Here is a 133,355-nt window from a genome sequence, read left to right on the forward strand (position 1 = left end):
TGCTCAGGTAACATTATTGACACTAACAGTCATGTGACTGAGATCCAGGACAAGTTGACTTTGGCTGTTTACATGAACACAAATATTCTTCTATTATTCTGACAATGATGATATCCCATTTTTAACCTTTATTTAACCAGAAGAAACTCCCTGAGTGACTCACATTTGCAGCATCACTCTGATAATGTTCACAAAAACCAAATCAAGCTGCTCAGTTCATCTACTGAGGGCCTTGCTCAAGGGCACCTCAGTGGTTTTCATGAGGGAGGCAGCAGTGCTGCTTGTAGCTCAATCCTGGTGAGACAAAGGTGAAGTGCACTGATGTTTCCAGTAGCTTTTTAATCTGTTCAGCACTCAGCAGGATTTTAACATAATTTACTGTCTGTTTCATCCTTTTCTTCAGGAAAAACCCTCAAGTGCTAAAAGACAGATAAATGAAATTAGCTCTTTTTTTAAACGTCAGATCTGCAACATAAACAATCTTCACAACAACGAACCACAAAAATTAGTCATGTTCACCCATAGTGTGCTCATGTGGTGAGGTAGAGAAGCTAACAAGACTGAGAAACAGTTGTGAGAGAAGCTCCTGTTAGCATAGCCTTCATCTCAACACTCAATCAAGTTCACTGATTCCCATAAATTGACATCAAACAAATGAAACACAGAGTTCCTTGTTCCAGTTCCAGCCAGGAGCTTCAAAATGCTGCCTGCCAGATGTGCAGGAACTTAACTGGATGCTCTTCAATATAAAAGCCTCAACTCCTGAGAATTGCCTTAACAAAATAAAAGCCCACGGGAAATTTTCCCTCAGAAATGGACCGACATTAGAGTCATTTACACTGCTTCTTCCTGCAAATCCTGAGGATTGAACCAGCAACCTTCCAATCACAAGGCAATTTTCTTTCCTTTTGGTAACATGTTAGGGTTGAGGGTTGAGGATTGTGTGGGAGACCCAAATGCAGACAATTTTGGGAGGTGCACAAAAGAGGTTTATTGAAGCTGGGTGACTGGGGGCTGGACGTGGCGTGAGGGCGAAGGCTTGAGACGTGGCGTGAGGGCGGAGACGTGGTGTGAGGGCGGAGACAGGACGTGAGGCTGGAGGCTTGACCGGTGACTGATGAACTTGACAGTATACAAGACAGGACAATCAGCGACGACAGCGACATCATCAACAACAACAACAATGACCCAACAACCTAACAGGGGAAAACACACGGTTTAAATACGAGAGGGGAAACAAGACACAGGTGGTGCAATCAACCAGGTGAGACACATGAGGTAATCACAGGAGGGAGGTCAGGAAGACAGGACATGACTACAAAATAAAACAGGAAGCACGAGATAGGGATCGTGACATAACCAGTGCTCAATTTTGCAAGGGTCCAGAAGGTGATGAAAACCAGAGATTCCAGTTGTGTTCTCTGATTGACACGTGGGATATTAGATGATATAAGATCAACAGGGCGGCTCTATGGGGAAGCAAGATCTGTCTCAAACAAATGTCCTGCCCCCTCAAATCAAAATTTTAGAAGTAAAAAAAAAAACACATTTTGATATACAGACAAGATTGATATATTATGAGTTGACAAAATTATCTGCAGTCGCGGAAAAAATGCAAAAAAAGGTGTGTGATACAGTCTCAGCTTCCTCTCATCTCCCTGTCACTCAGCTGCACGCACATCTGTATTTGTAGAGTCAACTGAGGATCAGCCCGTTTTTCTTCTCACTGTTTGACTCTGTAAGAGAAGTGTTTCTTTCTGGATCCCACAAGCACCACAGTGAGCTGGTCTGCTTCATGGAGCCAACAAAGACCTTCAATGTTGTTGGTTGTCGAGATCTGGATGGATGTTTTATTTTATTCTTTATTTTATTTATTTAGTTATTTTCTATTGATTGGTTTTGTTTTTCAAGACTTGGTGAAGGGATTTTTCTTTAATAACCTGGCCTACCCTTTTTGTTTTGTTGACATTGGCAATCATGATAAGTGTTATTGTTGGGTTTGAATATATTTGATACAGGCCATCCAATGAAGGTAGATGTCAAGATTTAGTTGTTGTCATCCTAAGAAATGTTTTTTTGTTTTTTGTTTTTGTTTTTGTTTTCTTTTTTTAAATTTTGCCCCGAGGTATTGCCACCTCAAAAGGGTCAGGGGGTTTGTGGGCCTCAGTGACCTGAAGAGTTACACCAGCAGAAGCTTAGCCTTCAGGTGGGACAAGTTGGACCAAGTCGGACCGGTCTTAGGGTAAAGGTCTGATAAAGAGCAATCAAACTACATGATAATATCAGTTATCCAGAGAACCACCTACCCCCCCCCCCCCGCCCCAACACCGCCACCACACCATTTTCCCACATGTGTTGCCACCCTTTGCCCCCTTCACATTTCTATCTGCCCCCTTATATGTGACTGTCTAGAACCGGCCCTGTTGGATCACATGAATTATTTCAAGGAGGATAAATTCCTTGGAAATCTGTGTCTTCCTGTCTCATTTCCAGGGTTTGCTAGTTAACATGTCAGAGGCATGAACAGGTGAGTTCATGTTGACATGAATTCATTCTCATCATGAATCTGCCTCTTGTTGTCTTTTTCAGAGTCTGTCAGGCTGGTGGACGGGTCGGACCTTTGCTCTGGCAGACTGGAGGAGAAATCTAACCAGCTGTGGTCCTCGTGTGTGAAGAGGACTTTGACATGCAGGATGCAGAGGTGCTGTGTGGAGAGCTGAGATGTGGGACACCTTCAGTCTTGGAGGGGGGACTTTTTGGACCAGCAGAGTCTCCATTCTGGACTCAGGCGTTCCAGTGTGAGGGCCATGAATCTTCCCTCCTGGACTGTGGACGCTCAGGGTCTGGAAACACCTGCTCACCTGGCAAATCAGTTGGACTCATCTGCTCAGGTGGAGCTTTGGTTCAGGTCCTCCTCCGTCCTGTTGCATATTCATGTATTAATGATGCTCTTGTCTCTGCTCAGATGCTGATGATGTCAGGTTGGTGGGAGGAGCAAACCACTGTGCTGGTAGACTGGAGGTGAAACACCTGGGAGAGTGGAGAGCAGCAGAGACAGGCCGGTCCTGGACCCTGAAGGAAACAGCTGTGATATGTAGACGGCTGGACTGTGGTTCTGCTGTCTCAACACAGCAGAGAGACGAGTCCTCAGAACGACTCATGTGGTTCATCAACTCTGAGTGTGTTCAGTCTACATCAACACTGAAGGAGTGTGTGAGATCACGGAACTCTTCTGGTTCCACCATCCAGGAAATCACCTGCTCAGGTAACATTATTGACACTAACAGTCATGTGACTGAGATCCAGGACAAGTTGTCTTTGGCTGTTTACATGAACACAAATATTCCTCTGTTATTCTGACAATGATGAGATCCTGAATTTGATGAGGGTCATGTTGATGATGTGAAATACGGAATCCAGATGTTTCACTTTAAGCAGAGAGACCAAGTTGTCTCAAATACGAGTGTGTGTGTGTGTGTGTGTGTGTGTGTGTGTGTGTGTGTGTGTGTGTGTGTGTGTGTGTGTGTGTGTGTGTGTGTGTGTGTTTTGGGGGTTCAGCCTCATCAAGCAATAACAAGAGGAAGGTGAGTCAGGAAGGGAAGTTTCATGGTTCTTGTTTTTGCCGATGAGTTTAAGCAGGATTAGTAGCTGAGAAAAATGGGTGAATATTAGAATGATGATTTCCTGATGTCTCCACAGAGTCTGTCAGGCTGGTGGGGGGGTCCAGTCTGTGCTCAGGCAGACTGGAGGTGAAGTCTAACCAGTCATGGTCCTCTGTGTGTGAGGAGGATTTTGGCCTGCAGGATGCAGAGGTGGTGTGTAGAGAGTTGGGGTGTGGGGCTCCGTCCCTCCTCCACGGGGGCCCGTATACAGACATGGAGACCCCAGTCATGGCAGCAAAGTTCCAGTGTGGTGGAGATGAATCTGCTCTGCTAAACTGTGGAAGGTCTGGCTCAGTGAGGAAGACCTGCTTACCTGGGAAAAGCGTTGGCCTCGTCTGCTCAGGTGAAGGTCATGGATCTGCTTCATCCCACTGCTTTGCTTCTACCACTCATGATTCCTGTGTCTGCTCAGAGCCTGATGGAGTCAGGATGGTGGGAGAGCCCAGTCGCTGTGCTGGGACCCTGGAGATCAAACACCAGGGAGAGTGGAGACCAGCGGCCCCTGGGGGTCCTGAATGGCTCCACCAGTCTGCCTCTGCAGTGTGTAGACGGATGAATTGTGGCTCTGCTGCTTTAACAAATAAAAGACAGAACTCGCGATCCAGGCCTGTGTGGTGGATCAGGTCTTCTTGTGTCCAGTCAGCATCTGGACTGCGGGAGTGTGTAGTGGAGACTGATGAAGTTCATCGTGCTACCAGTCTGATGGTGGTGTGCTCAGGTAAAACTGGACATTCCAAACAAGCTGCTGCTTCCTCGATGACACCAGCACATCTGCTGATTCAGCCTTTCTTCTGCTCCCCCCTCCACAGATTTGCTGGTCCAGCCAAACATCTCCTTCTCTGCCTTCACTGACGGCGTCTCTAAGGTGAGGCAGCAGGAGACTCTGCTGCTCCGGGGCTCCAACTTCACCATCAGTTGCTCTGTTGAACCACAGTACCAGGAGGCCTGTTCCAGCTCATCTTCTCCACCTCCAGCACGGCACAGAACTACACCCTACCAGCGCTCAAGCACTCCGCCCAGTTCCTGTTCTCAGCAGCAGACCACACCCACCGAGGGAACTACAAATGTCTTTATCACCTGTCCCATGTTTTCCCCCATCACTTCTCCTCTGAGAGCCAGGAGCTCCACCTCATCATAGCAGGTGACAACAGGACCAGCTGGAGTCAGACAGAAGAATGTGACCCTGACTACATTTACATGCACTTTCTACTCCTCTGTTCTCCTGCTTCTTGTTTTTAGCCTGAAAATGACAACATTCTGATGAAGCTGTTTACATGACTATGGAAAATAGTCCAGCTAGCTAATTCTAACTAGCTAGGCTAGTCTGAGAGATGAAGGGCGGAGCTAAAGTTCACTGTCAAATTGATCATTTTCTTGATAGTCCAACAGGCTCCTTAAGAACAACTTTGGACTCAAATGCCCCGTTAAAAAAGAAATCTATAAGTCCAAGGAAACAAGCACCTTGGTACAATTCAGAAAGCAGACACCTGTAAAGTGTCATGAGATAACTTTTGTTGTGATTTGGTGCAAGATAGATAAAACTGACTTGACTTGTCATTTGTTTGTCTCCCATCCAGTTAAAGTGTCTCACACAGTGAGACTCTACAGTTTTAATTCCTCCTGAAGTTCATTCATGACAGAAAAGCCTCAAACCTAAATAATATTGGTCTGTCCTACGTTTTCATTGAGAAATGCTCAGTTTTGAAAACCCACCCAGAATAAACTCTTTCTAGAATCCTGATTAAATCTGGACTGTTGTCATTTTCAGAATAACAGTGGAACGATGGCGGACGTGTAAAAATAGTCTGTGTTAATGAATCCACCAACCTTCTGGGAAATATGCTTCTTGTCCATCATCCCCAGAACCAGACAAGGAGACAGAGACTCTCCTCTAGGGAGCTGAGACCCTCGCTAGTTAGCTTAGCACATTGAATCGTAGCGGTTGGGAAGTGTTAGCAAGTGTTAATAGTTTCTCCAGAAACATTTGTTCGTCCTATCATTTGCTCACGTGAAGGTCCCACTTCAAACTCAGTGTCAGAACGAACCAGACAGGAAATGATCTCGTTGCAAGAGGCCCCAGACTTGAACTGGACAGTTTGAACAAACAGGAAACAAAGAGAGAGGAAACTGCATGAGGTTCAACACGTTGGTGAAATCAAACCAAGAATGTTGTAATTACATGTTCTGTGTGTCCATGAGGGAGCTGAGACCAGCAGAGACCAGCAGACCATGAGTTAGCTTAGCATAATGAATGGTAGTGAGTGGGAAGTGTTAGCATCAACTGTCTCAGGATCATGATGTTGGTTTGTCCTGCAGTCCTCCTCCTCCTCCTCCTCCTCCTCCTCCTCCTCACCCTCTCTTCCAATGTCGGCCATGATCAGTAGCAGCAGTCGCTCTCCTGCTCCAACAAACATTTGGTTTTGGTGGCCAAATCACTGCTCCCAGTCAGGAAAGTAGTCCCAGCTACGTGTCTGATTCTAAAATTAGAATGTCTGTTAAAAGTGATCCACAAGCCCAGATATATGAATGCAGGTGTAGCGGCTCCAGACTGAGGGGTATCTGGACGCTACATGTGATACCCAGGATGAAGACTGAGGATCAATGAAGAGAGAAACGATGGATGAACGTCTTCTCAAGTCCGTTTGATTTCTGAGGCTTCGTTGGGCCTGTGGGAAAAATCTCTCAGCCTAACCCACGTAAGCGTCAGAGCTCCACCTACTGGTCAGGTGGAATAAATTCAAAAAATAGGGGGTGTCTGTTTTATGTGAAAACACATGAAATAACAACATTTTCTGTCTGTTTATATTAAAACTTCTATTTTGTTTTTTTTTCAGTTCCTTCCACAGGCAACGACTGTTTGGGACTTTTATGCTAACACTTCCCACCTCCTACCATTCATTGTGCTAAGCTAACTAGCATGAGTCTCAGCTCCTAGAGAAGGGTCTCCATCTTCTAGTCTGGCTCTGGGGATGATGGACAATCAGAGACTTCTCCTAAAAGTTAGCGTGTTCCTTTAACATGCAGCCTTCCATCAAGAACCTTCAACCATCAACATGTCTGTGGTGGTCAGTGGTGATGTCATTGATCAAATGTGATGATTCTAAATGTTTTTCAGTGCCTTTAAGTGATTTCATCATCAGAGCGTTCATCCACCATCCGATCCTGGGGTCATGTGCTGTCTTCTTCTACCGCTACTTCAAGGTAACACGACGTAGCTTCATGGTCCTTGGCTATGAGCAGTTGTTTCAGCAGCAACTGGAGGTCTGAGCTGTCGTGTCTTCCAGGCCAAAATGGAGCGGCAGGCAGGACACCAGGAGAACATTGAACTCAACGCTGGTGATGCTACAGAGGAAGGCTTGGTTGATGAAGAGGCTGGAGTTCACCACCAAGACACCACGGACGTGTGACTGCAGCGCCGCCACAACTGAGCTCCAGGCTTCTTCTGCTTTCACCGTGATGATGTTTAAAGCAACAGGACGTCTCCTCATTGCAGTCTTGTAGTTTTCCTCATGTTTTCATGATCGTCCATCTCTGTTCTCAAGGTCAAGTCTCAGTTCTGGCCTGTTTTATCAGATAGATCAAAGGTTATTGAAGGTCCCTGAAATGAAAACTCCATGTTCTCAGTTCTGATCCTGCATCTCTGTGGTCATGGCTCATTTATCTCTCCACACTTGACAAACCAAAAACTTTTCCAGTGTTTTTACATCAAACTCCCAGTTTTTCTTTTTTTCTCTTCCTGTTAAAACAATTCAAACATTTGAGGACTCATCCTTCCCTCAGTGGTGTCGACTCATTTTCCATCCAATGGAAACGTCTCCTCAGATTTGGATGCTCCTCCCCCATCCACCACGTGATGCACTGTGGCCCCAAAATACTTTTTTCCCATAAACATCCAAGAAGAAGTGGCTGCAAAACATTGGATTGATTGTTTTAGTCTCTACAGCCCAAACTGACTCGTTCCACTGACAGAATAAAACTGATGGAAAGTCTGAAGGGACCATGATTCCATTTTTGTACCCACTTTTTTTAGCAGCAAGCTAACCACAAGTAGCCAGAGCAGGTCAAGTGAACATGTTCTGCTGTGCGGGGGTGCGTTCACTGCTTCTGGCTCATGTAGAGGTCACATCCTGTCACATGACCCATGAGGACAGAGGTTCTGTTCATCATCAGAACTGTTGAGGAGCCGTCTGAGCACATTTTGTTGAAAAATAATCTCAAAATCAACTTTAAACAAGTTCCCATCTACCAGCATAGCAGAGATCAGCTCATGGTCCAATACTGGGCCTCCTCCTGATTAGTAGGCTGGATTTTTACAGTGAACATTTGAAGTCACCAAATGAGAGATGGAAACAAAATGAAGTCCAGTTTGATGCTGGAAAACCACTTCTTTGACAAAACTGTGTTTTTCTCAGCTTTCGTTAAAAAAATGACAGTTTTTCATGAAACCATCCTTCATTCAGGTGTTGATGAAAAATATAAGAGACTCACTGACAACAAATCTTTTGAAATGAAAACAGACACCTTGGTCTTTGTTCTGATGAGCTCTGATGTTGTTCAACTGTTGGTCTCTGAGCCTCAGCACCCCTGCCTGTTTGAAGGCGTATTCTGTCCAAGTAGAGCTCATGATGTGTTCATCTGACCAAAATAAAAATGGATGAAAATGTCAAGAACCTCCCTCCCAAATGTGATGTCTTCCACTGAAACAACTCTGGAACATTGAGAGGTTTCCTCCTCCAACAGTCCTGTCTTCTTACCAGCTTTGCTCTCTCACTACTGTTCAGTGTTGGAGAGATTTTGTTCTGTGACACCTGTGAGGAAGAGACTTCTATTCTTCTTTATGATGTCATGACCTGATTTCTGGAGTGAAAGTAGTTAGTGTGATGTCATAATGAGCTCCATGATTTTCTGTTATTTTTGGGAAGAGTTTCATTGTTTCACCTGTACATGCGTAGTTACACCAGAAGGGGGCAGTTTAGCTCATAGAGTGCTTGGTGACATGAAAAATCTGTAAAAAAAGAAGTGTTCTTTTTCTGCGGTGGTTCTGCTGATGCTTCCAGTTCTTGCCAATGCTGAAGTAATAAAAGAAGGTGTTGTCCAGCAATGCTGTCTGTCTTCATGGTGTCTCATTGACTCCTTCATCTACATATCAGGCCACAGCAACAGTGCTGTCCCTCACTACACAACATTGACACTGAGATTCCCACTAATGATGAGTCAGCACATCCTGACTGTTATGATGACCTCAGCCTGAATGCTCCTCCTTCTTGAGATGCCAGACCTCAAAGGACTCCAGTTTGACTCAGAGTCACTTCTTCTTCTCTTGGACAAATAAATGGATGAACAAACACTAACATATCAATCATGATTTAAACCCACTGGCAAAACCAATGTTTCCACTTTGTTGATTTTTACAATTTCCTTTAATAAATACAAGTGGGTGGAGCCCAGATGGTCCAAACCTGTTTCCTGTCTCCTGTCATTGTGGAGAGTCTCTGTTCTGTCCTGCTGCTGTCCAGTTGTCTCAACTGAGCCAACTCAGACTCACACCCCCTTCATCAAAACATGACGTTTGGTCGAGTCCTGTCACATCAACAGGTGACGTGGAGGAAGTCATCAGGAGACACGGCGATGTACAGCTATGTGACATCAGCAGAACTGTGGAAGTTTATACTGAGTCTCCTGATGACAAGTGGCAGTATAGAGATATTAAAGAGAGTCTGAGCTAAAACTGAACCTTGGGGAACTTCAACCTTTGATCTCAGAGTTTTGTGTTTGATCTTAGAATTCCTTCTTTGATCTCACCTTGATTTCTCAATGATTTCTTTGTGGACACAAATTGTCTTTGATCTCTCAGTCTTCTTCTGTAACCTCACCAGTTGAAGCTTTCTCACCGCTTGGATCTCATGTTTCTGACATCTCTGAGCTTGTTTCCTATCCCCCTGTCTCATATTGATGAGGTCATACAGCCTGATGATGTCTATGGTTCTCCTTTGAGTGGTTCCTTCTGGGAGAGTTCTCTCTCTGTAACTTGTGTGTGTGTTTGGTCGTATCCTGTTTCTCCTTGACAGCACTTTAGTGTTTTTACCACTGGTGTCTCATCTGTGATTCACCTTTTATTTTACTGTTTTGTCAAAGATGAAGGTGTGTTTGTTGTCATTCATTAATCATGTGATTGCTCATGTGACTGTGGTCACGTGTATGCCAGATGGCGCTGTTCTTTTCTTTTGCAGATGAAGCGCTTGTAACGTCTCTCACTCTGATCACTTCATGCTATTGAAGTTACTCAGATGTAGCCTAACTAGCTCAGTCAGTAGAGCATGAGATGCTTAATCCCAGGATTGTGGGTTCAAGCCCCATGTTGGACATTCATCTTGAACATCACTGCTTGTCCTCTCACTTTTTGCAGCTGTGGGAGCTTTGATTGTGAAAATTGATTCTGCAAAGACCTGCCGTGAGGCTGGGCTCTCCTCTGTATTTGGTTGCTAGGAACCTGAATCAGTCCTCAGTGGAGCGGTGCTGCTGAGGCTGAGTGAGGCTTGAGTGAGGGACTGAGCAGGAGCAAACAGGTTCAAGCAGGTTCAGGCAAACTCCACTCAGTCCACCAACATCAAAGCAGAGGAACTGAGTTCATCGAACAAAATGATTCATATCATCTCCACTTGGAATGCCCTGGAACTACAAGTACACTTAAAATGGCTGACTTATGACAACAGAAGGAACTTTGAAGTAGATTTGATTTATTTCAGTCAGTGACAGTTTTTTTTTTCAAGAATTTAGTTCAGGTAACTTCATTGTTTTACTAAGATGAGCTTAATGTTATAACATTGAAACAAGATCGAAAATATAGTAAATATAGTGGAATATATTGGAAAATATCCTGCAATATATTAAATATTATATTTCCATCCATCCATGTTCTTCTGTCTCACACGTGAAAGCCACTGGGATAAGGGTTATTTTAAAGCTCTAGAATATCTTGTGAATATCTGGAGCTTAATTCCAGCAGCAGACCTCCTCAGGTGATGGAATTTATATTTGACATGTTTACCATTAAATGAGACACATTTGCAGTCCATTGAAATCTACTTGTGTTCATGGTGAGTTGATTTCAAAACATGAGCTGACAGAATCTACGTTTAGGGAGGAACCACCATATCCAGGGGTCTGGACCTTTTTGTAGTCAGAACCATCAAAGTAGCAGACATTAGCATTGAGAAGAAACTGATACCTGGAGCCTACTTTTGGGTCTGGTCAAGTGATAACAAAACAATATCACATCATTGTCAGACTGACGCCTGCTCAACACTGACCAAACACCGCCCTGTTGCATTGTGGGAAATTTCAGCTTGGTTTGTGTCCATCAGTGCACACAAGAAATTTGTCTCATGCTGCCGTGACCCGGATTCGAACCGGGGTTGCTGCGGCCACAACACAGAGTACTAACCACTATACGATCACGGCCTCCTCAACAGCAGATTGAGCTTCCATTTCTTTGTCTCAGGTGAGATCAAAGAAAGAATTCTAAGATCAAACACAAAACTCTGAGATCAAAGGTTGAAGTTCCTCAAGGTTCAATTTTAGCTCAGACCCTCTTCAAGGTGGAACCAGCAGAGGAGCTCAGTAGAGACAACTGGACAGCAGCAGGACAGAACAAAGGCTCTCCACAATGGCAGGAGACAGGAAACAGGTTTGGACCATCTGGGCTTCTGTCCACTTTGATGGTTTTTAAAACATTGAAGGAATTTGTAAAAAATCAACATTGTGTTTAAATCATGATTTCTAGTTGAGTGTGTTTGCTCATCTGTTCCAGAAGCTTCTTCTAGAGTTGACCCTGAATGAGTGGAGGGACCTTTTTGATCATCAGGACTGCTTTTTGATGCCCTGATGGTGCATCGGGGTCATCATGGTCCTCCACCATCTGCAGGGGTTCCAGGACTGTTGTGGTGTTTGTGGGAACTGCAGGGAGAAGCTGAGACCTGGAGAGGAAGTCCTGGACACCAGCAGACCTCTCAACACCTGCAGCATTTTTTCAGCTCCACCAAACCCAACATTCACTGCCTCCTCATCATCTGGGCATCAAAAGCAGCTCAGACCTGCTGCAGCTCAGAGACCTCAGCCATTTTTAGGATGTCTCAATGATTCTCCTTCACATGATTTTCATTCAGAAACAATGGAATTGTCAAATACCACAACAGTTTTCAGCTTGCTGGTAAACAGTATTTCAACTTCCATTCCACTGTGTAATGGCAGTGACTGATGTGTACTATATGCAGTACTAATCAAGTACATTCCTGACTGAAACTTTATTTCCAATTATAGGAAGGATAAGAATGTTGAAATGGACCAACCAGGAATAGAATCTCAAGTCATGTCAACTTTACTGAGCAGCACTCAGTTAATTTCAGGAAACACAAGACATTTTTACCACATGTCAATGAAGTAGTCAGCAAAATAAATATGACACTAAACAGTAGTTGAGGGAGAGCAGAGCTGGAAATAAGACATTACTGGGAGGGGAATAAATCTAAAACATGCAGAACCAGAACACAGCCACAGCTTTCTGTCATTTTCTGTCTCAAATACTTGACAAGTTTCAACTTGGTCCAAAACCTGCTCACCTCTCTGGGTGTCAAGTGTGTCTGCACCGTCTGACCAAACTGCATCAATTGTATGAGTCTTATTTCCTGCAGATGAACTCTGGGCAGTGTTGATTGCAAGAAGAAAAAAAAGTGGAAAAATAATGGAGTCTTTGCCAGAAGTTCCTTCTGGCTCAGGCCCTCAAAAGTGCTGTCAAGTCACGTTAGAACCAAGCTCTGGACCAAAGTCTGGTGCTTTTTCAATTTTCAGTCAGTGAGTAATGTTCTATTCATTTATGTAACTCTATCTCACATTGATACAGAGAGTTGTTTTTAATCTTTTAAATCATGTGACCATCATTATAACAGCTGTTGACCTTGTTTGAACTATTTGATGGTGCTAAATATTGCCAGCTTGCTAACATTAACTAGCTAACGTTAGCTAGCTAGCTAATATTATTTTCTAACTTCAGGACTAAATTTGGGATTGATTGTGGAAATTGTTCACTTCATCTTTGTGAGCCCAAGGTTTTGTATTGATGATGTCATTGTAACTGCCTTTCTGATTCTTTGCATACATAAAATTCAAATACAAATGTTAGCCTGCTCTTGTTTGTTCCCTCAGCTGCAGGTTTGACAACTGGTAGCTCAGCTAACTGTTAACCCATAAATGTTTAATTGTGTGAGTTTTTCCTTTTAGTTTTCCATGATGGAAGACAACTCAACACAGGTGGTTTCATCACTTTCAGTTGTCTGAAGATTGGAGCACCACGAACCCAGAGGCTGATTCCTGAAACCATCAATAAAACTCTGCATTCACTTCTTCTGAATGTTAATTGATGATGTTTTGATTTCTTCTTCTAGAATCATCTGAACAAACCCTCCCTCAACACAGTGAAGCAAAACTCTTTGGCCTTCATCTGACAGGATGAGTTTCTTTTCCCAGTGATTCCATTGATAAAGTGAAAGCTTTGCAGCTCTCACTGGAAAGTCCTGAGGCTCGTCCCATTCTGAAGCAGGCAGTTGCTCCCTGCCAGCCGACACTTTCACTCTCTTGTGTAGGAGTGAAGAACAAAATCAAAATAAAGAATCATCACTCTTTCATTGGGGCTCCTTTCTCCTTGTTCTGATACAGAAATTCAACAGCTTCTATCATTTAGTTTCCAGGAAATGTTGATGACACACTGGGATTTTTTGTTCTCCTGCTGTCACTGTCAAGTGCCAGCTTAACATGTGAGAGGTAGCAGGATCCATGCATGTGTTCATGTTTACAGCAGACAAGGAGGAAACCTTGGAGGATTTCAGGGACTTTTAGCAGTGGTTCACACTTCAGGTGTGAAAGCTTCTCAGTATAAAACTTGAAGTGAGCGAGCCAGGAGTTGAACCTAGAATCTTCTGACAGTAGTCAGTCATGCTATCCATTGCACCACCAGCCCTGTGTAAACCGCTTAATGTTCATGTGTACTTGATTTTATAGACAATCCAAACGATCTGGTGGCCACGCCTCTTGTCCGAAGGCTGCTGGGATAGGCTCCACCCCCCCACACAAACCTTGACATATAATCAGTGGAGAAAAGGAAATTTATCGACACTCATGACTTCATCCGTTTTGAGAACTGAACTGGATAAAAACTCTGAGAATTCAGGGTAAGGACCAGGAGGGTGGGACACAATAATAGATAGGAGGAAATGTGGAGTCTGGGTTCTTTTCTAGAATGTGACGGCAATGACAGTCCTGCCAAGTGACATCACTGACATAAATGGATGACTTCAGTCACCTGACTGGATGACTTCAGTCACCTGACTGGATGACTTCAGTCACCTGACTGGATGACTTCAGTCACCTGACTGGATGACTTCAGTCACCTGACTGGATGACTTCAGTCACCTGACTGGATGACTTCAGTCACATGACTGGATGACTTCAGTCACCTGACTGGATGACAGTGTAGATGCCAATGTAGAGGTTGGGGAAATAGTCTCTGAGAATCCAGCTTGAACCAAAGCCCTCCTTGTTCTTCAAAAACCCAAACAGCGACCATCAGTCTCCCTCCAATCCTGCACTTGGGTTCAATGTTGCTGTTCCATTTTGCAGCAGTAGGTGTCGCTGTGATACCAGGTTCAGTTCAAGATTCCCAACTCCAGCTCATGTTTGTGTCCTCAGTGGCAGGGTAAAATGGTGCTTCAGTGGATCATGTGGATCAACTCATGTCTGTCCTCACTGCTCCACAGGTCTGTCAAATGTTCTGTAAAATAGTTTGACCACAGCAGAGATGCTAGATTAGGAGTTGATGGGAGTTGTTGCAGATACCAGTGTCCAAAGTCCAGCTTGAACCCAGTTTGTGCCACTTATTTGTCAAGCTAGCAGAGATTCTTTTCACTGCCAAGCTAAAGTGACTTCTGTCAACAAAGGTAAACACACAAAAGGATATTTCTACTGTCAGTTCAAGATTTTTCTAACTCCTTTTTCATAGCTTCAACCTTCCTCTTGTGTTAGCTTTCTGTTCCCATCTCTTATGTTAACGGTCAGTTTTGACCCACATCTTCCATCAGCTGTCAAATAAACTAAAAACAATTTTCTATCATCCATGTTGTTTCCCATCTCTTGGTTACCTTGTTAGGCTTCCTTATGCATGGAAATATTGATTTGAATATTTTGTTGTGGGCCTCTGGACCTTTTTTTAGTCAGTAAACCCTCGATTTCAATTAAAAAAATGATAAAATGAACCTCAAGAAAATCATAGAAATAAACAAAAGGTTGTTGTGTTTGCTGACCATTACTGAGGGGTGTTAGAACACATCTCTGACATGGATTGGTTTGATTTATTCTTCATTTTAATATTATTAACTATTGAAACATCCATGGTGTTATGGGTCAGTTTCGACCCTCATATATTTACTTCAAGAAAAAGGAAAAAAAGTCTCTTATTTTCAGCAATAGAACTTTAATACAAACACAAAATGAAAAGCAGAAATGGAGTGACTGCAGGAACAGGAGCTCCATGGAGCTCAAAGGAGTGATCACTCTCAACTTTGAGCAGTCCTGTTCAGAGTTTTCCAACAGGGCTTTGAGAGACCAAGAGTTCCCCAGAGCTGCAAGGAGGAACAAGAAGGAGACTTGGAAAAAGAAGGGAGGGAAACCTGCTGATGTGTTATGAACTTAAGTCACATAAAGTTCTCCATTTATTGAGTTTATATTTTAAAACTTAATTGTGCAGTTCAGTGTTGAACAATAAAGAATGTGTTTATTGGTGATAAAGCATTTCAAGCTTTAAGTAGGAGGAATTGCTTTCTTGATCACCCCTTGACTAAAAACACCTACAAAATAAAACACACCACTGCTGTGGGCACCCACCTAATGGGAGTCAGGCCCCTGGTGGTCCTGGCCCCCAGGAGCCGTGGTGGGCGTCCCTGATTTTCATTTCTGAAAGGTGGCAACCTGACAGCAAACAAACCCATCCTCTGAACTTGGAGTCTCAGTTGAGGCTGCATCTGAAACCAAAGACTTTGTATGAATAACTGTCAACCCACATTCTTTGTCTGGACTAAAAGTTAATTAGTTAACAGTTGGCTAAGCTACCTGTGGTCAACTACTGATTTAAAAAAGGTCCAGAGGCCAACAACAAAATTTTCAACTCATCCAGTCATGTGACTGAAGTCATCCATTCATGTCAGTGATGTCACTTGGCAGGACTGTCATTGCCGTCACATTCTAGAAAAGAACCCAGACTCCACATGTGACTCCCATGATAACTGATGGACCTCTGGTTGGAGGCTGGACGATGATGTTTGGACTTGAAGGAAAACTCCTTGTCCAAATTCCATTGTGTTCAAATTTAAAGTCCCACAATAAGAAGTAGCTGAATCTGACAGGTGAAGGTTTGGAACTACAAGATGGTTGATGTTTTCTTGACTTGATGCCCTGACTGTCAGGGTAGATGACAGCTTCTTTCTGCTGCTGCATCTGAGTGGCTATGATTGGAGGTTTTACCTCCCAAGTTTGTCTGGTTCCAGGGGAAATTTTAAAATTCCAGTCCCAACCTTGGCTGTTCTGAAACTCTTCTCCTGAATCACTCCTGAGCTGCAGCAAGAAAAAATACCAGTGCCCAACCAGATCAACTTCATGGCTGCTAACAGCCTCAGACACTTGATTTCCATCAAGCTGGAGCCAAGAAGGCCCTCACCTTTGGTTCTCCTCCAGGAGGGTCCAGGTTCTGACATTGTGGCTCCTTGTGCCACTGCCAGAGAGTCTCAGCTGCACACTGCAACATTTCAACAGGAGATTTACATTCCTTCAAATGTCCCGACATCTTATTCCAATGGTTCTGTTCTATCTTTATATTTTAAAATCAATCACACAATGAAAGCTGCCACAGCTGGTTTAAGAGAGAGAACACGCTAAGAGATTTGAAACCAGTAAAATATGCTTTTCTGTGTGCAAACTAGTGAGGGGCATGGAAGGATATTTTACCACCAATACAGAACCCAAACTTTAGTCATGTGATGAGATGGCGACTGTGAAGAGTGATTATGAAGTTAATGGACAAAATGTGAATTGAAAGAAAATACATTAAAAAATACTAAATAAATAAAAGAAGGAGCACAAATGACATTTTTCTGCACAAATTTACTGGTATTAGACTGCATTTTTGGTGCATGAGTAGATGAAAGAGTATCACATATATATTATATACATGTGATACATGCACGTGGCTTTGGACAAAAGCTGAAAGAAATTGTAGAATTATTTAAATGTACCAAGTGGACTGTTTCAGGTTTCTTGAAGATGCTTCAGCTCTCATCCAAGAGGCGTCTTCAGTTTTCTTCACTGATGGGAGGATTTATAGCTCTGTGGGGGCGGGACCTTCCACAGAGGTGATTGACACATGTGAGCTCTGGGTGTCTGAGTTGTTTTGGTCAGGATGTGAAAGGGAAGTTGACTCAACTGGTATCTGTGTCAGTTAAAAGCCTCACAGTAATTCCATAATGTAGGAGTAGAAACCAGAGTCGCTCACGACGAGGATGGGATTCAAACCCACGCGTGCAGAGCACAATGGATTAGCAGTCCATCGCCTTAACCACTCGGCCACCTCGTCTGCTGACAGCAACCCTGAGCTTTTAAACACCTGAACTCGTTGGAGCCTATTTGTCAGAAATGGACCCAGCAGGAGCCACTGAACACAACTCTGACATAATCAGGCTTCTTCCCAGCAGCATCGTGCTACAGAAGGCAGAATACAGACCATCGATACATCATCAGAGTGAACACCAGCTGATGTTTACAAGTTTAATTCACCTCTTACTACAAAATGACATCCAAGCTCAGATTCTCTTGTCCTGATTGAACAAGTAAATGTTTAAGAAGATGAGAGTACCAGACTTTTTCATCCAAGGAAACAAGCATCCTATCACTGTCCTATGCAGAGTTTCTATGAAAAAAAGTGAGACAACCTCAAGATTTTCTTTTTCCTCTTGTTGGATTTTGCCACAGAGAATCAGAGACAATCAAAAGCTTGTTGGACTTTAACGTTGGAGGACTGAACAAGTCATGACATCATCAGTTTTACCTTCACAGGTGCTTCATTTACTTTACTTTCAATTTTACAGAGGTAGAACCTGAAATCAAAGCTGTCCATCAAAAGAAGTGAAAGCTTCCCAGGCTGTGATGTTCTTGTCTACAAACTCTGTCTTGTATGGAGCTTCAATCTTTAATAAAAAGAATAAAAAGAAGATAACACTTGTTGTGATTTGGCGCTTTAAAAATAAAACTTACGACTTACATGGAAACTGTCTGGGGGGGGTGGAGCCTCCATCAGGTATGTGTTTGATGTCTGAATTCTTTCTCTGATGTCTGAATTCTGTCTTTGATCTCTGGGTTCTGAGCATTGATCTCCTGCTTCAGTCTTTGATCTCTGACTGATCCTAAACTAATCAAAGGATCACATCAGCATATTGGTCCAGTCTACAGATGGTGATTTTACCTATTTGAAGCCTTATTTTGTGTTTGATGGACATTTTTAAAATCATTAATGACTTTTTGACTGAACATCCTGGACACTGTGGTGCCTGATGAGGAGACAACTTGGGTACAAAGTTGAAGAGGAGGGTTTTTGGAGAGGGGATATTTTTGCAGTGTTCCAAGTCAATAATAACTGTGGCAAAATGTCATCATTTTTCAAAATGTCCTCACGAAGATGGTTTGAAATTCTGTCTCTCCCTCATCCTCAGCTGCTGCAGCACTTTAAAGAAAACCTTTGACTCGTGGATCTAACAAAGATCAGATGTTGTCTCCTCCAGAACATCAACACTTTAACGTTGTTGGCAGGACTCCAACCTGAGCAGGGAGACCCCAATGGATTTCTAGTCCATCGCCTTCACCACTCGGCCACAACAACCACATTCACACACACATTTGTAAAAGATTCACATTGACACAATTCTTTAAAATTGTGTCACAAGCCCATTTGTTTGAGGTCCTATTTTCTCTTTTTCAGCATTCCTTTGTTTCCAGGTCTCTAATAAGTGCAGAATTACAAAGACAAGCAAGCTGGATCCATCCTGGGCAGGTGATAGGAGCCATTGACCACTGGCCAGAGACCCTGGCACAGACTTTGGGGGGTGGTGAGAGAGAGCATTTCTACAATTATATTATACATTTATAGAATTCTACAATCCTACAATTTCATTGAGCAGACGCCTTTGTCCAAAGCCACTTGCATATTTTTTCGGTGAGTTTGGCTCCTGAGCTCAAGACAGTTGTGACTCATAAAGGACAGCTTCAAATGCAGCTGTGAAGCCTCATTGTCAGCTGGGAGGAATGACAGGTGTCTCCCTCTAGTGGCTACTCACAGCAACACGAGCCTCATTTCATTCACATGCATCCACCACCTCACTACCAAAGGCCAGTTGGGCCTCGACAGACAGGTGAGTTTCAAGTGTTGGACAAAGGTCTTTAAGATGTTCTTATTAATTCTATAACATCTGAGATTAAACTCTATGGAATTACAACCAACAAGCAGCCAAACACCTGATCAGATGCTCCTTCATGAGGCTGAGAAGAATCAATCTAAACTGGGATGAAGAAAATTAATTGAGAAGAGAAACCTACTGATTGGATGACATGGACCCACCTGATCCATGTCAGCCTTGTTGGAGCAGAAAGAGGTGGATCAGAGGAATCAGTGGATCAAGACTCAGGTGTCAGATGAAGAATCTCTTTATTCACAATTGAGTCAGAGAAATCTTCCAACGTGAACGTGACAGACCATTTTATATCAAAGACAGGCTGTGTGTGTGTGTGTGTGTGTGTGTGTGTGTGTGTGTGTGTGTGTGTGTGTGTGTGCGTGTGTGTGTGTCCCTACTGACTGGAAACTGAATAATAACCAGACTAACTTTTGTTATTGACCAAGTCTGGTTGACTCACTAAATTCATAACTGAAGTGATTATTTAATTAATAAACAAGACATTTGTCCAAAAGTCATGATCAAATTCATGTAAAATCTGAGCAACGAGGGTTTGAAAATGTTCAAATGAGCCAAAACAATGTCCTGGGATCCAACATGGGACCTTTAGATCCACACCAATCTTCCCTGACCTCATAGAAACTGGAACATTTCAACAAATAAATTCAAATTCAACTCAGCAGCAACTCTAGAACAGTCAGAGCACTTGCTAATTCCCCTGTTAGTTCCAGATCAGACAATGCAGGCTCACCTTCACGCTTGGTTGTACGACCGTCACCAGTTGAAGCTTCTCTGGTTCAACAAACTCTGGGGACTCAAGACACAAGTCAGCACCGGTGCAGGTCCAGATCCAGATGTTAGCTGATGGGGACAATGGCTTAAGGGAGCTCCAGGTAACTGGTTTGAACTGGTCCCTCATCTCTGTGAGTAGAAACCATCTGAGGTGGAGGGTGAAGATCTGCTTTGACCTCCTGATCTCCCAGTAAAGCCAGTATAGATGTTGAGCTTGGAGGAGTTGATGGCCTCCTTCATCTTCTTGTTGGAGTTGTTTGCTAAACTCAGCACCACCACAGATCAGAGGAAAGTCCACTTGTCAGCTGGACACTGGAGTTTCTAGTGACCTGCAGGATCTTAGTTGTGGTGGCAGCAGGCCTGTTCCAAGAGCTTTGCTCACATTCATGATCAGGCTTCATAATGGTTCTGGACCACTGAGTGATAGGAGCTGATCCTGGAGCAGCAGAAGACAAATATAGAGAAGAAAAGACAAAAGACAGAGAGAAATGAGGGAGAGAATGACAAAAAGATGGGAACAAGATGAGGGTGAAAGACAAGCAGAGAGAAAGACAGGGGGACAGGGGGATGGAAGACAGACACACAACCAACAACAGCAACAGCAGCAATAATAGTTTTGATATCGTCCTGTTATTGAGGTTTTCATGTGAAAGTGGCATATTTAAGATAAAAGACACTGTTAGAACAGAAAGATCCAGAAAACCCACCAACCAGAGGTGTGTCTGGTACAGATGTGGAATTATTGGCTCACACAATGTTGAGGCAACTGGGAAGAAGACAAACAAAAGAGGCTTGTTTGATTCAGACATTCATCAAAAATGGTCCTGTAGAACTGTTCAATGTGTCATGACTTCAGAAGCTCAAATCCTCTCTAAGTTCTAGTGAGAGTGGAAGAGATTATAAAATGAGAGAAGCAGGGCCCTCACTCAGAGCTGAAACAGCTCAGGTGGGAGAGCGTTAGACTGAAGATCTAAAGGTCCCTGGTCCGATCCCAGGTTTCAGCAGAGGAACAGCATTGACTTTACTTTCCAGTGGAGGAACTGCAGACATGAAGGAAACGAACATCTTGTCCTGTGCATTCTTATGACATTCAAGACATTTTTGGAGCCTCTTGTTGGATTTTGCCACAGAGAATCAGAGCAAATCAAAAGCATGCTGGACTTTAACATGGAGGATTGAACAAGTCAAGAAAGCATCAGTTTTACCTTCACAGGTGTTTCTTTTCCTGTCTAAATGCTGAAGGAAGAGCCTGAGTAGCTCAGACGGTAGAGCATCAGACTTTTAATCTGAGGGTCCAGGGTTCAAGTCCCTGTTCAGGCGCTGTGGATGTTCCAGTGTTTAACAACATGGTACTGGATGAAGTTCATTGTTGAACAAACTGTCATCATCAGAAGTAGAAGTGTTCTTGTCTTGCCACTGCGAGACTGTAGCTGCAGGTCAAATGTGAGATAAAAGTGACTAATAATGATTTCATGTGGCATGCAATTAACGAAAGACCACAAATGACACTGGTCAAGTTAATTTTATTTATATTGCACCAAATCACAACAAAACTTATCTCATGACACTTTACAGGTAGAGCAGGTCCAGTACCAAACTCCTTTAATGAATCTACACCCAACAATTCTCCATCAGCAAGCACATCCTGCAACAGCGGCGACAAAAACCTTCCTTTTAACAGGCAGGAACATCGAGCAGATCCAGGCTCAATGGGGACGGCCTTCTGCTTTGACCGATTGGGGGGAAAGAGAACAGGAACAAAACAGATAATGGAGGAAGACTGATATGTAGAAGGAAAGAGAGGGACAGAGATAAAGAGAGAGAGAGACTGATGGACAGACGGTGATGTGAGTAGGTGGAGCTACGGGTGGCAGCTTGAGCCTCTTCAGCTCTGCAGCCTCCTCCAGCAGCACCCAGATCTGGAATGAGAGGAGCCTAAAAGGCTCCAGAAAAAGAGACAAGTTCGTAATACCTATGAGTATAATCAATGTATGACACATATAGGAGGTGAGAGAGGAGTAGAGAGAAGCACAGTACACTGCATCTGCCATCTGTCTACTTCAAATTACACGCTGCATGACATTCAATTTGAAAGCTGCAGAAAGACGCTTCAAGAAAAGGTGTGTGAGGGAAGCTCGCTCATGCTGGTCCCCAAAGACTCAAAGCTGCCCTTTCCTCACAAAGAAAAAAAAAAGCTTACAGCACCTGGTATTCCCAGGCGGTCTCCCATCAAAGTACTAACCAGGCCCGACCCTGCTTAGCTTCCGAGATCAGACGAGATCGGGCGTGTTTTTTTTTTTTTGTGTGTCTTTTATTATCAAAAATACAGCATACATTTTTACCAACTGTACATTCTTATTTACATGACAAAATTTAACAATTATATAAAAAATAAATTCCTTCAGGAAAGAAATCTTACCAAAAAAAAACCCCACCCTTGATACACCTCAAACTTGATGAAAACACCATCAGAGGTTTTTTGTTTTTTTTTTGTTTTTTTTTAAATTAAGTTAAATTTAGACAAATAAACCAACACTATGGGCCTACAGCCACTGGAGCAATGCAGGTCATTCCAAAAAAATAAATAAAAATTAAAGAGAGAAAAAAAACCTCATGGGACTAAAAAGAACAAATTCCTGTCGTGAAGTGTCACACACAATTTTTTTTTTTTTTATGAAATTTTATCAAAATGAAATGTTAAACACACCCAAACATAAACCACCCAATTTGCTCACCCCTTTATTAAATTTGAAAAATACTTTGCTTTATAAAAAAAGAGACTACTTAGCTGGGAATTTGAAGAGAAAACATACCATTGTCAATCTTGTTAATTTCAATTTTGCCATTTGCTATGTTGAAAAATGTGTTTTTCCTGCAGAAAGTGTTTTCAAAAATATCCTTGTCCATGTCATGTAAGATTTGTAGGTGCGTCAAGAGTGTTGTGTAAAAAAACCCAAATATGTTTATTTTCTTCTTTTCATAGAGAGCGTAGTTTCTAGTTGTCCATATTGATTTTTTTGCAAAAGTGAGTATGGTATTTATGAGAGTCCTGTTCTGATCCTTTTGTTTCAGTGTAGTACCAAAGAGAAGAGTCCATGTCCATAGTGTTTCATCTGTCAAACTGAAATTGCAGTGCTCTTGCAGTAGCATCCTTATGAAATTCCTGAATTTATCCGATTCCTTGCAGTTGATGAATAGATGCTCCTGGTCTTCCGGTTCTTTATTGCAGATTTGGCATGTCCTACTGTAGTTTTCCTTATTAATCTGGTGTAATTTGATTCCTGTGAAAATTCTCCTGTGTCTGATATTGAATTCTAGCTTGAAAGTATTGCTGTCCATGTAAGGTATGTTAAGGTTTTGCCAGATTTTTCCTATCGGTATTCCCTTGAATAATTGTGCCCAGTGTTTTTCTGCTTTTGGAGTGCGTTTCATTGAGTTAATCCCTATGGTGTACCAGTCCTTTGTTTTCACCTGTGACAGCTCTTTCCCTGTGTACTGTGTGACAAGCTCAAGCGGTGGGAGTTCGGGGTCTGCTCTCGATTTGTCCGTGATGATTAAGTTTCTCCACAGTGAGGTTATGTTTCTGTTGATTTTGTTACCTAGTCCATTTAGGTAATCCTTTCTGCACGGTGTCCCTGTTTTTTTGAGTTGGGTTGTGACTTTCCTGAGACTGAACAGACCCCTTTCCCCCACCACTTGACCGACCCTTGTTATATTATGTTGCTGAAGTGCCCTGCATTTAAGTGTCCTACCATTGTGTGTGAAAAAGGTGCTTTCGAGAAAAGGTAACTGCAGCACATGACTTTTCTGACTGCACTTAGGCCTGAGGTGGGGCAGGAATTTGCCCCATGCCTCTAGCACCTCCTGGTAGAACATCGGTAGCGAGCCATGGCTTTTCCCAGGAAGGAGGTGATAAAGAGGGAGTTTCTCCCCCTCCCCGTACTCAGCCAGGTAGCCCGCCATTGTGTCCTCCCAGGGGTACTGCCTGTTCGAATCGAGAAAATTTCTAACTAATTTGGCCCTGAGTGCATCTTTTTTTGCACTGATGTCAATTAGTCCTAATCCCCCCTCCCTTTTATTAGCAATTATCACCCGATGAGCGATCGAATTTCCCTTTCCCCTCCAAAGGAAGGAGGAGATCGCTTCATTGAGCGCATTTAGTGCCCACTGCGGTAGCTCACAGGCCCCCAAAACATGATTAATTTTTGACAGTATTAAGGCATTGATGACAATTACCTTTCCTCTCAGGCTTAAACCCCTACTTCTCCATAAATTAAGTGTATTTTCTACCTTTTTTACAAGTTCTCTCCACCCTAAGTCCCTGGCTTCCCCTTCATTTTTACCAATGTATACACCCAGTACTTTCCTGTATTCTTTAGTGCTAAAACCCCAATTATTTTTTAAACTATTTTTACCGAATTCCATCATTTCTGACTTATTTCTGTTAACCTTAGCTCCTGATGCTTTTTCATATCTTTCTAGATGTTTTATAATATAATTTAAATTTTCTTCATTTTTAAACATTATATTGATATCATCCGCAAATTGTGCTATTTTAACGACTTTGTCTCTATATGTTTTTATACCTATAATATTCTTATCATTCATTATACTTAAAGCTAGTGGCTCAGCAACAATACTGTATAAAAGAGCCGAAAGCGGGCATCCTTGCCTTACCGATCTTTTTAATTTGATCTTTTCTGTTAGTTGTCCATTTATCTTTATTTGACTGTATGCGTTATCGTATAATAATTTAATCCATCTAATAAAGCCTTCACCGTATCCAAATCTTTTTAAAGTTTTATATAAGAAAAGATGTTCTACTCTGTCGAACGCTTTCTCCAAATCAATTCCGAGCAGATACCCCCCCCTGTGCTGCCATTGTCCTGACGGTATCCTTTATTGTAAGGATCGTATCTATGATGTCTCTATCTGGTATGCCGTATGCCTGTGTATTACCAATAATGGTTCCTATTGTAAGTTTAAGCCTGTTTGCCAGTGTTTTGGTCAGTATCTTGTAATCTGTATTGAGTAAACTTATTGGTCTATAGTTTGTTATATCCTGTTTTGAACCTTTATTTTTGTAGATAAGTGAAATTATTCCTGCAGTGAATGTATTGGATGTTCTCTGTTCCCGTTCCATTGAGTGGTACAATGACAGCAACAGGGGAGCTATCTGCTCTTTGAAACAAATATAAAATTCTGCTGTTAAACCATCTACCCCTGGACTTTTGTTTTTATTTAAGCTATCTATTGCCGTCTTTATCTCATTAATAGTAATTTGTGCATCAGACCATTCCTTATCCTCCACTGAAATACTAGTTTGGATATTTGATAACAACTTGTCTACCTCTTCGCTATTGCTATATCCATTATCAAATAATTCTTTATAAAACTCTGTAGTTACTCTTAGTATATTTTCTTGATCGTCATATTCTTTTCCAGTTATATCGTTGATTTTTTCTATTATAGTTTTGTTTTGTTTTTGCTTTTCGAGCCCCAAAAAATATGCGGTGCATTTTTCTCCTTCTACTAAATTTTTAACTCTGCTTCTTATCATTGCACCTCTGCATTTTATTTTTTCTATGTTTCCTAGTTTTGCTTTATATAATTCATAGTTTTCTGTGTTTCTGTTAGGTTCTTTATCAAATAATGCTATTTCATGATTGATTAATTTTCTTAGTCGATTTTCTTCCAGCTCCTCTCTCCACTTTTTCTCTTTACTATAATTTATACTACTTCTTTTAATTCTTTGCTTTAGAATTTCCCACTTTTCTATAAAATTATTTTCTATTTTCATTTCAATTTTTGCATAATCAAGCAGTTTTGTGATTTTTTTAACGTAAGTTGAATCTGCCAGGAGGCTGGAGTTGAGGCACCAGGTACCTCCCCCCCTGAAACCTCCTGCAGCACCCAAGTAACACTCAATTGTTGCGTGATCACTCCATGCGTTATAATTATATTGTATTTTATTGATCTGTTTTGTTGCTTCAGGGGCCGTTAGACATAAATCTATTCTGGCTTGTTTCATTTTTCCCTGCACAACCTGTCTTCTGGAGTACTCTTTCTTGAATGGGTTGTGAATTCTCCATACATCTGTCAAATTGTGAATATTCATTAAATTATATAGCTCAGTTCTGCTTGTGTCATTCTTGTATACATTATTAATTGATATATCATCCTTAGTTAATGCGATATTGAAATCTCCTATTATTATGGTTCTATGATCTATCCATCTGCTTATACTATTTAGAAACATTTTCCTTTCCTTTTCACAGTTACTGGCATATATGTTAACAATTCTGTATGTTCTATTGTTTATGCAAACATCTATAATAAGTATTCTACCTTTCTTGTCATGATATATTAACTTGCTATTGGTACTTATAGTCTTTTTTACTAAAATAGCTACTCCACAAGATTTACTTGTGCCGTTGCTAAAAAAGACATCTCCTTCCCACATTTTGCTTGCTGCCGCCACGCTATCCCCTTCCCACCTTGTCTCCTGTAAGCAGAGAATGTCACACTTGCTTTTAAGTAAAATGGCGGTCATCCTGCAATAAGTGCGGAGTCCATTGACATTAAGGGAGTGCAGCAGAAACATGGTCAGACCAAAAAAACCTTTAAACAGCCAATTTTCCCTCAAGATTTTTTACCTCTCCCTCCTTCTTTCTTCTGTTTTTTCTTCATCGCAGCATCTTTTATTGAGGTGTGCTTTTTCCGAATATTTTTTATTGTGGCAAAGTCCATTTCCGAGTCACTGTTTGATCTACTCTGAGGAGGGAAGGTGGAGGGCACATTTAAGGTAGGTACCCTGGTGGATGTGGCTGCCGCCGGCTGCAATTCTCCTGGGGTGTCCCCTACCTCCATTGATTCCAGGAGTTGAGAAGGCTCCGGCTCCTTTTCGGACCCGTTTCCTCCTCCATCCTTTCCTCTCTGCTGTGGGCCTGAGTCAGTGCTCATAACATTCAGACTTGAACCAAGCCTTGTGCCTGGGCTCTGCACCGCTGTAGGAGGGCTCTGGGTTCTCTGAGGGGCGTAACCCTCACCGGCAGCCTGCTTGGCGGCGCCACTACCCACCTCGTCATCTTCCTCCTCATCCTCCGTTCCTCCCTCACTTAAACCTTCCATCTCACTGTACAGCTCCTCAGATCCAGATTCCACCACAATATCCTCATCACTATAATTACAATTACATTCATCAATTTTGTTCCAACACACCTCACATTTCTGTATCTTATTAGGTTTCCTGTTGCACTCCCTTGCATAATGCCCCTGGACACCACACTTATGGCAGGAGAACTCAGGACAGTCCCTTAGGATGTGCCCCGGCTGGAGGCACATCCTACACACCCTAGCCTGCCTATCATGTATGACCCTGAAATATTCCGGTCCTATTGCTGTGTCAAACCGTGCTGAATAAGGCAGAGATTGGACTTTATCTGTAAATTTTACTTTGAGAAACCGCGTCCCATCAGCAATTTGCGTACCCGGCCACATCCTCCTCCTTATAGTTGATGCAGCTGAGACTCCCCACCCTTCTAGCTTTTGTAAAATTTCCTCATCTCTGATGTAAGCTGGTAAGCTTAAAAAAGAAACCATGAGTTCATCATTACACAGATCTTTGACATGCACTGTGTTGTCCCCAATTTTGAAACCATCTAGGATTCTCTCTTTCCCTTTGATGTGTGACATGGTAATTTCATATTTCTGCGGCCCTGTCGCCCTACAGGCTATTAAACCTCCACACGGTGCTCTTATGCATCTCATTAATTCGAGAACTGGGACTTCATCCTGCCCAGTTACCTCGACACTGACCGTCAGTTCTCTGTCATACTTGTGGTCGCCACCCGCAGGTTTCGCCGCTCCATGTCGCTGCTGCTGCTGCCTTTCCCCACCAGACGCCGCATCTCTTTCCGCCGCCAATTCTCTCTCACTCTCCGTCGCCTCTCCAGTAGCTCCTCGCTGCCCAGGTCTTCTCGGAACCACTTCTTCAGCTCTGTTCTTCAGGCCACCAGCTCTCGTTGCCTGTGGACCGGCTCCAGCGCTCCTTCCACACATCTCCTCTGAATCAGCCGCTGCTCGCCGTCTTTCCCCCGCTGTCGCTGCGGAAGCCGCTCTCGCATTTCCCTCCGGCAGTTTTCCTTCCGGCTTCTTCATGTTTCGTTTCTGATTGTTTCTTTTAACAAGCAACCATTTTTCATTTTCTTCACCTGTTTGTGCGTTTATGTCAAGTCCGTTTTCCATGCTCGTAATCTGAAATCCGTTTGCAGAGTTCAAATCCATTTGGTCCGTCCGAAAGTTTTTCATTAGGAAAAAAAAACTCAAATTGACCTCCCCCGATCAGTATAAAAACTGTCGGGGGGAAAAAATGTTCACTCTAAAAACGAACCAAAAATGCACGGAAAAAAAGGAAGAACAATGAAAAAGGCTGAAAAAAACGAAAGAAATGGGAAAAGCGGAGTCCGCGACCTCCGTGTGTCGTGCTGTCAGCGTACCGTCTGATTGGCGCATGCGTGTTGAGAGTGGTATGGCCGTAAGCCCTTGACTCTGAAACACATGGGCTCTAAATCCATTTCACACACTTTACAACATCAGAAAAATAGTGATGCGCAACAGCCTCAGGGTCTTTTCACACGCCAAATACGTGTCCTGTCAATAAAAGAAAAGAATGTTGATGTCATCGAGAGAAAAGTACTGCATCTGCCATCTGTCTTCTTCAAATTAACCACTGCATGAAATTCCATTCCAAAGCTGCAGAGGGCGCTTCAAGAAAAGGTGTGTGAGGGAAGCTCGCTCATGCTGGTCCCCAAAGACTCAAAGCGGCCCTTTCCTCACAATGAAACAAAAAAGCTTACAGCACCTGGTATTCCCAGGCGGTCTTCCATCCAAGTACTAACCAGGCCCGACCCTGCTAAGCTTCCGAGATCAGACGAGATCGGGCGTGTTCAGAGTGGTATGGCCGTAAGCCCTTGACTCTCACACACATGGGCTCTATATCCATTTCACTCACTTTACAACCTCAAAAAAAATGTGATGTGCAACAGCCTCACGGTCTTTTTACACACCAAATAGTTGTCCTGTCAATACAAAGAAAAAAATGTTGATGTCATCTAGAGAAAAGTACTGCATCTGCAATCTGTCTACTTCAAATTACACACTGCATGACATTCTATTCGAAAGCTGTGGAGGGCGCTTCAAGAAAATGTGTGTGAGGGAAGCTCGCTCATGCTGGTCCCTAAACACTCAAAGCTGCACTTTCCTCACAATGAAACAAAAAAGCTTACAGCACCTGGTATTCCCAGGCGGTCTCCCATCCAAGTACTAACCAGGCCCAACCCTGCTTAGCTACCGAGATCAGACGAGATCGGGCGTGTTCAGAGTGGTATGGCCGTAAGCTCTTGACTCTCACACACATGGGCTCTATATCCATTTCACACACTTTACAACCTCAGAAAAAAAGTGATGCGCAACAGCCTCAGGGTCTTTTCACACGCCAAATCGGTGTCCTGTCAATAAAACAAAAGAATGTTGATGTCATTGAGAGAAAAGTACTGCATCTGCCATCTGTCTTCTTCAAATTAACCACTGCATGAAATTCCATTCCAAAGCTGCAGAGGGCCCTTCAAGAAAAGGTGTGTGAGGGAAGCTCGCTCATGCTGGTCCCCAAAGTCTCAAAGCGGCCCTTTCCTCACAATGAAACAAAAAAGCTTACAGCACCTGGTATTCCCAGGCGGTCTTCCATCCAAGTACTAACCAGGCCCGACCCTGCTAAGCTTCCGAGATCAGACGAGATCGGGCGTGTTCAAAGTGGTATGGCCGTAAGTCCTTGACTCTCACACACATGGGCTCTATATCCATTTCACTCACTTTACAACCTCAAAAAAAATGTGATGTGCAACAGCCTCACAGTCTTTTTACACACCAAATAGGTGTCCTGTCAATAAAAGAAAAGAATGTTGATGTCATCTAGAGAAAAGTACTGCATCTGCCAACTGTCTACTTCAAATTAACCACTGCATGACAATCCATTCCAAAGCTGTGGAGGGCGCTTCAAGAAAAGGTGTGTGAGGGAAGCTCGCTCATGCTGGTCCCCAAAGACTCAAAGCTGCCCTTTCCTCACAAAGAAATAAAAAAGCTTACAGCACCTGGTATTCCCAGGCGGTCTTCCATCCAAGTACTAACCAGGCCCGACCCTGCTTAGCTTCCGAGATCAGACGAGATCGGGCGTGTTCAGAATGGTATGGCCGTAAGCCCTTGACTCTGACACACATGGGCTCTATATCCATTTCACACAATTTACAACCTCAGAAAAAAAGTGATGCGCAACAGCCTCAGGGTCTTTTCACACGCCAAATCGGTGTCCTGTCAATAAAAGAAAAGAATGTTGATGTCATCGAGAGAAAAGTACTGCATCTGCCATCTGTCTTCTTCAAATTAACCACTGCATGAAATTCCATTCCAAAGCTACAGAGGGCGCTTCAAGAAAAGGTGTGTGAGGGAAGCTCGCTCATGCTGGTCCCCAAAGACTCAAAGCGGCCCTTTCCTCACAATGAAACAAAAAAGCTTACAGCACCTGGTATTCCCAGGCGGTCTTCCATCCAAGTACTAACCAGGCCCGACCCTGCTAAGCTTCCGAGATCAGACGAGATCGGGCGTGTTCAGAGTGGTATGGCCGTAAGCCCTTGACTCTCACACACATGGGCTCTATATCCATTTCACTCACTTTACAACCTCAAAAAAAATGTGATGTGCAACAGCCTCACGGTCTTTTTACACACCAAATAGTTGTCCTGTCAATACAAAGAAAAAAATGTTGATGTCATCTAGAGAAAAGTACTGCATCTGCAATCTGTCTACTTCAAATTACACACTGCATGACATTCCATTCGAAAGCTGTGGAGGGCACTTCAAGAAAAGGTGTGTGAGGGAAGCTCGCTCATGCTGGTCCCCAAACACTCAAAGCTGCCCTTTCCTCACAAAGAAATAAAAAAGCTTACAGCACCTGATATTCCAAGGCGGTCTTCCATCCAAGTACTAACCAGTCCCGACCCTGCTTAGCTTCCGAGATCAGAAGAGATCGGGCGTGTTCAGAGTGGTATGGCCGTAAGCCCTTGACTCTGACACACATGGGCTCTATATCCATTTCACACACTTTACAACCTCAGAAAAAAAGTGATGCGCAAAAGCCTCAGGGTCTTTTCACACGCCAAATCGGTGTCCTGTCAATAAAAGAAAAGAATGTTGATGTCATCGAGACAAAAGTACTGCATCTGCCATCTGTCTTCTTCAAATTAACCACTGCATGAAATTCCATTCCAAAGCTGCAGAGGGCGCTTCAAGAAAAGGTGTGTGAGGGAAGCTCGCTCATGCTGGTCCCCAAAGACTCAAAGCGGCCCTTTCCTCACAATGAAACAAAAAAGCTTACAGCACCTGGTATTCCCAGGCGGTCTTCCATCCAAGTACTAACCAGGCCCGACCCTGCTAAGCTTCCGAGATCAGACGAGATCGGGCGTGTTCAGAGTGGTATGGCCGTAAGCCCTTGACTCTCACACACATGGGCTCTATATCCATTTCACTCACTTTACAACCTCAAAAAAAATGTGATGTGCAACAGCCTCACGGTCTTTTTACACACCAAATAGTTGTCCTGTCAATACAAAGAAAAAAATGTTGATGTCATCTAGAGAAAAGTACTGCATCTGCAATCTGTCTACTTCAAATTACACACTGCATGACATTCCATTCGAAAGCTGTGGAGGGCACTTCAAGAAAAGGTGTGTGAGGGAAGCTCGCTCATGCTGGTCCCCAAAGACTCAAAGCTGCCCTTTCCTCACAAAGAAATAAAAAAGCTTACAGCACCTGGTATTCCCAGGCGGTCTTCCATCCAAGTACTAACCAGGCCCGACCCTGCTTGGCTTCCGAGATCAGACGAGATCAGGCGTGTTCAGAGTAGTATGGCCATAAGCCTTTGACTCTGACACACATGGGCTCTATATCCATTTCACACAATTTACAACCTCAGAAAAAAAGTGATGCGCAACAGCCTCAGGGTCTTTTCACACGCCAAATCGGTGTCCTGTCAATAAAAGAAAAGAATGTTGATGTCATCTAGAGAAAAGTACTGCATCTGCAATCTGTCTACTTCAAATTACACACTGCATGACATTCCATTCGAAAGCTGTGGAGGGCACTTCAAGAAAAGGTGTGTGAGGGAAGCTCGCTCATGCTGGTCCCCAAAGACTCAAAGCTGCCCTTTCCTCACAAAGAAATAAAAAAGCTTACAGCACCTGGTATTCCCAGGCGGTCTTCCATCCAAGTACTAACCAGGCCCGACCCTGCTTAGCTTCCGAGATCAGACGAGATCGGGCGTGTTCAGAGTAGTATGGCCATAAGCCTTTGACTCTGACACACATGGGCTCTATATCCATTTCACACAATTTACAACCTCAGAAAAAAAGTGATGCGCAACAGCCTCAGGGTCTTTTCACACGCCAAATCGGTGTCCTGTCAATAAAAGAAAAGAATGTTGATGTCATCGAGAGAAAAGTACTGCATCTGCCATCTGTCTACTTCAAATTAACCACTGCATGACATTTCATTCCAAAGCTGTGGAGGGCGCTTCAGGAAAAGGTGTGTGAGGGAAGCTCGCTCATGCTGGTCCCCAAACACTCAAAGCTGCCCTTTCCTCACAATGAAACAAAAAAGCTGACAGCACCTGGTATTCCCAGGCGGTCTTCCATCCAAGTACTAACCAGGCCCGACCCTGCTAAGCTTCCGAGATCAGACGAGATCGGGCGTGTTCAGAGTGGTATGGCCGTAAGCCCTTGACTCTCACACACATGGGCTCTATATCCATTTCACTCACTTTACAACCTCAAAAAAAATGTGATGTGCAACAGCCTCACGGCCTTTTTACACACCAAATAGTTGTCCTGTCAATACAAAGAAAAGAATGATGATGTCATCTAGAGAAAAGTACTGCATCTGCAATCTGTCTACTTCAAATTACACACTGCATGACATTACATTCCAAAGCTGTGGAGGGCGCTTCAAGAAAAGGTGTGTGAGGGAAGTTCGCTCATGCTGGTCCCCAAACACTCAAAGCTGCCCTTTCCTCACAATGAAACAAAAAAGCTTACAGCACCTGGTATTCCCAGGCGGTCTCCCATCCAAGTACTAACCAGGCCCGACCCTGCTTAGCTTCCGAGATCAGACGAGATCGGGCGTGTTCAGAGTGGTATGGCCGTAAGCCCTTGACTCTTACACACATGGGCTCTATATCCATTTCACTCACTTTACAACCTCAGAAAAAAAGTGAAGCGCAAAAGCCTCAGGGTTTTTTCACACGCCAAATAGGTGTCCTGTCAATAAAAGAAAAGAATGTTGATGTCATCTAGAGAAAAGTACTGCATCTGCCATCTGTCTTCTTCAAATTAACCACTGCATGAAATTCCATTCCAAAGCTGCAGAGGGCGCTTCAAGAAAAGGTGTGTGAGGGAAGCTCGCTCATGCTGGTCCCCAAAGACTCAAAGCTGCCCTTTCCTCACAAAGAAACAAAAAAGCTTACAGCACCTGGTATTCCCAGGCAGTCTTCCATCCAAGTACTAACCAGGCCCGACCCTGCTAAGCTTCCGAGATCAGACGAGATCGGGCGTGTTCAGAGTGGTATGGCCGTAAGCCCTTGACTCTCACACACATGGGCTCTATATCCATTTCACTCACTTTACAACCTCAAAAAAAATGTGATGTGCAACAGCCTCACGGTCTTTTTACACACCAAATAGTTGTCCTGTCAATACAAAGAAAAAAATGTTGATGTCATCTAGAGAAAAGTACTGCATCTGCAATCTGTCTACTTCAAATTACACACTGCATGACATTCCATTCGAAAGCTGTGGAGGGCACTTCAAGAAAAGGTGTGTGAGGGAAGCTCGCTCATGCTGGTCCCCAAAGACTCAAAGCTGCCCTTTCCTCACAAAGAAATAAAAAAGCTTACAGCACCTGGTATTCCCAGGCGGTCTTCCATCCAAGTACTAACCAGGCCCGACCCTGCTTGGCTTCCGAGATCAGACGAGATCGGGCGTGTTCAGAGTAGTATGGCCATAAGCCTTTGACTCTGACACACATGGGCTCTATATCCATTTCACACAATTTACAACCTCAGAAAAAAAGTGATGCGCAACAGCCTCAGGGTCTTTTCACACGCCAAATCGGTGTCCTGTCAATAAAAGAAAAGAATGTTGATGTCATCTAGAGAAAAGTACTGCATCTGCAATCTGTCTACTTCAAATTACACACTGCATGACATTCCATTCAAAAGCTGTGGAGGGCGCTTCAAGAAAAGGTGTGTGAGGGAAGTTCGCTCATGCTGGTCCCCAAACACTCAAAGCTGCCTTTTCCTCACAATGACACAAAAAAGCTTACAGCACCTGGTATTCCCAGGCGGTCTCCCATCCAAGTACTAACCAGGCCCGACCCTGCTTAGCTTCCGAGATCAGACGAGATCGGGCGTGTTCAGAGTGGTATGGCCGTAAGCCTTTGAATCTTACACACATGGGCTCTATATCCATTTCACTCACTTAACAACCTCAAAAAAAATGTGATGTGCAACAGCCTCACGGTCTTTTTACACACCAAATAGTTGTCCTGTCAATACAAAGAAAAAAATGTTGATGTCATCTAGAGAAAAGTACTGCATCTGCAATCTGTCTACTTCAAATTACACACTGCATGACATTCCATTCGAAAGCTGTGGAGGGCACTTCAAGAAAAGGTGTGTGAGGGAAGCTCGCTCATGCTGGTCCCCAAAGACTCAAAGCTGCCTTTTCCTCACAAAGAAATAAAAAAGCTTACAGCACCTGGTATTCCCAGGCGGTCTTCCATCCAAGTACTAACCAGGCCCGACCCTGCTTAGCTTCCGAGATCAGACGAGATCGGGCGTGTTCAGAGTGGTATGGCCGTAAGCCCTTGACTCTTATACACATGGGCTCTATATCCATTTCACACAATTTACAACCTCAGAAAAAAAGTGATGCGCAACAGCCTCAGGGTCTTTTCACACGCCAAATCGGTGTCCTGTCAATAAAAGAAAAGAATGTTGATGTCATCGAGAGAAAAGTACTGCATCTGCCATCTGTCTTCTTCAAATAAACCACTGCATGAAATTCCATTCCAAAGCTGCAGAGGGCGCTTCAAGAAAAGGTGTGTGAGGGAAGCTCGCTCATGCTGGTCCCCAAAGACTCAAAGCGGCCCTTTCCTCACAATGAAACAAAAAAGCTTACAGCACCTGGTATTCCCAGGCGGTCTTCCATCCAAGTACTAACCAGGCCCGACCCTGCTAAGCTTCCGAGATCAGACGAGATCGGGCGTGTTCAGAGTGGTATGGCCGTAAGCCCTTGACTCTCACACACATGGGCTCTATATCCATTTCACTCACTTTACAACCTCAAAAAAAATGTGATGTGCAACAGCCTCACGGTCTTTTTACACACCAAATAGTTGTCCTGTCAATACAAAGAAAAAAATGTTGATGTCATCTAGAGAAAAGTACTGCATCTGCAATCTGTCTACTTCAAATTACACACTGCATGACATTCCATTCGAAAGCTGTGGAGGGCACTTCAAGAAAAGGTGTGTGAGGGAAGCTCGCTCATGCTGGTCCCCAAAGACTCAAAGCGGCCCTTTCCTCACAATGAAACAAAAAAGCTTACAGCACCTGGTATTCCAAGGCGGTCTTCCATCCAAGTACTAACCAGGCCCGACCCTGCTAAGCTTCCGAGATCAGACGAGATCGGGCGTGTTCAGAGTGGTATGGCCGTAAGCCCTTGACTCTCACACACATGGGCTCTATATCCATTTCACACAATTTACAACCTCAGAAAAAAAGTGATGCGCAACAGCCTCAGGGTCTTTTCACACGCCAAATACGTGTCCTGTCAATCAAAGAAAAGAATGTTGATGTCATCGAGAGAAAAGTACTGCATCTGCCATCTGTCTTCTTCAAATTAACCACTGCATGACATTCCATTCGAAAGCTGTGGAGGGCACTTCAAGAAAAGGTGTGTGAGGGAAGCTCGCTCATGCTGGTCCCCAAAGACTCAAAGCTGCCCTTTCCTCACAAAGAAATAAAAAAGCTGACAGCACCTGGTATTCCCAGGCGGTCTTCCATCCAAGTACTAACCAGGCCCGTCCCTGCTTAGCTTCCGAGATCTGAAGGGATCGGGCGTGTTCAGAGTAGTATGGCCATAAACCTTTGACTCTGACACACATGGGCTCTATATCCATTTCACTCACTTTACAACCTCAAAAAAAATGTGATGTGCAACAGCCTCACGGCCTTTTTACACACCAAATAGTTGTCCTGTCAATACAAAGAAAAGAATGATGATGTCATCTAGAGAAAAGTACTGCATCTGCAATCTGTCTACTTCAAATTACACACTGCATGACATTCCATTCAAAAGCTGTGGAGGGCGCTTCAAGAAAAGGTGTGTGAGGGAAGTTCGCTCATGCTGGTCCCCAAACACTCAAAGCTGCCCTTTCCTCACAATGAAACAAAAAAGCTTACAGCACCTGGTATTCCCAGGCGGTCTCCCATCCAAGTACTAACCAGGCCCGACCCTGCTTAGCTTCCGAGATCAGACGAGATCGGGCGTGTTCAGAGTGGTATGGCCGTAAGCCCTTGACTCTCACACACATGGGCGCTATATCCATTTCACACACTTTAAAAGCTCAGAAAAAAAGTGATGCGCAAAAGCCTCAGGGTCTTTTCACACACCAAATCGGTGTCCTGTCAATAAAACAAAAGAATGTTGATGTCATCGAGAGAAAAGTACTGCATCTGCAATCTGTCTACTTCAAATTACACACTGCATGACATTCCATTCGAAAGCTGTGGAGGGCACTTCAAGAAAAGGTGTGTGAGGGAAGCTCGCTCATGCTGGTCCCCAAAGACTCAAAGCTGCCCTTTCCTCACAAAGAAATAAAAAAGCTTACAGCACCTGTTATTCCCAGGCGGTCTTCCATCCAAGTACTAACCAGGCCCGACCCTGCTTAGCTTCCGAGATCAGACGAGATCGGGCGTGTTCAGAGTGGTATGGCCGTAAGCCCTTGACTCTTATACACATGGGCTCTATATCCATTTCACACAATTTACAACCTCAGAAAAAAAGTGATGCGCAACAGCCTCAGGGTCTTTTCACACGCCAAATCGGTGTCCTGTCAATAAAAGAAAAGAATGTTGATGTCATCGAGAGAAAAGTACTGCATCTGCCATCTGTCTTCTTCAAATTAACCACTGCATGAAATTCCATTCCAAAGCTGCAGAGGGCGCTTCAAGAAAAGGTGTGTGAGGGAAGCTCGCTCATGCTGGTCCCCAAAGACTCAAAGCGGCCCTTTCCTCACAATGAAACAAAAAAGCTTACAGCACCTGGTATTCCCAGGCGGTCTTCCATCCAAGTACTAACCAGGCCCGACCCTGCTAAGCTTCCGAGATCAGACGAGATCGGGCGTGTTCAGAGTGGTATGGCCGTAAGCCCTTGACTCTCACACACATGGGCTCTATATCCATTTCACTCACTTTACAACCTCAAAAAAAATGTGATGTGCAACAGCCTCACGGTCTTTTTACACACCAAATAGTTGTCCTGTCAATACAAAGAAAAAAAATGTTGATGTCATCTAGAGAAAAGTACTGCATCTGCAATCTGTCTACTTCAAATTAAACACTGCATGAAATTCCATTCCAAAGCTGCAGAGGGCGCTTCAAGAAAAGGTGTGTGAGGGAAGCTCGCTCATGCTGGTCCCCAAAGACTCAAAGCGGCCCTTTCCTCACAATGAAACAAAAAAGCTTACAGCACCTGGTATTCCCAGGCGGTCTTCCATCCAAGTACTAACCAGGCCCGACCCTGCTAAGCTTCCGAGATCAGACGAGATCGGGCGTGTTCAGAGTGGTATGGCCGTAAGCCCTTGACTCTCACACACATGGGCTCTATATCCATTTCACTCACTTTACAACCTCAAAAAAAATGTGATGTGCAACAGCCTCACGGTCTTTTTACACACCAAATAGTTGTCCTGTCAATACAAAGAAAAAAAATGTTGATGTCATCTAGAGAAAAGTACTGCATCTGCAATCTGTCTACTTCAAATTACACACTGCATGACATTCCATTCGAAAGCTTTGGAGGGCACTTCAAGAAAAGGTGTGTGAGGGAAGCTCGCTCATGCTGGTCCCCAAAGACTCAAAGCTGCCCTTTCCTCACAAAGAAATAAAAAAGCTTACAGCACCTGGTATTCCCAGGCGGTCTTCCATCCAAGTACGAACCAGGCCCGACCCTGCTTAGCTTCCGAGATCAGAAGGGATCGGGCGTGTTCAGAGTAGTATGGCCATAAGCCTTTGACTCTGACACACATGGGCTCTATATCCATTTCACACAATTTACAACCTCAGAAAAAAAGTGATGCGCAACAGCCTCAGGGTCTTTTCACACGCCAAATCGGTGTCCTGTCAATAAAAGAAAAGAATGTTGATGTCATCTAGAGAAAAGTACTGCATCTGCCATCTGTCTACTTCAAATTAACCACTGCATGACATTTCATTCCAAAGCTGTGGAGGGCGCTTCAAGAAAAGGTGTGTGAGGGAAGCTCGCTCATGCTGGTCCCCAAAGACTCAAAGCGGCCCTTTCCTCACAATGAAACAAAAAAGCTTACAGCACCTGGTATTCCCAGGCGGTCTTCCATCCAAGTACTAACCAGGCCCGACCCTGCTAAGCTTCCGAGATCAGACGAGATCGGGCGTGTTCAGAGTGGTATGGCCGTAAGCCCTTGACTCTCACACACATGGGCTCTATATCCATTTCACTCACTTTACAACCTCAAAAAAAATGTGATGTGCAACAGCCTCACGGTCTTTTTACACACCAAATAGTTGTCCTGTCAATACAAAGAAAAAAAATGTTGATGTCATCTAGAGAAAAGTACTGCATCTGCAATCTGTCTACTTCAAATTACACACTGCATGACATTCCATTCGAAAGCTTTGGAGGGCACTTCAAGAAAAGGTGTGTGAGGGAAGCTCGCTCATGCTGGTCCCCAAAGACTCAAAGCTGCCCTTTCCTCATAAAGAAATAAAAAAGCTTACAGCACCTGGTATTCCCAGGCGGTCTTCCATCCAAGTACGAACCAGGCCCGACCCTGCTTAGCTTCCGAGATCAGAATGGATCGGGCGTGTTCAGAGTAGTATGGCCATAAGCCTTTGACTCTGACACACATGGGCTCTATATCCATTTCACTCACTTAACAACCTCAAAAAAAATGTGATGTGCAACAGCCTCACGGTCTTTTTACACACCAAATAGTTGTCCTGTCAATACAAAGAAAAAAATGTTGATGTCATCTAGAGAAAAGTACTGCATCTGCAATCTGTCTACTTCAAATTACACACTGCATGACATTCCATTCGAAAGCTGTGGAGGGCACTTCAAGAAAAGGTGTGTGAGGGAAGCTCGCTCATGCTGGTCCCCAAAGACTCAAAGCTGCCCTTTCCTCACAAAGAAATAAAAAAGCTTACAGCACCTGGTATTCCCAGGCGGTCTTCCATCCAAGTACTAACCAGGCCCGACCCTGCTTAGCTTCCGAGATCAGACGAGATCGGTCGTGTTCAGAGTGGTATGGCCGTAAGCCCTTGACTCTTATACACATGGGCTCTATATCCATTTCACACAATTTACAACCTCAGAAAAAAAGTGATGCGCAACAGCCTCAGGGTCTTTTCACACGCCAAATCGGTGTCCTGTCAATAAAAGAAAAGAATGTTGATGTCATCGAGAGAAAAGTACTGCATCTGCCATCTGTCTTCTTCAAATTAACCACTGCATGAAATTCCATTCCAAAGCTGCAGAGGGCGCTTCAAGAAAAGGTGTGTGAGGGAAGCTCGCTCATGCTGGTCCCCAAACACTCAAAAGCTGCCCTTTCCTCACAATGAAAAAAAAAAGCTTACAGCACCTGGTATTCCCAGGCGGTCTCCCATCCAAGTACTAACCAGGCCCAACCCTGCTTAGCTTCCAAGATCAGACAAGATCGGGGGTGTTCAGAGGGGTATGGCCGTAAGCCCTTGACTCTTACACACCTGGGCTCTATATCCATTTCACACAATTTACAACCTCAGAAAAAAAGTGATGCGCAAAAGCCTCAGGGTCTTTTCACACGCCAAATCGGTGTCCTGTCAATAAAAGAAAAGAATGTTGATGTCATCGAGAGAAAAGTACTGCATCTGCCATCTGTCTTCTTCAAATTAACCACTGCATGAAATTCCATTCCAAAGCTGCAGAGGGCGCTTCAAGAAAAGGTGTGTGAGGGAAGCTCGCTCATGCTGGTCCCCAAAGACTCAAAGCGGCCCTTTCCTCACAATGAAACAAAAAAGCTTACAGCACCTGGTATTCCCAGGCGGTCTTCCATCCAAGTACTAACCAGGCCCGACCCTGCTAAGCTTCCGAGATCAGACGAGATAGGGCGTGTTCAGAGTGGTATGGCCGTAAGCCCTTGACTCTCACACACATGGGCTCGATATCCATTTCACTCACTTTACAACCTCAAAAAAAATGTGATGTGCAACAGCCTCACGGTCTTTTTACACACCAAATAGTTGTCCTGTCAATACAAAGAAAAAAATGTTGATGTCATCTAAAGAAAAGTACTGCATCTGCAATCTGTCTACTTCAAATTACACACTGCATGACATTCCATTCGAAAGCTGTGGAGGGCGCTTCAAGAAAAGGTGTGTGAGGGAAGCTCGCTCATGCTGGTCCCCAAACACTCAAAGCTGCCCTTTCCTCACAATGAAACAAAAAAGCATACAGCACCTGGTATTCCCAGGCGGTCTCCCATCCAAGTACTAACCAGGCCTCACCCTGCTTAGCTTCCGAGATCAGACGAGATCGGGCGTGTTCAGAGTGGTATGGCCGTAAGCCCTTGACTCTGACACACATGGGCTCTATATCCATTTCACACAATTTACAACCTCAAAAAAAAAGTGATGCGCAACAGCCTCAGGGTCTTTTCACACGCCAAATACGTGTCCTGTCAATAAAAGAAAAGAATGTTGATGTCATCGAGAGAAAAGTACTGCATCTGCCATCTGTCTTCTTCAAATTAACCACTGCATGAAATTCCATTCCAAAGCTGCAGAGGGCGCTTCAAGAAAAGGTGTGTGAGGGAAGCTCGCTCATGCTGGTCCCCAAAGACTCAAAGCGGCCCTTTCCTCACAATGAAACAAAAAAGCTTACAGCACCTGGTATTCCCAGGCGGCCTTCCATCCAAGTACTAACCAGGCCCGACCCTGCTAAGCTTCCAAGATGAGGCAAGATCGGGCGTGTTCAGAGTGGTATGGCCGTAAGCCCTTGACTCTTACACACATGGGCTCTATATCCATTTCACACACTTTACAACCTCAGAAAAAAAGTGATGCCCAAAAGCCTAAGGGTCTATTCACACGCCAAATCGGTGTCCTGTCAGTAAAAGAAAAGAATGTTGATGTCATCTAGAGAAAAGTACTGCATCTGCCATCTGTCTACTTCAAATTACACGCTGCATGACATTCAATTTCAAAGCTGCAGAAAGGCGCTTCAAGAAAAGGTGTGTGAGGGAAGCTCGCTCATGCTGGTCCCCAAATACTCAAAGCTGCCCTTTCCTCACAATGAAACAAAAAAGCTTACAGCACCTGGGACTGCCTGGCAGTCTCCCATCCAAGTACTAACCAGGCCCGACCCTGCTTAGCTTCCGATATCAGACGAGATCGGGCGTGTTCAGAGGGGTATGGCCGTAAGCCCTTGACTCTTACACACCTGGGCTCTATATCCATTTCACTCACTTTACAACCTTAGAAAAAAAGTGACGTGCAACAGCCTCACGGTCTTTTCACATGCCAAATAGGTGTCCTGTCGATAAAAGAAAAGAATGTTGATGTCATCTAGAGAAAAGTACTGCATCTGCCATCTGTCTACTTCAAATTACACGCTGCATGACATTCCATTTCAAAGCTGCAGAAAGGCGCTTCAAGAAAAGGTGTGTGAAGGAAGCTCGCTCATGCTGGTCCCCAAACACTCAAAGCTGCCCTTTCCTCACAATGAAACCAAAAAGCTTACAGCAACTGGTATTTCCAGGCGGTCTCCCATCCAAGTACTAACCAGGCCCGACCCTGCTCAGCTTCCGCGATCAGACGAGTTCAGAATGGTATGGCCGTAAGCCCTTGACTCTCACACACATGGGCTCTATATCCATTTCACTCACTTTACAACCTCAAAAAAAATGTGATGTGCAACAGCCTCACGGTCTTTTTACACACCAAATAATTGTCCTGTCAATACAAAGAAAAGAATGTTGATGTCATCTAGAGAAAAGTACTGCATCTGCAATCTGTCTACTTCAAATTAACCACTGCATGACATTTCATTCCAAAGCTGTGGAGGGCGCTTCAAGAAAAGGTGTGTGAGGGAAGCTCGCTCATGCTGGTCCCCAAACACTCAAAGCTGCCCTTTCCTCACAATGAAACAAAAAAGCTGACAGCACCTGGTATTCCCAGGCGGTCTCCCATCCAAGTACTAACCAGGCCCGACCCTGCTTAGCTTCCGAGATCAGACGAGATCGGGCGTGTTCAGAGTGGTATGGCCGTAAGCCCTTGAATCTTACACACATGGGCTCTATATCCATTTCACTCACTTAACAACCTCAAAAAAAATGTGATGTGCAACAGCCTCACGGTCTTTTTACACACCAAATAGTTGTCCTGTCAATACAAAGAAAAAAATGTTGATGTCATCTAGAGAAAAGTACTGCATCTGCCATCTGTCTACTTCAAATTACACGCTGCATGACATTCCATTCCAAAGCTGCAGAGGGCGCTTCAAGAAAAGGTGTGTGAGGGAAGCTCGCTCATGCTGGTCCCCAAAGACTCAAAGCGGCCCTTTCCTCACAATGAAACAAAAAAGCTTACAGCACCTGGTATTCCCAGGCGGTCTTCCATCCAAGTACTAACCAGGCCCGACCCTGCTAAGCTTCCGAGATCAGACGAGATCGGGCGTGTTCAGAGTGGTATGGCCGTAAGCCCTTGACTCTCACACACATGGGCTCTATATCCATTTCACTCACTTTACAACCTCAAAAAAAATGTGATGTGCAACAGCCTCACGGTCTTTTTACACACCAAATAGTTGTCCTGTCAATACAAAGAAAAAAAATGTTGATGTCATCTAGAGAAAAGTACTGCATCTGCAATCTGTCTACTTCAAATTACACACTGCATGACATTCCATTCGAAAGCTTTGGAGGGCACTTCAAGAAAAGGTGTGTGAGGGAAGCTCGCTCATGCTGGTCCCCAAAGACTCAAAGCGGCCCTTTCCTCACAATGAAACAAAAAAGCTTACAGCACCTGGTATTCCCAGGCGGTCTTCCATCCAAGTACGAACCAGGCCCGACCCTGCTTAGCTTCCGAGATCAGAAGGGATCGGGCGTGTTCAGAGTAGTATGGCCATAAGCCTTTGACTCTGACACACATGGGCTCTATATCCATTTCACACAATTTACAACCTCAGAAAAAAAGTGATGCGCAAAAGCCTCAGGGTCTTTTCACACGCCAAATCGGTGTCCTGTCAATAAAAGAAAAGAATGTTGATGTCATCTAGAGAAAAGTACTGCATCTGCCATCTGTCTACTTCAAATTAACCACTGCATGACATTTCATTCCAAAGCTGTGGAGGGCGCTTCAAGAAAAGGTGTGTGAGGGAAGCTCGCTCATGCTGGTCCCCAAACACTCAAAGCTGCCCTTTCCTCACAATGAAACAAAAAAGCTGACAGCACCTGGTATTCCCAGGCGGTCTTCCATCCAAGTACTAACCAGGCCCGACCCTGCTAAGCTTCCGAGATCAGACGAGATCGGGCGTGTTCAGAGTGGTATGGCCGTAAGCCCTTGACTCTCACACACATGGGCTCTATATCCATTTCACTCACTTTACAACCTCAAAAAAAATGTGATGTGCAACAGCCTCACGGCCTTTTTACACACCAAATAGTTCTCCTGTCAATACAAAGAAAAGAAGGTTGATGTCATCTAGAGAAAAGTACTGCATCTGCAATCTGTCTACTTCAAATTACACACTGCATGACATTCCATTCCAAAGCTGTGGAGGGCGCTTCAAGAAAAGGTGTGTGAGGGAAGCTCGCTCATGCTGGTCCCCAAAGACTCAAAGCTGCCCTTTCCTCACAAAGAAATAAAAAAGCTTAAAGCACCTGGTATTCCCAGGCGGTCTTCCATCCAAGTACTAATCAGGCCCGAACCTGCTTAGCTTCCGAGATCAGACGAGATCGGGCGTGTTCAGAGTGGTATGACCGTAAGCCCTTGACTCTGACACACATGGGCTCTATATCCATTTCACACAATTTACAACCTCAGAAAAAAAGTGATGCGCAACAGCCTCAGGGTCTTTTCACACGCCAAATACGTGTCCTGTCAATCAAAGAAAAGAATGTTGATGTCATCGAGAGAAAAGTACTGCATCTGCCATCTGTCTTCTTCAAATTAACCACTGCATGAAATTCCATTCCAAAGCTGCAGAGGGCCCTTCAAGAAAAGGTGTGTGAGGGAAGCTCGCTCATGCTGGTCCCCAAAGTCTCTAAGCGGCCCTTTCCTCACAATGAAACAAAAAAGCTTACAGCACCTGGTATTCCCAGGCAGTCTTCCATCCAAGTACTAACCAGGCCCGACCCTGCTAAGCTTCCGAGATCAGACGAGATCGGGCGTGTTCAGAGTGGTATGGCCGTAAGCCCTTGACTCTCACACACATGGGCTCTATATCCATTTCACTCACTTTACAACCTCAAAAAAAATGTGATGTGCAACAGCCTCACGGTCTTTTTACACACCAAATAGTTGTCCTGTCAATACAAAGAAAAGAATGTTGATGTCATCTAGAGAAAAGTACTGCATCTGCAATCTGTCTACTTCAAATTAACCACTGCATGACATTTCATTCCAAAGCTGTGGAGGGCGCTTCAAGAAAAGGTGTGTGAGGGAAGCTCGCTCATGCTGGTCCCCAAACACTCAAAGCTGCCCTTTCCTCACAATGAAACAAAAAAGCTGACAGCACCTGGTATTCCCAGGCGGTCTTCCATCCAAGTACTAACCAGGCCCGACCCTGCTAAGCTTCCGAGATCAGACGAGATCGGGCGTGTTCAGAGTGGTATGGCCGTAAGCCCTTGACTCTCACACACATGGGCTCTATATCCATTTCACTCACTTTACAACCTCAAAAAAAATGTGATGTGCAACAGCCTCACGGCCTTTTTACACACCAAATAGTTGTCCTGTCAATACAAAGAAAAGAATGATGATGTCATCTAGAGAAAAGTACTGCATCTGCAATCTGTCTACTTCAAATTACACACTGCATGACATTCCATTCCAAAGCTGTGGAGGGCGCTTCAAGAAAAGGTGTGTGAGGGAAGTTCGCTCATGCTGGTCCCCAAACACTCAAAGCTGCCCTTTCCTCACAATGAAACAAAAAAGCTTACAGCACCTGGTATTCCCAGGCGGTCTCCCATCCAAGTACTAACCAGGCCCGACCCTGCTTAGCTTCCGAGATCAGACGAGATCGGGCGTGTTCAGAGTGGTATGGCCGTAAGCCCTTGACTCTTACACACATGGGCTCTATAACAATTTCACTCACTTTACAACCTCAGAAAAAAAGTGAAGCGCAAAAGCCTCAGGGTTTTTTCACACGCCAAATAGGTGTCCTGTCAATAAAAGAAAAGAATGTTGATGTCATCTAGAGAAAAGTACTGCATCTGCCATCTGTCTTCTTCAAATTAACCACTGCATGAAATTCCATTCCAAAGCTGCAGAGGGCGCTTCAAGAAAAGGTGTGTGAGGGAAGCTCGCTCATGCTGGTCCCCAAAGACTCAAAGCTGCCCTTTCCTCACAAAGAAACAAAAAAGCTTACAGCACCTGGTATTCCCAGGCAGTCTTCCATCCAAGTACTAACCAGGCCCGACCCTGCTAAGCTTCCGAGATCAGACAAGATCGGGCGTGTTCAGAGTGGTATGGCCGTAAGCCCTTGACTCTCACACACATGGGCTCTGTATCCATTTCACTCACTTTACAACCTCAAAAAAAATGTGATGTGCAACAGCCTCACGGTCTTTTTACACACCAAATAGTTGTCCTGTCAATACAAAGAAAAAAATGTTGATGTCATCTAGAGAAAAGTACTGCATCTGCAATCTGTCTACTTCAAATTACACACTGCATGACATTCCATTCGAAAGCTGTGGAGGGCACTTCAAGAAAAGGTGTGTGAGGGAAGCTCGCTCATGCTGGTCCCCAAAGACTCAAAGCTGCCCTTTCCTCACAAAGAAATAAAAAAGCTTACAGCACCTGGTATTCCCAGGCGGTCTTCCATCCAAGTACTAACCAGGCCCGACCCTGCTTGGCTTCCGAGATCAGACGAGATCGGGCGTGTTCAGAGTAGTATGGCCATAAGCCTTTGACTCTGACACACATGGGCTCTATATCCATTTCACACAATTTACAACCTCAGAAAAAAAGTGATGCGCAACAGCCTCAGGGTCTTTTCACACGCCAAATCGGTGTCCTGTCAATAAAAGAAAAGAATGTTGATGTCATCTAGAGAAAAGTACTGCATCTGCAATCTGTCTACTTCAAATTACACACTGCATGACATTCCATTCAAAAGCTGTGGAGGGCGCTTCAAGAAAAGGTGTGTGAGGGAAGTTCGCTCATGCTGGTCCCCAAACACTCAAAGCTGCCCTTTCCTCACAATGAAACAAAAAAGCTTACAGCACCTGGTATTCCCAGGCGGTCTCCCATCCAAGTACTAACCAGGCCCGACCCTGCTTAGCTTCCGAGATCAGACGAGATCGGTCGTGTTCAGAGTGGTATGGCCGTAAGCCTTTGAATCTTACACACATGGGCTCTATATCCATTTCACTCACTTAACAACCTCAAAAAAATGTGATGTGCAACAGCCTCACGGTCTTTTTACACACCAAATAGTTGTCCTGTCAATACAAAGAAAAAAATGTTGATGTCATCTAGAGAAAAGTACTGCATCTGCAATCTGTCTACTTCAAATTACACACTGCATGACATTCCATTCGAAAGCTGTGGAGGGCACTTCAAGAAAAGGTGTGTGAGGGAAGCTCGCTCATGCTGGTCCCCAAAGACTCAAAGCTGCCCTTTCCTCACAAAGAAATAAAAAAGCTTACAGCACCTGGTATTCCCAGGCGGTCTTCCATCCAAGTACTAACCAGGCCCGACCCTGCTTAGCTTCCGAGATCAGACGAGATCGGGCGTGTTCAGAGTGGTATGGCCGTAAGCCCTTGACTCTTATACACATGGGCTCTATATCCATTTCACACAATTTACAACCTCAGAAAAAAAGTGATGCGCAACAGCCTCAGGGTCTTTTCACACGCCAAATCGGTGTCCTGTCAATAAAAGAAAAGAATGTTGATGTCATCGAGAGAAAAGTACTGCATCTGCCATCTGTCTTCTTCAAATTAACCACTGCATGAAATTCCATTCCAAAGCTGCAGAGGGCGCTTCAAGAAAAGGTGTGTGAGGGAAGCTCGCTCATGCTGGTCCCCAAAGACTCAAAGCGGCCCTTTCCTCACAATGAAACAAAAAAGCTTACAGCACCTGGTATTCCCAGGCGGTCTTCCATCCAAGTACTAACCAGGCCCGACCCTGCTAAGCTTCCGAGATCAGACGAGATCGGGCGTGTTCAGAGTGGTATGGCCGTAAGCCCTTGACTCTCACACACATGGGCTCTATATCCATTTCACTCACTTTACAACCTCAAAAAAAATGTGATGTGCAACAGCCTCACGGTCTTTTTACACACCAAATAGTTGTCCTGTCAATACAAAGAAAAAAAATGTTGATGTCATCTAGAGAAAAGTACTGCATCTGCAATCTGTCTACTTCAAATTACACACTGCATGACATTCCATTCGAAAGCTGTGGAGGGCACTTCAAGAAAAGGTGTGTGAGGGAAGCTCGCTCATGCTGGTCCCCAAAGACTCAAAGCTGCCCTTTCCTCACAAAGAAATAAAAAAGCTTACAGCACCTGGTATTCCCAGGCGGTCTTCCATCCAAGTACTAACCAGGCCCGACCCTGCTTGGCTTCCGAGATCAGACGAGATCGGGCGTGTTCAGAGTAGTATGGCCATAAGCCTTTGACTCTGACACACATGGGCTCTATATCCATTTCACACAATTTACAACCTCAGAAAAAAAGTGATGCGCAACAGCCTCAGGGTCTTTTCACACGCCAAATCGGTGTCCTGTCAATAAAAGAAAAGAATGTTGATGTCATCTAGAGAAAAGTACTGCATCTGCAATCTGTCTACTTCAAATTACACACTGCATGACATTCCATTCAAAAGCTGTGGAGGGCGCTTCAAGAAAAGGTGTGTGAGGGAAGTTCGCTCATGCTGGTCCCCAAACACTCAAAGCTGCCCTTTCCTCACAATGAAACAAAAAAGCTTACAGCACCTGGTATTCCCAGGCGGTCTCCCATCCAAGTACTAACCAGGCCCGACCCTGCTTAGCTTCCGAGATCAGACGAGATCGGTCGTGTTCAGAGTGGTATGGCCGTAAGCCTTTGAATCTTACACACATGGGCTCTATATCCATTTCACTCACTTAACAACCTCAAAAAAATGTGATGTGCAACAGCCTCACGGTCTTTTTACACACCAAATAGTTGTCCTGTCAATACAAAGAAAAAAATGTTGATGTCATCTAGAGAAAAGTACTGCATCTGCAATCTGTCTACTTCAAATTACACACTGCATGACATTCCATTCGAAAGCTGTGGAGGGCACTTCAAGAAAAGGTGTGTGAGGGAAGCTCGCTCATGCTGGTCCCCAAAGACTCAAAGCTGCCCTTTCCTCACAAAGAAATAAAAAAGCTTACAGCACCTGGTATTCCCAGGCGGTCTTCCATCCAAGTACTAACCAGGCCCGACCCTGCTTAGCTTCCGAGATCAGACGAGATCGGGCGTGTTCAGAGTGGTATGGCCGTAAGCCCTTTACTCTCACACACATGGGCTCTATATCCATTTCACACAATTTACAACCTCAGAAAAAAAGTGATGCGCAACAGCCTCAGGGTCTTTTCACACGCCAAATCGGTGTCCTGTCAATAAAAGAAAAGAATGTTGATGTCATCGAGAGAAAAGTACTGCATCTGCCATCTGTCTTCTTCAAATTAACCACTGCATGAAATTCCATTCAAAAGCTGCAGAGGGCGCTTCAAGAAAAGGTGTGTGAGGGAAGCTCGCTCATGCTGGTCCCCAAAGACTCAAAGCGGCCCTTTCCTCACAATGAAACAAAAAAGCTTACAGCACCTGGTATTCCCAGGCGGTCTTCCATCCAAGTACTAACCAGGCCCGACCCTGCTAAGCTTCCGAGATCAGACGAGATCGGGCGTGTTCAGAGTGGTATGGCCGTAAGCCCTTGACTCTCACACACATGGGCTCTATATCCATTTCACTCACTTTACAACCTCAGAAAAAAAGTGATGCGCAACAGCCTCAGGGTCTTTTCACACGCCAAATCGGTGTCCTGTCAATAAAACAAAAGAATGTTGATGTCATCGAGAGAAAAGTACTGCATCTGCCATCTGTCTTCTTCAAATTAACCACTGCATGAAATTCCATTCCAAAGCTGCAGAGGGCGCTTCAAGAAAAGGTGTGTGAGGGAAGCTCGCTCATGCTGGTCCCCAAAGACTCAAAGCGGCCCTTTCCTCACAATGAAACAAAAAAGCTTACAGCACCTGGTATTCCCAGGCGGTCTCCCATCCAAGTACGAACCAGGCCCGACCCTGCTTAGCTTCCGAGATCAGACGAGATCGGGCGTGTTCAGAGTGGTATGGCCGTAAGCCCTTGAATCTTACACACATGGGCTCTATATCCATTTCACTCACTTTACAACCTCAAAAAAAATGTGATGTGCAACAGCCTCACGGTCTTTTTACACACCAAATAGTTGTCCTGTCAATACAAAGAAAAAAATGTTGATGTCATCAAAAGAAAAGTACTGCATCTGCAATCTGTCTACTTCAAATTACACACTGCATGACATTCCATTCGAAAGCTGTGGAGGGCGCTTCAAGAAAAGGTGTGTGAGGGAAGCTCGCTCATGCTGGTCCCCAAACACTCAAAACTGCCCTTTCCTCACAATGAAACAAAAAAGCATACAGCACCTGGTATTCCCAGGCGGTCTCCCATCCAAGTACTAACCAGGCCTCACCCTGCTTAGCTTCCGAGATCAGACGAGATCGGGCGTGTTCAGAGTGGTATGGCCGTAAGCCCTTGACTCTGACACACATGGGCTCTATATCCATTTCACACAATTTACAACCTCAAAAAAAAAGTGATGCGCAACAGCCTCAGGGTCTTTTCACACGCCAAATACGTGTCCTGTCAATAAAAGAAAAGAATGTTGATGTCATCGAGAGAAAAGTACTGCATCTGCCATCTGTCTTCTTCAAATTAACCACTGCATGAAATTCCATTCCAAAGCTGCAGAGGGCGCTTCAAGAAAAGGTGTGTGAGGGAAGCTCGCTCATGCTGGTCCCCAAAGACTCAAAGCGGCCCTTTCCTCACAATGAAACAAAAAAGCTTACAGCACCTGGTATTCCCAGGCGGCCTTCCAACCAAGTACTAACCAGGCCCGACCCTGCTCAGCTTCCGCGATCAGACGAGTTCAGAATGGTATGGCCGTAAGCCCTTGACTCTCACACACATGGGCTCTAAATCCATTTCACTCACTCTACAACCTCAAAAAAAATGTGATGTGCAACAGCCTCACGGTCTTTTTACACACCAAATAGGTGTCCTGTCAATACAAAGAAAAGAATGTTGATGTCATCTAGAGAAAAGTACTGCATCTGCAATCTGTCTACTTCAAATTACACACTGCATGACATTCCATTCGAAAGCTGTGGAGGACGCTTCAAGAAAAGGTGTGTGAGGGAAGCTCGCTCATGCTGGTCCCCAAACACTCAAAGCTGACCTTTCCTCACAATGAAACAAAAAAGCTTACAGCACCTGGTATTCCCAGGCGGTCTCCCATCCAAGTACTAACAAGGCCCGACCCTGCTAAGCTTCCGAGATCAGACGAGATCGGGCTTGTTCAGAGTGGTATGGCCGTAAGCCCTTGACTCTCACACACATGGGCTCTATATCCATTTCACACACTTTACAACCTCAGAAAAAAAGTGATGCCCAACAGCCTCAGGGTCTTTTCACACGCCAAATCGGTGTCCTGTCAATAAAAGAAAAGAATGTTGATGTCATCGAGAGAAAAGTACTGCATCTGCCATCTGTCTTCTTCAAATTAACCACTGCATGACATTCCATTCCAAAGCTGCGGAGGGCGCTTCAAGAAAAGGTGTGTGAGGGAAGCTCGCTCATGCTGGTCCCCAAAGACTCAAAGCTGCACTTTCCTCACAATGAAACAAAAAAGCTTACAGCACCTGGTATTCCCAGGCGGTCTCCCATCCAAGTACTAAACAGGCCCAACCCTGCTAAGCTTCCGAGATCAGACGAGATCGGGCGTGTTCAGAGTGGTATGGCCGTAAGCCCTTGACTCTCACACACATGGGCTCTATATCCATTTCACTCACTTTACAACCTCAAAAAAATGTGATGTGCAACAGCCTCACGGTCTTTTTACACACCAAATAGTTGTCCTGTCAATACAAAGAAAAGAATGTTGATGTCATCTCGAGAAAAGTACTGCATCTGCAATCTGTCTACTTCAAATTACACACTGCATGACATTCCATTCGAAAGCTGTGGAGGGCGCTTCAAGAACAGGTGTGTGAGGGAAGCTCGCTCATGCTGGTCCCCAAAGACTCAAAGCGGCCCTTTCCTCACAATGAAACAAAAAAGCTTACAGCAACTGGTATTTCCAGGCGGTCTCCCATCCAAGTACTAACCAGGCCCGACCCTGCTTAGCTTCCGAGATCAGAAGAGATCGGGCGTGTTCAGAGTGGTATGGCCGGAAGCCCTTGACTCTGACACACATGGGCTCTATATCCATTTCACACACTTTACAACCTCAGAAAAAAAGTGATGCGCAAAAGCCTAAGGGTCTTTTAACACGCCAAATACGTGTCCTGTCAATAAAAGAAAAGAATGTTGATGTCATCGAGAGAAAAGTACTGCATCTGCCATCTGTCTTCTTCAAATTAACCACTGCATGAAATTCCATTTCAAAGCTGCAGAGGGCGCTTCAAGAAAAGGTGTGTGAGGGAAGCTCGCTCATGCTGGTCCCCAAAGACTCAAAGCGGCCCTTTCCTCACAATGAAACAAAAAAGCTTAGAGCACCTGGTATTCCCAGGCGGTCTTCCATCCAAGTACTAACCAGGCCCGACCCTGCTAAGCTTCCGAGATCAGACGAGATCGGGCGTGTTCAGAGTGGGATGGCCGTAAGCCCTTGACTCTTATACACATGGGCTCTATATCCATTTCACTCACTTTACAACCTCAGAAAAAAAGTGACGTGCAAAAGCCTCACGGGCTTTTCAAACGCCAAATAGGTGTCCTGTCAATACAAAGAAAAGAATGTTGATGTCATCTAGAGAAAAGTACTGCATCTGCCATCTGTCTACTTCAAATTACACGCTGCATGACATTCAATTTCAAAGCTGCAGAAAGGCGCTTCAAGAAAAGGTGTGTGAGGGAAGCTCGCTCATGCTGGTCCCCAAAGACTCAAAGCTGCCCTTTCTTCACAAAGAAACAAAATAGCTTACAGCACCTGGTATTCCCAGGCGGTCTTCCATCCAAGTACTAACCAGGCCCAACCCTGCTCAGCTACCGAGATCAGACGAGATCGGGCGTGTTCAGAGTGGTATGGCCGTAAGCCCTTGACTGTGACACACATGGGCTCGATATCCATTTCACACACTTTACAACCTCAGAAAAAAAGTGATGCGCAACAGCCTCAGGGTTTTTCACACGCCAAATAGGTGTCCTGTCAATACAACGAAAAGAATGTTAATGTCATCGAGAAAAAACTACTGCATCTGCCATCTGTCTACTTCAAATTACACGCTGCATGACATTCAATTTCAAAGCTGCGAAAGGCGCTTCAAGAAAAGGTGTGTGAGGGAAGCTCGCTCATGCTGGTCCCCAAAGACTCAAAGCTGCCCTTTCCTCACAATGAAACAAAAAAGCTTACAGCACCTGGTATTCCCAGGCGGTCTCCCATCCAAGTACCAACCAGGCCCGACCCTGCTTAGCTTCCGAGATCCGGCGTGTTCAGAGTGGTAAGGCCGTAAGCCCTTGACTCTGACATACATGGGCTCTATATCCATTTCACTCACTTTACAACCTCAGAAAAAACGTGATGCGCAACAGCCTCAGGGACTTTTCACACGCCAAATAGGTGTCCTGTCAATATAAAGAAAAGAATGTTGATGTCATCTAGAGAAAAGTACTGCATCTGCCATCTGTCTTCTTCAAATTACACACTGCATGAAATTCCATTTCAAAGCTGCGGAAAGGCGCTTCAAGAAGAAGTGCGTGAGGGAAGCTCGCTCATGCTGGTCCCCAAAGACTCAAAGCTGCCCTTTCCTCAAGCTGAAGTTAAAAGAATTGCAAATTAATCCTTCACAGGTACTTGTTCACAGAGATGGATGAAATAAAAATTGAATATATTCTAGTATTATAAAAATACAATGACCTAAATTATTAACAATGAGTAAGAGGATTTTCAAAACAAAACAAACAGTGTCTTTCTTGGTTCTGAACTGTCGTTTCACTGAAAATAAAAATCTTTTTTAGTTGGATAGTTTCACATAAAATACCCTCAAGTCATCCTCTACACCTCAATTGTAAGGAAAAAAAGTTTCCTCTACAAAAGATAACCCTTTTGTTTTTTAAAAATATACATCATATTTAATCCCTTTCAGAATCCTTAAGTTACCTTCTAAACCGGTATTCTTTAATTTACAACAACTAAAACTCAATATTTTACCTGTGGGCACACACACATTCATATGAAACACCTTAAATTTAATTTTTACCTGTTTCAGGCCTGTTTATTGAAGCTCCTGTGCGGTCGGGGCTTCACAACTGTAATGGCCGCTTCACTCGCAGCTGAGCACACAATAAAAGCAAGTGCATGTGTATGTTAGTCCTCAAAAATCCAGGGTTTTATTAGAAGGGGGAGAACGGGAATGGAGGATGAGAGTCTGAATGGTAATGGCAATGGCGGTGGAAGTCACAATCCAAACACTCACACGCAATGGCGGGACAGCGAAAGTCACGAAGAAGAAAACACAGCAGGACAGGGCACAGCAGAACAGCAGAGCCATCGGATGGAAACCCGTCTCTCTCTCTCCAATGTCCGTCTCCTTCAAGCATATTATCTTAATTTAGCCACAATTATCAAACATTATCTCGTGTCGAATTCGCATTACCTTTACTTTCGCTCCAAACATATTACAACGCTAAAGCTACGATCTGCAGGCACATTAGCACGGAATGCTATCCCTAGCTAGCACGTCGCTAACCATGTACACATCCAGTCTCTTTTCACTATAACAGTTAGATAAAGCGCAAATACAGGCATAAATATTCACCTCTCGAAGGTCACACAGAAGTTTATATCAGGACCACCAGTCGTCGACCTCCAAAATAAACTTAAATGCTCTCCACACAAACGATGCCTCCCCTCTTAACTCTCTGATCATTGCCTCTGTTTCTCTCCCCATGCGCGCTAACTACTCACCTCACAAACCTGCGCCACTAGTCCCACCCCTTACACAGTAACTTTCCTCTCATTGGCTTTTGCGGTCTTAATACACCCAAACATAAGACAGGAATGAAATGATTGACAGGTAACAATTGAGGTTACATATAAACACGGCTTCTTCCCCTCTCCTTATTCTCAGATCACTGATCTTTTACAGACTCAGAGAACTTAAAGACCTTTATATGAATTTATTTTTTAACTGTAAATAGTTTTACTTTTTAAATGTTACATATTATATTTATGCTTTTAACCTGCTCACATTATAACCAATTTTAAAGATCATGAACTCTATTTATTTTTGAACTTTTTAACACATCTCTTTATGCTTTTTATGCGATGTAATTTATTTGATTTTTGTACAGGGCTACGTGTTGTATGATAACAAGAGTGTATATTGTTTACAATGTGTTACAGTCAATGGGTGGCACGGTGGTACCGTTGTTAACAGTGTCGCCTCAAAGCAAGTTCAAGTCCTGGCTCGAGCACAGGTTCTTTCTGTGTGGTGTGTGCATGTTCTCTCCGTGCCTGCGTGGGTATTCTGTCTGCAATGGACTGGCTACCTGTCCAGGGTGAAACCTGCCTCTCACCTGAAAGCCACTGGGAAAGGCTCCAGCCTCCCCCTGCAACCCTTAACAGAAATAAGCTGGGATGCATGGAAGTATAGAAAGCGGATACAATGAAGCGCATACAAATTTTTCGAATGCATGAAAAAGTCTCACCTTTTGTTTTTTTCATATTGGTTAGTTTGGAAGCATGGAATTTCTGACAAAGCCTAAGTTTGTATTGTTTATTCACTGATTTTTCTGACAATTTACAAACAAAGCTTTCAAAACTGAGAGGACAAGCAGTGGTGTTTAAGATCAACACCCAACATGGGGCTTGAACCAACAACCCTGAGACTAAGAGTCTCATGCTCAACTGACTGAGCTAATCAGGTTACGTCAGTGTAAGTCCCATAGCATGAAGCGGTCAGAGTGAGAGACTCACAGTCCTGTGAGTGATCACCCACCCATCTATCCATCCATCCATCCATCCATCCATCCGTCCATCCATCCATCCATTTTTCCGCTTATCCTGTTAAGTGTCACAGGGTGGGGCTGGAGCCTATCCCAGAGGGGACATTACCTTGGACAGGTCAGTGGTCCATCGCAGTCCACTGCAGCCAACAAATATTGACAGACAACCATTCACACTCACAGCCATACCTACGGTCAATTTAGAGTTGCATTTCCATTTGCATGTCTTTGGACTGTGGAAGGAAGCTGGAGTACCTGGAGAGAACCAGCACAGGGAAAACATGCAGACACTCTCAGGATTTATTCCAATGAAGCGCCTAAAAAAGGAGTGTTGGAACTCACTCAGATGAATGAGACATTATAAGCCATCAAATATATACATGTAGATATAGTGTTGGAGATCCAAAAAAACAGGGAGAAAAGAGAAGAGAAGAAGAAGAAGAAAAAAACAGCTTCTTTGACCAGATAACATAGTTGTCTGTTTCAATGTTTGAGGTCTGAAAAAATAACTGATTAACTGTGAAATGTGATGGACAGGCAAGTACTTACTAGGATCAGGGCAGCTGGAAAATAGGCTCCTGCATCTGTAGGCAATATCAGAGACAAAGAAAAATCAACACAAATGAGCAGGCACTTGAACGATGCTAAAACCACTCTTTTTAAACAAATACAACCACAGCTCCTGATCTATGGCCTTAAGTACACTGTAATCATGCCATCAGACAGACTCATGCCAGAGCAGTAGCCTAGCACAAGATGGAGGAACGTAATTGCATGTAAACACAGTCAGTGTGCACTCATCTTAATATGAACCGACTTAACTGTTGTGTGACACGTATATTGTGTGTACTGTAAAATGGTTCAGACTATCAGAAAGCTTCATGAATTCACAGGCAAAATACAGATGTCGCACACATTAATTTGTGGAGGCTCGAGATGTAAAAAGTAAAGTCAACTCTCTGTGTTTTTTGGATTAATTTGCAAGCATTTTCAACATTTTGGCTAGCTGCTAAATCTGGCTAGCATGATGTGCACCGAGTGTAATTATCAATGCAAATGTGGCAGGATGAGAGGTCCCATCCTCGCAGTGAGACTGGTTGGTGATGCCTGACTTGGCTTGTACCATCATTAGCCAACCAGTGTGAGGCGCTGCTCTATAAATAGGGGCAGCATCTACCTGGTCAATCTCTTGCTCTTGGGGTCCGCGGTCCTCCCACTTCCTGGTCACCTCGCTTCCGCCTCTGATCGCCTCACGTCTGCCTTCTCGCCACCGTCTGTGCTGGTATGTAGCAGTAGCTCCCTGTAGCTCGTGTTGCATGCTGATCATGCACGTTTTTCATATTCACGTGTTTAATTGTAGGCGTCCGGCTTTTGGGACACGGTCCCTTAATCGCCGCTAGTGGGGAAACACCCCCCCCCCCCCCCCCGCCGATCTGACGTGCAGAGGCTGTTTGCCACAGCATACTAGCTGTGAAACCCTTTGCTCTGCATGCGTGCGATCTACACCTGATTGGCACAGCTGGTGAGCCGTGACACTGAGGAAGAACTAGCTGCTGCTTTGCTACCGGGCGCTGTCTTGCCAGACTATCCTGCTTTGCCAGATGCTCCTGCTTTGCTCTGGCTGCTGTTTGCTACAGACTACCCTGCTTTGCTCTGGCTGCTGTTTTGCTACAGACTACCCTGCTTTGCTCTGGCTGCTATTTTGCTACAGACTACCCTGCTTTGCTCTGGCTGCTGTTTTGCTACAGACTACCCTGCTTTGCTCTGGCTGCTATTTTGCTACAGACTACCCTGCTTTGCTCTGACTCAACTGACCGCTCGGTCTACTTCAGCTAGCACACTGAACAATACTGTTGTTTACTTGCTAGCTGATAAGTGAGCAGCTGATGTTTGCAATAACATTGAAATAAACTAAAAATAGAGTCAATAGCTCAAATCCTATCACCACCAAAGGAGCCACGTCTTTAACACTTCAATCTCATAGCGACTCCTCAGGATTTCTTCTTCTCTCCATTGCATTTTGTAGGAGGCTCCTGCCGGTCCACACTGCCTTCCCCCTAACAGATTCAGCTACTGAGACTAAAGTTCGTTAGTGAGCTCAATGCATAAAAGTGACGTAATATTTGTTGAAAACTAAATAGGCGTGAAGCTGTAACCTCACATGAACACTTGAAGTCTAGATTTCAGCTGCATGTGAAGAAATCAGCATAAAATCCTTGTGTTGGTGTTTAAACCTGGACTACCAGAACCAGGCTAAGAGGTGTTTGTCTGTTAGCTGTGAAGCAAACTGAAACATGAAGGCTTTGAGGGTTTGTTCTCAACACAAAGAAAGATTCAATGCTCAAACTGCCAACTCTGTAAAAACAAAACATTTTTACAAATCTCAGTTTATTTCTTCATGAAGATCTTAATGAGGCAATCAGCACCAGAGCACTAAAGTTAAAATTAGTAACACCGTCACGAACGATGGATTTATTTGACCCAATGTAGTTTTCCTGATCAAATATAGTTTTCATCAAAATATATATTTTTTTATAATTATTTCCCAATATGCAACGTCACATAAATAAAAAATGGAGGACCCTATAAAATGACCTGACGTCAGTGTTCAAGGGTGAAGTCATTTTTGGAATGAAGAAGAGTTCATCCAGCTTTTTTTGCCTCGTGTCTCTGAACCAGCTCATTTGTTGTGTCCACGCCGTTCCGTGTTTAACATGTTTTATGTAACATGAATAACATTAATATACAAATATATACATGACATAAATTATATATAGACACAGATAAACATCAATAACTAGTGAGAGAAGTCATGTGATTCTCCGACCTCTCTAAGCTGCATCGCAGTGCTGGAGGAGTGCTGACATCATCATTTATGGTTCCTTGCTGGATGAAGGCCTAAACTATGGAGTGAAATCTACTGCCTTGAACTCACTCTTCATTTCTGCTCAGGCTTTTCCTGCCAGCAAGGCAGTGGCAAGAAAAGCAGTCAGCTGATGTCCACAGCTCAACATGAGAAGGACACATTTCTTTTGAAGAAAAAACATTTCAAGGAGTTTTTCCTGCCAATACAGGACAACACCCACTCACAAACCAGTGCTGGACAAGTTCCTTCAAAGCTGTCATGCCTTATTTCTTACTTGTTACTGTCATTTTAAAATAATTGGTTCCATTACGATTGTGTCTGCCAGCACTTGGTGACTGTACAGGAGGTCTGGGGACCGCAGGGCCACAACAAGCCCATTTCCTCAACTCTCCATTGAGTACAGAGGTCCCCAAGTATGGACCAGTGAGGATAAATGTGATAGTGTAGAAGTCCTTTTGTTCTTCAACTGGTCCAACTTGATGGTGAGTCTCCTTTTATCAAGGATTACTGAATGCTTGTGTTATTCATGGCATTGTTAACACTTTATAAACCCTTCATTCAGAGCTGTAAAGAACCTTTAACCTCATATCCCAGACATCAAAGTGGGCCACTAACCGGTGAGATGAAGCTATGCTATGCTGCTACATTCTGAAGAGGTAAAGTAGCAGGTTCTGAGAGTGATGGCTAACCTGGATGTGTTCATCTCCTACTTTAATATCAGCGTCCCAACTTGGAGCTCTGACCACCTCCAGCTTTTTGTTCCTGTTTCTGCTTCAGTCAACAGGGAACTCAAACCTGCAATAGAATCATCAACAACAATGGAATAGAAAACAGAGGAAGACAAAATATCATAAACTTACAAAGCTGAGAAATGTTCATGAAGAATAAATGCACACATTATGATTGAGGCCAGAAAGTAAAACTCCACACCAAATGTATTTTGACATGTAGGGATAATGAACTTGAATGTGTTGAAATAGCAGATGAATGAATCCACTATCACAAGATGGCGTCACAGATCTCACCATCAAGTTGGACCAGTTGAAGAACAAACAGACTTCTCCACGATCACATTTATCCTCACTGGTCCGTACTTGGGGACCTCTGTACTAAATGGAGAGTTGAGGAAATGGGCTTGTTGTGGCCTTGCGGTCCCCAGACCTCCTGTACAGTCACCAAGCGCTGGCAGACACAATCGTAATGGAACCAATTATTTTAAAATGACAGTAACAAGTAAGAAATAAGGCATTACAGCTTTGAAGGAACTTGTCCAGCACTGGTTTGTGAGTGGGTGTTGTCCTGTATTGGCAGGAAAAACTCCTTGAAATGTCATGCAAGTTTTTTCTTAAAAAGAATTGTGTAAAACATTCATTAACATCCAGGCCCAAAGACAAGAGAGGGCAACGCTCCAGGAGTCTTTGATCTCTGAATTCTGAGCATTGATCTCCTGCTTCAGTCTTTGATCTCTGACTGATCCGAAACTAATCAAAGGATCACATCAGCATATTGGTCCAGTCTACAGATGGTGATTTTACCAAGTGCACTACAGCAGTCCTTGTTGCTGTCTGCTGTTGTGTCACAGCAAAGTAAGGAAACAGCCTGACGGTCCTCAGGAGGAAATTCAACAACCTCCAAAGATGGAGGTGAATCTAGACCTGCTCATGTTTACTGTCCTTGATGAACTTGACAAACACACCACATGTCACACACTCTACAGTTTCAATCTGTTGAGAACATGAAACGTGTGGCCCCAGTGACCCTGCATGAAATTTTTGTCCAATTCAAATTTTGATTCATGACCCAGAACCACTCAAAACCCCTGAAAAATAAAGGTTTGGGTGCATTAAAGACATAAATAATAACATCATCATGTTTCAAGGGGGCTGCAGGATGGTGCAGTGGTTAGCACTGTGGCCTCACAGCAAGAAAGTTCTGGGTTCGAGTACCGGCTCGGGCGCAGTATCTTCTTGTGTAGAGTCTGCAAGTTCTCCCCGTGCCTGTGTGGGTTCTCTCTGGTATTCCGGCTTCCTCCCACAGTCTAAAGACGTGCAATTTGGGGAAAAGGCTGATTGGATTCTCTAAATTGACTGTAGGTATGAATGTGAGTGTGAATGGTTGTTTGTCCCTGTATGTTGTCCCTGTGATGGACTGGTGACTGGTCCAGGGTGAACGCTGCCTTTTGCCCGTAGACACTGGGATAGGCTCCAGCTCCCCCCGAGACCCTGAACAGGAATAAGTGGAAGAAGATGAATGAATGTTTCAAGGTTTTCTTCCCTCAAATCGGAAGGTCAAGCTGCATTATTTGCAGTGCTCATTAGCAGGGGAATTAGCTCCAATGGTAGAGTGCTAGCTTAGCATGTGAGAGGTAGAGGGATCCATGGCCTCATTCTCCAGAATACTTCAGCTTGTTCTGTTGATCAGAGGAGCTGCTGTGTGATGAATGCTGATGTTTGTCCACTGCTGTGATAAAGTGTCACCCTGTTACTGATACTGACCATTTCAGCTAATTCCCCTGCTAATGAGCACAGCAGATAATGCAGCTTGACCTTCATGCATGGTTGGATGAGCGTCACCAGGTGAAGCTTCTCTGGTTGACCAACATGTGGAATCTCTTTTAATACTCCAGTGGTGGTTTAAGTGATGAAAATATGGATTAGTCACTGGAAGTGTGTGTGTGTGTTTAAAAAGGCAAAAAAACCTTTTTTCAGCAATAGAACTTTAATACAAATACAAAATGAAAAGCAGAAAAGGCCAGAATCCAAAATATGGATTTACAGAGGAAGCGTGCTGGGCCCAGAACCCAGAGGTTGATGGATCAAAACCATCCTCTGCTAAAAGAAGGGAACAAAATTAACCTGATTGTTTTTGAAATGTGAATCTGTTAAAGAGGGGTGGAAATGGTGAGGTAGTCATTGTCCCTTTTGTTTTATTACAGAGACCTCATTGTTACTTAAATAATTTTAATTCTTTACTTGAAGATTCACGCTTTTTCGCTCAAAATGTATAAAACTTCTTGCATGTTGGTGCCCCATCACACACAACAGGTGCACTTGTACTCTTTTCACCTCTGACCCACAAACATTCATAGTCTTCCAGTGAACGTCCAATTATCTTCTGAAATCAGTGATGAATCTTTACCTGCTGAGACTCATTATCTCTGACTGTGACTAGCATGTGCTAGCAGAATACAGCACTCCTTCTTCATTGTCTGTCTTTGTCTCTGACCAGCTCTCCTGCTCTCTTTCCTCCTACCAGTCAAAGCAGACATCTGCACCTACTGATCTTGGATCTGCTGCCTGTTCCTGCCTGGTAAAAGAAGGAACCAGCACCTGGTTCTACAGGCTGAATTAACTCCAGGACGTTGGCCAGCCGTGTCAGTTGAAACCTTATTTGTCCAAATAGAGAAAAAATTTGATCTGATTGTTAATGAAAGATGTCATCATGGCTTTGAAACTGTGGTTGGGGACAAGCCAACATGAGCACATTCATGGAAGAATAGCAATAAAAACAGGAAGTGTTAGTTAGCAAGTACTCACCAGTCTTTCACTATCATACATGAGTCTAGTGGAACAAAATGGCTGCTGCTGACTGTGCTGCCTGGTGGTGGATCACTCTTCACCATCCTCACAGGCCTTGATGGAACCAAAAAGGCGACTTCCTGGAGAAGATCTTCCAGGGGGTCCAGGTTAAAGCGGTGCCCCAGCTGGCACCAGGCACTGACCCAGGTCCTGCATGTGAGATACTGTCAGTTCTGTTCTGCCCTGCTCACAACCACAGGCTGGTGTTGAGGCCTGCAGCAACCAGGGCCCCAGTCACCAAGTGTATAAAGGCTGGTCATTGTGGCAGTGGGAGGAGTCAAAATGAAGACAGACCAATGTGAGCAGGACTTGACTGCAAAAGTAAGAAGAACTTGACCATGTTTCCTACAGTACCCAGGAGGCTTGGTAGTTGTTGAAGGAAGCTCCAAAAGCAAAGAGCAGACAGCAGGATATAAAAAGAAAAGATCCAGACAATAAAACTACAAGTAGAAACAAGATGAAATACTAAAAGCTTTGGAAAGATACTCCAAGGTTTTATATACATTATTATATACACTACTATTCTCCATGACTCCTAAAGAGGGAAAGGAAAAATTAGAATGTGGATCAGATCAGCTGATTTCAGTGTTAAGTCCATCCCTCCATCCACTTTCTATTCTTATCCTTTAAGGGTCACGGGGGGGGGGGGGGCATCTGTCTCATGCAACCTAAACTAAAACTTCAGTCAGATCAAATTCAGATTAAAGCAAGAGTTTCCAGATCAAAGTCAGAATTCCTGATGATGTCATCAGGGCTTTGACAGTACCTAGAATTCTGTCTTTGATCTCAGGAGGACATGAAAGAAACACAATTGAGGAAAGTAGAAGAGAGCACATTCAGCTTCATTAGAAACACTTGAACTGTTGAACAGTAGAATTTGTTTGAAACAGTTTACAACACTGAGTGACAGGATTGAAGAGGGAAGATTTTTCTACTTAACATTTAATTCTAACTTAAAACTGGGGATGAACATTCTCAGTAGTTCATATACTAATATACAGAGTAAGTCATGTCATTCCCTTTTGGAAAAAAAAACAAGAGAAAAGACATGTGAAGCTCCTCCCCCCAGCTCCAGATGGTACAGACAGATATGAGAGTGGCAAGGAAGCAAAGAAGTGTTGTGCTCCTCTCCAGTGCTCTTGTGTTGTTGTGTTCTTCTCAGCTCCATCATGAAGACGTGCTGGCAGTGGGCGCTGGTGGAAGTTTGCAGCTCTCACTGGAAAGTCCTGAGGCTCCTCCCATTCTGAAGCAGGCAGTTGCTCCTAGCCAGCCGACACTTTCACTCTCTTGTGTAGGAGTGAAGAACAAAATCAAAATAAAGAATCATCACTCTTTCATTGGGGGACATTTTTTCTCATTCTAAAAATTCAACAGCTTCTATCATTTCTTTTACAGAATATGTCAGTGATATACTAGGATTTTCTGTTGTGCTGTCAAATTAACTTTTATCGATGCTTCACACTTCAGGTGTGGAAGTTTTTCAGTGGGAAAGACATGAGAATGAGGACGAGGCTGATTGATACTCTAAACTGACTCTAGGTGTGACTGTGAGTGTGAATGGTTGTCTGTCTTTATGTGTTGGCCCTGCAATGGACTGGCGACCTCTCCAGGGTGAACCCACTTCACGCTGAAAGCTGGGGAGACAGGTCCCCCCACCCCACAACCCTTAACAGGATAAGTGGAAGAAAATGGATGGATGGATGAATGAATGAATGGATGGATGGATGGATGGATGAATGAATGGATGGATGGATGGATGGATGGATGGATGGATGGGCTACAGTTCAGTCACTGTGTCTCTTGTTCCCACAGTGATTTGATGCATCCTACCAACACAGCAGGACTCACCAGGAGACAATGGATTGTCAGTCATTTTTCACTGACAGTGCTGGAGCCGGAGCCCACAAGGTCACAACTGGCATTGGTGGACTCCAGGGTATGTTTGGACCTACAGAAATGCACAACCTGTTAATGACAACACTTTCATATATTTAGCCCTGCTCACAGATCTCTGATACAATTTTCAAGTCATACAACAGGTTCAATGTTGACCCTTCGACCACCGTTACACTGAAGCAGAGTTCAATGGCAGTGTTGCATATGTTGGGAGGAGCCTGTGGCTCTCGGTTCAGAGGATGATTTGAAGAATTTGTTGTTGCTGAACTGTTTATGCTTCAATTTCTGGACGTTCACTGGTGGAATGTTTGTGGGTCAGAGGTGAAAAGAGTACAACTGCACCTTTTTTGTGTGATGGGGCACCAACATGCAAGAAGTTGTCAAACATTTCCAGCAAAACAGCATGAAAATTCAAGTAAAGAATTAAAATTATTTAATTCAGCGTTTAACTACCAAGCCTCTGGAATAAAACACAAGGAACAACTGACTACCTCACCATTGACTTCACACTGATAACCAGGAGGTAACGTGGTAGTCAGAGCAGCGATGCTCAGGTCTGTGGACTGAACAATGTCCTCTCATTCACACACACACCACTCTTTCATTGGGGCTCCTTTCTCCTTGTTCTGACACAGAAATTCAACAGCTTCTGTCATTTAGTTTCCAGGAAATGTTGATGACACTCTGGGATTTTTTGTTCTCCTGCTGTCACTGTCAAGTGCCAGCTTAACATGTGAGAGGTAGCAGGCTCCATGCATGTGTTCATGTTTACAGCAGACAAGGAGGAAACCTTGGAGGATGTCAGTGACTTTTAGCAGTGGTTCTCACTTCATCTTCTCAGTATAAAGTTTAAAGCGAGCTGGCCAGGAGTTGAACCTAGAATCTTCTGATCCGTAGTCAGATGCGTTATCCATTGCGCCACCAGCCCTGTGAAGAAGCTGCTATGTTCATGTGTGCTTCCTTTTACAGAAAATCCCAACAACGTGGTGGCATTTTCAGGGGACACAATGGTGCAGTGGTCAGCACTGTGGCCTCACAGAGAGAAGGTTCAGCTCTCCTCTGTATTTGGTTGCTAGGAACCTGAATCAGTCCTCAGTGGAGCGGTGCTGCTGAGGCTGAGTGAGGCTTGAGTGAGGGACTGAGCAGGAGCAAACAGGTTCAAGCAGGTTCAGGCAAACTCCACTCAGTCCACCAACATCAAAGCAGAGGAACTGAGTTCATCTCACAAAATGGATTCATATCATCTCCACTTGGAAAGCTCTGGAACTACAAGTGCACTTAAAATGGCCGACTTATGACAACAGAAGGAACTTTGAAGTAGATTTGATTTATTTCAGCCAGTGACAGTCATTTTTTTCAAGAATTTAGTTCAGGTAACTTCATTGTTTTACTAAGATGAGCTTTAATGTTATAACATTGAAACAAGATCTTCATGTATTGATGGATCCATCACAAATATGAACCTTCCCAGTCTGTCAGGTGGTAGAATTCAGTCAGCACCAATAACAGCAGAGTCAGAGTTGAGAAACCAAAGACAGACATTAAAGTCTCACATTAAAGTGTTATATCTTTGAAAATATACTGCAATACATGAAATATTATATTTCCATGGATGGAAACCTCGTTCTTATATTCTTTAATATACTGCAATAGTAATGGACCCTCTATGACACTGTCGTGATGAATCTATCAAGGAGTACAAATTATTATAATCAGAGAATTTTGAAGTCAAGTTTGAGATCAGTTTGATCCTCTCTCCCTCCCTCTGTCTCTCTCCCTCTCTCTCTCTTTCTTTCTCTCTCTCTCTCTCTCTCTCTCTCTCTCTCTCTCTCAGGAGCTTTTAAATTAATATTTTAATAAAACGGAACAGGAGACTGAAGAGTGATCACTAAAACCCACAGGCTGAATGGGACATCTTTTAAAAATATTGAACCACTGAGTAAAACCATAGAAGCGCTCCTGTCTCGTCGGTGCTAACAAGTTAGCTGTTGAGTGAGTCCAGCTGTGCTGTCTAGGAATCCTGGTAAAAAGCCTCCACACATCAAACAGCTGGTGTGTTGGTGGATCTGTGGATCCTGCTGGAAGAAGCAGGATGGAGCTCTGAATGGTTCCTGTCTAAAAGAGCTTCTCTGTGCAGCTCCCATCAGCTCCTAAAAACAGGAAACCAGCAGATTCAGTGTTGAACAGTGGCATTAAAATGTTTCAAAAGCTGTCCTGTCCACCATTTGTTGGTGCAAAGACATTTAAAAACACCAGTTGAACATTTTCCAAAGTTTTCTGTGTAGGTTCTCATTCATCCAGATCATCGTAGATCGAAGCGAAGTAAAACCTGGTCAACTGGACGTAAGTTTACGTACCGTAGTTTAAAACTTACGTCCAGTTGACCAGATTTTACTTCGCTTCGATTTTCCAAGGTTGCTCTCACCTTCTTTCAAACACCTGGAACGATTTCCTCCAAATCAAAAGAAACTGGTGAAAAAACAACAACAAAAAACTCCTGGAGAATCAAACTCCACCCTCTGCTCCAACTGGACTTGGGACTTCAAATGACCTCCATTAAAAGCCTGCCTGCATCCCCATTCACTGACTGTTGTGCTGTGGGTCTCCTGGACAAACATGGCAGGGATCCTCTAGATCTCCAGGAGTTTAAAAAGAGCAACTCTTTTAAAATGGGTTCTGGCTCCATTCAGGTTTAGAGAGCTGAGATTAAAATCACACATGAATAAAAGAGGGAACCCAAGAAAACAAGTCAGCGTGAAAGAGGAGCAGATTTTAAAACTCCTCATCATTTCCACCTCCAGGAGTGAAGCCTCCCGGGACCCAAGAGGCTCCAGCTGGCAGAGTTCTCACTCATTTCTCCACCACCTCGCTAACCTGAGCTGTAGCATCTGAGAACAAATCAGTGACCCCCTTCAGTCCAGAGCCGACTCCACAAACTCTGAGCCCCACTTTACCCACAGCCAGCCGGCCTCCTCAACACTGCATGACACACGACGACTAAATTGAAGACTGAGGAGTCTCATCAAGAGATCTGTCACATGCGTCTGCTGTGGAGGGTCAATCTGTCCGTCCACATTCAGATCATTGATGCAGCGACTCTGCTATGATCAAACTACTCAGGATGAAACAGACCAATGTTGACATCAAGTAGCAACTCAGCAGCTGATCAACAGAGTCCTAAGAACCAGTAGAACCTGTTCATCGTCCCTGGGTGATCTTAGAATTCTTTCTTTGATCTCACCTTGATTTCTCAATGATTTTTTTGTACACACAAATTAGGAGTTGATGGGAGTTGTTGCAGATACCAGTGTCCAAAGTCCAGCTTGAACCCAGTTTGTGCCACTTATTTGTCAAGCTAGCAGAGATTCTTTTCACTGCCAAGCTAAAGTGACTTCTGTCAACAAAGGTAAACATACAAAAGGATATTTCTACTGTCAGTTCAAGATTTTTATCAAACTCCTTTTTCATAGCTTCAACCTTCCTCTTGTGTTAGCTTTCTGTTCCCATCTCTTATGTTAACAGGTCGGTTTTGACCCACATCTTCAATCAGCTTTAAAATAAACTAAAAACAATTTTCTATCATCCAAGTTGTTTCCCATCTCTTGGTTTCCTTGTTAGGCTTCCTTATCCATGGAAATATTGATTTGAATATTTTGTTGTGGGCCTCTGGACCTTTTTTTAGTCAGTAAACCCTCGATTTCAGTTTAAGAAGAGAAATATTCTCCACTTGCTTTTCTTGGTTCCACTCTTGGTGGATGTGGGTCCACAACACCAATGCATTCTATGCAGACACATCAAGGATGCTGCAAAACACAAGAATCCACCCTGAGACTTTCTCTTCAACCGTGTTGAGGTCTTCATGACTGTGATGATGCAGGTTGTCTTTCTTATTTTCTTCTTACAAATATTTATAAATAAATATATATATAATAAATGTTATATTTAGAAAATCAGACAGCAAAAAAAACAGAAAATGCCACCATATCATTTACATTTTCTGTCATACATCTGAATGTGTAGACTCTTTTTGTATAAAACCCCTCCACTCCTTAGGGCTGGTGGTACAATGGACAACGCGTCTGACTTCGGCTCAGAAGATTCCAGGTTCAACTCCTGGCTCGGTTGAAAATGAGTGTGGAGCAACTTGTCCTGCCAATATTCCATCCTGAATAACACCTGACTGGCAATCAAAGTAGGCTCCAGTGGTGAATGCTGTCAACAATGTTCCCCAAAGCCACCATCCAGCATTATACAAAGTATGATCAGAGATCCCATTGCAAAGTACAGTCTTCACATACTCAAACATTTAAACCCCCATCTAAATAAATTCTGCTTCCATGCACCATTAAAGTACACAATGCATATTCATACACAAATATCCACATATGTACAGTACAGAGAACAAACAAGAACAAGTACAGAGTGAATCCTGGAGAGAAAAGGTGAGGTGCATCAGAAACAAGAGCAGATGTTTGAAAATGCTTGATGATTTGAAGATGAGAAAGGAAGTGAGAGACCGAAGTGAGGAGGAAAGGTTGTTCCAATCTGATGGAGCTTTAAATACAACTGGTCAAAGCAGAAGGCCGTCCCCACTGATCCTGGATCTGCTCGACATTCCTGTTTGTTAAAAGGAAGGTTTTCATCGCCGCTGTTGCAGGATGTGCTTGCTGATGGAGAATTGTTGGGTGTAGATTCATTGAAGGAGTTTGGTGCTGGACCTGCTCTACTAGTAAAGAGTCATGAGAGAACTTTTGTTGTGATTTGGTTCCATACAAATAAAAATGACTTGACTTGATTTGGTGCCTCATGAGGAGAAAATTTGGGCACAAAAGTTGGACAAGAGTGTTTGTGGAGGGGTGATTTTTTCTTTTTGCAGTGTTGTAAGTCACTGTAACTGCAGCTGAATGATTGAACTTTCTCCAAATATCCTCAAGATGGTTTCCAAATGATAAAATTGACTTGAGGAAAATATGAATGTGCAATGACCAGTTTCTTTGCTGATTCTAGGCAGACATAGAAACAAATGATCTCTACACTCTAGGTTGCATTGTGAGCTGAAAGGAATTGAAAGTTGCTTCAAGTATGAAGGGAAATTAAAGTAGACACATTTGAAAATAAATACTGACCAATGGAGTTGTCTTTGGGACTCCTACATTAAATAATGATGGGTTCAATCCAAACACCTGAGCACAAATCTACAAAGACTATTATATCAGACATTGAGAGGACAAAGATTGATGTCTGAATGTGTTAGGACCGGCTCAGAGGTGCAGCAAAACCTGGTAGCAGCAAATCACCATTTATTAAAGTAAATAATCAACCATGTGAGGTGTGGAAGTCAGTGTCAGCAGTGGAGGTGAGTGTGTGATGTGATGTCAATGTGTGCTGCATGTTGTTGGTGGAAAACAAGGAAAAACAAAAGGACAACAACAGCACGCCGGCTGAGCGCAGAAGGGAGATAAATGTCTGGGAAGGCGGGGTTAAACAGGCCTAACTGGGAACACTGGCCCGGTGCTCCCAGTCAGCCTGATGACCAGGCTGCTCCAGACCTGCAAAGACACAAACACACCCACCAACAGGACCCTGCACACACAACGCTGCATAGGACCACAGGCCTGGGGCCGTCACCAGTGTTCCCATAGAAACCACCAGTGTCGTCCAATATGAGGAACATGAACTGTGTTATAATACTTTTCCAGACTTCTCATGGAAAAAGTCAACAGAAGGACAAATGTAATTTTAGCCCACCAGATATTTGCTTGGACACTGAGTTCATGTGAAATTTAAATGACAGCTGAGAATCACGCCAGAGGCCTGGATATTCAAAGTCTTCAACTTTTGCTTTTGTTGTTCCATCAAGAAAGCCAATGAGCAGTTAGTTGACAACCAAGAATCAGGTCAAACGGAAAACAACATACGATATGAGGTTTTTCTTGTTTCTTGATGGGCAGCCAAGAATATTTTCAGCATTGGATCATTAAAGTCTGTTTCATTTCTGATGTCGTGTTCTAAAATAATTGCTCACCTAAGAGGATTCTAAAAAGTCAGACTTTCTCAGTGATATTCTCTTCTCAGGCTTTCAAATCTTTTACATTTCCATTTTCCACAAGTGAGTAGAAAGTTGTTACTCTCTTTGAATCCAGGATTTAAATCTGTGGTTCATTTCATGAGGCTTGAACCCTGGATTAAAAGCACATCATTAAATGACTTGTAGTGATATTCTCCTGTTAACATTCCAAATTATTCATTGAGATTTGGACTTTACGGAAACATTTTTTCCAGATTTTGATGGGCCAGTACAGCAGGAACTGGGGCTCATTCATGGTGTGGTTTAAATTTGAGCCTGGGTTTCTTCCCCTGCAAGATAAATCTGGAAAGCATTTTGTTCAATTCAGAAACGGTTTTGAAGGCAATTTCTCCAGTTGGTCCTGGAACTAGAAAGAGATCTTGTGGTAGGACATTTATTGGTTTTCTGAGTTTTCAGGCTAAATTTCAGTGTGTGAGGTCCACACTGCACATTTGAGGGAACATGAAGGACAGATGAGAGTCTGACTGTCATGGTGAAAGCCGTACTCTGGTGCTGGGATGAGGTCATTGAGATGATCTGGGAGCAGTCCTGATGTCAAATGGACAAAATGTGTCAACATGAAATGAAATCGGAAACCTATTTGAAGCCTTATTTTGTGTTTGATGGACATTTTTTAAATCTCTAATGACTTGTTTTAACTGAACCTCCTGGATCCTGTGGTGCCTGATGAGGAGACAACTTGGGTACAAAGTTGAAGAGGAGGGTTTTTGGAGGGGAGGTGATTTTTTTTCCAGTGTTGTAAATCAAAATAACTACAACGACATGATATAATTTTCTCAAAATGTCCTGACTAAGATGGATTCCAAACCAAATCAGCTGTCACAAGGGAAAGTCTGCATGTAAACACACACACACACACACACACACACACACACACACACACACACACACACACACACACAACACACGTATTTGAGACACCCTGGTCTCTCTTCTTAAAGTGGAACATCTGGATTCCGTATTTCACATCATCAACATGACCCTCATCAAATTCAGGATCTCATCATTGTCAGAATAACAGAGGAATATTTGTGTTCATGTAAACAGCCAAAGTCAACTTGTCCTGGATCTCAGTCACATGACTGTTAGTGTCAATAATGTTACCTGAGCAGGTGATTTCCAGGATGGTGGAACCAGGAGAGTTCCATGATCTCACACACTCCTTCAGTGCTGATGTAGACTGAACACACTCAGAGTTGATGAACCACATGAGTCGTTCTGAGGACTCGTCTCTCTGCTGTGTTGAGACAGCAGAACCACAGTCCAGCCATCTACATATCACAGCTGTTTCCTTCAGGGTCCAGGACCGGTCTGTCTCTGCTTCTCTCCACTCTCCCAGGTGTTTCACCTCCAGTCTACCAGCACAGTGGTTTGCTCCTCCCACCAACCTGACATAATCAGCATCTGAGCAGAGACAAGAGCATCATTAATACATGAATATGCAACAGGACGGAGGAGGACCTGAACCAAAGCTCCACCTGAGCAGATGAGTCCAACTGATCTGCCAGGTGAGCAGGTGTTTCCAGACCCTGAGTGTCCACAGTCTAGGAGGGAAGATTCATGGCCCTCACACTGGAACACCTGAGCCCAGAATGGAGACTCTGCTGGTCCAAAAAGTCCCCCCTCCAGGATTGAAGGTGTCCCACATCTCAGCTCTCCACACAGCACCTCTGCATCCTGCATGTCAAAGTCCTCTTCACACACCGAGGACCACAGCTGGTTAGATTTCACCTCCAGTCTTCCAGAGCAAAGGTCCGACCCGTCCACCAGCCTGACAGACTCTGAAAAAGACAACAAGAGACAGATTCATGATGAGAATGAAGTCATGTCAACATGAACTCACCTGTTCATGCCTCTGACATGTTAACTAGCAAATCCTGTAAATGAGACAGGAAAAAAGAGTTCCTAGGAATTTATCCTCCTTGGAAAAATTCATGTGATTGTTGAAACTGGGAAACAATATTCCTGCTCATTCCTCACTGTACCTAATATCCCAGGATTTAATATCCCACATTTCTAAATCAGAGAACTCAACTGGAATCTCTGGTTTACATCAGCATCCTGACCACATAGAGAAGTGAACTTGTGATGGGAGGGTTGTCAGTTCAATCATCAGGAGAGGCAGGAAGAAGGAGTGGAAATGAATCTGATAGGCTGTTATTGAGGTTAAAGTCTGTGAGCTTTTATTTTCTTCAGGCCTTTTTTAGTCGAGACTCCTAACATGTAGGAATCATTCAAAACTTTGAAGCGTTTAAAGGATAAAAGCAACTGGACTTGCTTGAATGTCTTGAAGAGGCTTCATCATCCAGGTACTTCTTATCTTGTAGTAACTGCAGTACTTCAACCTTTAACTTGGTCATGTTCACACATTGTCACCACATATTTCAAAGCAGGGAAACTGAACTGGTGATTTCAGGCCTGTTAAAAGAACCCTGCAAGTGAATGTGTTGGTCAGACCAGCAGATTGAGGGCCAAGTGTTTCCATGTATTTCTGTGTGAGAAGCAGCGTTGCACCACAGGCTTGTATTTTTGTGTCAAATCTACAAATCTTTGTTCAGTCGTACAAGCAGGAGGAAGGGGAGGACATTGGGTGAGAGTGAGAGTCAGAGGCTGATAGAGAGGAGGGGGGAGGCCGGTGGAGACAAACCACAATCATGAGACGTTTATCAGCACAGACGTGCAGCATTTAGAGAGACGACCTGATAGAAACCTGTTTTTGCTCTTAACTTGCTTTTGCTGGTCTACAATGTTGGAGAGAAGAGAGAGAAATCCACAACACTGGACCGGGCTGATACCAGCGGAACCAGAGCTCCGCTCCTCCAACCTAAAATTAACTTGAGGTAGGTAGGTAAGGTAAGGTAATTTTATTTGTAGAGCCCGTTTTCACAAACAGTTTGTCTCAAAGGGCTTCACATGGCATCATAACAACATCCTCTGCCCTTAGACCCTCACATCGACTGAGGAAAAACTCCATAGAAAACCCTTTTAACAGGGAAAAATCTGAGAAACCTCAGGGTGAGCAACAGAGGAGGGATCCCTCACCCAGGACGGACAGACGTGCAGTAGATGTTGCTACAGACAAGAAAACAGTTTACAATGCAAAATGTGGGAAACACGGAAATGTTAATAACAGCTGAAGAAGGAAGCTTCTGGTAGGGGAGGCAGGGAGAGCAAGCCAGCTTGATGGGGGACTGGATGGCAGACTGGTTCATGGAAGGGGAGCGCAGGCCGGTGTAACAGTAGGGAATAAGAGGGGGGGGGGGGGGGCGATGCAGGCGGCGGTTGGGGCTCTGGTGGATCTGTGGAAACACAGAGAGACTGCGAGACACCAAGGCCAAACTACAAAGTGCAACAAGTAGTGGTAGTGACAGTTCCAAAAATGTGCAGGGAGGAGAGGAGGAGAGAGGGGGAGAGGAGAGGAGAGGAGGGAAGGGCTCCATGTAACCTGATGTGTCCCCCAGCAGTCTAAGCCTGTAGCAGCATAGCTATCAATGGTTCAGAGCTACCTGAACCAGTCCTAACTGAAGGCTCTGTCATAGAGGAAGGTCTTAAGCCTGGACTTAAACGTAGTTAAAGTGTCTGCCTCTCTGACCCATGGAGAGAGCTGGTTCCACAGTAGAGGAGCCCGGTAACTAAAGGCTCTACCTCCCAGTCTGTTTTTATTGATACTGGGAATCACTAAAAGACCTGCATTCTGGGAGCGGAGTGCTCTGGTCGGACAGTAGGGACTAATGAGCTCTTTCAAATAGGATGCAGCTTTATAATTGAGAGCCTTATAAGTCAGCAGAAGGACTTTGAAGTCGATTCTAGATCCTACAGGAAGCCAGTGGAGAGAAGCTAAAGTGGGAGAGATGTGTTCTCTCTTCTTAACTCCCGTCAAAACCCTCGCTGCAGCGTTCTGGACCAGCTGGAGACTCTTTAGAGGTCACTTGGTGCATTTTGCTGCTTCCTAACTTGATCTTTTGAAACACATCAGCTTCATCAGGAGAGTGAACAAGAAATGAAATGGTCTCCCTACAAGAGTCACCTTCAAGCTGCTGAGGCAACATGGCTGCTGATCTCTGGTCCTTTTGCTTGAAGCACCGTTGCTTCCTTGACCGGCTGTTTTACTGCACTCCTGGACTTTGTCTGATAGAACAGAAATATTCAGCCCCCTTTTCCATCATGGAAGCGCTCCTGTTAAAGTTCAACAAAAATACAAAGGACAACAGTGAAACAAAAACACTGATAGAGAAGAAGGTTTACTATTTTTGAATTTGTGTCCCATCCTATGAATCCAAGTCATTGTCAAACTGGCATTTTCATTGACTGATGGTTTTAATTACTGTTATTTTGTATTTTCATATCTGCTTTGATGATCAAGTTGAACATTGTAGCAGACTTAAAAATATGAATCAAGGTACTACAGCATTACATCACATTACATTAGACAGTAACAAAGTTATCAAACCAAATATTACAATATTGATGTCTTCCTCCACTGCTGCCTCAGTCTCATCAAAAATGTCAAGTTCAGCTGCGCTGGGAATCCACAGTTTTTTTTAACTACAGAAAGAAAGCATTTAACAAAATAAAGCTGGATTAAGTTTAAAAATGTTTGAAATGAAGAACTGCTTCAGCAGCTTTTAATGTTCACAGTTACATCATGAATTTGTATCTTGTCCATTACCAATTTTAGTGGATAATAAAAAACTTTCTCATTCAAGTTGAAACCTGCAAGAGGAAGCAGACAAGGTCAAATTAATTTGACACATCAAACTAAAAAACAATATGGGGCATACTGCCCTCTACTGACTAAAGCTGATAATGCTACCATGAACTATCAGGAAAAGAGAAGCACAAATTAAACAAAATAATACAGGACATTCACCCCCCCCCCCCCCCCCCGCCCAAAAAAAAAGAAATTCAACAAAAAATGTCCTCAAACAGTGAAGTTTCATCAAACCTTGTGTCTGTATGTTGTGATAGTATTTTATACACAAAATGACACTAAACTCACCTCCATGTTTGATGCAGTACAGAAAAAGAACATAGTTCCCTTCATTCTCCTGCCATTAAAGTTCATAAACTAGCAAGAATGTCAGGTAGCATTAGCATGAACTTCAGCTAAAGTCTACCAGCTTCAGGTACCTTTAACAATCGCCTTCCTCGCTACTTAAGGCTTTATACGCGGCGTATATAAAGTTTTAGAACCTGTAGAAGTTCATATGCTTCGTTTTTTTTCTTTTTAAACCGAATATTCCAGGCACTGCGTTTTCCTCTGGATACCGCGAATCTTAGAAAACAGCGCGTGGAGATGGAGAGTGGAACTCAGCCCAGAGTTCCTGCGCGTGACTGCTGAAATAGCCCCGCCCCCTGAGCTGCACTGAGGCGGTAGAACAACACCCGAATTAACACCATGGAACTACAAACCATTTAAACCTGCTTTGAAGTCATTCAAAAAGACATTTTCTGACCCTTGACGTCACGCAGCCCCCCCTCCACGTCCAAATCTCATCAAACTAGTCTCAGTCGTTTGGGCTGTCAAAAGAAACGTTGGGGCGACTTTGTTTTTAAAGTTATTCTATATTTGAAAAGATATTGATATTTTTACGAAAGACAGTACTTTAACTTGAACTTACCTTGTTTCATGATATGAACTTCATCGTAAACAGCTCAGTGATGGCTTCATATTTAATAGAAGTAACCAATGTTTAATATCATTTATTGTGAAGCAATGAGTGAAAGTGGAGTGTTGAAATTGTCTGACAGGAATCTTTATTAGATCCTTGTTTCTGTGGGGAACATATAGTAGGAGGTATGTAAACAGTCTGCACTGTCTGTCAACTGTTGAGAAAGTAGTGCTTTATTACTCCTGGTGCTCTGCAACAAACCTCATCTGTCAGAGGTGAGACACCAGCACCCAATATTACACATTTCTTTGGTAAAGCACAAGATTGAACGTTCAATGCTTAAAATAGAACAATGTCTGAAACTGTCATTCACCTTAAATGTGGGCATCATTCTAACCATATACAGGACACAGAGCATGGAAGAAAAGATGAGGACAAGTCTCTGCTACAGTCAGTGGGAATTCATCAGGAATAAATTTGTTTTCAGATAAAACAAGGACAACAGCTGTTATGATGATGGTCACATGATTTAAAAGATTAAAAACAACTCTCTGTATCAATGTGAGATAGAGTTACATAAATTAATAGAACATTACTCACTGACTGAAAATTGAAAAAGCACCAGACTTTGGTCCAGAGCTTGGTTCTAACGTGACTTGACAGAACTTTTTTCTACTTTTTTTTCTTCTTGCAATCAACACTGCCCAGAGTTGATTTGAGGAAATAACACTCACACATTTGATGAAGTTTGGTCAGACGGTGCAGACACACTTGACACCCAGAGAGGTGAGCAGGTTTTGGACCAAGTTGAAACTTGTAAAGTATTTGAGACAGAAAATGAAAGAAAGCTGTGGCTGTGTTCTGGTTCTGCGTGTGAACACTTCGGCCCCTAAAGGTAGCGTCTGCTCCTGCTGACTCAGGGCAACATTGAAGAATGTGGATGCCCCTGATAGAGGAGCAGGTCATGATGATGCCAGATGAACTTGCTGAGCAGAACAGTTGCCAGTCCCACTTGTCTGGCTTGTTGGCAGTGGATTGGTGGAGAGAGCAGCCCTGGTTCTTCAATGAGCAACCATGACCTCATGCACACTGAGCTGATAAGCTGATGGTATCTGATGGTATCTGATGGTATCTGGTGGTATCTGATGGTATCTGATGGTATCTGGTGGTATCTGGTGGTATCTGATGGTATCTGATGGTATCTGATGGTATCTGGTGGTATCTGATGGTATCTGATGGTATCTGATGGTATCTGATGGTATCTGATGGTATCTGGTGGTATCTGATGGTATCTGGTGGTATCTGGTGGTATCTGATGGTATCTGGTGGTATCTGATGGTATCTGATGGTATCTGGTGGTATCTGATGGTATCTGATGCTGACTACTTCATTGACATGTGGTCAAAATGTCTTGTGTTTCCTGAAATTAACTGAGTGCTGCTCAGTAAAGTTGACATGACTTGAGATTCTATTCCTGCTTGGTCCATTTCAACATTCTTATCCTTCCTAGCATTGGAGATAAAGTATCAGTCAGGGCTGTACTTGATTAGTACTGCATATAGTACACATCAGTCACTGCCATTACACAGTGGAATGGAAGTTGAAGTACTGTTTACCAGCAAGCTGAAAACTGTTGTGGTATTTGACAATTCTATTGTTTCTGAATGAAAATCATGTGAAGGAGAATCATTGAGACATCCTAAAAATGGCTGAGGTCTGCTGAGCTGCAGCAGGTCTGAGCTGCTTTTGATGCTCAATTAGGGGTTCAGTCTCTTACTCAAGGACACTTTGACATGGTCACCGGGGGAAATGAGGATCAAACCAGCCACCCTTTGGTTGCCAGACGGCCATGCTACTCCTGAGTCATGTGACCTGGATAAGATGGTGAACAACAGCTGATCGCCATGCTAGCAAACCCCCTTTTGTTTGGTTTGGTTGTTGTTTAGTGACTGTGGATGAACACACAGGAGAAGTTGTGCATAAATTTGTGTTCCCTGTTCACTTGAATATATGCAGGAGTATGAGGTGGAAATAATACTTGTGGGAGAATGAGAGTTAAGTCTCATCACTATGACCTGTGCTGACACTTCAACATGTCAGCCCACATGACAAAGATGGCAGTCATCTGGGAAAGCAAGTACACCACGCATACACATGGTAAAGAGACGCCACACACAGGCAGCCAAGGTCCAAGATAAGTGTAATTGGGGAATGTCCCATTCCTTTCTGGTCCTTGAAGATAGTGTAAAGGCCATCACATCACACAAACACACACACACACACACAGCCTGAATACAGTATAAAAAGGTATGTCATATTCTGTATCAGTGGGAGGACATCTTTAACTGCACTGCTAGGAGGGATCGTCGCTAAGAATAAAGAGAACCCCCATCTGGCACCTGAGACTCAGTCCTCTGATTCCTCTCATCCACCATTTTCCACCACGACATGCTGTTTATTTTTGTTATTTTTGCAGAACTGTTTACACTCCCTTACAGGTAAAGAAAATGGATGGCTGGATGGAAGTCCCCCAACTGTGGCTGTTCTGAAACTCTTCTCCTCAATCACTCCTGAGTTGACACTCTGAGATGGGAAACTCTGAGTATCTGGTTCCAGAACAGCTGATCTGAGTTGCTTCAATCAACTGTGAGTACGTTCACCTTGAGTTGCACACGTGCACAACCACGACAAAATGCCTTCATCAATGGAGCCCCGATACCACGAGTCACCATGACAACCAAGAACAAAATAATAAGTTATTTCATGACAGTGGAGTTGGAGCACCACTGCAGCAGCGAAGGAGAGAGAATCGGCATGGGAGAAAGGAGCTACCTGAGTCAAGGCAGAAGTTTGAATGTACTTTTCCTTTGATTTAACATTTAGCTGTAAGAGGTTGTAGCTTACACTTGTAGATATTAATAGGAATAAAATCTGATTTTCATTCTGGTGCCATCCAACAGGGGAGGAGTGGACTGGGGAGAAGTTAAAATGAAACATAAAAACACCTTTCAAAAGGTAAGCTGTATTTTGCTGGGCAATGATTGTACCTCACTTTGATTTTATTTTTTTAAAGATACTTAAGCTATGAAGTAAATATTAATTCAGTGGCTACTTCAAGTACTGATTTAAACCCCTAAAAAAATGTTGTTTTAACATCACTTGATACCCACTTAGTAGATTGTACATCATACAATGTTGACACATTTTTATTGACGTCATATAAAAAGTGACGATGTGTAAACGAACAAAACAAAATCAACTAACATAACAAAAGATTAGCATTTGAGGCCTGTGTGAATGAGATTACACGGTAAAGCGCTTTGAGTGCAGATAAGGTAGAAAAATAAAATTGAGTCCATTTACCATGAAGTTGATCTGGTTGGGCACTGGTATTTTTTCTTACTGCAGCTCAGGAGTGATTCAGGAGAAGAGTTTCAGAACAGCCAAGGTTGGAGACTGGAATTTTAAAATTCACCTGGAACCAGACAACCTTGGGAGGTAAAACCTCAAATCATAGTCATTGACCTCTGGTTGGAGGCTGGACGATGATGTTTGGACTTGAAGGAAAACTCCTTGTCCAAATTCCATTGTGTTCAAATTTAAAGTCCCACAATAAGAAGTAGCTGAATCTGACAGGTGAAGGTTTGGAACTACAAGATGGTTGATGTTTTCTTGACTTGATGCTCTGACTGTCAGGGTAGATGACAGCTTCTTTCTGCTGCTGCATCTGAGTGGCTATGATTGGAGGTTTTACCTTCCAAGGTTGTCTGATTCCAGGGGAAATTTGAAAATTCCAGTCCCCAACCTTGGCTGTTCTGAAACTCTTCTCCTGAATCACTCCTGAGTTTTTGTTAAGAGCTGAAAATGAGCTGCATCAAGAAAAAATACCTGTGGTTCTCCTCCAGGAGGGTCCAGGTTCTGCCATTGTGGCTCCTTGTGCCACTGCCAGAGAGCCTCAGCTGCACACTGCAACATTTCAACAGGAGATTTACATTCCTTCAAATGTCCTGACATCTGATTCCAATGGTTCTGTTCCATATTTATATTTTAAAATCAATCACACAATGAAAGCTGCCACAGCTGGTTTAAGTGAGAGAACACACTAAGAGATTTGAAACCAGTAAAATATGCTTTTCTGTGTGCAAACTAGTGAGGGGCATGGAAGGATATTTTACCACCAATACAGAACCCAAACTTTAGTCATGTGATGAGATGGCGACTCTGATTATGAAGTTTATGGACAAAATGTGAATTAAAGAAAATACATTAAAAAAACAACAATTCTTCAGTAGACTTTGATCTAACATTTGTAGTAAGATTTTGGTGGCTGCTCTCACAGCAAATTCAGGATTCGGGAATAAACTCTCTGTGAGTTAAAATCAACTCAATCTGAGTGTACATGTGAGACCAGCGAATAAACTCTTGGGCTGTGTTAAAGTAACTCTTTTCTGAGAGTTGATCTTTTACGCACGCAGAGGCGTCGAGGATGCAAAAATCTTCATCTTGGACTCGATCCACAAGCACCTGGAGCTTCCTAACTCCTCCGCCAGACTTCTGTTCGCTAATTTCTCATCAGCATTTAACACACTGCAGCCCCACATCCTGGCCACCAAACTCTCCTCCTGCTTCCATCTGGACGACCAGCTTATACTGTGGATTCTGGACTTTCTGACCAACAGGACTCAGAAAGTTTGGGTCAACAACTCCCTTTCGGACCTCTGCTTTACCTCAACTGGCTCCCCCCAAGGCTGTGTGCTCTCCCCCCTGCTCTTCATCCTCTACACAGATGACTGCCGATCCACACAGCCCAACTGCCACCTGGTGAAATATGCTGACGACACAGTTCTCCTGTCACTGCTGTCAGGCCCAGCACAACATCATGGACCCGCTCTTCAGGAGTTTGTAGAGTGGTGTGACAGCTCCAAACTAGAACTGAACGTCAGCAAGACCAAAGAGATGGTGGTGACCTTCTCCAGCAAGCAGAGGGATCTGGCTTCTGCTGTCATCACCACCATCCACGGGAGGCCAGTGGAGGTGGTCGAAGAGTACAAATACCTGGGCACAATCTTTGACAACCTCCTGAACTTTTCTGCCAACACAGAGGAGATTCTCAGGAGGTGTCACCAACGACTGTTCCTCCTCAGGAAACTCAATTCCTTTGGAGTCAGCGCACCCATAATGATGACTTTCTACTACGCCTTTGTGGAAAGCATCATCACATCCTCCATAACCTGCTGGTTCCACTCCCTCAGCCTCCAGAACCGGAACAGACTGCAGCGCACTGCATCAGTGTGCTCCAAAATCATCGGCCTGCCTGTCAGAACTCTTTCACACGTTTACAGCCAACAGGTCCTGAGACAGGCAGCCAAGATCATCAAAGACCCCTCACACATACTCCACTCTGCATTTGAATGGCTCCCCTCTGGGCGACGCCTCCGCTGTGTGGCCTGCAGAACTGAGAGGAGGAAAGCCACCTTTCTCCCCAAAGCCATTCTTTTCTTTAACTCCAGCCGTTAACACCTTCCCCACACCAACACCCTACACACACACACACCTACATACTCTCCCCAGACTACTCAATATCCTGTCTTCACTGTTACACTGTTTATACTGTTTACATTGTCTGCACTTTATTCACTCACTCCAGTCACCTTACTCTTCATTCTACATTGTGTACATACTGTATGTAGTATATTTATTGTATTTTTATCTTTAATCTTATTTTTATTCTCTTATTTATTCCCACTGTCATGTCCGTTTTTTTTTGTTTTTTTGTTTTTGTTTTTTTTCTTTGTTTTGTTTTTTAATGTCATGCTGCTCAGTTGTACCGTATTTTAATTGCCCCTCGGGGATAAATAAAGTCATCTGAATCTGAATCTGAATTCAGGAGAAGAGTTTCAGAACAGCCAAGGTTGGGGACTGGAATTTTAAAAATTCACCTGGAACCAGACAACCTTGAGAGGTAAAACCTCCAATCATAGTCATAGACCTCTGGTTGGAGGCTGGACAATGATGTTTGGACTGGAAGGAAAACTCCTTGTCCAAATTCCATTGTGTTCAAATTTAAAGTCCCACAATAAGAAGTAGCTGAATCTGACAGGTGAAGGTTTGGAACTACAATATGGTTGATGTTTTCTTGACTTGATGCTCTGACTGTCAGGGTAGATGACAGCTTCTTTCTGCTGCTGCATCTGAGTGGCTATGATGTGAGGTTTTACCTCCCAAGGTTGTCTGGTTCCAGGGGAAATTTGAAAATTCCAGTCCCAACCTTGGCTGTTCTGAAACTCTTCTCCTGAATCACTCCTGAGCTGCAGCAAGAAAAAATACCAGTGCCCAACCAGATCAACTTCATGGCTGCTAACAGCCTCAGACACTTGATTTCCATCAATCTGGAGCCAAGAAGGCCCTCACCTGTGGTTCTCCTCCAGGAGGGTCCAGGTTCTGACATTGTGGCTCCTTGTGCCACTGCCAGAGAGCCTCAGCTGCACACTGCAACATTTTAACAGGAGATTTACATTCCTTCAAATGTCCCGACATCTTATTCCAATGGTTCTGTTCCATATTTATATTTTAAAATCAATCACACAATGAAAGCTGCCGCAGCTGGTTTAAGTGAGAGAACACACTAAGAGATTTGAAACCAGTCAAATATGCTTTTCTGTGTGCAAACTAGTGAGGGGCATGGAAGGATATTTTACCACCAATACAGAACCCAAACCCAAACCCAAAGTCATGTGATGAGATGGTGACTCTGATTATGAAGTTTATGGACAAAATGTGAATTAAAGAAAATACATTAAAAAAACAATTTTTCAGTAGACTTTGATCAACATTTGTAGTTAGATTTTGGTGGCTGCTCTCACAGCAAATTTAGGATTCGGGAATAAACTCTCTGTGAGTTAAAATCAAATCATCATGGGCTGTGTTAAAGTAACTCTTTTCTGAGAGTTGATCTTTTAACTCCTATCAGGAGTTAAAACTGAACATGAACAGGAGTTAAAAAATGACTCCCATTCAGAGTACAATTAACTCTTATATTTAGTTGCATTTATGTTAACTCTTTTTCAGTGTTAACAGTCAACTATTAATATGTGTTGTATTTTACACTCATGGAGTTAATATTTCAAGACACTAAAATGTTTTTTTTTAGGTAAAATAAATATGAAATACACCAAATAAATTACTTTAATGCCTCTCTTTATTTAAAACATTGAGACATTAGGTCAGCAACACTTCGCTGCATGAATACATACTTGTGAACCAAGTTATATTTTGGTAAAATCATTTATCTAACAATGAGCTTTGTTCAACAACATCGTTCTTCAAGTAGAAAATAAGGTAAAACCTCAAATCAAAACACACTGTTTTTATGGCAGCTTAACAGTTGCAAAACGGTGTTATAAAATGTAAGTCAAATAAAAACCAAATGTTATACAAAAACATATTTCAATTTTTTCACAAATAATCTCAACTAGATTTCTACAAATTCTTTGGAGAAAATCCATCCAGTGCAAACTTTGTCAAAAACCTTGCCATATTGAACACATTTAATAAATGTGACTTCCTTGTAATGCAGGATTGCAGACATAATGTAAACAGTTCAACTCATCATTAAGCACAACACGTGTACATACAAGTCAAGATCAATTCCACTCAGTTTCCTTTATCAAACATTTTGACACTTCAAATAATACAACTCTCTGACACAACATAAAAACATGAATCACACCCACAGGACATTTGGCCATCAAAAGCTTTGAAGTGTCTTCAGTCCCTTCTTTCCAGAACCAGAATCTTATTTGGGTTGATTTCATTTACTTGGAAAGCAAGAAAATGGTCATGGAAACAAGTTTCATGTTCCATCAGAACAAAAAACACTTCACCTTTATGCAAGATAATAGTGGTTATTTTGCTGAACAAAGGCATGTTTTCATCAGTGCCTATGCAAACAAAAAGGCCAACATGATATTCAACTCCATCACACTTTACCCAGTTTGTCAGGTTGACAATGGACTGTGGGTCAGTGTGAAGGTATGCAGATACATCTTGATGTTTCAAGTAAACACATTTTGATTGGACCAGACTTGACTGCTTTTAAGGCCAAGCATTCCCAATGATAGGCTACAGCAAACTGATGTTTTCTTGCAAGTGAGACAGTCAAATTCTTGAAGTTCTTATCACAGTCCTTGAAAAATGTATGTTTAGCTTTGAATCTCATTGTCCAGATATGAGTAAGTGGTCCTATTTTTCGGAAGCACCGAGGATAGCGGACCATGAAATGGTGTTTTGGGATCAAGGTTTTTGATGAGTAAAGTTCTTTGAAGAGTTGGTGATGTTCGATAATAAGATGCTTTAGATACACAGTCATCCCTTCAGTGATCGAGTATGAAAACACAACGTCAATAATGTTCAGCAACAAAAGCATCAAATGCCAGTGCAAATCATCTTCTGGTACCAGGTCACCAAATATTAAGGGTATGTTTGTGATCAAACAGAGTTTGGGATGTGTTTAACCCGAGTCCATGTCCCACACAGTCAAGCTTAACATTGGTTGGCTTGTTTTTCTTTTCCAAATAGCCATACTTGAAAGCATAGATCCTCTTCAACAGGCTTTCTTTAGTGATGAAATGTTTCATCAGGTATTCAAAAAGTAACCTGGCCTCATATTGACCAACCCCCTCCAAAATGTCATGCATGATGTCAACAGCATAATTTTCTGAAATACTGCAAAGTGTTCAGAATGCTGTTCCGCTTAATGCCAAATAAGGAGGTTATTGTTGGATCATTTTCCAAAGCAGTAAAATGTTGGTCATTCAAAACTGCAGATCTTAAAGTCAAACACGGGTCATCTTCTGAGAAAACTGACTTTTGACAAACCCACAGAAATGATTTGCACTAAATGACTCCATGAATCCAAGAATGCTGTGCATACCCACGTTATCACCAGTCATTTGTGCAAGAGTGCCACGAACACAGACTTCAGAAAATGGAACAGCAACTCCAGCTGTTTCTAATATTTTCAGGTCTCTTACTAAGGGTTTCAATATTTCATCAATACCATATTTCTTAGCATCTTGTGCATGGAACAATGATACCAGATGAATGTTCATCAAGGCTGAATTCACCCTGGGTGGAAGATTCCTTAAAATGAAGTAAAGACAGACAACTTTATGGATACCTTTTTTTGAACCTGGCGGATTTGCGCGCTCCAATTCATCAAAGTACAACTGGAGAGCAAACTTTTCACTTGAAAACAGGGGATGATTTGTGAAGTAGCTTCCATCACACAAGTCCTCATATTTGTCACAGCTAGTAGATTTTTGCATCAATTCACAAATACTTTCATTTGTGAAAATGAACTGCAGTGTTTTAACTATTGAATACAGATCAATTTGTCAATGATTGGAACTTGCTCCTAGTTTCCAGTTTTGGTGTTTCGTCTGGTATCAAATCTTACACCTAGGCGCTTTTCAACTGCTTGCATGATATCCCATTTTTCTGTGAAATATTTTTCCAACTTGCTATTTGAATTTAAATGGCTGAAAGGATTGTCTGTGTGTTTAAACAACTCTTCAATGGCCGATCTGGCGGGATTGGTGGCTGGTATGAAGTTCAGCACTTGTTCCTGTATATTAGTTTGCAAGTCTCCAACAAGTCTCCAAGTTCTCAATGGTAGAAAGTACGACAGTATTTGGTACACCACTTCCTAAAAGTTTGGCAATAATTGATGCACACATGTCCTTGCTGCTTAGTGGCACTGAAGAGCCTTCTTCAATATTTTGGTGTTGTGATGAAGCAGAGGGGGTTTCATCATTGAAGCACTTCAAATTATCGTGCTCTTCAGTGTCATGGCTGACAGGGGTCTGATCTGTCAGACATGGACTGTCAAATGGTGCATGTATCTTAATGAGGTGCCTTCTAAATCCAGAATAACTTGAGAACTGCAAGCAGCATCCTATTTGACCACATTTTCATCTTAAATTTTTCCCTGGATACATTCCATGAATTAGTTTGAGGTGCCTGAACAAGAGCAGAGCTGGACCAAAGGATGAGGCACAGAGGAAACATCTCAGCATTTTAGCGACTGCTTGTTCAAGAACTTTGCTCTTAACTCTTTGACTCTTAGAGTTTCTTCTGTTGTGTCAATGTCAATGTTGTACAGAGTAGTCTGCAAAAATGTGAACAGGCTGGAGAGAGCATCATCATATTTCAGACTGAAAACAAAATGAGACTTGAACGGCTCATCAAATGCACCCAAAGATGTACTTGACTGACATGGAAGAAGCTTTCCATCCAAGACTATGTAGAAGCTGAGAACCTGTGCTCGTGAGGTTCCTCTGGCCAAAAGATATGGCTGGGGGTTTCGCTCTGTGGTAAGGTGGCCCTCCAAGCTCTGGCACGCCTGAAACACAATGAGAAGCACTGTCACATAAGCAGTTAACTAGAAAAAAATGTTACAAAATACTGGAAAAGATCACGTGGCTTTTACAAACCTTCTGAAATAGAACTAAATGATCTGCAGCCTCTGCAACACTGATCTTTTTTGGCCGCTTACGTCCAGCTGGTTGAGGTGTAAGCAGATGCAGCAAGACAAGAGGGGAGGCCATGTCACTGTCCCACTCTGCAGACAAAAATCAACATATATTTTACCTAAGAATATCTTTCTCTACATTTTAAAAGAAAAACAGGCGGCAGTAATAATCAGATATACTCCCATTTGCTTAAAAATGTATGCTAACTTATGATATCGCAAACAAACCCTTAACAACATACGACCTGGCTCATCATCAGCAGTGTCAGACTCTTCATTTAGGGCAGAGTTGAGGTGTTTTTTCTGAAGAGGTGTCTGTCTCAGGCTCCTGGCCTCTCGGATGATCTTGTCTTTAAAGCAGGTGGTCCACTTTTCCAGGAACCTGGATGAAATCTCTCATCCAAACATCAGCAAGAAATCCTGCAAAATCTAATGTAAAGCGGAGGGAACAACCATTACAATTATATCAATTGAATAAAATTTATTTTAAGAAATATTATTCAAATCGTATTTGTTTCCTACCAGTCCTTTAGTGTCCAAGAAACGAGGGAACATTTGGAGAATGGATCATCTGTTGGCGATAGAGGAATGTTTCTCTCATCTTCTGGAAGACTAAGTCACAGTCAGTTGTGTGGTGAAGATGAGACATTGCTTCCGTGCAGCCATCTCCTGATTGCTGGTTATCAATGGGACCAACTGTCCTTGACGATGTGGGACCTCCTTTACGCATCACTTTGTTGTGGGAAGTTGATGCAGTTTTCGACTGACGTTGAACTGTCTTCACCCTCCACTCAAGAAAACCTGTGTTGCTCTGGATGTCATAGAAATGTTCCTGAAATAATATCTGGTTAGAGTTCTGACATTTTAAAGTTTCAAAGGAAAGCAAATGGTAAAATTCTGAAAAAGATCAGGATTTCACACTGTATTTACAATGCAAACTCACATATCCCTTTTTTGAGTATGGATCCTTCAAAGATGGGAAGAGTGACACAATCCCAAGAGCATGAAACTCCTTGGTTGTTTTGGCTACTGCTCTCCTAAAATACATAAATATTGTTTGTGAAAAGATTCTTTCTTTCACTGAAAAAAAGAACATTTAGGTACCAGCATCAAGCTTCTTACCCTTCCTTTTCACGCATGTGAGCCACAATGATGTTCACCATTAATGGGCGAGTTGAATCTTTCAAACTCCCCGTGTCTTCATACTCCTTAATCACGGTCATCCCTGCTGGCTTTGAGCTCGGAATCTGCTCCACCACCTAATTGGAATAGATTTTTAAAAAGATCATAAGAATTAGCGACCAAAAGTACTGATCATTTCTTCAGGAAACATCAATCTGTCACAAAAAAATATCATTTAGGATGAGGCTTTCAAGATCTGTAGCCCCTGAGTTTAATCTGCATCCTAAGTTACGCTAACCAACTAGCAAACTGTCAAGTATGTAAATCACTACACTTACACTTCTTGCACGGGTGCTGTCCATATCAGGGTGAGCAAGTTGATATCCAGCATCACTTGTGTCGCTTCTTGGGCTGCTTAAGCTTGTGATGGACAGTGTATCTGTTAGACTGGAGGAGGAGGATCCTTCACCTGGCTGCAGAAGTGCCAAATCTGAGGATAAAAACCCCATCAGTGTATAAGGCATAAACCTGATCACCAAAATCAACATTACTACTTGCTATCAACAGAGAATAGTTACTTAGTATTTCATTCTGTACGTGATAACATTCCCTACCACATGGTTTGAGTGTTATATACTCGGCCAGGTCTGCACTGTCAGTGTTGTCCTTGAAAAGGTCTGGTGGTTGGAGGTCTGAAAAGCAGACATTTGGTTGTGCTTTTTTTAAATATCCAATTATTTTGATTAAAAAAATTAAACACTGACACATTTCTTTCAAAGGGAACATTTTTCTCAAGAATATCATCACTTCATAATGATAAAACAGAAACTGACACCACTTTACCATCATCAGTGCAGATGACGAAGCAGACATCTTTAACAGTCGCAAGCTCCGGAGAGACGTCCTCATCCACCTCTATTCCCTGGTCATCTGTGGTTTTCAGCATTGTCTCTTCTGGTATGAGAAATTTCTGATGAACTGAAGCATGACAAGCAACACTCCATTAACACATTGTCATTAAAGCCCCATGAATTACTCAATTCAAAATGAACCTAACTTACCCAAACCGATGAAATCGGAGAAGCTGATTTCATCCAGTTTAACACATTTCCTTGTCCCTTTGTATTTCACCTTTATCAACATCTTGAGCACTTAAGGGAAAAAGGAGTTTTAATATAGACATTAATAGCAAAGAAAGGATTGTAACTGTAACAGTCTGTCTGTGTTGGGGCTGTTAGGGTATATAATGCATTATTTTAATCATTTTTTAAGTAAAGGAGGCCCAGTGTGGTGTAGGCAAAAATTATATTTTGAGAGGGCCAATAAAAAATTGGGTGGGCTATCTTTTCCCATTTAAAAACATTTGCCAGTAGAAAAAAAGACACTGGCAGACTGAAGAACAGCAACATTTTGTGTAAAAAATCTGCTTTTGCTCAGCATAGCCAATTTCCAGAGCTAGTAATCCAATGTCTGCACACAACAGCACTCTAAACCATGAACTCTTATCACTGGTGTTCTCCATTAGCTTAGTCTGCATTTAATCACATTATTTAGCACGACTAGCCGACCGTGTTTTCACCATTTGATTCACAATTACAGTACGTCACGGTCGCGTTGCTTGTCAAAGCTTTTCGTGGTAAATGTGAAGCGTTAATGTTACCTGTCAGGTTCCTCTCGTGAAGGCCCCGGTGTCCTGTCACGCAGCCTTCGAGCCGCGGCGTGTCCAGTCCGATGTTGTGACAGAAGTTCGTCTAAAAACGACACGCGCAGGAAATAAAAAATAAACAACCGAACGTGAAGCTAGCAAAACTACTTTTTAACGACACCAGACGGAATGACAAGAGCCAGTGTTCATTTAATACGTGAAATATGAGCACGACTGGAAGAAGCTCGCTTACGCAGTTGCCTCACTGATGACGTTCTGCAAGAGTTGGAAAATTGAAGTTCTTCCTTACAAGTCACTTAGTCCTGGCCAGTATTCAGTTTGATATTACATAAATCGAAACATATCAACATTAAGAACGGTTTAAGAGGTACAATTGCTCACGTACCTGTCTCTGTATAAGTAGGAGCGAGAGAAACGTTGAATGAACTCTGGGGTGGAGGTGATTCACTGCCCTGAACACCCAGTGAATGTACGACTTTTCCCACACTGCTTAAGAGTATCAGTTAACACGAGCTGGAGTCTCAATGTGGGAATAAACTCCAAAATTTTGACTCCTTCACTGCTTTGTGTCAAACTCCAGATTTTTTCACTCAGAAATTTGCTGTGCATGCAGCCCCCTTGAAACATTACTATTTATGTCTTTAATGCACCAAAACCTTTATTTTTCTGGGGTTTTGAGTGGTTCTGGGTCATGAATCAAAATTTAAATTGGACAAAAATGTCATGCAGGGTCACTGGGGCCACACGTTTCATGTTCTTGTAGGAATTTTTCAACAAGTCATCATTAATCAATCAGAAGGACCCACAGAGTATATGTATTGCGCTGTTCAAAATCTGGAGAGGACACCTTCCAGTTGGTTTAAAAGAATTTATTCAGATTAACAGGAAAGAATACAGAGCTCTGGAGATTGTCTTCCCCTATGCTGGAGTCAGCATACTCAGATGCGTCGTCCCTGGCGTTGGGGCAAGAAGTCCAACGATCTAACTATCTTCTCCAGTTTTTATGTGTTACAGGGAGGTGCTTATGTGATCGCTTCTGCGTGCAAGTGTGTATTTTTGATCTTCATGTGTGTTGCAGGATCTTCTGTCTGACCCCATGCCAGTCCCTTCTGGTCCATCGTGGCCTTGTTGTTGCAGCTGTGAAGATTAAAACCTCTTTCCGATTTACGGCCATGCTCTTATCTTTCACGGCCTCATCCCACCATGGAAATTCTTGTGGACTCTGTTCTGACTTAATTAGCTTGAGGGAGTGATGCTAGCATGAGCTACACTCCCGCTATTCCCTGTTGTGACCTTTTCACCTGTCCACTCTAAACAGTCTGGTCTGTGCTTCACTGCTGATAGGAAGTGTTTTTCTGTTGTCTTATATCTTGGAATGTCGATCTGTGTTGTCTCCAGTATTTATAAGTTCCTTCCTAGAGTCACAATGGCACCAAATAATCCTGGTGCTTTGGAGATTTGTGGGACCCCTCTGTAAAACACCTTTTACTACTTCCAGATGTTCACGAGGTCAAATAAGGTGACTTGTAGCTAAGTCATCGATTCTGCCTGGGATGCATAAGCAGGAGATCCCGGTACCGCTACTAACACTAAAGAAGTACATTGATGAACTAAATACAGTGTTGGAACCTTTCCTACCTCTTTGGGAACTGCCACAGAAACATCTTTATTACAACTGCCTTGTGTGTCCTACACTCTATTTTAAGTGAATGTATGTATAAATTTAACTACAGTTTAAGCAAATATATATAAATTTGTCTACATTCTCAACAGATTAAAAGTGTAGAGTGTGTGACACGTGGTGTGTTTGTCAGGAGCTTTCAAGACCAAAGTTGTTGACACACAAAAGAAAGAAATATGTCAAAGTTTGTTCATTCTTATGAGATAAACTGAAAATTGGTTGCAGAGTGACGACAAAAATGGAGAAATCCTCCTCTTCATTACTCAGTCAAAACCACTGACACACACACACACACACACACACACACACACACACACACACACACACACACACAAATAGTTTGTGTGTGTGAGAATATAAAAAAAATCTACTGTGCGTCAATGAAGATAAATTGTTGAATATCAATCCTCTACTCATGTTCATGGGAGTGTAGTTGTTGTGGCCGAGTGGTTAAGGCGATGGACTAGAAATCCATTGGGATCTCCCCATGCAGGTTTGAGTCCTGCCAACAACGTTACACTGCTGTTCCAGAGGAGACAACATCTGCTCCTACTGTAGGTCCATGTGTCAAAGGTTTTCTTTCAAGGGCTGGAGCAGCTGATGATGAGGGAGAGAGAGAGGATTGGTAGCATGTTGTCTTGTCTCAACCATTCTGGTGTTGACCAAAATCTTTGTCGATACTCCAGTGGTGGTGAAGGTGATGGAAATGTTCCAAGTGGGACGGTTCCATGTTCAACCAGTTTCATCTGGAACTGAGGTGGAGCTTAGGGTTAAGTAGGAATTGGTTTGGTTTAGTCCCTGGGAATGTCAGTGTGTGTGTGTGTGTGTGTGTGTGTGTGTGTGTGTGTGTGTGTGTGTGTGTGTGTGTGTGTGTGTGTGTGTGTGTGTTTACATGCAGACTTTCCCTTGTGACAGCTGATTTGGTTTGGAATCCATCTTAGTCAGGACATTTTGAGAAATTCTATCATGTCGTTGTAGTTATTTTGATTTACAACACTGGAAAAAAATCATCTCCCCTCCAAAAACCCTCCTCTTCAACTTTGTACCCAAGTTGTCTCCTCATCAGGCACCACAGGATCCAGTAGGTTCAGTTAAAACAAATCATTAGAGATTTAAAAAACATTTTGTCCATTTGACATCAGGACTGATCCCAGATCATCTCAATGAGCTCATCCCTGCACCAGAGTACCGCCCAAGTTCATCAAGGACAGTAAACACGAGCAGGTCTAGATTCACCTCCATCTTTGGAGGTTGTTGAATTTCCTCCTGAGGACCGTCAGGCTGTTTCCTTACTTTGCTGTGACACAACAGCAGACAGCAACAAGGACTGCTGCAGTGCACTTGGTGAAATCACCATCTGTAGACTGGACCAATATGCTGATGTGATCCTTTGATTAGTTTAGGATCAGTCAGAGATCAAAGACTGAAGCAGGAGATCAATGCACAGAATTCAGAGATCAATGCACAGAATTCAGAGATCAAAGACAGAATTCAGAGATCAAAGACTCCTGGAGCGTTGCCCTCTCTTGTCTTTGGTCCTGGATGTTACTGAATGTTTTTCACATTTCTTTTGAAGAAAAAACTTGCATGACATTTCAAGGAGTTTTTCCTGCCAATACAGGACAACACCCATTCACAAACCAGTGCTGGACAAGTTCCTTCAAAGCTGTAATGCCTTATTTCTTACTTGTTACTGTCATTTTAAAATAATTGGTTCCATCACGATTGTGTCTGCCAGTTCTTGGTGACTGTACAGGAGGTCTGTGGACCGCAGGGCCACAACAAGCCCATTTCCTCAACTCTCCATTTAGTACAGAGGTCCCCAAGTATGGACCAGTGAGGATAAATGTGATAGTGGAGAAGTCCTTTTGTTCTTCAACTTGTCCAACTTGATGGTGAGTCTCCCTTTATCAAGGATTACTGAATGCTTGTGTTATTTATGGCATTGTTAACACTTTATAAACCCTTCATTCAGAGCTGTAAAGAACCTTTAACCTCATATCCCAGACATCAAAGTGGGCCACTAACTGGTGAGATGAAGCTATGCTATGCTGCTACATTCTGAAGAGGTAAAGTAGCAGGTTCTGAGAGTGATGGCTAACCTGGATGTGTTCATCTCCTACTTTAATATCAGCGTCCCAACTTGGAGCTCTGACCACCTCCAGCTTTTTGTTCCTGTTTCTGCTTCAGTCGACAGGGAACTCAAACCTGCAATAGAATCATCAACAACAATGGAATAGAAAACAGAGGAAGAAAAAATATCATAAACTTACAAAGCTGAGAAATGTTCATGAAGAATAAATGCACACATTATGATTGAGGCCAGAAAGTAAAACTCCACACCAAATGTGTTTTGACATGTAGGGATAATGAACTTGAATGTGTTGAAATAGCAGATGAATGAATCCACGATCACACAACAAGATGATGACCACTACCACAAGATGGCGTCACAGATCCTGATGCTCTGAGCAGGAAACACCGAGCAAAACATGACTAAAAAGCTCCTGCTGTTCCCTCCATGAAAAACTGTGGCACTGACGAGAAGAAGGATCCCAGCGTCCTCTGAGGATCCATCGCCGCACCATTCGGTAGAAGGATGATCGGGTCGGCACCAGGAGAAACCCTTGTGTCTCCGATGCAGGGAAGATGGAGCACTGAAGAGGCCACATTGTGGCGTCCTCAAGAGGACATTTGGTGGAGCCTGAGACAGCAAACATCATGCCGCCCTTCATCAGAAGAACCATAGCACTTCAGTCACGTGACTGAAGTCATCCAGTCACGTGACTGAAGTCATCCATTCATGTCAGTGATGTCACTTGGCAGGACTGTCATTGCCGTCTCATTCTAGAAAAGAATCCAGACTCCACATGTGGCTCCCATGATAACTGATGGACCTCTGGTTGGAGGCTGGACGATGATGTTTGGTCTGGGGTGGTTAAGATTGTGGGGGTTGTTTCAGTTCTAGTGCTGAAGGCTTTCACCATGACAGTCAGACTCTCATCTGTCCTTCATGTTCCCTCAAATGTGCCGTGTGGACCGCACACTCTGAAATTTAGCCTGAAAACTCTTCATGAAAAGCAGGAGATTCAGAGTCTCTGTGGCGCAATCGGTCAGCGCGCTCGGCTGTTAACCGAGAGGCTGGTGGTTCGAGCCCACCCAGGGACGATGAACAGGCTCTACTGGTTCTTAGGACTCTGTTGATCAGCTGCTGAGTTGCTACTTGATGTCAACATTGGTCTGTTTCATCCTGAGTAGTTTGATCATAGCAGAGTTGTTGCATCATTGATCTGAATGTGGACGGACAGATTGACCCTCCACAGCAGACGCATGTGACAGATCTCTTGATGAGACACTTTGTGGTAAAGCCAGATTCTGCCAGTCCCACTGACATATTTCAATTATACATGTTCAGAGATGGGTTTTTTTTTTCCTGAATACATTTATTATTTTCTGATCACCTTGTAGATTTTTCATCATTCTCCTCATTACCATACTTTAGGTTGCAGTATGTCCACCTTAGTTAGTCTTGGGTTGCAGAAATCATACAGCATACAAATAATAGCAGGTTGAAACATATTTATTTAAAAGAATTTAACATGGTTACACACACACACACACACACACACACACACACAGCCTGTCTTTGGTATAAAATGGTCTGTCATGTTCTCTCACATTGCACAACAACAAAACAAACAAAGACGGCCATGTCCAGTGTGGTCCTGGATATGACGACTGGACTGCAGGGTCCCAGTATCACTGTGACAATTCTTTTACCAGCTATGACCTTGGACAAGAACTTCTCAGGAGGAAACTTATCATGGTGGCACAGTGAAGAAAACTGGACCTGAGCTGCCTGCTGAAATCTTGCAGGTGAAGGACAGAGCTCCACCTCTTTGACAGACACCACCACTGTTGGCTCATGTTGTCAAAAAATGAAGTGTGTCAGTTTTTGACACACACACACACACACACACACATCTAAACACACACACATACACATGCATGTTCTTACACACAGAGACTTTTCCTCTGTTTTTGTTTTTTACTGGTTTTGAACCAGTAGTTGGTTTCTGTTGGTTTGATTTGCTTGACTGGTTGTTGTTTGTTTGACCTTGCAAATCCATATTTTGGGTTCTGGCTTGTTCTGCTTTTCATTTTGTGTTTGTATTAAAGTTCTGTTGCTGAAAAAGAGACTTTTTTTCCTTTTTGTTGAGGTAAATATATGAGGGTCGAAACTGACCCATAACACCATGGATGTTACAATAGTTAATAATATTAAAATGAAGAATAAATAAAACCAATCCATGTCAGAGATGTGTTCTAACACCCCTCAGTAATGGTCAGGAAACACAACAACCTTTTGTTTATTTCTATGATTTTCTTGAGGTTCATTTGATCATTTTTTAACTGAAATCGAGGGTTTACTGACGAAAAAAAGGTCCAGAGGCCCACAACAAAATATTCAAATCAATATTTCCATGGATAAGGAAGCCTAACAAGGAAACCAAGAGATGGAAACAACTTGGATGATAGAAAACTGTTTCCTGTCTCCTGCCATTGTGGAGAGCCTCTGTTCTGTCCTGCTGCTGTCCAGTTGTCTCTACTGAGCTCCTCTGCTGGTTCCACCTTGAAGAGGGTCTGAGCTAAAATTGAATATTGGGGAACTTCAACCTTTGATCTCAGAGTTTTGTGTTTGATCTTAGAATTCTTTCTTTGATCTCACCTTAGACAAAGACATGGAAGCTCGATCTGCTGTTGAGGAGGCCGTGATCGTTTAGTGGTTAATACTCTGTGTTGTGGCCGCAGCAACCCCGGTTCGACTCCAGGTCACGGCAGCATGAGACAAATTTCTTGTGTGTATTGATGGACACAAACCAAGCAGAATTTTCCCACAATGCAATAGGGCGGTGTTTGGTCAGTTTCTTCTCAATGCTAATGTCTACTAGCTTAGTCTGCTACTTTGATGGCTCTGACTACTAAAAGGTCCAGACACCTGGATATGGTGGTTCCTCCCTAAACGTAGATTCTGTCAGCTCATGTTTTGAAATCAACTCACCATGAACACAAGTAGATTTCAATGGACTGCAAATGTGTCTCATTTAATGGTAAACATGTCAAATATAAATTCCATCACCTGAGGAGGTCTGCTGCTGGAATTAAGCTCCAGATATTCACAAGATATTTTATATCTTAAAATAAAGCATTTTTATATTTGATTTATTATTCATTAGCCTGCTTCATGTAGTGTGATTTTATGTGTCCTATATTAAATCAAACTTTGTAAACGATCGTCCCTGAGGATGTTGAATGATGTCAAAAATGTGTTCTCTAAGCTCTCCTTTCCTCGAAATAGAGGAGTCTCTGCTGAGGTCGTTCCCTGTCAGAGTCCTGACGTCTATTCGGATGCACCGAGAGACTCAGGCAAACAGAAGACAAGGGCAAGTGAAGTAACCTGAAAATGAGAGGGGAGGTTCGACATCAAACTAAAACAGGAAGAATAGGACACAAATGGGATATCAAAATAAGAGAGACCATGAGACATGCCCCCCCAGTTCCTGCTGCTTCCAGCTCTTTATATCGAGCCCCTCATACAGTGGTTGAGAGAGACCACAAATATTAAAGGTGTCCACATAAATGGAGAAGAACACAAGGTGGTGCTTGACGCTGATGATGTTTTAACATATTGAAGTGAGCCCCCTAACACAGGACCTGCATTAATAAAACTCTTTGAAACACTGGGAAGCTCTGCTGGATATAAATTCTCCATTCTAAAACACAGGTTCTGACCTTTAATCACTCACCTCCAGAACACATGGAGGAAACCCTCCACCTGGATTGGGGCCAGAACTCCTTGAAGATGATAGAAGAAGATGGAACTCCATTTCCTTTCTGAGTCTGAGTCACAGGATTGATAGAGTAAAAATAAATGTCCTACCACAAGATCTCTTTCTAGTTCCAGGACCAACTGGAGAAATTGCCTTCAAAACCGTTTCTGAATTGAACAAAATGCTTTCCAGTTTTATCTTGCAGGGGAAGAAACCCAGGCTCAAATTTAAACCACTACATGAATGAGCCCCAGTTCCTGCTGTACTGGCCCATCAAAATCTGGAAAAATGTTTCCGTAAAGTCCAAATCTCAATGAATAATTTGGAATGTTAACAGGAGAATATCACTACAAGTCATTTAATGATGTGCTTTTAATCCTGGGTTCAAGCCTCATGAAATGAACCACAGATTTAAATCCTGGATTCAAAGAGAGTAACAACTTTCTACTCACTTGTGGAAAATGGAAATTTAAAAGATTTGAAAGCCTGAGAAGAGAATATCACTGAGAAAGTCTGACTTTTTAGAATCCTCTTAGGTGAGCAATTATTTTTGAACACGACATCAGAAATGAAACAGACTTTAATGATCCAATGCTGAAAATATTTTTGGCTGCCCATCAAGAAACAAGAAAAACCTCATATCGTATGTTGTTTTCCATTTGACCTGATTCTTGGTTGTCAACTAACTGGCTCATTGGCTTTCTTGATGGAACAACAAAAGCAAAAGTTGAAGACTTTGAATATCCAGGCCTCTGGCGTGATTCTCAGCTGTCATTTAAATTTCACATGAACTCAGTGTCCAAGCAAATATCTGGTGGGCTAAAATTACTTTTGTCGCTCTGTTGACTTTTTCCACAAGAAGTCTGGAAAAGTATTATGACACAGTTCATGTTCCCAATATTGGACTACGGTGGTGGTTTCTATGGGAACACTGGTGACGGCCCCAGGCCTGGGGTCCTATGCAGCGTTGTGTGTGCAGGGTCCTTTTGGTGGGTGTGTTTGTGTCTTTGCATGTCTGGAGCAGCCTGGTCATCAGGCTGACTGGGAGCACCGGGCCAGTGTTCCCAGTTAGGCCTGTTTAACCCCGCCTTCCCAGACATTTGTCTCCCTTCTGCGCTCAGCCGGCGTGCTGTTGTTGTCCTTTTGTTTTTCCTTGTTTTCCACCAACAACATGCAGCACACATTGACATCACATCACACACTCACCTCCACTGCTGACACTGACTTCCACACCTCACATGGTTGATTATTTACTTTAATAAATGCTGGTTTGCTGCTACCAGGTTTTGCTGCACCTCTGAGCCGGTCCTAACACACTCAGACATCAATCTTTGTCCTCTCAATGCCTGATATAATAGTCTTTGTAGATTTGTGCTCAGGTGCTTGGATTGAACCCATCATTATTTAATGTAGGAGTCCTAAAGCCAACTCCATTGGTCAGTATTTATTTTCAAATGTGTCTACTTGATTTTCCCTTCATACTTGAAACAACTTTCAATTCCTTTCAGCTCACAATGCAACCTAGAGTGTAGAGATTCATCATTTCAGTCATTTGTTTCTATGTCTGCCTAGAATCAGCAAAGAAACTGGTCATCGCACATTCATATTTTTCTCAAGTCAATTTTATCATTTGGAAACCATCCATCCATCATTGTCTTCTGCTTATTCCTTACTAGTAAGGGTCGCGGGGGGCTGGAGCCTGTCCCAGCATCTACGGGCGAGAGGCGGGGTTCACCCTGGACAGGTCGCCAGTCCATCGCAGGGCCAACATACAGAGTCGAACAACCATTCACACTCACATTCATACCTACAGTCAATTTAGAGTGTCCAATCAGCCTAGTCCCCAAATTGCATGTCTTTGGACTGTGGGAGGAAAGCGGGGTACCCGGAGAGAACCCACGCAGGCACGGGGAGAACATGCAAACTCCACACAGAAAGATCCCGCGCCCGAGCCAGGACTCGAACCCGGAACCTTCTTGCTGTGAGGCCACAGTGCTAACCACTGCACCACCGTGCAGCCCCATTTGGAAACCATCTTGAGGATATTTGGAGAAAGTTCAATCATTCAGCTGCAGTTACAGTGACTTACAACACTGCAAAAAAAAAAAATCACCCCTCCACAAACACTCTTGTCCAACTTTTGTGCCCAAATTTTCTCCTCATGAGGCACCAGATCAAGTCAAGTCATTTTTATTTGTATGGAACCAAATCACAATAAAAGTTCTCTCATGACTCTTTACTAGTAGAGCAGGTCCAGCACCAAACTCCTTCAATGAATCTACACCCAACAATTCTCCATCAGCAAGCACATCCTGCAACAGCGGCGATGAAAACCTTCCTTTTAACAAACAGGAATGTCGAGCAGATCCAGGATCAGTGGGGACGGCCTTCTGCTTTGTCCGGTTGTATTTAAAGCTCCATCAGATTGGAACAACCTTTCCTCCTCACTTCGGTCTCTCACTTCCTTTCTCATCTTCAAATCATCAAGCATTTTCAAACATCTGCTCTTGTTTCTGATGCACCTCACCTTTTCTCTCCAGGATTCACTCTGTACTTGTTCTTGTTTGTTCTCTGTACTGTACATATGTGGATATTTGTGTATGAATATGCATTGTGTACTTTAATGGTGCATAGAAGCAGAATTTATTTAGATGGGTGTTTAAATGTATGAGTATGTGAAGACTGTACTTTGCAATGGGATCTCTGATCATACTTTGTATAATGCTGGATGGTGGCTTTGGGGAACATTGTTGACAGCATTCACCACTGGAGCCTACTTTGATTGCCAGTCAGGACAGGACAAAAAGAGTCTACACATTCAGATGTATGACAGAAAATGTAAATGATATGGCGCCATTTTCGGTTTTTGTGCTGTCTGATTTTCTAAATATAACATTTATAAATATTTGTAAGACGAAAATAAGAAAGACAACCTGCATCATCACAGTCATGAAGACCTCAACACGGTTGAAGAGAAAGTCTCAGGGTGGATTCTTGTGTTTTGCAGCATCCTTGATGTGTCTGCATAGAAACATTGGTGTTGTGGACCCACATCCACCAAGAGTGGAACCAAAAATGCAAGTGGAGAATGTTTCTGGAGCAGCTGGGAAATTCCCTGGTCAAGCCACACATTGAGGGAAGGGAACGGATGCCCTGAGACCCAGACGCTGCAGCCTTGCTCAGACAGCTGCAGAGCTCACCCAGCACTCCATCCATGCCATCAGCAACACAGAGAGCATCCACGCCAGCATCCTCCTCAGCAGCCCTGCCTCAACACCAACCAGAACAGCCACAGCCACAACCCACCAGATTCCAGAAGAAAGTAGGAGTCAGGTCTGCCCAAGCAGTCAGGACAGCAGGACAAACGGATTGTGGTTCAACTGCAAACGCACACGTTTTTGCACCAAGAGACTTTTCCTCAGTTTGTTTTTTACTGGTTTTGAACCAGTAGTTGGTTTGATTTGCTTGACTGGTTGTTTGACCTTGCAAATCCATATTTTGGGTTCTGGCTTGTTCTGCTTTTCATGTTGTGTTTGTATTAACGTTCTGTTGCTGAGAAAAATATTTGTCTTTTTCTTGAAGTAAATATATGAGGGTGGAAACTGACTGTCACACCCCGGACACGGGTATGGGTAGTGTGAGACCCAGACATTAAACCATTGATGGCAAAACACGACAGAGTTGCATAAGTTGTAACAATATTTATTTCCCCAGTTGTGATACACAAATATAATAAAGCAGCTATATACAGAAGGGACCAGAGGTCTGTAATAAAAATCATCAAAACTAATTAACGAGCTCAAAACAAAAGCATAACTCAGATACAAAGTAATTTAGCAAAATGCAAATCAAAATATTTAACGTTGATCAAACGCATACATTCTATGTTTTAGCAGTATACTTTCAACAAGAATAAGTCAATGCACATATCAACCATGGTTTACTCTTAGCTTAATCAATAGAAAGAACATCATAACTTGGAAACAATAGAACTTTTGAGAAACAATATTCACCTCTGGACCTCAGCAATGAGGTCCCTAACCTAGCAGAGTTAACAGCAGACTGCCTTGTAAGCCCACTCTCACCCTTTATATACTCTCATGGCCCCTCCCACCAGACAGACCAAAGACCAGTTAAGGGGAGTTGTATTGTTTTCCCAAATTGTTCTGTGTACCTTAACATACAGCAAAGAAACACCATGTCCTTCAGTGACCATATATATCTGCTACTTTGCAATAAACAAATGTCCAGTGTCCTTCATTGACCAAACCCATTCACATGTCCATGTACTGTTCGAGTTCCCCTGTCTCCGGACAGGGAATGGTTCGCCCCAATTTGGGCGTAGCCTTCGACGCCTACTTAAAGGCTCCAGCCCCACCCTGACTCTTTTAGGATCCAGTTCAGAGCCCTGGTGAGGGAGAAGGCCGTAACCTGTTTGATGCATGGCCTTGCCGAACAAATGTCCTTCAACGTTGCTGGCCGTCTCCGGGTTTGTCCATGCTATCCCACCAAACAACTGTGCACTCATTGAGGTGGGCCAGGGACAAACAGTGACAGTGGGGTCTAGACTGTCACACTGATCCATAACACCATGGATGTTACAATAGTTAATAATATTAAAATGAAACAATAAATAAAACCAATCCATGTCAGAGATGTGTTCTAACACCCCTCAGTAATGGTCAGCAAACACAACAACATTTGTATATTTCTATTATTTTCTTGAGGTTCATTTGATAATTTTTTAAACTGAAATCGAGGGTTTACTGACTAGAAAAGGTCCAGAGGCCCACAACAAAATATTCAAATCAATATTTCCATGGATAAGGAAGCCTAACAAGGAAACCAAGAGATGGAAACAACTTGGATGATAGAAAATTGTTTTTAGTTTATTTTACAGCTGATTGAAGACGTGGGTCAAAACTGACCTGTTAACATCAGAGATGGGAACAGAAAGCAAACACAAGAGGAAGGTTGAAGCTATGAAAAAGGAGTTTGATAAAAATCTTGAACTGACAGTAGAAATATCCTTTTGTATGTTTACCTTTGTTGACAGAAGTCACTTTAGCTTGGCAGTGAAAAGAATCTCTGCTAGCTTGACAAATAAGTGGCACAAATTGGGTTCAAGCTGGACTTTGGACACTGGTATCTGCAACAACTCCCATCAACTCCTAATTTGTGTGTACAAAAAAATCATTGAGAAATCAAGGTGAGATCAAAGAAAGAATTCTAAGATCACCCAGGGGCGATGAACAGGCTCTACTGGTGCTTAGGACTCTGTTGATCAGCTGCTGAGTTGCTACTTGATGTCAACATTGGTCTGTTTCATCCTGAGTAGTTTGATCATAGCAGAGTCGTTGCATCAATGATCTGAATGTGGACGGACAGATTGACCCTCCACAGCAGACGCATGTGACAGATCTCTTGATGAGACTCCTCAGTCTTCAATTTAGTCGTCGTGTGTCATGCAGTGTTGAGGAGGCCGGCTTGCTGTGGGTAAAGTGGGGCTCAGAGTTTGTGGAGTTGGCTCTGGACTGAAGGGGGTCACTGATTTGTTCTCAGATGCTACAGCTCAGGTTAGCGAGGTGGTGGAGAAATGAGTGAGAGCTCTGCCAGCTGGAGCCTCTTGGGTCCCGGGAGGCTTCACTCCTGGAGGTGGAAATGATGAGGAGTTTTAAAATCTGCTCCTCTTTCACGCTGACTTGTTTTCTTGGGTTCCCTCTTTTATTCATGTGTGATTTTAATCTCAGCTCTCTAAACCTGAATGGAGCCAGAACCCATTTTAAAAGAGTTGCTCTTTTTAAACTCCTGGAGATCTAGAGGATCCCTGCCATGTTTGTCCAGGAGACCCACAGCACAACAGTCAGTGAATGGGGATGCAGGCAGGCTTTTAATGGAGGTCATTTGAAGTCCCAAGTCCAGTTGGAGCAGAGGGTGGAGTTTGATTCTCCAGGAGTTTTTTGTTGTTGTTTTTTCACCAGTTTCTTTTGGTTTGGAGGAAATCGTTCCAGGTGTTTGAAAGAAGGTGAGAGCAACTTTGGAAAATCGAAGCGAAGTAAAATCTGGTCAACTGGACGTAAGTTTTAAACTACGGTACGTAAACTTACGTCCAGTTGACCAGGTTTTACTTCGCTTTGATCTACGATGACCTGGATGAATGAGAACCTACACAGAAAACTTTGGAAAATGTTCAACTGGTGTTTTTAAATGTCTTTGCACCAACAAATGGTGGACAGGACAGCTTTTGACACTGAATCTGCTGGTTTCCTGTTTTTAGGAGCTGATGGGAGCTGCACAGAGAAGCTCTTTTAGACAGGAACCATTCAGAGCTCCATCCTGCTTCTTCCAGCAGGATCCACAGATCCACCAACACACCAGCTGTTTTATGTGTGGAGGCTTTTTACCAGGATTCCTAGACAGCACAGCTGGACTCACTCAACAGCTAACTTGTTAGCACCGACGAGACAGGAGCGCTTCTATGGTTTTACTCAGTGGTTCAATATTTTTAAAAGATGTCCCATTCAGCCTGTGGGTTTTAGTGATCACTCTTCAGTCTCCTGTTCTGTTTTATTAAAATATTCATTGAAAAGCTCCTGAGAGAGAGAGAGAAAGAGAGAGAGAGAGAGAGAGAGAGAGAGGGAGAGAGAGGATCAAACTGATCTCAAACTTGACTTCAAAATTCTCTGATTATAATAATTTGTACTCCTTGATAGATTCATCACTACAGGGTCATAGAGGGTCCATTACTATTGCAGTATATTAAAGAATATAAGAACGAGGTTTCCATCCATGGAAATATAATATTTCATGTATTGCAGTATATTTTCAAAGATATAACACTTTAATGTGAGACTTTAATGTCTGTCTTTGGTTTCTAAACTCTGACTCTCCTGTTATTGGTGCTGACTGAATTCTACCACCTGACAGACTGGGAAGGCTCATATTTGTGATGGATCCATCAACACATGAAGATCTTGTTTCAATGTTATAACATTAAGCTCATCTTAGTAAAACAATGAAGTTACCTGAACTAAATTCTTGAAAAAAATGACTGTCACTGACTTAAATAAATCAAATCTACTTCAAAGTTCCTTCTGTTGTCTTAAGTCGGCCATTTTAAGTGTACTTGTAGTTCCAGAGCATTCCAAGTGGAGATGATATGAATCCATTTTGTTAGATGAACTCAGTTCCTCTGCTTTGATGTTGGTGGACTGAGTGGAGTTTGCCTGAACCTGCTTGAACCTGTTTGCTCCTGCTCAGTCCCTCACTCAAGCCTCACTCAGCCTCAGCAGCACCGCTCCACTGAGGACTGATTCAGGTTCCTAGCAACCAAATACAGAGGAGAGCTGAACCTTCTTGCTGTGAGGCCACAGTGCTGACCACTGCACCATTGTGTCCCCTGAAAATGCCACCACGTTGTTGGGATTTTCTGTAAAACCAAGCACACATGAACATAGCAGCTTCTTCACAGGGCTGGTGGCGCAATGGATAACGCGTCTGACTACGGATCAGAAGATTCTAGGTTCAACTCCTGGCCAGCTCGCTTTAAACTTTATACTGAGAAAATGAAGTGAGAACCACTGCTAAAAGTCACTGACATCCTCCAAGGTTTCCTCCTTGTCTGCTGTAAACATGAACACATGCATGGATCCTGCTACCTCTCACATGTTAAGCTGGCACTTGACAGTGACAGCAGGAGAACAAAAAATCCCAGAGTGTCATCAACATTTCCTGGAAACTAAATGACAGAAGCTGTTGAATTTCTGTGTCAGAACAAGGACAAAGGAGCCCCAATGAAAGTGGTGTGTGTGTGAATGAGAGGACATTGTTCAGTCCACAGACCTGAGCATCGCTGCTCTGACTACCACGTTACCTCCTGGTTATCAGTGTGAAGTCAATGGTGAGGTAGTCATTTGTTCCTTGTGTTTTATTCCAGAGGCCTGGTAGTTAAACGCTGAATTAAATAATTTTAATTCTTAACTTGAATTTTCATGCTGTTTTGCTGGAAATGTTTGACAACTTCTTGCATGTTGGTGCCCCATCACACAAAAAAGGTGCAGTTGTACTCTTTTCACCTCTGACCCACAAACATTCCACCAGTGAACGTCCAGAAATTGAAGCATAAACAGTTCAGCAACAACAAATTCTTCAAATCATCCTCTGAACCGAGAGCCACAGGCTCCTCCCAACATATGCAACACTGCCATTGAACTCTGCTTCAGTGTAACGGTGGTCGAAGGGTCAACATTGAACCTGTTGTATGACTTGAAAATTGTATCAGAGATCTGTGAGCAGGGCTAAATATATGAAAGTGTTGTCATTAACAGGTTGTGCATTTCTGTAGGTCCAAACATATCCTGGAGTCCACCAATGCCAGTTGTGACCTTGTGGGCTCCGGCTCCAGCGCTGTCAGTGAAAAATGACTGACAATCCATTGTCTCCTGGTGAGTCCTGCTGTGTTGGTAGGATGCATCAAATCACTGTGGGAACAAGAGACACAGTGACTGAACTGTAGCCCATCCATCCATCCATCCATCCATTCATTCATCCATTTTCTTCCACTTATCCTGTTAAGGGTTGTGGGGTGGGGGGACCTGTCTCCCCAGCTTTCAGCGTGAAGTGGGTTCACCCTGGAGGGGTCGCCAGTCCATTGCAGGGCCAACACATAAAGACAGACAACCATTCACACTCACAGTCACACCTAGAGTCAGTTTAGAGTATCAATCAGCCTCGTCCTCATTCTCATGTCTTTCCCACTGAAAAACTTTCACACCTGAAGTGTGAAGCATCGATAAAAGTTAATTTGACAGCACAACAGAAAATCCGAGTATATCACTGACATATTCTGTAAAAGAAATGATAGAAGCTGTTGAATTTTTAGAATGAGAAAAAATGTCCCCCAATGAAAGAGTGATGATTCTTTATTTTGATTTTGTTCTTCACTCCTACACAAGAGAGGGAAAGTGTCGGCTGGCTAGGAGCAACTGCCTGCTTCAGAATGGGAGGAGCCTCAGGACTTTCCAGTGAGAGCTGCAAACTTCCACCAGCGCCCACTGCCAGCACGTCTTCATGATGGAGCTGAGAAGAACACAACAACACAAGAGCACTGGAGAGGAGCACAACACTTCTTTGCTTCCTTGTCACTCTCATATCTGTCTGTACCATCTGGAGCTGGGGGGAGGAGCTTCACATGTTTTTTTTCTTGTTTTTTTTTCCAAAAGGGAATGACATGACTTACTCTGTATATTAGTATATGAACTACTGAGAATGTTCATCCCCAGTTTTAAGTTAGAATTAAATGTTAAGTAGAAAAATCTTCCCTCTTCAATCCTGTCACTCAGTGTTGTAAACTGTTTCAAACAAATTCTACTGTTCAACAGTTCAAGTGTTTCTAATGAAGCTGAATGTGCTCTCTTATACTTTCCTCAATTGTGTTTCTTTCATGTCCTCCTGAGATCAAAGACAGAATTCTAGGTACTGTCAAAGCCCTGATGACATCATCAGGAATTCTGACTTTGATCTGGAAACTCTTGCTTTAATCTGAATTTGATCTGACTGAAGTTTTAGTTTAGGTTGCATGAGACTGATGCCCCCCCCCGTGACCCTTAAAGGATAAGAATAGAAAGTGGATGGAGGGATGGACTTAACACTGAAATCAGCTGATCTGATCCACATTCTAATTTTTCCTTTCCCTCTTTAGGAGTCATGGAGAATAGTAGTGTATATAATAATGTATATACAACCTTGGAGTATCTTTCCAAAGCTTTTAGTATTTCTTCTTGTTTCTACTTGTAGTTTTATTGTCTGGATCTTTTCTTTTTATATCCTGCTGACTGCTCTTTGCTTTTGGAGCTTCCTTCAACAACTACCAAGCCTCCTGGGTACTGTAGGAAACATGGTCAAGTTCTTCTTACTTTTGCAGTCAAGTCCTGCTCACATTGGTCTGTCTTCATTTTGACTCCTCCCACTGCCACAATGACCAGCCTTTATACACTTGGTGACTGGGGCCCTGGTTGCTGCAGGCCTCAACACCAGCCTGTGGTTGTGAGCAGGGCAGAACAGAACTGACAGTATCTCACATGCAGGACCTGGGTCAGTGCCTGGTGCCAGCTGGGGCACCGCTTTAACCTGGACCCCCTGGAAGATCTTCTCCAGGAAGTCGCCTTTTTGGTTCCATCAAGGCCTGTGAGGATGGTGAAGAGTGATCCACCACCAGGCAGCACAGTCAGCAGCAGCCATTTTGTTCCACTAGACTCATGTATGATAGTGAAAGACTGGTGAGTACTTGCTAACTAACACTTCCTGTTTTTATTGCTATTCTTCCATGAATGTGCTCATGTTGGCTTGTCCCCAACCACAGTTTCAAAGCCATGATGACATCTTTCATTAACAATCAGATCAAATTTTTTCTCTATTTGGACAAATAAGGTTTCAACTGACACGGCTGGCCAACGTCCTGGAGTTAATTCAGCCTGTAGAACCAGGTGCTGGTTCCTTCTTTTACGAGGCAGGAACAGGCAGCAGATCCAAGATCAGTAGGCGAAGATGTCTGCTTTGACTGGTAGGAGGAAAGAGAGCAGGAGAGCTGGTCAGAGACAAAGACAGACAATGAAGAAGGAGTGCTGTATTCTGCTAGCACATGCTAGTCACAGTCAGAGATAATGAGTCTCAGCAGGTAAAGATTCATCACTGATTTCAGAAGATAATTGGACGTTCACTGGAAGACTATGAATGTTTGTGGGTCAGAGGTGAAAAGAGTACAAGTGCACCTGTTGTGTGTGATGGGGCACCAACATGCAAGAAGTTTTATACATTTTGAGCGAAAAAGCGTGAATCTTCAAGTAAAGAATTAAAATTATTTAAGTAACAATGAGGTCTCTGTAATAAAACAAAAGGGACAATGACTACCTCACCATTTCCACCCCTCTTTAACAGATTCACATTTCAAAACAACCAAGTTTATTTTATTCCCTTCTTTTAGTAGAGGATGGTTTTGATCCATCAACCTCTGGGTTCTGGGCCCAGCACGCTTCCTCTGTAAATCCATATTTTGGATTCTGGCCTTTTCTGCTTTTCATTTTGTGTTTGTATTAAAGTTCTATTGCTGAAAAAAGGTTTTTTTGCCTTTTTAAACACACACACACACTTCCAGTGACTAATCCATATTTTCATCACTTAAACCACCACTGGAGTATTGAAAGAGATTCCACATGTTGGTCAACCAGAGAAGCTTCACCTGGTGACGCTCATCCAACCATGCATGAAGGTCAAGCTGCATTATCTGCTGTGCTCATTAGCAGGGGAATTAGCTGAAATGGTCAGTATCAGTAACAGGGTGACACTTTATCACAGCAGTGGACAAACATCAGCATTCATCACACAGCAGCTCCTCTGATCAACAGAACAAGCTGAAGTATTCTGGAGAATGAGGGCATGGATCCCTCTACCTCTCACATGCTAAGCTAGCACTCTACCATTGGAGCTAATTCCCCTGCTAATGAGCACTGCAAATAATGCAGCTTGACCTTGAGATTTGAGGGAAGAAAACCTTGAAACATTCATTCATCTTCTTCCACTTATTCCTGTTCAGGGTCTCGGGGGGAGCTGGAGCCTATCCCAGTGTCTACGGGCAAAAGGCAGCGTTCACCCTGGACCAGTCACCAGTCCATCACAGGGACAACATACAGGGACAAACAACCATTCACACTCACATTCATACCTACAGTCAATTTAGAGAATCCAATCAGCCTTTTCCCCAAATTGCACGTCTTTAGACTGTGGGAGGAAGCCGGAGTACCAGAGAGAACCCACACAGGCACGGGGAGAACTTGCAGACTCTACACAAGAAGATACTGCGCCCGAGCCGGTACTCGAACCCAGAACTTTCTTGCTGTGAGGCCACAGTGCTAACCACTGCACCATCCTGCAGCCCCCTTGAAACATGATGATGTTATTATTTATGTCTTTAATGCACCCAAACCTTTATTTTTCAGGGGTTTTGAGTGGTTCTGGGTCATGAATCAAAATTTGAATTGGACAAAAATTTCATGCAGGGTCACTGGGGCCACACGTTACATGTTCTCAACAGATTGAAACTGTAGAGTGTGTGACATGTGGTGTGTTTGTCAAGTTCATCAAGGACAGTAAACATGAGCAGGTCTAGATTCACCTCCATCTTTGGAGGTTGTTGAATTTCCTCCTGAGGACCGTCAGGCTGTTTCCTTACTTTGCTGTGACACAACAGCAGACAGCAACAAGGACTGCTGTAGTGCACTTGGTAAAATCACCATCTGTAGACTGGACCAATATGCTGATGTGATCCTTTGATTAGTTTCGGATCAGTCAGAGATCAAAGACTGAAGCAGGAGGTCAATGCTCAGCATTCAGAGATCAAAGACTCCTGGAGCGTTGCCCTCTCTTGTCTTTGGGCCTGGATGTTAATGAATGTTTTACACATTTCTTTTTAAGAAAAAACTTGCATGACATTTCAAGGAGTTTTTCCTGCCAATACAGGACAACACCCACTCACAAACCAGTGCTGGACAAGTTCCTTCAAAGCTGTAATGCCTTATTTCTTACTTGTTACTGTCATTTTAAAATAATTGGTTCCATTACGATTGTGTCTGCCAGCGCTTGGTGACTGTACAGGAGGTCTGTGGACCGCAGGGCCACAACAAGCCCATTTCCTCAACTCTCCATTTAGTACAGAGGTCCCCAAGTACGGACCAGTGAGGATAAATGTGATCGTGGAGAAGTCTGTTTGTTCTTCAACTGGTCCAACTTGATGGTGAGATCTGTGACGCCATCTTGTGATAGTGGATTCATTTATCTGCTATTTCAACACATTCAAGTTCATTATCCCTACATGTCAAAATACATTTGGTGTGGAGTTTTACTTTCTGGCCTCAATCATAATGTGTGCATTTATTCTTCATGAACATTTCTCAGCTTTGTAAGTTTATGATATTTTGTCTTCCTCTGTTTTCTATTCCATTGTTGTTGATGATTCTATTGCAGGTTTGAGTTCCCTGTTGACTGAAGCAGAAACAGGAACAAAAAGCTGGAGGTGGTCAGAGCTCCAAGTTGGGACGCTGATATTAAAGTAGGAGATGAACACATCCAGGTTAGCCATCACTCTCAGAACCTGCTACTTTACCTCTTCAGAATGTAGCAGCATAGCATAGCTTCATCTCACCAGTTAGTGGCCCACTTTGATGTCTGGGATATGAGGTTAAAGGTTCTTTACAGCTCTGAATGAAGGGTTTATAAAGTGTTAACAATGCCATGAATAACACAAGCATTCAGTAATCCTTGATAAAAGGAGACTCACCATCAAGTTGGACAAGTTGAAGAACAAAAGGACTTCTACACTATCACATTTATCCTCACTGGTCCATACTTGGGGACCTCTGTACTCAATGGAGAGTTGAGGAAATGGGCTTGTTGTGGCCCTGCGGTCCACAGACCTCCTGTACAGTCACCAAGAACTGGCAGACACAATCGTAATGGAACCAATTATTTTAAAATGACAGTAACAAGTAAGAAATAAGGCATGACAGCTTTGAAGGAACTTGTCCAGCACTGGTTTGTGAGTGGGTGTTGTCCTGTATTGGCAGGAAAAACTCCTTGAAATGTTTTTTCTTCAAAAGAAATGTGTCCTTCTCATGTTGAGCTGTGGACATCAGCTGACTGCTTTTCTTGCCACTGCCTTGCTGGCAGGAAAAGCCTGAGCAGAAATGAAGAGTGAGTTCAAGGCAGTAGATTTCACTCCATAGTTTAGGCCTTCATCCAGCAAGGGACCATAAATGATGATGTCAGCACTCCTCCAGCACTGCGATGCAGCTTAGAGAGGTCGGAGAACCACATGACTTCTCTCACTGGTTATTGATGTTTATCTGTGTCTATATATAATTTATGTCGTATATATTTGTATATTAATATGTTATTCATGTTACATAAAACATGTTAAACACGGAACGGCGTGGACACAACAAATGAACTGGTTCAGAGACACGAGGCAAAGAAAGCTGGATGAACTCTTCTTCATTCCAAAAATGACTTCACCCTTGAACAATGACGTCAGGTCATTTTATAGGGTCCTCCATTTTTTCATTTATGTGACGTTGCATATTGGGAAATAATTAATTATAAAAAAAATAATATATTTTGATGAAAACTATATTTGATCAGGAAAACTACATTGGGTCAAATAAATCCATCGTTCGTGACGGTGTTACTAATTTTAACTTTAGTGCTCTGGTGCTGATTGCCTCATTAAGATCTTCATGAAGAAATAAACTGAGATTTGTAAAAAATTTTTTTTTTTTTTTTTTTTTTTACAGAGTTGGCAGTTTGAGCATTGAATCTTTCTTTGTGTTGTAAACAAACCCTCAAAGCCTTCATGTTTCAGTTTGCTTCACAGCTAACAGACAAACACCTCTTAGCCTGGTTCTGGTAGTCCAGGTTTAAACACCAACACAAGGATTTTATGCTGATTTCTTCACATGCAGCTGAAATCTAGACTTCGAGTGTTCATGTGAAGTTACAGCTTCACGCCTATTTAGTTTTCAACAAATATTACGTCACTTTTATGCATTGAGCTCACTAACGAACTTTAGTCTCAGTAGCTGAATCTGTTAGGGGGAAGGCAGTGTGGACCGGCAGGAGCCTCCTACAAAATGCAATGGAGAGAAGAAATCCTGAGGAGTCGCTATGAGATTGAAGTGTTAAAGACGTGGCTCCTTTGGTGGTGATAGGATTTGAGCTATTGACTATTTTTAGTTTATTTCAATGTTATTGCAAACATCAGCTGCTCACTTATCAGCTAGCAAGTAAACAACAGTATTGTTCAGTGTGCTAGCTGAAGTAGACCGAGCGGTCAGTTGAGTCTTTATTTCCATGTGTGCTCATGGTAGCAGGGGTTTAGATTTCTAAATGTAACCCTTTTACCACCGGCTCCAATATTAAAACCCACCTTAGGCTTACAGGGAACACTTTAACTCATTTCAAATATCTTGTATGGTAAAAGTCCCATCTGGAATAATTAATATCAATCTCGGGCAATGTATGATTCTCACTCTTAAATATTCAAATGGAGGCTATGGGGAGTACACTTGACCTTTAAACTCTGCTGTAAAGCTTCAGTAACAACACACAAATTCAATGAAACAACACAAGATTTCAGTTTAGAAAATGTTTTAAAAGCTTGCAGAAAAACACATTCAAACCTTGAATAAACAAGACTATAGAAAATAAAAAGAACCCCGGGGTATATTGTTTGTCTTTTTTTCCAACTGTCTAATTTTATTTCGAGTGCACTCATGTTTACTTTCGTTGGCCCGCTTTAGTTGGAGCTCATGATGGAAACCTTTACCAGATCCCCCCGTGTGTCGGTGAAGTCAACAATACCGGACCGCAGCCGATGAATCCCTCGCTCGTTGTGGCAGCAACCGTCCCGCTCGCAGCAGCCCGCAGCAACAGACCTCCGTGACTCGGCAGCAGCGGCACATCCTCAGTTAACGACTCTCTCCAGAGGCGACTATCCGAAGCTCCTGTCCCGTCCGTGCAGCGGCGTCTCCCTTCAGCGTGGACAGCGTTAGCCTAGCTCCCGCTAGCTTCTGTAACTGGACTTGCCTGGTGCTCAAAACACAATCGGTGGCGGAGAATCCGACTCACGCACTCCGATCACGTCGGTCAATTACAGTTCACAGTCCGTTACCGATAAAAACTCCTCTCCGACGACACACAGTCTCCAAACTCCGATAACGTTGCGCCATTCACACGATGCTCCTTCCTCGCGCTCGTTTCTCCCGGAAGTGTAAACACTAAAAGGTCATGAACTCACGCACGTAACCTAACGTAATAGAATTACTTTAACATTTTTTTAAAGACATTCACACCCCGTGAAATGATGTTTTTTTGAAAGTTACTAATTTTAAACAAATTTTATTTACATTTTAATATCTTCTTCATAACAAATACTTATTTATGTAAATTTTAAGTTAACCATGAACTGGCATTTTATTCTTAATTTATTCCTGTGAAAATCATGAAATAAATACCACTGATTTATCAGAGTATTACATAAACCTAGGATTAAATTAAAGCTGCAGTCAGCGTTGTTTGGGCCTGAGCCTCCTCCCGCCCACCGGGGCCGAGCAGCAGGGGTCGTCCTGAATCCAGTGATGAATTTTATGAAAGCGGTGGGACTTGTACACTGCAAGCAACTGCTGTAAATTTACTACAAGATTTCAATAGTATCACCGTTTATAAAAATACAGTACTTTGCCGTTAATTCTAATAGGAATCTGTTAAATTACACCCCATGACTGTTGAACAGAACTATGCTGTAATGCTAAAATACAGTACTTCACTGTAAATAAATCAACAGTATCATGCAGTATCTTTGCCTTATGGACGCAAGGAGAATCTCCTGATCTGCACGTGAGGCCAGAGCCTTGGTTATCATCCATCTCAATCTCAGTCATTTGGTGAGTAGCGATTGCATTTATTGTAGACACTGGCGCAAAGTCTGTAGGCCAGTGGAGGCTAAGTGAAGTTTCCAGTTTGTGTGGCGACACACACGAGTGGGGGGTGCACTTATTAAAATATAATAGTGACCAAAGTCGGACAACGCCACCTTGGGAATTTTGCCCAAGGAAATAGTTAACGTACCGACCAAAAGGCACTCACAGGTTCATTTACTAATTGGCAGGAGACGTGGTTCCATGACAAAAATATTTTATTGTAAACAGGCCAGCAGATTAAAAAGAGAACAAGCATGAATCTAAACAAGTCTGGAGCTTACCAGTGGGGGTGAGGGATCCCAAGGCAGAAGACACCCTGATCAATTGGGACATCACATTTAAAAAAAAAAAAACACACATGATTAAAGCAAAACAGGGGTGCACAGCACACAAGAGGAAAAGAGACGCCAGGACCGTGAGCTCCCAGTACCTGAAACGAAATGACAAGAATTATAATTTAACACCAAAACTAAAAAAAAAAAAAAAACACAAAAACCAGAACCAAACTCAAACCACAATTTAAAAATTAATTCGAGAAACAAGATTTAATTATTAAACACAAATTAGCAAGGAAAAATAATACAACCCAAAATAACCAGAAACGAGTTAATTTCTCCATTGCTAGACCAGGGAGCTAACAGATAGCCGTCCAGCAGCTTGGTACACCCTGAAGCCCAAGCGGAGGAATGGGAAACAATGCAGATCCAAACCTTCAGAGCACCATGAAGTACAGTTCAGTGGCGCCACACGGTGGACATCAGGATCTGGCAGACCCTGGTTAAACAAGGTGAATTACTGAAACATCCTCCAGTTCAACACACAGCGGATTCCAATTCGTTAACACAGAAGCAGAGCACTCCAGTGAACACAGTACACAGTGAACAAACAAGCAAAACATGTGTAGATGGCCAGTAGGTCGCAGAACAGGCTAGTAGCAGAGCAGGCTAATAGAGCAGGAGCCTGTAACAAAGCAGGGTAGTCTGTAGCAAAACAGCAGCCAGAGCAAAGCAGGGTAGTCTGTAGCAAAACAGCAGCCAGAGCAAAGCAGGGTAGTCTATAGCAAAACAGCAGCCAGAGCAAAGCAGGGTAGTCTGTAGCAAAACAGCAGCCAGAGCAAAGCAGGGTAGTCTGTAACAAACAGCAGCCAGAGCAAAGCAGGAGCATCTAGCAAAGCAGGATAGTCTGGCAAGACAGCGCCCGGTAGCAAAGCAGCAGCTAGTTCTTCCTCAGTGTCACGGCTCACCAGCTGTGCCAATCAGGTGTAGATCGCACGCATGCAGAGCAAAGGGTTTCACAGCTAGTATGCTGTGGCAAACAGCCTCTGCACGTCAGATCGGCGGGGGGGGGGGGGTGTTTCCCCACTAGCGGCGATTAAGGGACCGTGTCCCAAAAGCCGGACGCCTACAATTAAACATGTGAATATGAAAAACGTGCATGATCAGCATGCAACACGAGCTACAGGGAGCTACTGCTACATACCAGCAAAGACGGTGGCGAGAAGGCAGACGTGAGGCGATCAGAGGCGGAAGCGAGGTGACCAGGAAGTGGGAGGACCGCGGACCCCAAGAGCAAGAGATTGACCAGGTAGATGCTGCCCCTATTTATAGAGCAGCGCCTCACACTGGTTGGCTAATGATGGTACAAGCCAAGTCAGGCATCACCAACCAGTCTCACTGCTAGGATGGGACCTCTCATCCTGCCACATTTGCATTGATAATTACACTCGGTGCACATCATGCTAGCCAGATTTAGCAGCTAGCCAAAATGTTGAAAATGCTTGCAAATTAGTCCAAAAAACACAGAGAGTTGACTTTTCTTTTTACATCTCGAGCCTCCGCAAATTAATGTGTGTGACATCTGTATTTTGCCTGTGAATTCATGAAGCTTTCTGATAGTCTGAACCATTTTACAGTACACACAATATACGTGTCACACAACAGTTAAGTCGGTTCATATTAAGATGAGTGCACACTGACTGTGTTTACATGCAATTACGTTCCTCCATCTTGTGCTAGGCTACTGCTCTGGCATGAGTCTGTCTGATGGCATGATTACAGTGTAGTTAAGGCCATAGATCAGGAGCTGTGGTTGTATTTGTTTAAAAAAGAGTGGTTTTAGCATCGTTCAAGTGCCTGCTCATTTGTGTTGATTTTTCTTTGTCTCTGATATTGCCTACAGATGCAGGAGCCTATTTTCCAGCTGCCCTGATCCTAGTAAGTACTTGCCTGTCCATCACATTTCACAGTTAATCAGTTATTTTTTCAGACCTCAAACATTGAAATAGACAACTATGTTATCTGGTCAAAGAAGCTGTTTTTTTCTTCTTCTTCTTCTCTTCTCTTTTCTCCCTGTTTTTTTGGATCTCCAACACTACATCTACATGTATATATTTGATGGCTTATAATGTCTCATTCACCTGAGTGAGTTCCAACACTCCTTTTTTAGGCGCTTCATTGGAATAAATCCTGAGAGTGTCTGCATGTTTTCCCTGTGCTGGTTCTCTCCAGGTACTCCAGCTTCCTTCCACAGTCCAAAGACATGCAAATGGAAATGCAACTCTAAATTGACCGTAGGTATGGCTGTGAGTGTGAATGGTTGTCTGTCAATATTTGTTGGCTGCGGTGGACTGCGATGGACCACTGACCTGTCCAAGGTAATGTCCCCTCTGGGATAGGCTCCAGCCCCACCCTGTGACCCTTAACAGGATAAGCGGAAAAATGGATGGATGGATGGATGGATGGACGGATGGATGGATGGATGGATGGATAGATGGGTGGGTGATCACTCACAGGACTGTGAGTCTCTCACTCTGACCACTTCATGCTATGGGACTTACACTGACGTAACCTGATTAGCTCAGTCAGTCGAGCGTGAGACTCTTAGTCTCAGGGTTGTTGGTTCAAGCCCCATGTTGGGTGTTGATCTTAAACACCACTGCTTGTCCTCTCAGTTTTGAAAGCTTTGTTTGTAAATTGTCAGAAAAATCAGTGAATAAACAATACAAACTTAGGCTTTGTCAGAAATTCCATGCTTCCAAACTAACCAATATGAAAAAAACAAAAGGTGAGACTTTTTCGTGCATTCAAAAAATTTGTATGCGCTTCATTGTATCCGCTTTCTATACATCCATGCATCCCAGCTTATTTCTGTTAAGGGTTGCAGGGGGAGGCTGGAGCCTTTCCCAGTGGCTTTCAGGTGAGAGGCAGGTTTCACCCTGGACAGGTAGCCAGTCCATTGCAGGGCCAACACAAATAGACAGACAACCCATGCAGACACGGGGAGAACATGCACACACCACACAGAAAGAACCTGTGCTCGAGCCAGAACTTGAACTTGCTTTGAGGCGACACTGTTAACAACGGTACCACCGTGCCACCCATTGACTGTAACACATTGTAAACAATATACACTCTTGTTATCATACAACACGTAGCCCTGTACAAAAATCAAATAAATTACATCGCATAAAAAGCATAAAAAGATGTGTTAAAAAGTTCAAAAATAAATAGAGTTCATGATCTTTAAAATTGGTTATAATGTGAGCAGGTTAAAAGCATAAATATAATATGTAACATTTAAAAAGTAAAACTATTTACAGTTAAAAAATAAATTCATATGAAGGTCTTTAAGTTCTCTGAGTCTGTAAAAGATCAGTGATCTGAGAATAAGGAGAGGGGAAGAAGCCGTGTTTATATGTAACCTCAATTGTTACCTGTCAATCATTTCATTCCTGTCTTATCTTTGGGTGTATTAAGACCGCAAAAGCCAATGAGAGGAAAGTTACTGTGTAAGGGGTGGGACTAGTGGCGCAGGTTTGTGAGGTGAGTAGTTAGCGCGCATGGGGAGAGAAACAGAGGCAATGATCAGAGAGTTAAGAGGGGAGGCATCGTTTGTGTGGAGAGCATTTAAGTTTATTTTGGAGGTCGACGACTGGTGGTCCTGATGTAAACTTCTGTGTGACCTTCGAGAGGTGAATATTTATGCCTGTATTTGCGCTTTATCTAACTGTTATAGTGAAAAGAGACTGGATGTGTACATGGTTAGCGACGTGCTAGCTAGGGATAGCATTCCGTGCTAATGTGCCTGCAGATCGTAGCTTTAGCGTTGTAATATTTTTGGAGCGAAAGTAAAGGTAATGCGAATTCGACACGAGATAATGTTTGATAATTGTGGCTAAATTAAGATAATATGCTTGAAGGAGACGGATATTGGAGAGAGAGAGACGGGTTTCCAGCCGATGGCTCTGCTGTTCTGCTGTGCCCTGTCCTGCTGTGTTTTCTTCTTCGTGACTTTCGCTGTCCCGCCATTGCGTGTGAGTGTTTGGATTGTGACTTCCACCGCCATTGCCATTACCATTCAGACTCTCATCCTCCATTCCCGTTCTCCCCCTTCTAATAAAACCCTGGATTTGTGAGGACTAACATACACATGCACTTGCTTTTATTGTGTGCTCAGCTGCGAGTGAAGCGGCCATTACAGTTGTGAAGCCCCGACCGCACACGAGCTTCAATAAACAGGCCTGAAACAGGTAAAAATTTAATTTAAGGTGTTTCATATGAATGTGTGTGTGCCCACAGGTAAAATATTGAGTTTTAGTTGTTGTAAATTAAAGAATACCGTTTTAGAAGGTAACTTAAGGATTCTGAAAGGGATTAAATATGATGTATATTTTAAAAAAACAAAAGGGTTATCTTTTGTAGAGGAAACTTTTTTTCCTTACAATTGAGGTGTAAAGGATGACTTGAGGGTATTTTATGTGAAACTATCTAACTAAAAAAGATTTTGATTTTCAGTGAAACGAAAGTTCAGAACCAAGAAAGACACTGTTTGTTTTGTTTTGAAAATCCTCTTACTCATTGTTAATAATTTTGTTCATTGTATTTTTATAATACTAGAATATATTCAATTTTTATTTCATCCATCTCTGTGAACAAGTACCTGTGAAGGATTAATTTGCAATTCTTTTAACTTCAGCTTGAGGAAAGGGCAGCTTTGAGTCTTTGGGGACCAGCATGAGCGACCTTCCCTCACTCACTTCTTCTTGAAGCGCCTTTCCGCAGCTTTGAAATGGAATGTCATGCAGCGTGTAATTTGAAGTCGACAGATGGCAGATGCAGTACTTTTCTCTAGATGACATCAACATTCTTTTCTTTTATTGACAGGACACCTATTTGGCGTGTGAAAAGACCGTGAGGCTGTTGCGCTTCACTTTTTTTCTGAGGTTGTAAAGTGAGTGAAATGGATATAGAGCCCATGTGTGTAAGAGTCAAGGGCTTACGGCCATACCACTCTGAACACGCCCGATCTCGGAAGCTAAGCAGGGTCGGGCCTGGTTAGTACTTGGATGGGAGACCGCCTGGGAATACCAGGTGCTGTAAGCTTTTTTGTTTCATTGTGAGGAAAGGGCAGCTTTGAGTGTTTGGGGACCAACATGAGCGAGCTTCCCTCACACACCTTTTCTTGAAGCGCCCTCCACAGCTTTCGAATGGAATGTCATGCAGTGTGTAATTTGAAGTAGACAGATTGCAGATGCAGTACTTTTCTCTAGATGACATCAACATTCTTTTCTTTGTATTGACAGGACAACTATTTGGTGTGTAAAAAGACTGTGAGGCTGTTGCACATCACATTTTTTTTGAGTTTGTAAAGTGAGTGAAATGGATATAGAGCCCATGTGTGTGAGAGTCAAGGGCTTACGGCCATACCCCTCTGAACACGCCCGATCTCGTCTGATCTCGGAAGCTAAGCAGGGTCGGGCCTGGTTAGTACTTGGATGGAAGATCGCCTGGGAATACCAGGTGCTGTAAGCTTTTTTGTTTCATTGTGAGGAAAGGGCCGCTTTGAGTCTTTGGGGACCAGCATGAGCGAGCTTCCCTCACACACCTTTTCTTGAAGCGCCCTCTGCAGCTTTGGAATGGAATTTCATGCAGTGGTTAATTTGAAGAAGACAGATGGCAGATGCAGTACTTTTCTCTCGATGACATCAACATTCTTTTCTTTTATTGACAGGACACCGATTTGTCGTGTGAAAAGACCCTGAGGCTGTTGCGCATCACTTTTTTTCTGAGGTTGTAAAGTGTGTGAAATGGATATAGAGCCCATGTGTGTAAGAGTCAAGGGCTTACGGCCATACCACTCTGAACACGCCCGATCTCGTCTGATCTCGGAAGCTAAGCAGGGTTTGGCCTGGTTAGTACTTGGATGGAAGACCGCCTGGGAATACCAGGTGCTGTAAGCTTTTTTGTTTCTTTGTGAGGAAAGGGCAGCTTTGAGTCTTTGGGGACCAGCATGAGCGAGCTTCCCTCACACACCTTTTCTTGAAGCGCCCTCTGCAGCTTTGGAATGGAATGTCATGCAGTGGTTAATTTAAAGAAGACAGATGGCAGATGCAGTACTTTTCTCTCGATGACATCAACATTCTTTTCTTTGTATTGACAGGACACCTATTTGGCGTTTGAAAAGACCGTGAGGCTTTTGCACGTCACTTTTTTTCTGAGGTTGTAAAGTGAGTGAAATGGATATAGAGCCCAAGTGTGTAAGAGTCAAGGGCTTAGGGCCATCCCACTCTGAACACGCCCGATCTCGTCTGATCTCGGAAGCTTAGCAGGGTCGGGCCTGGTTAGCACTTGGATGGAAGACCGCCTGGGAATACCAGGTGCTGTAAGCTTTTTTGTTTCTTTGTGAGGAAAGGGCAGCTTTGAGTCTTTGGGGACCAGCATGAGCGAGCTTCCCTCACACACCTTTTCTTGAAGCGCCCTCTGCAGCTTTGGAATGGAATGTCATGCAGTGGTTAATTTAAAGAAGACAGATGGCAGATGCAGTACTTTTCTCTAGATGACATCAACATTCTTTTCTTTTATTGACAGGACACCGATTTGGCGTGTGAAAAGACCCTGAGGCTGTTGGGCATCACTTTTTTTCTGAGGTTGTAAAGTGTGTGAAATGGATATAGAGCCCATGTGTGTCAGAGTCAAGGGCTTACGGCCATACCACTCTGAACACGCCTGATCTCGTCTGATCTCGGAAGCTAAGCAGGGTCGGGCCTGGTTAGTACTTGGATGGAAGACCGCCTGGGAATACCAGGTGCTGTAAGCTTTTTGGTTTCTTTGTGAGGAAAGGGCAGCTTTGAGTCTTTGGGGACCAGCATGAGCGAGCTTCCCTCACACACCTTTTCTTGAAGCGCCTTTCTGCAGCTTTGAAATGGAATCTCATGCAGCGTGTAATTTGAAGTAGACAGATGGAGGATGCAGTACTTTTCTCTCGATGACGTCAACATTCTTTTCTTTGTATTGACAGGACAACTATTTGGCGTTTGAAAAGACCCTGAGGCTGTTGTGCATCACTTTTTTTCTGAGGTTGTAAAGTGAGTGAAATGGATATAGAGCCCATGTGTGTAAGAGTCAAGGGCTTACGGCCATACCACTCTGAACACGCCCGATCTCGTCTGATCTCGGAAGCTAAGCAGGGTCGGGCCTGGTTAGTACTTGGATGGGAGACCGCCTGGGAATACCAGGTGCTTTAAGCTTTTTTTTTTCATTGTGAGGAAAGGGCAGCTTTGAGTCTTTGGGGACCAGCATGAGCGAGCTTCCCTCACAAACCTTTTCTTGAAGCGCCTTTTTGCAGCTTTGAAATTGAATGTCATGCAGCGTGTAATTTGAAGTAGACAGATGGCAGATGCAGTACTTTTCTCCAGATGACATCAACATTCTTTTCTTTGTATTGACAGGACACCTATTTGGCGTTTGAAAAGACCGTGAGGCTTTTGCATGTCACTTTTTTTTCTGAGGTTGTAAAGTGAGTGAAATGAATATAGAGCCCATGTGTGTAAGAGTCAAAGGCTTACGGCCATACCACTCTGAACACGCCCGATCTCGTCTGATCTCGGAAGCTAAGCAGGGTCGGGCCTGGTTAGTACTTTGATGGGAGACCGCCTGGGAATACCAGGTGCTGTAAGCTTTTTTGTTTCTTTGTGAGGAAAGGGCAGCTTTGAGTCTTTGGGGACCAACATGAGCGAGCTTCCCTCACACACCCTTTCTTGAAGCGCCCTCCGCACCTTTGGAATGGAATGTCATGCAGTGGTTAATTTGAAGTAGACAGATGGCAGATGCAGTACTTTTCTCTCGATGACATCAACATTCTTTTCTTTGTATTGACAGGACAACTATTTGGTGTGTAAAAAGACCGTGAGGCTGTTGCACATCACATTTTTTTTTGAGGTTGTTAAGTGACTGAAATGGATATAGAGCCCATGTGTCTGAGAGTCAAGGGCTTACGGCCATACCACTCTGAACACGCCCGATCTCGTCTGATCTCGGAAGCTTAGCAGGGTCGGGCCTGGTTAGTACTTGGATGGAAGACCGCCTGGGAATACCAGGTGCTGTAAGCTTTTTTGTTTTATTGTGAGGAAAGGGCCGCTTTGAGTCTTTGGGGACCAGCATGAGCGAGCTTCCCTCACACACCTTTTCTGCAGCTTTGGAATGGAATTTCATGCAGTGGTTAATTTGAAGAAGACAGATGGCAGATGCAGTACTTTTCTCTCGATGACATCAACATTCTTTTCTTTTATTGACAGGACACCGATTTGGCGTGTGAAAAGACCCTGAAGCTTTTGCGCATCACTTTTTTTCTGAGGTTGTAAAGTGTGTGAAATGGATATAGAGCCCATGTGTGTGAGAGTCAAGGGCTTACGGCCATACCACTCTGAACACGCCTGATCTCGTCTGATCTCGGAAGCTAAGCAGGGTCGTGCCTGGTTTGTACTTGGATGGAAGACCGCCTGGGAATACCAGGTGCTGTAAGCTTTTTTGTTTCTTTGTGAGGAAAGGGCAGCTTTGAGTCTTTGGGGACCAGCATGAGCAAGCTTCCCTCACACACCTTTTCTTGAAGCGCCTTTCTGCAGCTTTGAAATTGAATGTCATGCAGTGTGTAATTTGAAGTAGACAGATGGCAGATGCAGTACTTTTCTCTAGATGACGTCAACATTCTTTTCTTTGTATTGAAAGGACAACTATTTGACGTGTGAAAAGACCCTGAGGCTGCTGTGCATCACTTTTTTTCTGAGGTTGTAAAGTGAGTGAAATGGATATAGAGCCCATGTGTGTAAGAGTCAAGGGCTTACGGCCATACCACTCTGAACACGCCCGATCTCGTCTGATCTCGGAAGCTTAGCAGGGTCGGGCCTGGTTAGTACTTGGATGGGAGACCGCCTGGGAATACCAGGTGCTGTAAGCTTTTTTGTTTCTTTGTGAGGAAAGGGCAGCTTTGAGTCTTTGGGGACCAGCATGAGCGAGCTTCCCTCACACACCTTTTCTTGAAGCGCCCTCCACAACTTTCGAATGGAATGTCATGCAGCGTGTAATTTGAAGTAGACAGATGGAGGATGCAGTACTTTTCTCTCGATGACGTCAACATTCTTTTCTTTGTATTGAAAGGACAACTATTTGACGTGTGAAAAGACCCTGAGGCTGCTGTGCATCACTTTTTTTCTGAGGTTGTAAAGTGAGTGAAATGGATATAGAGCCCATGTGTGTAAGAGTCAAGGGCTTACGGCCATACCACTCTGAACACGCCCGATCTCATCTGATCTCGGAAGCTAAGCAGCGTCGGGCCTGGTTAGTACTTGGATGGGAGACCGCCTGGGAATACCAGGTGCTGTAAGCTTTTTTGTTTCTTTGTGAGGAAAGGGCAGCTTTGAGTCTTTGGGGACCAGCATGAGCGAGCTTCCCTCACACACCTTTTCTTGAAGCGCCCTCCGCACCTTTGGAATGGAATGTCATGCAGTGGTTAATTTGAAGTAGACAGATGGCAGATGCAGTACTTTTCTCTAGATGACATCAACATTCTTTTCTTTGTATTGACAGGACACCTATTTGGAGTTTGAAAAGACCCTGAGGCTTTTGCACGTCACTTTTTTTCTGAGGTTGTAAAGTGAGTGAAATGGATATAGAGCCCATGTGTGTAAGAGTCAAGGGCTTACGGCCATACCACTCTGAACACGCCTGATCTCGTCTGATCTCGGAAGCTAAGCAGGGTCGGGCCTGGTTAGTACTTGGATGGGAGACCGCCTGGGAATACCAGGTGCTTTAAGCTTTTTTTTTTCATTGTGAGGAAAGGGCAGCTTTGAGTCTTTGGGGACCAACATGAGCGAGCTTCCCTCACACACCTTTTCTTGAAGCGCCCTCCGCACCTTTGGAATGGAATGTCATGCAGTGGTTAATTTGAAGTAGACAGATGGCAGATGCAGTACTTTTCTCTCGATGACATCAACATTCTTTTCTTTGTATTGACAGGACACCTATTTGGCGTTTGAAAAGACCGTGAGGCTTTTGCACGTCACTTTTTTTCTGAGGTTGTAAAGTGAGTGAAATAGATCTAGAGCCCATGTGTGTAAGAGTCAAGGGCTTACGGCCATACCACTGAACACGCCCGATCTCGTCTGCTCTCGGAAGCTAAGCAGGGTCGGGCCTGGTTAGTACTTGGATGGGAGACCGCCTGGGAATACCAGGTGCTGTAAACTTTTTTGTTTCATTGTGAGGAAAGGGCCGCTTTGAGTCTTTGGGGACCAGCATGAGCGAGCTTCCCTCACACACCTTTTCTTGAAGCGCCTTTCTGCAGCTTTGAAATTGAATGTCATGCAGTGTGTAATTTGAAGTAGACAGATGGCAGATGCAGTACTTTTCTCTAGATGACGTCAACATTCTTTTCTTTGTATTGAAAGGACAACTATTTGACGTGTGAAAAGACCCTGAGGCTGCTGTGCATCACTTTTTTTCTGAGGTTGTAAAGTGAGTGAAATGGATATAGAGCCCATGTGTGTAAGAGTCAAGGGCTTACGGCCATACCACTCTGAACACGCCCGATCTCGTCTGATCTCGGAAGCTTAGCAGGGTCGGGCCTGGTTAGTACTTGGATGGGAGACCGCCTGGGAATACCAGGTGCTGTAAGCTTTTTTGTTTCTTTGTGAGGAAAGGGCAGCTTTGAGTCTTTGGGGACCAGCATGAGCGAGCTTCCCTCACACACCTTTTCTTGAAGCGCCCTCCACAACTTTCGAATGGAATGTCATGCAGCGTGTAATTTGAAGTAGACAGATGGAGGATGCAGTACTTTTCTCTCGATGACGTCAACATTCTTTTCTTTGTATTGAAAGGACAACTATTTGACGTGTGAAAAGACCCTGAGGCTGCTGTGCATCACTTTTTTTCTGAGGTTGTAAAGTGAGTGAAATGGATATAGAGCCCATGTGTGTAAGAGTCAAGGGCTTACGGCCATACCACTCTGAACACGCCCGATCTCATCTGATCTCGGAAGCTAAGCAGCGTCGGGCCTGGTTAGTACTTGGATGGGAGACCGCCTGGGAATACCAGGTGCTGTAAGCTTTTTTGTTTCTTTGTGAGGAAAGGGCAGCTTTGAGTCTTTGGGGACCAGCATGAGCGAGCTTCCCTCACACACCTTTTCTTGAAGCGCCCTCCGCACCTTTGGAATGGAATGTCATGCAGTGGTTAATTTGAAGTAGACAGATGGCAGATGCAGTACTTTTCTCTAGATGACATCAACATTCTTTTCTTTGTATTGACAGGACACCTATTTGGAGTTTGAAAAGACCCTGAGGCTTTTGCACGTCACTTTTTTTCTGAGGTTGTAAAGTGAGTGAAATGGATATAGAGCCCATGTGTGTAAGAGTCAAGGGCTTACGGCCATACCACTCTGAACACGCCTGATCTCGTCTGATCTCGGAAGCTAAGCAGGGTCGGGCCTGGTTAGTACTTGGATGGGAGACCGCCTGGGAATACCAGGTGCTTTAAGCTTTTTTTTTTCATTGTGAGGAAAGGGCAGCTTTGAGTCTTTGGGGACCAACATGAGCGAGCTTCCCTCACACACCTTTTCTTGAAGCGCCCTCCGCACCTTTGGAATGGAATGTCATGCAGTGGTTAATTTGAAGTAGACAGATGGCAGATGCAGTACTTTTCTCTCGATGACATCAACATTCTTTTCTTTGTATTGACAGGACACCTATTTGGCGTTTGAAAAGACCGTGAGGCTTTTGCACGTCACTTTTTTTCTGAGGTTGTAAAGTGAGTGAAATAGATCTAGAGCCCATGTGTGTAAGAGTCAAGGGCTTACGGCCATACCACTGAACACGCCCGATCTCGTCTGCTCTCGGAAGCTAAGCAGGGTCGGGCCTGGTTAGTACTTGGATGGGAGACCGCCTGGGAATACCAGGTGCTGTAAACTTTTTTGTTTCATTGTGAGGAAAGGGCCGCTTTGAGTCTTTGGGGACCAGCATGAGCGAGCTTCCCTCACACACCTTTTCTTGAAGCGCCTTTCTGCAGCTTTGAAATTGAATGTCATGCAGCGTGTAATTTGAAGTAGACAGATGGCAGATGCAGTACTTTTCTCTAGATGACATCAACATTCTTTTCTTTGTATTGACAGGACACCTATTTGGCGTTTGAAAAGACCGTGAGGCTGTTGCACGTCACTTATTTTCTGAGGTTGTAAAGTGAGTGAAATGAATATAGAGCCCATGTGTGTAAGAGTCAAAGGCTTACGGCCATACCACTCTGAACACGTCTGATCTCGGAAGCTAAGCAGGTTTGGGCCTGGTTAGTACTTGGATGGGAGACCGCCTGGGAATACCAGGTGCTGTAAGCTTTTTTGTTTCATTGTGAGGAAAGGGCAGCTTTGAGTGTTTGGGGACCAGCATGAGCGAGCTTCCCTCACACACCTTTTCTTGAAGCGCCCTCCACAGCTTTGGAATGGAATGTCATGCAGTGGTTAATTTGAAGAAGACAGATGGCAGATGCAGTACTTTTCTCTAGATGACATCAACATTCTTTTCTTTGTATTGACAGGACAACTATTTGGTGTGTAAAAAGACTGTGAGGCTGTTGCACGTCACTTTTTTTCTGAGGTTGTAAAGTGAGTGAAATGGATATAGAGCCCATGTGTGTAAGAGTCAAGGGCTTACGGCCATACCACTCTGAACACGCCCGATCTCGTCTGATCTCGGAAGCTAAGCAGCGTCGGGCCTGGTTAGTACTTGGATGGGAGACCGCCTGGGAATACCAGGTGCTGTAAGCTTTTTTGTTTCTTTGTGAGGAAAGGGCAGCTTTGAGTCTTTGGGGACCAGCATGAGCGAGCTTCCCTCACACACCTTTTCTTGAAGCGCCTTTCAGCAGCTTTGAAATTGAATGTCATGCAGCGTGTAATTTGAAGTAGACAGATGGCAGATGCAGTACTTTTCTCTAGATGACATCAACATTCTTTTCTTTTATTGACAGGACAACTATTTGGCGTGTGAAAAGACCCTGAGGCTTTTGCGCTTCACATTTTTCTGAGGTTGTAAAGTGAGTGAAATGGATATAGAGCCCATGTGTGTAAGAGTCAAGGGCTTACGGCCATACCACTCTGAACACGCCCGATCTTGTCTGATCTCGGAAGCTAAGCAGTGTCGGGCCTGGTTAGTACTTGGATGGTAGACCGCCTGGGAATACCAGGTGCTGTAAGCTTTTTTGTTTCTTTGTGAGGAAAGGGCAGCTTTGAGTCTTTGGGGACCAGCATGAGCGAGCTTCCCTCACACACCTTTTCTTGAAGCGCCTTTCTGCAGCTTTGAAATGGAATCTCATGCAGCGTGTAATTTGAAGTAGACAGATGGAGGATGCAGTACTTTTCTCTAGATGACATCAACATTCTTTTCTTTTATTGACAGGACAACTATTTGGCGTGTGAAAAGACCCTGAGGCTTTTGCGCTTCACATTTTTCTGAGGTTGTAAAGTGAGTGAAATGGATATAGAGCCCATGTGTGTAAGAGTCAAGGGCTTACGGCCATACCACTCTGAACACGCCCGATCTTGTCTGATCTCGGAAGCTAAGCAGTGTCGGGCCTGGTTAGTACTTGGATGGTAGACCGCCTGGGAATACCAGGTGCTGTAAGCTTTTTTGTTTCTTTGTGAGGAAAGGGCAGCTTTGAGTCTTTGGGGACCAGCATGAGCGAGCTTCCCTCACACACCTTTTCTTGAAGCGCCTTTCTGCAGCTTTGAAATGGAATCTCATGCAGCGTGTAATTTGAAGTAGACAGATGGAGGATGCAGTACTTTTCTCTCGATGACGTCAACATTCTTTTCTTTGTATTGACAGGACAACTATTTGACATGTGAAAAGACCCTGAGGCTGTTGTGCATCACTTTTTTTCTGAGGTTGTAAAGTGAGTGAAATGGATATAGAGCCCATGTGTGTAAGAGTCAAGGGCTTACGGCCATACCACTCTGAACACGCCCGATCTCGTCTGATCTCGGAAGCTAAGCAGGGTCGGGCCTGGTTAGTACTTGGATGGGAGACCGCCTGGGAATACCAGGTGCTTTAAGCTTTTTTTTTTTCATTGTGAGGAAAGGGCAGCTTTGAGTCTTTGGGGACCAACATGAGCGAGCTTCCCTCACACACCTTTTCTTGAAGCGCCCTCCGCACCTTTGGAATGGAATGTCATGCAGTGGTTAATTTGAAGTAGACAGATGGCAGATGCAGTACTTTTCTCTCGATGACATCAACATTCTTTTCTTTGTATTGACAGGACACCTATTTGGCGTTTGAAAAGACCGTGAGGCTTTTGCACGTCACTTTTTTTCTGAGGTTGTAAAGTGAGTGAAATGGATCTAGAGCCCATGTGTGTAAGAGTCAAGGGCTTACGGCCATACCACTGAACACGCCCGATCTCGTCTGCTCTCGGAAGCTAAGCAGGGTCGGGCCTGGTTAGTACTTGGATGGGAGACCGCCTGGGAATACCAGGTGCTGTAAACTTTTTTGTTTCATTGTGAGGAAAGGGCCGCTTTGTGTCTTTGGGGACCAGCATGAGCGAGCTTCCCTCACACACCTTTTCTTGAAGCGCCTTTCTGCAGCTTTGAAATTGAATGTCATGCAGCGTGTAATTTGAAGTAGACAGATGGCAGATGCAGTACTTTTCTCTAGATGACATCAACATTCTTTTCTTTGTATTGACAGGACACCTATTTGGCGTTTGAAAAGACCGTGAGGCTGTTGCACGTCACTTATTTTCTGAGGTTGTAAAGTGAGTGAAATGAATATAGAGCCCATGTGTGTAAGAGTCAAAGGCTTACGGCCATACCACTCTGAACACGTCTGATCTCGGAAGCTAAGCAGGTTTGGGCCTGGTTAGTACTTGGATGGGAGACCGCCTGGGAATACCAGGTGCTGTAAGCTTTTTTGTTTCATTGTGAGGAAAGGGCAGCTTTGAGTGTTTGGGGACCAGCATGAGCGAGCTTCCCTCACACACCTTTTCTTGAAGCGCCCTCCACAGCTTTGGAATGGAATGTCATGCAGTGGTTAATTTGAAGAAGACAGATGGCAGATGCAGTACTTTTCTCTAGATGACATCAACATTCTTTTCTTTGTATTGACAGGACAACTATTTGGTGTGTAAAAAGACTGTGAGGCTGTTGCACATCACATTTTTTTTGAGGTTGTAAAGTGAGTGAAATGGATATAGAGCCCATGTGTGTAAGAGTCAAGGGCTTACGGCCATACCACTCTGAACACGCCCGATCTCGTCTGATCTCGGAAGCTTAGCAGGGTCGGGCCTGGTTAGTACTTGGATGGGAGACCGCCTGGGAATACCAGGTGCTGTAAACTTTTTTGTTTCATTGTGAGGAAAGGGCCGCTTTGAGTCTTTGGGGACCAGCATGAGCGAGCTTCCCTCACACACCTTTTCTTGAAGCGCCTTTCTGCAGCTTTGAAATTGAATGTCATGCAGCGTGTAATTTGAAGTAGACAGATGGCAGATGCAGTACTTTTCTCTAGATGACATCAACATTCTTTTCTTTGTATTGACAGGACACCTATTTGGCGTTTGAAAAGACCGTGAGGCTGTTGCACGTCACTTATTTTCTGAGGTTGTAAAGTGAGTGAAATGAATATAGAGCCCATGTGTGTAAGAGTCAAAGGCTTACGGCCATACCACTCTGAACACGTCTGATCTCGGAAGCTAAGCAAGGTCAGGCCTGGTAAGTACTTTGATGGGAGACCGCCTGGGAATACCAGGTGCTGTAAGCTTTTTTGTTTCTTTGTGAGGAAAGGGCAGCTTTGAGTCTTTGGGGACCAGCATTCGCGAGCTTCCCTCACACACCTTTTCTTGAAGCGCCCTCCGCACCTTTGGAATGGAATGTCATGCAGTGGTTAATTTGAAGTAGACAGATGGCAGATGCAGTACTTTTCTCTAGATGACATCAACATTCTTTTCTTTGTATTGACAGGACACCTATTTGGCGTTTGAAAAGACCGTGAGGCTTTTGCACGTCACTTTTTTTCTGAGGTTGTAAAGTGAGTGAAATGGATATAGAGCCCATGTGTGTAAGAGTCAAGGGCTTACGGCCATACCACTCTGAACACGCCCGATCTCGTCTGATCTCGGAAGCTAAGCAGGTTTGGGCCTGGTTAGTACTTGGATGGGAGACCGCCTGGGAATACCAGGTGCTGTAAGCTTTTTTGTTTCATTGTGAGGAAAGGGCAGCTTTGAGTGTTTGGGGACCAGCATGAGCGAGCTTCCCTCACACACCTTTTCTTGAAGCGCCCTCCACAGCTTTCGAATGGAATGTCATGCAGTGTGTAATTTGAAGTAGACAGATGGCAGAATCAGTACTTTTCTCTAGATGACATCAACATTCTTTTCTTTTATTGACAGGACACCTATTTGGAGTTTGAAAAGACCCTGAGGCTTTTGCACGTCACTTTTTTTCTGAGGTTGTAAAGTGAGTGAAATGGATATAGAGCCCATGTGTGTAAGAGTCAAGGGCTTACGGACATACCACTCTGAACACGCCCGATCTCGTCTGATCTCGGAAGCTAAGCAGGGTCGAGCCTGGTTAGTACTTGGATGGGAGACCGCCTGGGAATACCAGGTGCTGTAAGCTTTTTTGTTTCATGGTGAGGAAAGGGCAGCTTTGAGTGTTTGGGGACCAGCATGAGCGAGCTTCCCTCACACACCTTTTCTTGAAGCGCCCTCCACAGCTTTGGAATGGAATGTCATGCAGTGTGTAATTTGAAGTAGACAGTTTGCAGATGCAGTACTTTTCTCTAGATGACATCAACATTCTTTTCTTTGTATTGACAGGACAACTATTTGGTGTGTAAAAAGACCGTGAGGCTGTTGCACATCACATTTTTTTTGAGGTTGTAAAGTGAGTGAAATGGATATAGAGCCCATGTGTGTAAGAGTCAAAGGCTTACGGCCATACCACTCTGAACACGTCTGATCTCGGAAGCTAAGCAGGGTTGGGCCTGGTTAGTACTTTGATGGGAGACCGCCTGGGAATACCAGGTGCTGTAAGCTTTTTTGTTTCTTTGTGAGGAAAGGGCAGCTTTGAGTCTTTGGGGACCAGCATGAGCGAGCTTCCCTCACACACCTTTTCTTGAAGCGCCCTCCGCCCCTTTGGAATGGAATGTCATGCAGTGGTTAATTTGAAGTAGACAGATGGCAGATGCAGTACTTTTCTCTCGATGACATCAACATTCTTTTCTTTGTATTGACAGGACACCTATTTGGCGTTTGAAAAGACCGTGAGGCTTTTGCACGTCACTTTTTTTCTGAGGTTGTAAAGTGAGTGAAATGGATATAGAGCCCATGTGTGTAAGAGTCAAGGGCTTACGGCCATACCACTCTGAACACGCCCGATCTCGTCTGATCTCGGAAGCTAAGCAGGGTCGGGCCTGGTTAGTACTTGGATGGGAGACCGCTTGGGAATACCAGGTGCTGTAAGCTTTTTTGTTTCTTTGTGAGGAAAGGGCAGCTTTGAGTGTTTGGGGACCAGCATGAGCGAGCTTCCCTCACACACCTTTTCTTGAAGCACCCTCCACAGCTTTCGAATGGAATGTCATGCAGTGTTTCATTTGAAGTAGACAGATTGCAGATGCAGTACTTTTCTCTAGATGACATCAACATTCTTTTCTTTGTATTTACAGGACAACTATTTGGTGTGTAAAAAGACTGTGAGGCTGTTGCACATCACATTTTTTTTGAGGTTGTAAAGTGAGTGAAATGGATATAGAGCCCATGTGTGTGAGAGTCAAGGGCTTACGGCCATACCACTCTGAACACGCCCGATCTCGTCTGATCTCGGAAGCTTAGCAGGGTCGGGCCTGGTTAGTACTTGGATGGGAGACCGCCTGGGAATACCAGGTGCTTTAAGCTTTTTTTTTTCATTGTGAGGAAAGGGCAGCTTTGAGTCTTTGGGGACCAACATGAGCGAGCTTCCCTCACACACCTTTTCTTGAAGCGCCCTCCGCACCTTTGGAATGGAATGTCATGCAGTGGTTAATTTGAAGTAGACAGATGGCAGATGCAGTACTTTTCTCTCGATGACATCAACATTCTTTTCTTTGTATTGACAGGACACCTATTTGGCGTTTGAAAAGACCGTGAGGCTGTTGCACGTCACTTATTTTCTGAGGTTGTAAAGTGAGTGAAATGAATATAGAGCCCATGTGTGTAAGAGTCAAAGGCTTACGGCCATACCACTCTGAACACGTCTGATCTCGGAAGCTAAGCAAGGTCAGGCCTGGTAAGTACTTTGATGGGAGACCGCCTGGGAATACCAGGTGCTGTAAGCTTTTTTGTTTCTTTGTGAGGAAAGGGCAGCTTTGAGTCTTTGGGGACCAGCATTCGCGAGCTTCCCTCACACACCTTTTCTTGAAGCGCCCTCCGCACCTTTGGAATGGAATGTCATGCAGTGGTTAATTTGAAGTAGACAGATGGCAGATGCAGTACTTTTCTCTAGATGACATCAACATTCTTTTCTTTGTATTGACAGGACACCTATTTGGCGTTTGAAAAGACCGTGAGGCTTTTGCACGTCACTTTTTTTCTGAGGTTGTAAAGTGAGTGAAATGGATATAGAGCCCATGTGTGTAAGAGTCAAGGGCTTACGGCCATACCACTCTGAACACGCCCGATCTCGTCTGATCTCGGAAGCTAAGCAGGTTTGGGCCTGGTTAGTACTTGGATGGGAGACCGCCTGGGAATACCAGGTGCTGTAAGCTTTTTTGTTTCATTGTGAGGAAAGGGCAGCTTTGAGTGTTTGGGGACCAGCATGAGCGAGCTTCCCTCACACACCTTTTCTTGAAGCGCCCTCCACAGCTTTCGAATGGAATGTCATGCAGTGTGTAATTTGAAGTAGACAGATGGCAGAATCAGTACTTTTCTCTAGATGACATCAACATTCTTTTCTTTTATTGACAGGACACCTATTTGGAGTTTGAAAAGACCCTGAGGCTTTTGCACGTCACTTTTTTTCTGAGGTTGTAAAGTGAGTGAAATGGATATAGAGCCCATGTGTGTAAGAGTCAAGGGCTTACGGACATACCACTCTGAACACGCCCGATCTCGTCTGATCTCGGAAGCTAAGCAGGGTCGAGCCTGGTTAGTACTTGGATGGGAGACCGCCTGGGAATACCAGGTGCTGTAAGCTTTTTTGTTTCATGGTGAGGAAAGGGCAGCTTTGAGTGTTTGGGGACCAGCATGAGCGAGCTTCCCTCACACACCTTTTCTTGAAGCGCCCTCCACAGCTTTGGAATGGAATGTCATGCAGTGTGTAATTTGAAGTAGACAGTTTGCAGATGCAGTACTTTTCTCTAGATGACATCAACATTCTTTTCTTTGTATTGACAGGACAACTATTTGGTGTGTAAAAAGACCGTGAGGCTGTTGCACATCACATTTTTTTTGAGGTTGTAAAGTGAGTGAAATGGATATAGAGCCCATGTGTGTAAGAGTCAAAGGCTTACGGCCATACCACTCTGAACACGTCTGATCTCGGAAGCTAAGCAGGGTTGGGCCTGGTTAGTACTTTGATGGGAGACCGCCTGGGAATACCAGGTGCTGTAAGCTTTTTTGTTTCTTTGTGAGGAAAGGGCAGCTTTGAGTCTTTGGGGACCAGCATGAGCGAGCTTCCCTCACACACCTTTTCTTGAAGCGCCCTCCGCCCCTTTGGAATGGAATGTCATGCAGTGGTTAATTTGAAGTAGACAGATGGCAGATGCAGTACTTTTCTCTCGATGACATCAACATTCTTTTCTTTGTATTGACAGGACACCTATTTG

General features: G+C 43.5%; 75 non-coding genes and 22 pseudogenes across 75 annotated transcripts; 38 read left to right on the forward strand and 59 right to left on the reverse strand.

The window, feature by feature from the left end:
- Positions 1 to 11,051: 11,051 nt before the first annotated feature.
- On the reverse strand, positions 11,052 to 11,123 carry trnah-gug (transfer RNA histidin (anticodon GUG)). Its single transcript has one exon. It is a non-coding gene; the product is annotated as a tRNA-His (tRNA).
- A 6,129-nt stretch (positions 11,124 to 17,252) lies between these two features.
- trnas-gcu (transfer RNA serine (anticodon GCU)) lies at positions 17,253 to 17,334 on the reverse strand. Its single transcript has one exon. It is a non-coding gene; the product is annotated as a tRNA-Ser (tRNA).
- A 3,906-nt stretch (positions 17,335 to 21,240) lies between these two features.
- trnak-uuu (transfer RNA lysine (anticodon UUU)) lies at positions 21,241 to 21,313 on the forward strand. The gene has a single exon. It is a non-coding gene; the product is annotated as a tRNA-Lys (tRNA).
- A 7,531-nt stretch (positions 21,314 to 28,844) lies between these two features.
- LOC147265427 (5S ribosomal RNA) lies at positions 28,845 to 28,963 on the reverse strand. Its single transcript, XR_015113924.1, has one exon. It is a non-coding gene; the product is annotated as a 5S ribosomal RNA (ribosomal RNA).
- A 310-nt stretch (positions 28,964 to 29,273) lies between these two features.
- Positions 29,274 to 29,392, reverse strand: LOC147265428 (5S ribosomal RNA). Its single transcript, XR_015115354.1, has one exon. It is a non-coding gene; the product is annotated as a 5S ribosomal RNA (ribosomal RNA).
- Positions 29,393 to 29,701: 309 nt separating this feature from the next.
- On the reverse strand, positions 29,702 to 29,820 carry LOC147265429 (5S ribosomal RNA). Its single transcript, XR_015115203.1, has one exon. It is a non-coding gene; the product is annotated as a 5S ribosomal RNA (ribosomal RNA).
- Positions 29,821 to 30,129: 309 nt separating this feature from the next.
- Positions 30,130 to 30,248, reverse strand: LOC147265430 (5S ribosomal RNA). The gene has a single exon (XR_015113032.1). It is a non-coding gene; the product is annotated as a 5S ribosomal RNA (ribosomal RNA).
- A 309-nt stretch (positions 30,249 to 30,557) lies between these two features.
- On the reverse strand, positions 30,558 to 30,676 carry LOC147265431 (5S ribosomal RNA). Its single transcript, XR_015113926.1, has one exon. It is a non-coding gene; the product is annotated as a 5S ribosomal RNA (ribosomal RNA).
- A 310-nt stretch (positions 30,677 to 30,986) lies between these two features.
- LOC147265432 (5S ribosomal RNA) lies at positions 30,987 to 31,105 on the reverse strand (annotated as a pseudogene).
- A 309-nt stretch (positions 31,106 to 31,414) lies between these two features.
- Positions 31,415 to 31,533, reverse strand: LOC147265433 (5S ribosomal RNA). The gene has a single exon (XR_015113927.1). It is a non-coding gene; the product is annotated as a 5S ribosomal RNA (ribosomal RNA).
- Positions 31,534 to 31,843: 310 nt separating this feature from the next.
- On the reverse strand, positions 31,844 to 31,962 carry LOC147265434 (5S ribosomal RNA). The gene has a single exon (XR_015114923.1). It is a non-coding gene; the product is annotated as a 5S ribosomal RNA (ribosomal RNA).
- A 309-nt stretch (positions 31,963 to 32,271) lies between these two features.
- LOC147265435 (5S ribosomal RNA) lies at positions 32,272 to 32,390 on the reverse strand. Its single transcript, XR_015113427.1, has one exon. It is a non-coding gene; the product is annotated as a 5S ribosomal RNA (ribosomal RNA).
- Positions 32,391 to 32,699: 309 nt separating this feature from the next.
- Positions 32,700 to 32,818, reverse strand: LOC147265436 (5S ribosomal RNA). Its single transcript, XR_015114888.1, has one exon. It is a non-coding gene; the product is annotated as a 5S ribosomal RNA (ribosomal RNA).
- A 310-nt stretch (positions 32,819 to 33,128) lies between these two features.
- On the reverse strand, positions 33,129 to 33,247 carry LOC147265437 (5S ribosomal RNA). Its single transcript, XR_015113947.1, has one exon. It is a non-coding gene; the product is annotated as a 5S ribosomal RNA (ribosomal RNA).
- A 309-nt stretch (positions 33,248 to 33,556) lies between these two features.
- Positions 33,557 to 33,675, reverse strand: LOC147265438 (5S ribosomal RNA). The gene has a single exon (XR_015114787.1). It is a non-coding gene; the product is annotated as a 5S ribosomal RNA (ribosomal RNA).
- Positions 33,676 to 33,985: 310 nt separating this feature from the next.
- Positions 33,986 to 34,104, reverse strand: LOC147265439 (5S ribosomal RNA). Its single transcript, XR_015114356.1, has one exon. It is a non-coding gene; the product is annotated as a 5S ribosomal RNA (ribosomal RNA).
- Positions 34,105 to 34,413: 309 nt separating this feature from the next.
- On the reverse strand, positions 34,414 to 34,532 carry LOC147265440 (5S ribosomal RNA). Its single transcript, XR_015113958.1, has one exon. It is a non-coding gene; the product is annotated as a 5S ribosomal RNA (ribosomal RNA).
- Positions 34,533 to 34,842: 310 nt separating this feature from the next.
- On the reverse strand, positions 34,843 to 34,961 carry LOC147265441 (5S ribosomal RNA). Its single transcript, XR_015112682.1, has one exon. It is a non-coding gene; the product is annotated as a 5S ribosomal RNA (ribosomal RNA).
- Positions 34,962 to 35,270: 309 nt separating this feature from the next.
- Positions 35,271 to 35,389, reverse strand: LOC147265442 (5S ribosomal RNA). The gene has a single exon (XR_015113928.1). It is a non-coding gene; the product is annotated as a 5S ribosomal RNA (ribosomal RNA).
- A 310-nt stretch (positions 35,390 to 35,699) lies between these two features.
- On the reverse strand, positions 35,700 to 35,818 carry LOC147265443 (5S ribosomal RNA). The gene has a single exon (XR_015114926.1). It is a non-coding gene; the product is annotated as a 5S ribosomal RNA (ribosomal RNA).
- Positions 35,819 to 36,127: 309 nt separating this feature from the next.
- Positions 36,128 to 36,246, reverse strand: LOC147265444 (5S ribosomal RNA). The gene has a single exon (XR_015115322.1). It is a non-coding gene; the product is annotated as a 5S ribosomal RNA (ribosomal RNA).
- A 310-nt stretch (positions 36,247 to 36,556) lies between these two features.
- LOC147265445 (5S ribosomal RNA) lies at positions 36,557 to 36,675 on the reverse strand. Its single transcript, XR_015113970.1, has one exon. It is a non-coding gene; the product is annotated as a 5S ribosomal RNA (ribosomal RNA).
- A 309-nt stretch (positions 36,676 to 36,984) lies between these two features.
- LOC147265446 (5S ribosomal RNA) lies at positions 36,985 to 37,103 on the reverse strand. The gene has a single exon (XR_015113276.1). It is a non-coding gene; the product is annotated as a 5S ribosomal RNA (ribosomal RNA).
- A 309-nt stretch (positions 37,104 to 37,412) lies between these two features.
- Positions 37,413 to 37,531, reverse strand: LOC147265447 (5S ribosomal RNA). The gene has a single exon (XR_015113929.1). It is a non-coding gene; the product is annotated as a 5S ribosomal RNA (ribosomal RNA).
- Positions 37,532 to 37,842: 311 nt separating this feature from the next.
- LOC147265448 (5S ribosomal RNA) lies at positions 37,843 to 37,961 on the reverse strand. The gene has a single exon (XR_015113930.1). It is a non-coding gene; the product is annotated as a 5S ribosomal RNA (ribosomal RNA).
- A 311-nt stretch (positions 37,962 to 38,272) lies between these two features.
- LOC147265449 (5S ribosomal RNA) lies at positions 38,273 to 38,391 on the reverse strand. Its single transcript, XR_015114550.1, has one exon. It is a non-coding gene; the product is annotated as a 5S ribosomal RNA (ribosomal RNA).
- Positions 38,392 to 38,700: 309 nt separating this feature from the next.
- Positions 38,701 to 38,819, reverse strand: LOC147265450 (5S ribosomal RNA). Its single transcript, XR_015113931.1, has one exon. It is a non-coding gene; the product is annotated as a 5S ribosomal RNA (ribosomal RNA).
- Positions 38,820 to 39,130: 311 nt separating this feature from the next.
- Positions 39,131 to 39,249, reverse strand: LOC147265451 (5S ribosomal RNA; annotated as a pseudogene).
- Positions 39,250 to 39,559: 310 nt separating this feature from the next.
- LOC147265452 (5S ribosomal RNA) lies at positions 39,560 to 39,678 on the reverse strand. Its single transcript, XR_015113513.1, has one exon. It is a non-coding gene; the product is annotated as a 5S ribosomal RNA (ribosomal RNA).
- Positions 39,679 to 39,988: 310 nt separating this feature from the next.
- Positions 39,989 to 40,107, reverse strand: LOC147265453 (5S ribosomal RNA). Its single transcript, XR_015114554.1, has one exon. It is a non-coding gene; the product is annotated as a 5S ribosomal RNA (ribosomal RNA).
- Positions 40,108 to 40,416: 309 nt separating this feature from the next.
- Positions 40,417 to 40,535, reverse strand: LOC147265454 (5S ribosomal RNA; annotated as a pseudogene).
- Positions 40,536 to 40,845: 310 nt separating this feature from the next.
- On the reverse strand, positions 40,846 to 40,964 carry LOC147265455 (5S ribosomal RNA). The gene has a single exon (XR_015114259.1). It is a non-coding gene; the product is annotated as a 5S ribosomal RNA (ribosomal RNA).
- A 309-nt stretch (positions 40,965 to 41,273) lies between these two features.
- LOC147265456 (5S ribosomal RNA) lies at positions 41,274 to 41,392 on the reverse strand (annotated as a pseudogene).
- A 310-nt stretch (positions 41,393 to 41,702) lies between these two features.
- Positions 41,703 to 41,821, reverse strand: LOC147265457 (5S ribosomal RNA; annotated as a pseudogene).
- A 729-nt stretch (positions 41,822 to 42,550) lies between these two features.
- On the reverse strand, positions 42,551 to 42,669 carry LOC147265458 (5S ribosomal RNA). Its single transcript, XR_015112860.1, has one exon. It is a non-coding gene; the product is annotated as a 5S ribosomal RNA (ribosomal RNA).
- A 310-nt stretch (positions 42,670 to 42,979) lies between these two features.
- LOC147265459 (5S ribosomal RNA) lies at positions 42,980 to 43,098 on the reverse strand. Its single transcript, XR_015113932.1, has one exon. It is a non-coding gene; the product is annotated as a 5S ribosomal RNA (ribosomal RNA).
- Positions 43,099 to 43,409: 311 nt separating this feature from the next.
- On the reverse strand, positions 43,410 to 43,528 carry LOC147265460 (5S ribosomal RNA). Its single transcript, XR_015114551.1, has one exon. It is a non-coding gene; the product is annotated as a 5S ribosomal RNA (ribosomal RNA).
- Positions 43,529 to 43,837: 309 nt separating this feature from the next.
- LOC147265461 (5S ribosomal RNA) lies at positions 43,838 to 43,956 on the reverse strand. Its single transcript, XR_015114889.1, has one exon. It is a non-coding gene; the product is annotated as a 5S ribosomal RNA (ribosomal RNA).
- Positions 43,957 to 44,266: 310 nt separating this feature from the next.
- Positions 44,267 to 44,385, reverse strand: LOC147265462 (5S ribosomal RNA; annotated as a pseudogene).
- A 309-nt stretch (positions 44,386 to 44,694) lies between these two features.
- On the reverse strand, positions 44,695 to 44,813 carry LOC147265463 (5S ribosomal RNA). Its single transcript, XR_015114788.1, has one exon. It is a non-coding gene; the product is annotated as a 5S ribosomal RNA (ribosomal RNA).
- A 310-nt stretch (positions 44,814 to 45,123) lies between these two features.
- Positions 45,124 to 45,242, reverse strand: LOC147265464 (5S ribosomal RNA). Its single transcript, XR_015114890.1, has one exon. It is a non-coding gene; the product is annotated as a 5S ribosomal RNA (ribosomal RNA).
- Positions 45,243 to 45,552: 310 nt separating this feature from the next.
- LOC147265465 (5S ribosomal RNA) lies at positions 45,553 to 45,671 on the reverse strand. The gene has a single exon (XR_015113981.1). It is a non-coding gene; the product is annotated as a 5S ribosomal RNA (ribosomal RNA).
- Positions 45,672 to 45,980: 309 nt separating this feature from the next.
- LOC147265466 (5S ribosomal RNA) lies at positions 45,981 to 46,099 on the reverse strand (annotated as a pseudogene).
- Positions 46,100 to 46,409: 310 nt separating this feature from the next.
- Positions 46,410 to 46,528, reverse strand: LOC147265467 (5S ribosomal RNA). Its single transcript, XR_015114357.1, has one exon. It is a non-coding gene; the product is annotated as a 5S ribosomal RNA (ribosomal RNA).
- A 309-nt stretch (positions 46,529 to 46,837) lies between these two features.
- Positions 46,838 to 46,956, reverse strand: LOC147265468 (5S ribosomal RNA). Its single transcript, XR_015112981.1, has one exon. It is a non-coding gene; the product is annotated as a 5S ribosomal RNA (ribosomal RNA).
- Positions 46,957 to 47,265: 309 nt separating this feature from the next.
- Positions 47,266 to 47,384, reverse strand: LOC147265469 (5S ribosomal RNA). Its single transcript, XR_015112683.1, has one exon. It is a non-coding gene; the product is annotated as a 5S ribosomal RNA (ribosomal RNA).
- A 309-nt stretch (positions 47,385 to 47,693) lies between these two features.
- LOC147265470 (5S ribosomal RNA) lies at positions 47,694 to 47,812 on the reverse strand. Its single transcript, XR_015113933.1, has one exon. It is a non-coding gene; the product is annotated as a 5S ribosomal RNA (ribosomal RNA).
- Positions 47,813 to 48,123: 311 nt separating this feature from the next.
- Positions 48,124 to 48,242, reverse strand: LOC147265471 (5S ribosomal RNA). The gene has a single exon (XR_015114359.1). It is a non-coding gene; the product is annotated as a 5S ribosomal RNA (ribosomal RNA).
- A 309-nt stretch (positions 48,243 to 48,551) lies between these two features.
- On the reverse strand, positions 48,552 to 48,670 carry LOC147265472 (5S ribosomal RNA). Its single transcript, XR_015112982.1, has one exon. It is a non-coding gene; the product is annotated as a 5S ribosomal RNA (ribosomal RNA).
- A 309-nt stretch (positions 48,671 to 48,979) lies between these two features.
- LOC147265473 (5S ribosomal RNA) lies at positions 48,980 to 49,098 on the reverse strand. The gene has a single exon (XR_015112684.1). It is a non-coding gene; the product is annotated as a 5S ribosomal RNA (ribosomal RNA).
- Positions 49,099 to 49,407: 309 nt separating this feature from the next.
- Positions 49,408 to 49,526, reverse strand: LOC147265474 (5S ribosomal RNA). Its single transcript, XR_015113934.1, has one exon. It is a non-coding gene; the product is annotated as a 5S ribosomal RNA (ribosomal RNA).
- A 309-nt stretch (positions 49,527 to 49,835) lies between these two features.
- Positions 49,836 to 49,954, reverse strand: LOC147265475 (5S ribosomal RNA). The gene has a single exon (XR_015112805.1). It is a non-coding gene; the product is annotated as a 5S ribosomal RNA (ribosomal RNA).
- A 310-nt stretch (positions 49,955 to 50,264) lies between these two features.
- Positions 50,265 to 50,383, reverse strand: LOC147265476 (5S ribosomal RNA). The gene has a single exon (XR_015114260.1). It is a non-coding gene; the product is annotated as a 5S ribosomal RNA (ribosomal RNA).
- A 728-nt stretch (positions 50,384 to 51,111) lies between these two features.
- On the reverse strand, positions 51,112 to 51,230 carry LOC147265477 (5S ribosomal RNA; annotated as a pseudogene).
- A 309-nt stretch (positions 51,231 to 51,539) lies between these two features.
- Positions 51,540 to 51,658, reverse strand: LOC147265478 (5S ribosomal RNA). The gene has a single exon (XR_015113604.1). It is a non-coding gene; the product is annotated as a 5S ribosomal RNA (ribosomal RNA).
- A 309-nt stretch (positions 51,659 to 51,967) lies between these two features.
- On the reverse strand, positions 51,968 to 52,086 carry LOC147265479 (5S ribosomal RNA; annotated as a pseudogene).
- A 309-nt stretch (positions 52,087 to 52,395) lies between these two features.
- Positions 52,396 to 52,514, reverse strand: LOC147265480 (5S ribosomal RNA; annotated as a pseudogene).
- A 311-nt stretch (positions 52,515 to 52,825) lies between these two features.
- Positions 52,826 to 52,944, reverse strand: LOC147265481 (5S ribosomal RNA). Its single transcript, XR_015114309.1, has one exon. It is a non-coding gene; the product is annotated as a 5S ribosomal RNA (ribosomal RNA).
- Positions 52,945 to 53,253: 309 nt separating this feature from the next.
- On the reverse strand, positions 53,254 to 53,362 carry LOC147265482 (5S ribosomal RNA; annotated as a pseudogene).
- An 11,687-nt stretch (positions 53,363 to 65,049) lies between these two features.
- trnar-acg (transfer RNA arginine (anticodon ACG)) lies at positions 65,050 to 65,122 on the reverse strand. The gene has a single exon. It is a non-coding gene; the product is annotated as a tRNA-Arg (tRNA).
- Positions 65,123 to 93,988: 28,866 nt separating this feature from the next.
- On the forward strand, positions 93,989 to 94,062 carry trnan-guu (transfer RNA asparagine (anticodon GUU)). The gene has a single exon. It is a non-coding gene; the product is annotated as a tRNA-Asn (tRNA).
- A 10,133-nt stretch (positions 94,063 to 104,195) lies between these two features.
- trnar-acg (transfer RNA arginine (anticodon ACG)) lies at positions 104,196 to 104,268 on the forward strand. Its single transcript has one exon. It is a non-coding gene; the product is annotated as a tRNA-Arg (tRNA).
- A 14,255-nt stretch (positions 104,269 to 118,523) lies between these two features.
- LOC147265486 (5S ribosomal RNA) lies at positions 118,524 to 118,632 on the forward strand (annotated as a pseudogene).
- Positions 118,633 to 118,942: 310 nt separating this feature from the next.
- Positions 118,943 to 119,061, forward strand: LOC147265487 (5S ribosomal RNA). The gene has a single exon (XR_015113583.1). It is a non-coding gene; the product is annotated as a 5S ribosomal RNA (ribosomal RNA).
- Positions 119,062 to 119,370: 309 nt separating this feature from the next.
- Positions 119,371 to 119,489, forward strand: LOC147265488 (5S ribosomal RNA). The gene has a single exon (XR_015114173.1). It is a non-coding gene; the product is annotated as a 5S ribosomal RNA (ribosomal RNA).
- A 310-nt stretch (positions 119,490 to 119,799) lies between these two features.
- LOC147265489 (5S ribosomal RNA) lies at positions 119,800 to 119,918 on the forward strand (annotated as a pseudogene).
- Positions 119,919 to 120,227: 309 nt separating this feature from the next.
- On the forward strand, positions 120,228 to 120,346 carry LOC147265490 (5S ribosomal RNA). Its single transcript, XR_015113201.1, has one exon. It is a non-coding gene; the product is annotated as a 5S ribosomal RNA (ribosomal RNA).
- Positions 120,347 to 120,657: 311 nt separating this feature from the next.
- On the forward strand, positions 120,658 to 120,776 carry LOC147265491 (5S ribosomal RNA). The gene has a single exon (XR_015113298.1). It is a non-coding gene; the product is annotated as a 5S ribosomal RNA (ribosomal RNA).
- A 312-nt stretch (positions 120,777 to 121,088) lies between these two features.
- LOC147265492 (5S ribosomal RNA) lies at positions 121,089 to 121,207 on the forward strand. Its single transcript, XR_015114928.1, has one exon. It is a non-coding gene; the product is annotated as a 5S ribosomal RNA (ribosomal RNA).
- Positions 121,208 to 121,518: 311 nt separating this feature from the next.
- On the forward strand, positions 121,519 to 121,637 carry LOC147265493 (5S ribosomal RNA). The gene has a single exon (XR_015113935.1). It is a non-coding gene; the product is annotated as a 5S ribosomal RNA (ribosomal RNA).
- A 296-nt stretch (positions 121,638 to 121,933) lies between these two features.
- LOC147265494 (5S ribosomal RNA) lies at positions 121,934 to 122,052 on the forward strand. Its single transcript, XR_015115341.1, has one exon. It is a non-coding gene; the product is annotated as a 5S ribosomal RNA (ribosomal RNA).
- A 311-nt stretch (positions 122,053 to 122,363) lies between these two features.
- Positions 122,364 to 122,482, forward strand: LOC147265495 (5S ribosomal RNA). The gene has a single exon (XR_015113113.1). It is a non-coding gene; the product is annotated as a 5S ribosomal RNA (ribosomal RNA).
- Positions 122,483 to 122,792: 310 nt separating this feature from the next.
- On the forward strand, positions 122,793 to 122,911 carry LOC147265496 (5S ribosomal RNA). The gene has a single exon (XR_015115332.1). It is a non-coding gene; the product is annotated as a 5S ribosomal RNA (ribosomal RNA).
- Positions 122,912 to 123,221: 310 nt separating this feature from the next.
- LOC147265497 (5S ribosomal RNA) lies at positions 123,222 to 123,340 on the forward strand. The gene has a single exon (XR_015114313.1). It is a non-coding gene; the product is annotated as a 5S ribosomal RNA (ribosomal RNA).
- Positions 123,341 to 123,650: 310 nt separating this feature from the next.
- LOC147265498 (5S ribosomal RNA) lies at positions 123,651 to 123,767 on the forward strand (annotated as a pseudogene).
- A 311-nt stretch (positions 123,768 to 124,078) lies between these two features.
- Positions 124,079 to 124,197, forward strand: LOC147265499 (5S ribosomal RNA). The gene has a single exon (XR_015113114.1). It is a non-coding gene; the product is annotated as a 5S ribosomal RNA (ribosomal RNA).
- A 310-nt stretch (positions 124,198 to 124,507) lies between these two features.
- On the forward strand, positions 124,508 to 124,626 carry LOC147265500 (5S ribosomal RNA). The gene has a single exon (XR_015115343.1). It is a non-coding gene; the product is annotated as a 5S ribosomal RNA (ribosomal RNA).
- Positions 124,627 to 124,936: 310 nt separating this feature from the next.
- Positions 124,937 to 125,055, forward strand: LOC147265501 (5S ribosomal RNA). Its single transcript, XR_015114315.1, has one exon. It is a non-coding gene; the product is annotated as a 5S ribosomal RNA (ribosomal RNA).
- A 310-nt stretch (positions 125,056 to 125,365) lies between these two features.
- LOC147265502 (5S ribosomal RNA) lies at positions 125,366 to 125,482 on the forward strand (annotated as a pseudogene).
- A 311-nt stretch (positions 125,483 to 125,793) lies between these two features.
- LOC147265503 (5S ribosomal RNA) lies at positions 125,794 to 125,902 on the forward strand (annotated as a pseudogene).
- Positions 125,903 to 126,212: 310 nt separating this feature from the next.
- LOC147265504 (5S ribosomal RNA) lies at positions 126,213 to 126,331 on the forward strand. The gene has a single exon (XR_015115511.1). It is a non-coding gene; the product is annotated as a 5S ribosomal RNA (ribosomal RNA).
- A 309-nt stretch (positions 126,332 to 126,640) lies between these two features.
- Positions 126,641 to 126,759, forward strand: LOC147265505 (5S ribosomal RNA). Its single transcript, XR_015113633.1, has one exon. It is a non-coding gene; the product is annotated as a 5S ribosomal RNA (ribosomal RNA).
- A 309-nt stretch (positions 126,760 to 127,068) lies between these two features.
- On the forward strand, positions 127,069 to 127,187 carry LOC147265506 (5S ribosomal RNA). Its single transcript, XR_015113634.1, has one exon. It is a non-coding gene; the product is annotated as a 5S ribosomal RNA (ribosomal RNA).
- A 311-nt stretch (positions 127,188 to 127,498) lies between these two features.
- Positions 127,499 to 127,617, forward strand: LOC147265507 (5S ribosomal RNA). The gene has a single exon (XR_015113299.1). It is a non-coding gene; the product is annotated as a 5S ribosomal RNA (ribosomal RNA).
- A 311-nt stretch (positions 127,618 to 127,928) lies between these two features.
- LOC147265508 (5S ribosomal RNA) lies at positions 127,929 to 128,045 on the forward strand (annotated as a pseudogene).
- Positions 128,046 to 128,356: 311 nt separating this feature from the next.
- On the forward strand, positions 128,357 to 128,465 carry LOC147265509 (5S ribosomal RNA; annotated as a pseudogene).
- Positions 128,466 to 128,775: 310 nt separating this feature from the next.
- Positions 128,776 to 128,894, forward strand: LOC147265510 (5S ribosomal RNA). Its single transcript, XR_015114375.1, has one exon. It is a non-coding gene; the product is annotated as a 5S ribosomal RNA (ribosomal RNA).
- Positions 128,895 to 129,205: 311 nt separating this feature from the next.
- Positions 129,206 to 129,314, forward strand: LOC147265511 (5S ribosomal RNA; annotated as a pseudogene).
- A 310-nt stretch (positions 129,315 to 129,624) lies between these two features.
- Positions 129,625 to 129,743, forward strand: LOC147265512 (5S ribosomal RNA). Its single transcript, XR_015112873.1, has one exon. It is a non-coding gene; the product is annotated as a 5S ribosomal RNA (ribosomal RNA).
- A 309-nt stretch (positions 129,744 to 130,052) lies between these two features.
- LOC147265513 (5S ribosomal RNA) lies at positions 130,053 to 130,171 on the forward strand. The gene has a single exon (XR_015114422.1). It is a non-coding gene; the product is annotated as a 5S ribosomal RNA (ribosomal RNA).
- A 310-nt stretch (positions 130,172 to 130,481) lies between these two features.
- Positions 130,482 to 130,590, forward strand: LOC147265514 (5S ribosomal RNA; annotated as a pseudogene).
- Positions 130,591 to 130,900: 310 nt separating this feature from the next.
- Positions 130,901 to 131,019, forward strand: LOC147265515 (5S ribosomal RNA). The gene has a single exon (XR_015114984.1). It is a non-coding gene; the product is annotated as a 5S ribosomal RNA (ribosomal RNA).
- Positions 131,020 to 131,329: 310 nt separating this feature from the next.
- LOC147265516 (5S ribosomal RNA) lies at positions 131,330 to 131,448 on the forward strand. The gene has a single exon (XR_015114842.1). It is a non-coding gene; the product is annotated as a 5S ribosomal RNA (ribosomal RNA).
- A 310-nt stretch (positions 131,449 to 131,758) lies between these two features.
- Positions 131,759 to 131,867, forward strand: LOC147265517 (5S ribosomal RNA; annotated as a pseudogene).
- A 310-nt stretch (positions 131,868 to 132,177) lies between these two features.
- LOC147265518 (5S ribosomal RNA) lies at positions 132,178 to 132,296 on the forward strand. The gene has a single exon (XR_015112874.1). It is a non-coding gene; the product is annotated as a 5S ribosomal RNA (ribosomal RNA).
- Positions 132,297 to 132,605: 309 nt separating this feature from the next.
- Positions 132,606 to 132,724, forward strand: LOC147265519 (5S ribosomal RNA). The gene has a single exon (XR_015114423.1). It is a non-coding gene; the product is annotated as a 5S ribosomal RNA (ribosomal RNA).
- Positions 132,725 to 133,034: 310 nt separating this feature from the next.
- LOC147265520 (5S ribosomal RNA) lies at positions 133,035 to 133,143 on the forward strand (annotated as a pseudogene).
- The last annotated feature ends 212 nt before the right edge of the window (positions 133,144 to 133,355 follow it).

Source organism: Aulostomus chinensis, chromosome 4 (genome assembly GCF_037954235.1).
Source record: "Aulostomus chinensis isolate RoL2024-O1b breed Wild chromosome 4, RoL_Achi_v1.0, whole genome shotgun sequence".
Lineage (NCBI taxonomy): Eukaryota > Metazoa > Chordata > Actinopteri > Syngnathiformes > Aulostomidae > Aulostomus > Aulostomus chinensis.